This window comes from Chenopodium quinoa, unplaced genomic scaffold, assembly GCF_001683475.1.
Source record: "Chenopodium quinoa cultivar QQ74 unplaced genomic scaffold, ASM168347v1, whole genome shotgun sequence".
Taxonomy (NCBI): domain Eukaryota; kingdom Viridiplantae; phylum Streptophyta; class Magnoliopsida; order Caryophyllales; family Amaranthaceae; genus Chenopodium; species Chenopodium quinoa.
In genome coordinates this window covers 1,566,370-1,703,669 of record NW_018742630.1, presented here as the reverse complement: position 1 = coordinate 1,703,669, position 137,300 = coordinate 1,566,370, and the positions used below count along the sequence as shown (strand labels likewise).

The window sequence follows — 137,300 nt, the reverse complement described above, 5'->3', positions numbered from 1 at the left end:
AAAAATACGGAGTAATAAAATTATGTCAATATATATACCATGTACGCAAATAAGTAAATTAGAAAGATAACTTTATGCACAAAGTATAAAGAGGGGGAATAGTCGTGCACGTATTGCGTGCGCCTCTAAACTTGTTTAGATAAAGTAGTCATATTATGCAATTATTCTACATTTCACATAATTTTTGTGAACATCACGAAATTGACACGACACGACACGACTTTTTACCGGCTCTATTCTCATCTCTCTTACGCAAGTTTTCTTTCATTTCTTTTATTTGCTTCTCCTCTAACTTTTTTTGTTTCTTTTCCCGCTCTCTCTCCTCTCTCCCTTCTGCATAGCTGATTCAATATTAAAATTCATTAAACAATTTTTCGTCAAAAACTGCTACTTCAAGTTGCTCGATGTACGTACTTATTGAACTGTTTTAAAGGAAGTATGATGTTCTTAAAAACAAAAGGCGATCTCTTATCTCTTGATACGTCTGCTCAAAAATGAAACTTCACGTAACAGTTTTTAGGTTCATAAACTTTCAAGCTTATAAAGGAGGGTAGCTCAAGTGTGTTGAGTGTACTCCTTAGTGTTGTCGTGACTCGTGAATACAATTGAGAAAATATATACGAGGGACCGTATTTAGGAATTATGAATAATTTATAAGGGGGATGATAAGAGATTTTCACCCCTAAGTACCACAGCTTAGAGCATTCGATTTTGTGACCTTAAGGCTATAAGGTATATTGATATGATTGTACTTATAAGGTATATTCTTCACCAATTACACTAAGTATTGCTTGGTAATTAGGTTATTTATGTGATTTTGTCTAAATTATGTTATATTGTTGGACTTTATTTATACTAATGTTGTTTTAAATAACCTAAATTTCCCGTAAAAAAAAAAAGGGAAATTCTCTTTGGTGAACTCGAACTTTTTAAATTTCTCAGTGGTAAACGTTAAAAAAACTTATTGTCAATGGTAAACCCTAATTATCTTACTAACTCATTGGTAACATTAATGATGATTTTATATAACTATTTGTCTAACCCTAGTTAACTACAGCATTAATGACTAACCTAACCTTATAAATTGCTTTCCCTCCAAAACGAATTTCCTAATTCCCTGCTAAAAGATTCCCCCAATTTCCCTCTTTATATAAACCCTAATTTACTAAAACTAATTCATTTCTCTCTATGTTCTTAAAAAGTTCCCCCCAATTACAATGAAAAATTCTCGATCTTCTACTGCTAAGAAGCCTATCACCATGGATGACAACATTGCATGGGTGAAGCATACTCGCTGCGACTGTTCCCTCCCCAGTTGCTGCTGTGATGATTTCAGAGACAACTAAAAACCCACGAAGGTTGTTTTTCAAGTGCAGAAGTTGCGATTTCTTTGCTTGGTTGAAGGAAGGAGATATAATAAGGGAAGGAGAGGAAATGGAGATTGAGCAAGGTGGTAGTGTTGCTGTTATTGATATGCTTGATGACTTGATAAATTTTATCAAAATAATTGTGAGGGTGGCCCTGATTATGTATTTTGTTCTTTTTTTGTAGTTGCTAAGTGATTAAGGTGGGTAGAATGGTGGGGGTGCGTTTGTAAGAATTATGGTGTTTAATATAAGTGGTGTATTAGGGAAACCAATGTCAACTTATGTACTGGATTTTAATGAATAAAAGCACTATGTTTGATATATTGTGTTTGCAATTTCTGTTAATGAATTATCCAAACTTTTGCTTAAATCCAAAAAAAATTGAAAGTTGACAGCAATGTGTAATGGAATAAAACTTGACAACAATGTTGAATATAATTAAGCACAAAATTGGCACAAAAAATAGCATATATATTGTTTAGTTGGCAGAATCAGTGATCTTTATACAAAGCTTCATTAATGTTGTTACCTTCAAGCTAAGCAAGGTCAATACTAGTCCGCATCTATCTACACCCAAAGTAGCATTGAAGCTATCAACAAAGTTTGATTTGTTGACATCATTTTTGATAGCTGAATTGAAAGCACGCTTTGTCCAAGTTGATTGTGGTCCAACATTTGCAAGCCACACCAAAGCTTCAGGATTTGTCTTCTGTAAAGTTGTCATTGCCTTCTTGAAAATAAATGGATTGTATGCCCCACCACTACAAGAAAACAACTGGATTCCGACGGAAAAATTCCGTCGGAAACACGCCTTCCGACGGAATTCCGTCGGAATTAGTCTGTCGCAATACACTTTGTAGGAAATTCGACCTTTTCCAACGGAAATTCCGTCGGAAGGCGTGATTCCGACGGATTTAATTCTGTCAGCGCTGTTTTTGACTTTAATTGAAATTCCGTCGCAATTTCAGACGAAAATTTCCGTCAGAGTTGGATAGGTTTCCGACGGAAGTTTCCGTCGGGAGAGGAATATTCCAACGGAAATTTCTATCGAAAATGTCAATAAAAAAAATAAAAAAAACAGCCCCCCACCCCACCTGCCCAGACCACCCCCACCCACACCCACCCAAACCACACCCACCGTATCTCCACCTCGCCACCCCCACAACCACCATATCTCCACCTCGCCACCCCCACAACCCACAAAATCGAAAATCGAAACAAAAAAAACAAAATCGAAACCACAAAAAACACAAAATCGAAACAAAAAAAAACCAAAAAAACGAAATCGAAACCACAAAATCGAAACAAAAACCACAAAATCTAAACAAACAATTTATATATTACATAGTCCGAAAATCCGAAAAATTACAAACTTACATTACAAAATTTAAAAACTTATATTACAATTTCATCAAAAAAATAATTATAATCATAAATTTGTGAAAAATAAACCTAGATCTACAAACTAACCAATATTTAACCTATATTTTCGGCCTTCTACGGTGCTTGACGGTGGACGACGCAACGACTGGTGGTTGAAGGTGTTGTTGAGCGGCGGTGGTTGTTGCAGTTGTGGTTGTTGTTGTTGCGGTTGTTGATGTTGATGTTACGAAGAGACATAGAAAGAAAGAAGGAGAAAGAGGAGAAGGAGTAAGGAAAGAGAAAGGAAAGAAAAGAAGGAGAAAGGTGATGGAAAGAGAAAGGAAAGAGAAACGTAAAAGAAGAAGGAGAAGAGAGGAGAAAGAAAGAGAAGATAGGCGGAGAGAAGAGAAGAGGAGAGGAGAGAGAAATGAGAAATAAAAGGGGGGAACTGGGGTTTTTTAGGGTTAGTTTTTTTTATTATTTAATTATATTCCGACGGAATATTCCGTCGGAAATTTCCAACAGATTTTATTTCCACTGGATTTTTAATGTTTCGACGGAATAATCCGTCGGAGATTTTATTTCCGTCAAAACATAAAATTTTCGATGGAATATTCCGTCGAAAAGCCCATAAATTCCGACGGATTTTTATTCCGTAGGAAATCCGTCGTAAATTTCCGATATAATACAATTCCCTCGGAATTTACTGGATTTCCGACGGAAAAACATGTCCGTCGGAAATTGTCCGTCGGAAATTGTCCGTCAGAATTCGGCCTATTTCTAGTAGTGCACAAGCCTTCCAAAAAAGCTAGAACATTAGCAATCTAGGGAAAGAGCCCTTAAAATTCTTCACTAAATGTTTACAGCAGTATCTTCTTCCCACTTTTGGCCATAGATCAGATAAGGCAATGTCAATACCCTAAAGAAGCAAGTGCACATGTGTTAGTAGCAGCAACTATAGAATATAAGCAACCATACATAGAAAGTTATGTAAATATGAAGTCAAAATTTGTTACCTTTTGTCTGTCAGACATTATGCACCATTCATCACCCCTCCCAGAGTCTTTTAATGCATTCTTTAAATGCCAGATGAAGAATTTCCAGCTCTCAATGTCTTCAGCACCCACAATTGCCCATGCAACTGGAAAGATCTCATTATTTCCATATATGGATACTGCTGAAAGTAACACACCACCATAATTTCCCTTAATATGGGCCCCATCTACTCCAATTAAGCTTCTATAACTAGCTTTTAACCCATCTAATGCAGCCTGAAAAGCAATAAAAATGTTGCTGAATAGCAAAAGGCTCTCTGTGTGGGGTCTGGTCCAAGCAACATTAGCAATAGAGTCTGGGTTTAGCTCTTTGATAACATCACAATACATAGGCAAGTGTTTGTATGACACATCATGGCCACCATGTATTTCATCTAATGCCTTTGCCCTAACTCTGTATAATGTGCTCTGTGCCATGTCAAATCCATATCTCTGCCATAACAATTCATTCAGGGACTTAGTAGGGATGTCATTATTAGCCCTGATATCATCCAGCAACACTCTCTTAGCCCACTTCACATTCACCATAGGGTTCCTGGTCTCAAGTCCCTGTCACGTGTGCTTTGGATTCTGAATGAGCTTGATTGCCCATGTATGTGCCATCTGGTAGAATTGATGCATGTAACCTCTAGTTGCAGTTCTTGTTTGAGCATCTAGCTGCATACCTCTTAGTACTAGCATAATCAACTATAATACCAAACCCACACTATATACAATAATCCCTAACAACATCTCTGAGGTGTTGTTTGTCAATAAAAAGTTGTCATTCCTTCAAAACAATTTTCCCAAACCCCTCATCCTTGTAAATTTCACCATTGTTATACAGCTTACTCAGATAGTTATCTTGCTCATTCTCACACTCAAATTCTGCTTCCTCAAAAGGATCATAGGAATCCTCAACCATAGGGCCATATTCATCCCTAGATAGATCTTCCTCTAACTCCAAACTCTGATTTTCATCATCCTCCATATCATCATCAGACTACTCATTTGGGTTGTAACTAGCATCTGCAGACTCATCTTCATCATCTTCATACAAAGCCAAAGTTGTATCCACAGTGTCCTCATCTAAGCTAACTGAAGCATTCCTTATTCTCCTGTTCTCACCCTCACCCCCACTGTCACCCCTATTTCTATTTTCATCCAAAGCCTGCATATTATTGACATCACTCTCACCTCCACTTGTACTAGTACTAAGAACAATACCCTTTCTTTTGGCACTAGTTTTAAGCGTTCTGCTTTGGAAAAAAGATGAGACTCTAGATGACTTAGAAGATTCATTGAGCCTTGAATTGTTAGCAACCCCAAATTCTTCAATATTCTGCAAAGGTGGTACCATTTTCTGGGAAGATGGTTTAGTTTGTGTGTCTTGGGTGATAAGTTCTGCAGGCACTATGTATTCACTGTCAGTTGCATGAGTAGTAACAGGTTGCTCAGCTTCCCATGGAGTTGGGGAAATATTAAACCAGTTTTTTAATGCATTTTCTCTTCCCCTCCCTCTCCCAGACCCTCTCCCTCTGCCTCTACCTCTTGCATTCCCTCTCTCAACACCAGTTGCTCTTATATTGCCCTTACCTCTCACACTGTTCCTACCCCTCCCTCTGCCAGTTGCTCTCCCTCTAGCTCTTCCCCTCCCTCTACCTCTACCCTCTTCTTCCAATCTCTGTTCCAATTCAGGAAATGTTTCCTCAAGATCATAATTAAGCATTTCAGGTTCAGCTAGTGCAGGTTGTTTACCCAATGCTTTCACATGCCTATCAAAATCTTCCTTACTTACAACTTCAACTTCTACTTCTTTGGTTTTTCTCTTCCTAGGTGTAAGTTTCTTCCTAGGTTCAACAACTAGCTGCCTGACCACTTTAGGCTCAACCATTGGCTGCCTATCCACCTCAGATTCATCCATTGGATGTTTTTCCTTCACCAAAGACCTAGCAGCTGCTACCACTTTACTGTCTTTAAGACCATCCCCAACCCATATGTAAATCTTTTTTTTGTTAGGCAAGTTTGTAAACATTTTCATCAAATCAATGTCATTTTCAAGATTAACATGCTTCATCTTGTATACATACTTGAATGTGGGATTTTTAGGTGTTTCTACATTCTTTTCCTTTGCTTTTTCCCAATACTCTACAATTAGGTCTATTAGATTAACCTTATCAGTATCCTCAACCAAAATAGGCACATCTATAGCCCTATATTGAAACTGTAAAACTATATTATCAACCATTTTCTGCATCAATCACAAAAATAAACAGAAACAACACAACTTGTATAAGATTCGTACCCCAAACAGAAACTATAACAATCAAACTAAACAACAACTTTAACAAGAAACATCTAAACCATGAAAATAGGGATTTGTTAAACATCGCCCACAAATTACTACATAAAGCCCACAAAATTCACTTGGTTTCCCAAAATTGCCCTTGACCTTAAAAAAAAAAACACTCACACTCTCATCACTCACACTCTCATCACTCACACTCTCATTCCTCATCTTCTTTCAACCTCTCTAAAAAAAAAATTCAAAATAACGGCAATGTCGAGGCGGCAAGGCAAGGAAGTGGCGGCGGCGGCGGAGGGAAGGATGTCCCAAGGTGGAAAGGTATATTTTGTTTTTTAAAAAAAAAAAAAAAAAGGGGAAAACCGCCGTGAACGCGGTGGGGCGCCCTGGCTGGACGCCCAGCCGGCGGTGGTGGCGCCGGATGCAGACGCCGCCACCAGTTGGCTGGCGCCTGGGCTGGACGCCACCGCCACGGTTGTGGCGTTTAGTCTAAGCGCCGCAGCCGTTGCAGTGGCGTCCAGCCCAAACGCCAGCCAACTGGTGGCGGCGTCTGCATCTGGCGCCACCACCGCCGGCTGGGCGTCCAGCCAGGGCGCCCCCCCCATTTTTTTTTTTTTTTTTTTTTTTTAATTTTTTTAAAAAATTGTTTTTAAATTTTTTTTTTTTTTTTTTTTGTAATATAATTTTGAATTGTTTTTATATTTTGTTGTTTATTTTTATAAATTTTTTCAATTTCGTTGTATTTTTTCTACGTTTATATTTTGTTTACTATTATTTGTTTGTTTTTAGTGTATTTGATTTGCGATGATGATTATTTATCGTATAAATTTTTGTATGTTTATATATTTTAAAATTTTGTGTAGGGTCGTCATGGTGGGGGGAAGAATATAGAGCTTCTTAGTAGAAGTTATTCAGTGGAGAGGTCGGGGCATAGACATGTCAGATCCCGTGGTATTTCGGCCTCAGTTCGTAGAGAACGGATCCACCGTCGGGATGAGGATGACGATGACGATGATGATGCTGAGGAGGGTGACCAGGAGGAGGAGCAGGAGGAGGGCGCAGATGAGGATGAGGATGTGGACGATGGTAGTGGACCGTATGATGATTACGGTCCATTCAGTCAGAGGGTTGATGACATGTACGAGACGCATATGGTGGAGGTGCGTAAGGGTAGGGGTGGTAGGTTTGTTAGTAGATCTGGCACATCATCTGCGTCCACTGTCTCTGGGGCAAGCAGGAAACGATCGAGGGCGGGTAATGATTCTTGGGTTGTTAGGAGTGAGGTGCCCGGTGGGCCTGTTGACGGGAGTGTGATTCCTAGCTTTCTAGGACACATAGCTGCCCGTATTTGGGAGGACCAGGAGAGGCCTTCAGTTACGGGGTTGTTGAAATGTCATACCCGGGAAAAGACTTGTAGTTTTTTGCGTACATGGGCTGAGGCCTGGCCGGCGGAGAACGAGATGTTCGAGCGACTGGAGGGCACTGGGGTGAAGCACGTTCCTGCCACCATGCACAATAAGATTGACAGTACGCTGATCACGGCTTTCATTGAGCGATGGCAGCCGGATACAAACTCTTTTCACCTTCCGTTCGGTGAGATGACGATCATGTTACATGACGTCGAGGCCATTCTGGGGATTCGTGTTGAGGGTAAACGACTTTGTGCTGTGGCTGATGCGGATCAGGCAGATTCGCTGGCGGAGTTGTTGGCGGTGGACAGGGCTGCACTGTACACCGAGGCGCTAGGTGTTTGGGAACACGGAGGTGTGAAGATCGCATCTGTGTTGCAGCGGTGTTTGTACCCGAGTGCACGTAGGACGCCCGACGCACAGCTGAGTGCTTATGTTTTTCTACTCCTCGGATGTACCTTGTTTCCGGATAAGAGCGGCGGAAACAAGCTCAGGCCACGCGACATCGTAGAGGCGTGTGACCCCGACAGTGTAGGCCAGTTTTCCTGGGGATCGGCTACGTTGGCGTATTTGTATCGCCAACTAGGATTTGCGAGTCGGAAACAACCAAAACGTACCACTTCTCAGGGGCATATTCACAGACGATGAAGATTGACCAAGACCACGGATATACTCAAACGCACTCCTGTTCCGCCGCTGTCGACCTCGAGGACGGTCAACTCCTTCGGGTTCCTCATAATCTAAGTTAGACGGGTGGAACATGTCATGAAGCACATGAGTAGCGTCACGAATAATAGAAGGATGGCTGGAGGACACTCGGTCGTACATCGAACGGAACTGCTCCAACTCTTCCTGTTCACGGTCGGCCGTTTGATTGTCTGCATGCTCACCAATAACAAGCGTCCTCCAGAATGAATGGACCTGATCAACATGTAACGATGCCCTTTCTTCTGTAATAACGCGATGAATGGTGCATGCGCAAGGTAATCCATGAGTTACTGAAATAGTACACCCACACCGAGTATACACTTCGTCAGCCAAGTCCCTCACCCTGTTCAGCTCAGTGAGAATCAACCCCAAGCAGTAGTGCGACACACGACCATGGAGAATCTTAAATATAAAATGGCTATACATCGTACCATGTCGTCGTCTGGAGTCCTCTAGAGAGTTCCTGATGTCGTTCTTCTGAGTTTCAATTGACTTGTTCAGTCTAGCGAACAGTGTATCCAAAGCAGCGGTCGATGAATCAATCCAGTCCTTGGTAGCTCTATGAGCGCTCTCAACTCTACATGTTGTAGTGTTCCCAAAATGAAGTACCTGGTTTGTCCAATATTTGACAAACTTTTCCCTATGAGAGACCCATTGATGCATCACATAGTCCACCAGTGCCGGACACCACTGGTACGAATCCCTGAAGTTAGCCAATGCTCGCTCATACGCTTCCTCTGTGGTAGCCTGTAGGATCTTCCGCCACTTACCATTCACCAATCTCTCTGCCATTTCCAAATTCTTCTTGAAAAGGTTGTAGGCTTTCACTTTCACGCAGTTGTTGATGTGCCATGTGCACAATAAGTGGTTCGATTCGGGAAACAGCTTTGCTATGGGGGCAAAGAGACCTCCCTCACAGTCGCTGACGATGGCTGCTGGATGAACATTAGGCCCGATGTAGTTTCTCAGCTTCTCCAAAACCCAATAATAACTTGGAGCCGTCTCATCCCTGATGATTGCATGACCAATCAGAAAGTTCTGGTTCGTTGGAGCCATCCCAACCATCTCAACCAGAGGGAACTTGTACTTGTTTGTCTTGTACGTTGAGTCGATCAAACTCACAAATGGCCAAGACTTGATCATATCAGCACAATCAGGATGCACAAGGAAAAGATGAGTCACCTCCGCTGTATCTTCATCAGAATCAAACCAGAACAGGTAACCACGTGATTGTGCCTGGTGTAGCAGCTGCTGTATAGGGTTCCTTCCCTCTGACCGTTCAAACCTGAGTTGCTGTCTGACGTTGTAGATGTGTCTTCGGTTTGGATGGTCTTCTGGAAATTTCTCTAACACAGATGCTAATATTTTAGCAGGCTTCACTTGAGCATCACTCATTTCTTTCACAACTAGTTTCGCAGCAGGACTTAAGCCGCTCAGTTGTCGATGACCCTCTTCATATACTATCATCTCATGGTTGTGATACCCCCATTTAGAGTAACCTATCACTTCCCAACCGTCACGACTCCGTAGTTGTCGAACCTTTACTTTGAACTCACACCCACAACCTTTCCGCTTTGTGTCAAACCGAGTGGCTGTACGAAAATCTCTTTCTTCTCTTTTGCGATAACGGTCACATCTCAAAATGCGATCCATTCTACCATCCCGTTGAGATTTATGAGTTGCTACTACCAAGCAAAATCCAGCTGCAATTGCAACCTGTTTTGCCCAATCAATCGCCTGTTGAGCTTCTTCGAATGGACCATCATGTCCAAATATCTCACTGTAATCATTTCCGTCTCCACCATATTCCTGCATCAATTATATATTACAATAAATACATTTAACGGATAATACATTTAATTTCTATATTTCCACATAATTAACACAAAAAAAAAACATAATTATATATAATCAAACTTAATTTTTATAAAAACCCAATTCGAATTTTCAAACTAAATTTAAAAATATACCATTTCGAATTTTCAAATTTAATTTTAAAAAAACCTATTTCGAATTTTCAAATTTAATTTACAAAAAACCCATTTCGAATTTTTTTAAAAAATCATTTTCGATTTTTTATTTTCACAAAAAAATTAAATAAAAAACAACAACAAAATCAAAAAGGAAAAAATAAAATTTAATTATTAAAGGTGGCGTCTGCCAGGGCTGCCACACCCACTGGACTGGCGCCTGGCAGGGCCGCCTCACCCAGTGGAGTGGCGTCTGCCCAGGACGCCAGTCTGGTGGTCTGGGCGTCTGGGTTGGACGCCACTCTGGTGGTCTGGGCGTCTAGCCTGGACGCCACTCTGGTGGTTCTGGCGTCCGGCTTGGACGTCCAGGCTACGGTTTGGGCGTCCACCCTAGGCGTCGTAGCCACTACGACGGTAAACCGTGAATTTTAGCGGTCACTTACCTCGTTTTCCGTCGACGACGACGTACCTCCGGCGTCCCCCGCATCTCCGGCCTGCCATCCGGTCTCCCCCGACGAGCCAATACGGCTCCACATTTTTTACACCGAGATTATCTCAATTTTAGCAAAAGGGCATAATGGTCAAATCATAACATATTTGTGGGCTTTATATGGTAATTTGTGGGCGATGTTTAGCGTTTCACTGAAAATAACGTCTTTAGCAATTAACAATATCAATTTGACATAATAAATGAGCATAATCAACAACATTATTGTTTTGGGGTTTTTTGTGTCCCTCGGGAGAGTTACGTCACCAAGACTGATTTCCCGCCGGCTGTACATGCAAAACAACGGAAGCTCCGGGTGTTCAGAGTTTCGCCTTCGACGATCAAGTTAGAAAGTGTTCGGAGTGATGTAAAAAGTGCGGAAAATAGATCTTCTCGGATTCCAAGATCAGGTGATTTCTCTGTTTTCAAGAGAATTGGTTGTATGTAATAAATGAACGTGTCCCCAAAATGGGGTAAATCTCCCTATTTATAGGATCATTGGAATATGTGCCCCCATCTAGGTCATTTTGACCTATATTTGGTGGGCTGCGCCGCTTTGCGACTTTCTCGGGAATTGGGCCCGGAAGGTCGCCTTTTACCCACTGATTAGGAAGGTCATGTGTCAGCTGGTGATTGGTCCTGTTTGGACCTCTCCTAGGATGACACGTGTAAGCTTCTTATTAGCCCACGTGGCCTGGGTATTTTTACCCAAATCATTTTCCCCTCACAGGGGTGACGTGGCGTGCCACGTGGCGCCTATGACACTTGTCACTCTGGTGTTGGTGATTTTTTTTTATTTTTTTCAATGTTCACCTTTTAGGGCAATTTACAAGGATGCCCCCGCATTTTACCCCTCTTATAAATTGCCTTTTACCCCCCCTTCCCCCTCATCTTTGACCCTTTTGAAAAGTTTAGAGAGAGAAAATGAGAAATTTTTTAGAGAGAGATACTCTAATAACCGTCTGAGGCTTTTGTTAATCATTGCTGGATATCACCGCCTGATACAACCGTTCTACACCTGACTTGTTCCTTTCAGAAGCACTTGAGGTAATCGTCTTTCTCCTTCTCAGCTTTGTTCCTTTTTACCGTCTAAGTATATTGCTTAGAATAATGGATTCACCCACAACACACACGGCACCGCCTAGGTCAAAGTCACCCGGTCTCCTAGTACAGCTGAGTCTAGGACTGGGGGTGCCATCTCTGGGTGTTTGGACCACCCTAGTTCTTCCCCAAATCCGACTATCTTTGTGTCTGTGCAGGACACTATGACTCGGACAATGTGGACGGCACCTGATCCAGACTATAGATAAGAAGGGTCAGACAGTGGGCCGGTTGACGAGGTACATGACCATTCCCCGAGTGCACCAAGCACTCCGACTGACGGTATCTTAGAAGAGTCAAATCATGGAGACGGCGAAGAGGCCGTTCAACGATCTAGCTCGGAGGGGTCGAGCTCGTTGCAGGCGGAGGTCGATAGTGAGGAGGATGAGGCGTCCTCATGGACGGCTCGTTCCAACCTTCTTGAGACACATATGTCCGCCAGGAATAGGGTTACCCTGGAGTCGAGCTTTACAACCTTTTTAGACAAATACCCACTAGGGGATAGATGGGAAGTAATCGTGCCGCCTGCAGAGGCAACATTTGTCTGGGAGGACAATCTTAACCACGCCGACAATTATTTCGGCTGATACGAGGCGGCATTCAAAGCCGGCCTCCGCTTCCCTCTCCATAAAGGAATACAGGCCATATTAAGGGGCTATGACATAGGCGTATGACGACTCACCCCTAATTCGTGGGTAAACATCCTCAGCTATATCGCCGCCTGTGAGTTTCAAAACATAAAGCCAGGCTGGGAGGCTTTTGCTCACATGCACTATTTAAGCCATGCCCCATGCGGCTGGAGGGCGTGGTATACTTTGACCACGCATCTGGAGTATTTGATGACGCTTGATAAGCCATCAAAGTGGACCAATTAGAAGAGAAAATTCTATTTGGTTTCCTCTCTCAGCAGACGTCAAAATCATTTCCTCCGTTGTATAATAAAAAGCCAGATCTCTTGGGGAAGAAGTGTGCCCTGCCGCATGTCCATGAGGAGGGCTGGGCACAGATTCTAGAGCCGGAATTTTTTAAGACAACTACCATGCCTCTGGATGATGGCATAGAAATAATTGTACCCAAGAATTGGGTACCTCATCCAGATTGGCTTAAGGATGAGGCATTCCTCTTCGCCTGTGGCCTTAGTACTATGTTTGAGAGACGTACGTTGACCACCTAACCGGCACCTTAATGCCGCTTCTATTGTTTAATGTAAATTATTTGAGTTTTTCTAAACAGCCGGTTATTATTATCCAGAGAAAGCTTTAACAATGGTTGCTGCCGAAAAGACGCCTGCCACGTCCGCAGCTGAGATTAGAAAGGCGCAGCTAGAGAAAAAGCAGGGTTCAGCTGGCGGCCAAAGATGGGGTAAGCTCTGCCTGCCCTTTTTGACTTGTAGTGCATCTATTTATCATACTGAGACAGCGTATCACCGGCTGTAACCCATGTGTTCCACTTTCAAGGTGGAAACAAGAATATTCCAAAATCCATCACAAAGATGCTCAAGCGAAAGCCCGAGGAGTCTTCCAAAGGCTCCTCTAAGGCCAGAAAAGCACAACCAACCCAACGTTATCCTCCTTACCGCCTGGAGAAGACCGACCCACCTCAGCAGACAAGAGCCTTAAAGATCTTGGCCTGAGTGTAGACTTGGTCGGCAAAGAGTCGGGCGTCCCAAAGGTGCCGAAGAGTGGCATGCCACTCGATGCTGCATCCGGTTCTGCAGCGGCTGGGGGTGACCAGATCCTTCAGCCAAATCCTCAAGGTATGATTGACTGCTTTGAATCTCCATGGCCTCTTAGGCCAACACGAGTCAAATCTCCGGCTGCACAGTCGGGAGATTCGTCTAGCAGCCGACACAATGTAAGTGTCGCTTATGCTGCTATCTCACAACATCCTTCTTGTGGTGTAGATGCCTCTCCTAGATGGCCAGACCTCCATCAATACTCCAAACGGATGCTTAGGTCAATCACCTATCCGAAAAGGAGTTAGTTCCTGGGTTGCATCAAGTCATTCTTGAACGCATCACCGCCTTCCTGGCTGAGGTAACTTGTCTTTAATTTTCTCAAATACCTGTTTTTTTTTTTTTAATTTTTTTTAAAAATATCGGCTAATCCCTATTCTTTGTCGCCTGTGCTTTTGCAGGCAATGCTTTGGGTAGACGGGCTAAAGACTCTGATTAACAGAAAGCAAGAGGAGGTAAGAGATGCCAACGAACGGGTGGTTAAAACCCTTAACTCTGCCTAATATCGAATTACCATGAATGATATTAAGTCTAAAGCTAAGGAGATGAAACAGGAGGAGCTTCTTAAAGAGGTGACGGCTGCCTTGGAGACGGCTAATAAGAAGGCGTCCAACCTTGAGCATGAGCTCAAGAATGATCAGTCGGACCTCAAAGCTTTGGAGGCAGCCGACAAAGAAAATACTCAGCTCCGAGCAGACGTCAACTGGCTCAAGGATGAGATGGTCCTGATGCGGGGTAAATTCAAAACCGAACTGGAGGCGGAGTAGGAGCGGCTGATAGCGGAGAACGAGAAGGACTGTGAGGAGCGCATGAAAATCGCATGGCACCTCATCCATCCGGACTACATCTGGGACTTCTTTGGCCTGAGGTACAAGTACGCCGGCGAGGTGTACGATGCCCAGGCCTTAGGATGGAAGCGCCGCCTCCGTTTAATGAATGGGCCGGCAATGAGCCATCTGATGAGGAGTAGGAAGACGGCAAGGAGGAGCCTAATGAGCAGCAAGATCAAGTGCCGATTGACCTTAACCTACTTCAACCAGCAGGCAGAAGGTGAGCTCCCCTCCAGCCATGACCAGTCTGTGCCCCCGCCACAACAGAATTAACTTTATTTCTCTTTCGGCCTTGAGCCGTCTGTATTTCCGGCTTGCATGCCGAGTATTTGCGTTGTATCTTATAACAATTTTTATTCTCCCGGATGTGGATCCGGTTTGACAATCACTCTCTCAGCCTTAAGGTCGGGGTTTTATTTATGAAGTAGCCGATAGAGTCGGTTTTGCCAAATTTTTCAATTTTGCAATTTTTGATTCGTTTTATATGCTTTGATTTTGCCTATCTTGTTAACTGCATGCGGCAACTAACAAACCGACAACATCTTGCCCCTAGGCGGCTGTGTGGTTGGTTTCATAATAGATTGATTGACTGAGGAGCTTTTGATACTTTAAGGAGTATGTACCATGATTGCCCCAAATCAAGTACACAACCGTCTAACATTCAAGCGATATAAACTTGAACACCCAAGCGGTTCTCGGAATTGCCTAATCCATTGAACTAGGAGAAATTTTGTTCACCGTCTGGGTCATTTGTTGGACTATATTATCCATAAGTATACTCAAACGTCCTTTTGCCCTATTGGGAGGATTTCTTGAGTTATAAAATTATTGTAAGATTTTAATCTAAGTTGAAATAACGACCGGTTACCGACTGTTGTCGAAAAGACTTACGATTTTATTATGTCGTTTACGTTCCATTTTAGATTATTCAGGTCAAACGGCTATGAGCTAACCCTTATAGAGTTAGTCAATTGGGTCGTTTATGTTTGAGTTTATAGAGCAATGTACCACCCAAATGGGAGATGCTCTCTGCGAAAAATTCACCCAGATGGGCGTCGTCGGATGTCATACTCTTGTTGGAGCAGATGGTTGGTTTAGATTTGGCCGTCTGCACATTGCACAGGCGGTGTTCCCATTTGGAGACATATCTAAATAAGCATAAATAATCAATATTAAAAATAAAAAGCAACTTTTCATTGATAAGCTTCTTATTTACAAAAAATTGACAAGTCTTAGAAGTAGTACATCTTGAGATTGTCTACGTTCCAAATTTTGGCTAGCTTCCTGCCGTCTGGAGTTTCCAAGCGGTAGGTGCCGTCTCTTACTTCTTCATAGATCCGGTAGGGACCTTCCCAATTGGGCGTCAACTCACTTTCAGTACTAGAAAATAGTCAATCAACGACGGAAAAAATCCGTCGGAAAACCTTGAAATTCCGTCGGAAAGCATCGTCGGAATACACTTTGTAGGAATTTCGCTATATTTCGTCGGAAATTCCGTCAGAAAGGTCTATTCCGACGGATTATGTTCTGTCGGCGCTTTTGTTGACTTTAGGTGAAAATCCGTCGCAAGTTTCCGACGGAAATTTCCGTCGGAGTAGGATATGTTCCAACGGAAAATTCCGTCGGTGGGGGAGATATTCCGACGGAAATTTCCGTCGGAAAAGTAGGAAAAGCTATATTCCAACGGAAAATTCCGTCGGAAAAGTAAATAAAAAAAAATTAAAAAAAATGCACCACATTCCCCACCCAGATCCACCCCCGCTACCAGCCCACACCACCCACCACGTCCCCAACCCTTTTTCCCACACCAGACACCCCACCCCACCCAGACTAGACACCCCACCTCACCCCACCCAGACCCAGACCCATCTCCCCACCCAAACACCCCACCCAGACCTATCTCCCCACCCAAACACCCTACCCAGACCCACCAAACCCAACCCAGAACCACCAAATAACCCACCAAACCTCCCCCACGCCACCCAGATCACCACAACCCCACCCCATAACCACCGACACCACCAGAACAACCCACCCACCACCACCGACACCACCACACCACCACCATTAACCCTTAAAACCGGAAAAAACCCCAAAAAAAACCCCAAAACATTCAAAAAACCAAAATTAAACAAGGAAGATTAATAGAAATGTACAAATATATAATTTTCTAATAAATTTTATATATTAACATTACAATTACATATACAATTAACTAGATCTAAATATTTATTCAAAAAAAAAAAAAAAACTAGATCTAAATACAAACCTAAATTACAAGATCTACAGTTGATGTGTAGGTTGTTGTTGATAAAACTGAGTCAAGCCTCGTTTCGACGCCGAACCTCAGTCGTTCCCGAAAAATTCGTCGGAAAACTGGAGCCGTGAGTGAGGGAAGCCGTTTATTGGTTGCGGCGAAAGCTTCGGTGAGTGAGTGAAGGAAGCCGTTTATGCGTTACTGTGAAAGAGGAGGTGAGGAGAGAGAAAGAGAGAAGGAGAGGGAGAGGAAGAGAGGAGAGAGAAAGAGGAGGAGAGGAAGAGATGCAAAAGGGCGGGGAGAGAGAAAGAGAAATGAAAAGGGAAGGGGGAAGGGGGTAGGGGTCCGGTTTTAGTGTAAGGGTTTGTTTTTGTTTTTTTTTTTATTTAAAAAAAAATTTCCGTTGGAAATTTTCCTACAGATTTAAAACCGTAGGAAATTAATAGGTTCCAACGGATTATATTCCCTTGGAATTTAAATCTTCCGACGGAAAATTCCGTCGGAAGAAATTTTCCGAGGGAATATTCCATTGGAAGTAGTAAATTCCGAGGGATAAAAAATCCGTCGGAATACTTCCGAGGGATTATCTGTCGCAACTAACATTTTCCGACGGATTTTTTTGACAGACCAAAATTCAGTCAGAATATTCGAATTTTCCAACGGAATTTACGTCCGTTGGAACAAATCCGTCGGAAAACAACCTATTTCTAGTAGTGTTTGCTCATTAGCCCTAACGGTTGCCTCCATTTCCATAACACAAAGTCCCTTACTTTCAAGGGTTGTTTATGTACTCTTTTGTTGCCTCCAAACCGGGTGATGATGTTCTTCCAGATGAAAGAGATGACATCCTTTGTTTTGATGCCTTTGACCGCCTCCGCCTCTACCCACTTGGTGAAGTAGTCAACGAAAACTAAGATATACTGCCGTCCGTCTGGCGCGGTTGTATACGGACCCAGAATGTCCATGCCCCATTTGGCGAATAGTACTGGGCTATGAATGTCTGTTAGATCAGTGGTCGGACGGTGGATGAGCTTGAAAAATCTTTGACACTTATCACACTTCTTCACCATTTCCATGGCGTCTGCCTCAAGAGTGGGCCAAAAGTAGCCTTGCCGCCTGGCCTTTCTGCTAGAGATCTGCCGCCTATGTATGAGGCATAAAAGCCTGAATGTAGATCTTCCAAAATTTCCTGCCCCTTTTCTAGGGTAATACATTTCAAGAGAGGCTGCAGAAAGCCTTTCTTGAAAATTTATCCTTTACGGATCTCAAAGTTGGTCGCACGCTTTTTCATTGCAACCATTTCTGGATATGTATCCGGCAGAGTGTCATCTAGCAAATAGGCCCGAATGCCATCCATCCAGGTTGAGCTGTGGTCCAGAACTCCAATGGGATCTTCTTCAATACTTCGCTTTTCCATCACTTCCCAGAAGACTGACCGAGGTGTATTACAAGAGACAGATGATGCCAGTTTTGACAAAGCATCCGCCTGATTGCTCTCCGACCTGGGCACTTGACTTAAATGGAATTCGTTGAGTGTCCCAGATTCTATCCTGACCGCCTGCAAGTATTTGATCATAGCCGGATGGGTGGCCTCATAGTCACCATGGTATTGGCTAACTACCAATTGAGAATCAGAGTAGGCGTCAATTTTTCTTGCTCCTGCCGCCTTGCACATGCGGATGCCGGCTAGCAGGGCTTCATACTCTGCCTCATTATTTGAGGCCCGGAACTTGAACTGCAGTGCATATTCATATTTGTCCCCCTCAGGAGACTGACATATTATCCCTGCGCCACAATCGTTCATGGTAGAGCTCCCGTCTACATACACCTTCCAAACCTGGATGTGCCAAGAAGTAAGGTTTCAACTTCTTGACTGCCATGAACAAGGCGAGATCGAATTTTTCAATCATAGAGTACCAGAGTTTGCATTTCGAAGCATATGGCTAATGAAATAGACCGGGAGCTGATTGTCGTCTCTCTCAGCAAGGAGAACAGCACTGAGAAAATGATCTGAGACGGCTAAATACATGTAAAGCATCTCCTTGGGCAGAGGGCTAACAAGCCTTGGCAAAGAGTGTAAATGTTCTTTCAATTTTTGAAAGGCTGCCTCGGCATCATCCCCCCATTTAAACATGGTCTTCTTTCTGATTGGTTGGAAAAAATAGAGGCACTTGTCACTTAACCGACTGAGGAATCTCCTCAATGCCGCAAGACAACCGGTTAATTTTTGAACTTCCTTTATAGTGCGAGGGGACTTCATGTTAATGACCGCCTGTATCTTCTCTGAGTTGGCCTCTATCCCCTTTTGATCAATCAAAAATCCGAGAAACTTCCCAGACTCAACACCGAAGACACACTTCTTGGGATTGAGCATGACCTTGTGTCGCCTGAGTGTGGTGAAGGTTTCTAGGAGGTCAGCTAGATGATCCGTTTGTAGGTTAGGTTTGACTATCATGTCATCAATGTACGCCTCTACATTCCTTTCAATCTGATTAATGAAGACCGAGTTAATCATACGTTGGAAAGTAGCAGGCGCATTCTTCAAGCCAAACAACATCACAGTATAACAGAATGAAATCCTGATCGGTGACGAATGCCATCTTCTCTTGATCTTTTTTCCACAGGGGTATCTGATGGAAGCTGGAATAGGCATCCATAAAGCTCATCAAAGCATGTCCGGCTGTTGAATCGACCAGATTGTCAATCTTTGGAAGCGGGTAACTGTCCTTTGGACATACCTTGTTCAGATCTGTGTAATCAACACACATGCGCCAGGTACCATTCGAATTCTTTACAAGGACAACATTCGCAACCAATCTGGGAAGTGACATTGCCGAATGAACCTGGGGTCTAACAACTTCTTTACTTCGGCGGCTGCCACTTGACTTCTCTCCTCGCCGTGATTTCTTTTCTTTTGCCTAACCGACTTCTTTTTTGGATCCACGACGAGCTTGTGGACAGCAAGAACAGGGCTGATGCATGGCATCTCTTCCACTTCAAAGGCAAAAATGTCCTTGAATTCTTTCAGCAGATGGTGCAAGTCTACACCTAGTTTTTTGCAAAAGCAACCATCCCAACCTTTATAGTACGCTCCGGACGTGTGTAATCCAGATTGATATCCATATGTTCTCCAGCCGGTTAGGGACGGAGGTCATCTGACCGTTCTCCGGTTAGTGATTTCTATTGCTTCTCTTTTTTAATAGCTACCAGCTGATCGACCTTTCTTTTCTTGCCAACTGCTGGTGGGACAAGCCCTGGTTCCTTAACATTGTCAAGGTCTATTAGCTCCTCACCTTGGCCGGCTGCTGCCGCCGTGGACTTGACGTCTGAGAGATAGCACTCTCGAGCCGTCTTCTGGTCCCCATTCAAGGAGCCAACATAACCGTTATCTTTTTCAAACTTCAGCAGCATAAGGGACGGGATAATGACGCCTTGGATTCGTTCAGAGTCGGACGACCTAAAATGAGATTATAGGCGGTCAGCTCCTCTACAACCAAGAACCGGACGACCATATGGCGCCCTTCTCCCTTCTCTCCTAGCCGAATGGGTAAATCAATTCAGTCGACTGGGTGCACAACTCCACCCCCAAAACCAACCAAGGGGTAAGTGACCTTGTGCATGCTTCCTGACTTATACTTCAGCTTAGACAGACACTTATTGGCTACCTTGCATTCGATAACAATGGGGTCATCATGCGGTCGACGGACTTTGCCCCGGTCCCTCTAAGAAATGATGAACTCAGGGAATGTGTCGATAGACGCCTGGCCCTCATCAACCGAGCTGACATTCAGCTGTCGGACATGGTCCTTGGTGCCTCTAATGGTTGGACCCCCACCGGCAAAGCCGCTTGCTATGGTGTAGATCAGCTCCTTGTTGGTGTCCGAACTACTAGTAGGCTTTGCTGGCTTTTTTGACGGATGTCTAGGGTTCGTCTTCAGGGTCACCTTAGACTTGAGGATGTAAGACAACACCCCCTTATCAGCCAATCTATCCAACAACCGCTTGAGGCTATAGCAGTCGTTGGTATCATGGTCAATATCCTCATGAAAGTGGCATTACTTATCTTTATTCCGGTTTTTGGCCAGACCTTTCATTGCTACGGGCTTCTCAATAGTCACTCGGTCTTTTATCTCCATGAGGATGGAGTAGCAGTCTTTGTTAAACTCGTACCTTGGGACGTACGATTTAAACTCTTTCTTTTTCTTCTGGGACGGCTAATCAAAATCCTCAGTAGCCCAGATTTCTATTCTCTTCTTGCTCTCTTCAGCTTTGTGAGTCGGCTGTTCTTGCCGACTCCCTTTTTGTTTGTCGGACTTCTTTGAGTCCGACTGCTTGCTAGTGGAGCAGAGCTCGGTCGCTTGTATATAGGCTTCCGCCTCCATTAGTGTTTCTTGAATAGTGGATATTCTCTTCCGGACGAGGTCGAACTTGAAAGCCAACCTATCTTTCAGACCCTTGAAGAAGTCTGTGTAAGCAACATCGTCAAACAGTCCTTGGATTTGGATTCTCATTAGACTGAACCGCCTGACGTATGAACGGAGCCCCTCCCTGTCTCCCTATTGTACCGCGCCCAAGTCAAGGCTTGTCTTTTTGGCGGGTATGTTCATGGAGAAGTTAGAGGCAAATAAGAACGCAAGCGTCCAAAAATTGTTAATGCACCCAGCCGGCAAATTGCCGAACCACTACTGGGCAATGCCCTTTAGCGTGGCTGGGAAACACCTGCACCATGCTGCATCATCCAACCCCTGCAAGTACATGAGGTGGGTGTATACCAACAGGTGGTCTTCTAGGTTGGTGGTACTATCATAAGTACCCACCATGACATTCTTAACCTTGGCCGGTTGTGCCGCCTCGGTTATCTCCTTGGAGAACTCAGAAGGTTTTTCTCCAAGTTTTAACAGACGGAGCAGCCAGTCCAATGGCTGGATGTTGTACGTCGCCTGACCCCCGAAGAGAGCAGGCTGCAGGTAAGGTTGAGCAAACGGCCTGTATGGCTATTGGGGCACATACGGGACTGACCCTATCATCTGAGGACCTGTATGGATGGACGGGCCACCTGACAGGCTCTCCTGTGCAGATCGAGAATACCTCATCGAGGTATTATTGAAGATGTCTGGGAAAGTCGACGTTGAAGCCAAGTCAGACAGTTGCTGGTTTCTCCTTTGCTCAATAATAAGTCGAGCATCAGAGATAGTCTTCTTGCTGCCATCCGGCTGTGTATGCCAGAAGGCCTTCCTTTTCCCTGGCTTGAGGAAGTGGAACTTGGTCCAATCAATCAAAGGTCGGGTCCCCTCCTTTATTTTTGGGTGCGGCGTGGGCTCCCTATCCTTGATCGACTTAGCCTTCTCAGAGCGAGAGGGCTTCTTGGCCAACTGACCCTTGCTGGGACCAGCCGTCCTCTTGGAGATCAGGTCCTTCATCTCTCCCTTGAAGTTTGTCATGAATTTCATGAACTCGTCTCGGGTGATGTGAGTAGTCTATCATGCCGCCTGGGGCTGGCCGGATGACTTACTCAGACCCGCCTGACCATCGCCTGCTCCTTGTTGTCTTTGGAACGGATGCGCCTGGTAATAAGGGACCCATCTGCGGCTGTATATGTTTCGACCTCTGGATCCGCACCGTATCATGGTCTGTATAGACCTCAGCCGTAGGCTGCTATTCAATAGGAGGCGGTACAGTCTCTTGAGAAACCATCTTAGAGGTATTCTCCCCACAGACGGCGGCAAATGTTTCGGGATTTTTTTTGTCTCTTGGGAGAGTTACGTCACCAAGACTGATTTCCTGCTGGCTGTACCTGCAAAACAACGGAAGCTCCGGGTGTTCGGAGTTCTGCCTTCGACGATCAAGTTGGAAAGTGTTCGGAGTGATGTAAAAAGTGCGGAAAGTAGATCTTCTCAGATTCTGAGATAAGGTGATTTCTCTTTTTTCAAGAGAATTGGTTGTATGTAATAAATGAACGTGTTTCCAAAATGGGGTAAATCTCCCTATTTATAGGGTCATTGGAAAATGTGCCCCCATCTAGGTCATTTTGACCTTGATTTGGTGGGCTGCGCCGCTTTACGAATTTCTCGGGAATTGGGCCCTGAAGGCCGCCTTTTACCCATTGATTAGGAAGGCCACGTGTCAGCTGGTGATTGGTCTTGTTTGGACCTCTCTCGGGATGATACGTGTAAGCTTCTTATTGGCCCATGTGGCCTGGGTATTTTTACCCAAGTCAATTACATACTTCACCCATACAAAACCAAAAAACAGAGCATAACACAAATGTAAGCATAAAAACCACATACTTGACTTTAATTCACGTTCCCAGTGATGAATTCGCATCAAAGATCGAACTTTAACTCCAATTGAATGTTCGCAAATATATTTTTTGCCTAAAACAACCGCAAATTCGTCGCAAGTAATCCCTAGAATTCTCAACAAATTACCCTAAAAATCACTCCAAAAATATCTTCGAACTTCAAACAACTAAGCAAACACATGATTTTTTCTAGCCCTAGAATTTTTACCCCATGAAATCAAGCTTTTTCTCCAATCACTTTATGAAATTCGAATGAAGAAGAAGATGAAATGAGGAAGATGGATGGGTTACTTTAACTTTTGATTAGACACAGTTGAGTAATTAGGGGTTGTTGAGTTATTTTATTTTATTTTTTTTTAAAAAGGCTAACCATGGTTAAAGGATCAGTTAATTATATCATTAATGTTACCAATGTGTTAGTAAAGATAATTAGGGTTTACCATTGATAATAAGTTTTTTTAACGTTTACCACTGAGAAATTTAAAAAGTTCGAGTTCAGCAAAGAGAATTAAACCTAAAATTGTTTGAAATAAACGTCTTATGTCTAAAGTATTTGAATTAGATTTATCTATAACAAAAATGTTGCCATAAAAGGTTTTTCTATCAACAAATTTTCTTTTACTTAAAACCAGCTTTTAGAAAGCCTCATAGTTACAACATTGAAAACAAAATTTACACGTATTTATCAAATGATAAAATCGTAAATAAATCAATAGGATCTTGCTAACGAACACCCCCGGGACATTAGATAACCCTTTAAAATAGTTCCTAAAATATTATTAACTAGATGGAAGCCAGTGCGATGCACGGTTTTTTCATCTAAGATTTTTAATTATTTGATTTATTGTATTTAATAATTTCAGACAAATTACAAAAGTTTAATATTTATTTTTTTTACTATAATTTATAATGAATTTATTAAATATAAATAAATTGTAAATATGATATTTTTTCCGTTATTTAAAATCTTTAATGTGAAATGATAAATTTTTAATAATTTAAATCCTAAATCATTATTCATTGTTTAACCATATCTTTTATTTCGATAGAATCACCAACCTCGTCCATAACCAACCTAGTACATCAATGGATAAATTGAACCGTGAAGTGTTAGCCAAAGTGAAATTAATATTGCAACAAGGATGAAATTACGCATCTCAAAGCACATTTTATATGCTAAGTATCTATAATTGTGTAAGAGTAAAAATTATAAATAGTTGATATTGTGAAAGTATTTATGAGACGAATCCAACAAGATCCCACATGATTATATAAATTATATTATATGGTCAAATAAGAGTGATAAATAGTATAAAATGTCTATTATTGCAATATTAATAGAATGGAGGAAGTATGACATTTTCTTAAGGAGTAAAACCCATTTGAATACATGACATTTCTCACTCTTTGATATCCGCATTCTACAATCTTCTCTCTACAATTCCATAAACTCATCATCTTTCAACTCCAATTCACATTCGATTTTTGCGCCAATTTTCTCTCACCTAGGGTTTATCTTCAAATTCCCCTCCCCAAATCATGGAAACCAGAGACGAAGTAGTGGAAATCGAGAGCTTGGAAAAGGGATTATTATCTTCAGAAGGTACCGAAAATGGCGATTATACGGCGGAAGAAGACGATTCAACGGTGATTTACGCGGCGTCGTTTGATGAAATGGAAGAGAATTTCGTCAAGTATCAAACAGCTCAATGGGTGTTGTATTCTTTGGTGTCGATATTAGCTTGGGGAATTGGGTTATTGATGTTGTTGTATGTTCCTGTTCGAAGATTTATTTTGCGCAAAGATATTCGGTCTCGGAAACTTTATGTCACACCTGATGCTATTGTTTATAAAGTAAGTCGCTTAATTTGTTATCTTACTTGTGTTTTTCGGGAAATTGAGAGTTGCAAAGGGCAGTGATGTAGGCGGAATTTGATTAGATTTTACGAGTTAAGCTAGTTGACAATTGACATTCTCTTGATTAAGATTTTACTCCTGATGCATTGTTTGTAAAGTAAGTTTATTTGTAATAATTCTTATGTTTTTCGGGTTATTGAGAGTTGCAAAGGGTAGTGATGTGGACAGAATTTGATTAAATTTATCAGTTAAGCTAGTTGGCATCCTCCTTTGTGACTAAGATTTTACCTTGATGCTATAGTTCATAAAGTAAGTCAACTTAATTTGTTTTCTTCCTTGTGTTTTTTGCAAAGGGCAATGATGCAGATGTATGATTTAAGCTAGTTGACATCACTTTTGATTTGGAATTTAGATAAGTGTTTGATAACCAGACACCGGTGTTAGTGTGTTTTGTGTATTATTAGCAAAACTATCAAATTAATTTATTTGCAGGCTAGTGCATTGATATGCAATGTTTTTGTTGTTGTTGGGGAATTAGAGATTGTTGAAAGTCCATTGATTCTTATTATGTGATATTTAGATGCAGAATTGTAGGAATTTGTTGCTTGGTGAGAGTCAAAACTTAAGCTCAGCCACTTGAGTGGCTTCTAAGGATTAGTTCGGTTTACTAGTTTTGGGGATTTAGAATGATAGGGTTCTATTCTATTTTTACCTGGCTTTTGGTAAGGGAGCTCTAGTTAGATTGTTGTGTGGGTTTAGGCGTGTTTCTTCCTCCACTTTATGGGGTCATTTGGTGGGTAAGGTGGATATGGGATTCTAGGGGGATGGGGTGGAGTTAGAACCCATTGGTATGAGATTCCATACCTAAATTTGCCTAACCAAACAATAAAATGGATGGAATGGACTTTAACTCCGTTATTATCTATTCCAAAAACTCCAACCAAACGACCTATATGTAAAATTGGTTAATCATAGAATGATAGTTTATTAAGACCGAGAAACTAGTATGTTTGAGTTTTGTTAATTAGGATGTTAGATTATTTTCTTCTTCTCTCGATATTATTTAGACCATCAAGAATTCCTCTATACGATGTTGTTGGAGTGAAGTTTATTGGTTCACATCAAGCACATAGGAAATACCACGAAGGGTTTTATGTCATTTTCAGAAGGCTTTTGGAAAGCCTAAGTGGCTACTTATCGAGCTCATATACAAGCCCTCCTTGGTCAAAAGGAAAGTATTCCACGAAATCTTGTTGTTTAATACAATTAAATCAAAGTGATATTGCTGATAAAAAAAACAGAATTTCTATTGAGATGGCAAGAGAAAGGTAGGCAGGGGTAAGGGCCTTCCAGATATCTTGTGGTTGTAGGCTGAAGTATATCACCCAACTTTAAGATTAGTGTACAAGAAGGCACTATATAGAGCATGTAGTAGGAAAAATTTGGTAATCATCTTGAAGTATTTGGCAGTTTTGTAGATGTGTATTTGAACTAGAAGCAAGGAGAGATTTGATGAGAAAGTAGAGAGATCCTAATTGCTGGCTATAATTAGGACTTTAGGGGTCTTATACCATGCTCAAATTGCTGAATTTGGTGAAGAAAAGAATATTGTGTCTTGGGTTGTCATTTGAGTCACTAATGTGTGTGTGTGTGTGTGTGTGTTTGTGTTTGTGTTTCCCTCTATTTATACAAGTATAACACTCTCTTTGTCCTCAATTATTGTTCTCTTAGGCTTGGGCATGCATTTTAAGTGTAAATAGTTTGGTGTAGGTTTTTTTGGTAGAAAGTGTAAAAGAAAGACTAAAAGTGTGTGTGTGTGTGAGAGAGAGAGAGAGATGTCATGGATTGAAGTCCATTGAATGGGTCGGTAAGGTAGAAATCCCATTTTAAGGTAACAGGATTGTTGTATAGGAACTGTCCAAAATAGTATACAAGGGAAATATTTGAGGAAGGAGGGAGTATTTAACACTTACTGTATTTGTTGTTGTCTATGAAATACCAATAATCTTGAAACCTGTATCTTCCCCTTTTTTTAAAAAAATATTTCTCAATTATTTACGCTAGTTTGGCACTACCTTCATGATTTTCTGGTTCCAGTGAGGTCTTGTTTCCTTTAGTTCCCCTGTTTGTTATAGATGGCTTTGTATTCTTGTCTGATTGCGATAAAATAATCTCCGGTTGCTCCAATTTGTTTTTTTTTTGTCATTCTATGTTTTGGCATGGCTTAAAGTAAACTGGGCATCTGGGCATAAAGTCTGCGAGAAGTATGTTAGAAGTAGAGTGCTGAATTGGATAATGAATTTCTCCTATTGATATTTGCAGTGAAGAGTCGGATTAGTAATTTATGATCAGTTTAATCATAGCTATCAGTTGGATAACATTCAATATAGTATATAAATTATAGGTCACATTTCACATTCTAAAGACCATGTTGATATATGTCATTCTTGTAGTGCAGGTCACAAGGCCAGTAGCGTTTCCTTGTTTTGGTGTTTTACAAAAGGAAAAATATGTGTTATTGCCCTCGGTAGCAGATATTGTAATTGAGCAAGGTACAAGTAGTTCTAATATAGTTTGATCTTTGATTATATTGAGGCAGTCATGGCACTACTCACCCTCTCTGTTAGATATGCAATTGACGTTTCGTCTTTATGTGAAGATAAGGTATTCTTAATTTGTGTTTTATATGACACATTTTAATTTCAGGCAATCTCAAAATATTAGATTAAGAAAAGAGAGGTGTCTAGGTAAAAAAAAAAAAAAAAAAAAAAAGTGTATGCTGTATTTTTGCTTGCGAGGATGACTCATTCTATTAAGCTCAAGAGATTGGATGAGAGGGGCAAGGGGCATTGGTTGATCTAAGACATATACCTGCTCTGTACTATGAGTACTGGGAAAAAGTTATTTGAGATCATTTTGATATACCAGTTTTTGGGTGAATTAGTACCAGTAAAATCCTACTCAAGTTGAATGAAGTATGAACAAGCTTTTTAATAGATTAGTCTTAATCCCAATGCCCAGTTGGCAACATGAACCAAAATATTTATCTCCTGTTGCTGTCAACCAAGATCCTCTTCTTCCATGGCCCCTGCATGTGCTATATGCTCCTGTAAACCAATTTTGTTTATCCCTCTATCCGAGCCCTCTTTGGTCTTCCTTTGCTTATTTTAGGATTTCTATGAATCAATTTTTCTGCTTTCCTTATTGGCGCATCTTCTGGTCTTCACCTCATATGTCCAATTCAATGTTATCGTATGCAATTTCAACTTTCCTCATACCATCTTCTTTCCTAATATTGTCCCTTAAGGTTTTCCCATACATCCATCCATTTCAACATACAAGTCTCTGCTAATAATCCGTATGATCCTTCATAGATGCCCAACATTCCAACCCATATAACATCGCTGGTCTAATAATCATCCCATAGAGATTTTCCTTTACCCTTAAAGGTATACTATAGTCATACAGTAGCCATACTGTAAAATTAGCTCATATGACTAAAATTTGGATTAATAATTGTTAACCATGGGCCAGCTTAAAAAAATCATATTGGTTTGCTCAATTAGTTAATTCTGCATTTATACAGTCTTGTCTCATCTAAAATTTTGTTTGATGCTATCAGGGTATTTGCAGTCCTTTTTTGGTGTTTACTCTGTTCGAATTGAAAATGCTGGTGTGAGAAGACCGCCTAGTGATGATCTTCAGATTCAAGGTATAACAAATCCAAGTGCCTTCCGAAAGGTGAATGTTTTTCCAATTAAGATTGCACTTGGTAATAAGAAGCTCGATAAAAATTTGTTTTCCCTGTAGTCTAATTAATATCTCTTTTCCAGGCTGTTCTTACTCACCTCTCAAGTAAAAGGACTGAGGCTTCCTCTACACAAGTACCTGTAATTGAAGGTCCTCAAACTTTTATAGGTGGCCATCCACAAGTTGTTGGGGTATGCCAAATTATGTGTGAATTATGCTTGCTGGATAAATGTCCAGTGTTTTATTGTTGTACCCAAAGATAGCATAATTATTATAATGAACTTTTAGGCTTGCTTTAGATGAAGTTATTAATCAAGTCGTAAACTTGCTATCTAACATTTCCTAATGTAGGAATGTCTTTTCAAGAAAATTAGTTATTAAGCTAATAGAATTACCATCCCAAAACTAGAGTCACTCCCAACCTCTAATCCTTGCCCTTAATCCTTCTTCTTCAATTACTAAGTGCTGTTGGGGCTGCTAGAGTTTAGGTATCTCTCACCATGGCCTGATTTGGCTTTGGCAAGGGTTGGCATGACCTCAAGGCTTTACGTGTGGGAAAAGAGAGTTGAAGGGAAATGGTTGGGGGTGAAGACTGAGGGAGAAGGCCAATTTCATACACTGCCCTATGTTATCCTCATTCTAACTCAAAAGTTTTCACGTTCTACCTCTTATTGAATTTGGCATGTTGTATAGACTGTATTAATATCCACACAACATCAGTCGATTACAACTTTTACAAGACAGATCTATTCTAAACCACCTTTTGGCCATCTTTTAACTAGCTGAAGAAAATACTTTCCAAGACGTTGTGTACCTTAACAAAATTCTCTCTGACAATTGAGTTGCCAATTCATGAGAAAGTAGTTTGAGAATTTAGGATTTCTGGTCTTGCAATTGTAGAGAGGAGACAGGTGTTGCTATCATGATAACCTCAAGACAAGCTTGCTACATTAAATGATAGAAACTTACTCCGTATTTACTTTTGTTACTATTAATATTTTTGTTTTATTTAAATCAGGGGAAGGTCAAATTAGGTGAGCTTTTGTCTCTTATTGTTTAAGTTGATACTTCAAGTGCTAGAAAGGTTTTTGGTCTAGATTTCACCTTTGTTTACACAATTAGGTTTATACAGCAATAGATAAATAGATAGGATTTGGTTGCTCTCTGTATCATTCATATTCTAGCTATTTCTGTTTTCTTTCTTCCTTCAGGGATTTTTTTTTTCTTTTTCTTTTGTGAAGATAAGTATTTGTATCTTTCCCCCGTGGAAAACAAATGAGGAAATTGGAGACTCTCTTCCCTTCATAATGTTCCCTGCCCAGCTAGTTAATCTTCAAACCTTATCAAATCAGATAATTGTGTTTTTTTTTTAAAAAAAAAAAAAAAAAATTAGCTGCAAATGTTACCTTCAAAATGGTGTTGAGCTGCTTCCCTGTTTTCTTTTAGTCCCCTACCCTTTGAGTGTTCAAGTTTAAAAATTTCTGTATCTGGAACCTGGCTGCAGATGTCTCCTTCACAATCTGTTAAACATGATGCTATTCCTCCTAATGAGCTGGGACTTCTACAAAAACTAGAGGTTGGGACTTCTATCAAGGTAGGATATGCAAGGACATTTTATGTTTCTGAGTTGTACTTGTTGGCATGGTTTTTATTGGGTGTTTCTGTTTGTTGTTTGGTCAGAGAGTTCAAAACTTGATTGAGCAGCAGTATTCTCAAGCAGAAACTTCAGATTGAGGTAAGACGACTTAAATCAGAAACTAGATCCGAGTACTACTATGTTCTTGAACTGAAGTAAGTGTTTTCATTTTCAGGAAAGTTGTGTCTCTGTATCCCTGGTATACTTTTCTTCCTTGTTAAATTTCATGTTATCAATCCATCATTACTGGAAACTGACTACCTACTTGCTGAAGAATGGTTTCTGATCTCTTCTTCAGAATCTTGGGAGCAACTTGCTTACAGAATAGGGTGTAAATACAACCTTTGTCTCAAATCTATATTGTTCTCTTTTCCGCTTCTTCGTTTTTTTTTTTTTTTTTTGGTTTGGGGGGGGGGGGGGGGGGTTGAAGCAACAGTGTGATTCTCATTCTGCTGATCATTCTATCTTGTTTATTTTGATTAATTGACTATACCTGATTTTCTAAAATATTCTAAGATATGTACATTATTCTTGCAAAAAACTAAGGTATCCTCCAAGGTTCCTCTTTTGCTAACTATTGGTTATACAGAAAGTTGCTGGTGAATATATTTAGTTTTGATTCTAGTGCTTTATTTTACTAGTTATAGGAAGTTTAAAGTTTATCTGTGCTTTTGTAAGGGCATTTCTGAATATATATATATATAATTTTGATTGTAGTGCTTAATTTTACCAGTTATAGGAAAGCTTGTATATTATTTATGCTTTTGTAAGAGCATTTCTGAATGCATGTAGTTTTGATTCTAGTGCTTAATTTTACCAGATATAGTAAGTTTGAAGATTATCTATGCTTTTGTTAGGGCATTTCTGTAAACCAGGGAAAAAAAATAAAATTATAGAGAGCCTGTGATGCTTTGGACTCACCAGGTAGCCTTGCTGTACCCATGATGACATGAGAGGACCCATCTATGGACATTGTCTATGGTTCTGAATTGGGGGATAGAACTCATCATCTGTCAACTATTGAAGAATGAAATCATACTTCTTTCTTTGCAATACCAAAGCAGCCTCATCAGTCATCCACAGGCACCAGCTCTGGCACAGTGCCCCAACCTTTTCAAGTTTAATTAGTTTACGTTTAAAAGTCCTAGTTTAGTAAGTAAGAACATATGGAAGCTTCACGGATTTTGATCCTTGCTAGTGGTTAAAGGAGGAGATTTAGGTTTTTTGGTGACAAATAAAAAGAAGAATCTTGAGAGATGAGAAGCAGATTGAAGATGTAACACAAAAGTAAAAGAAGAGTGGCTTATGGTGTGCGTTGGAACTGGCCAAAGAAGTCAAGAGAGGAGAGGTTAAATAATTAAAGTATTACAGAGAAGTTCACCATTAGGTTTTCGACTCTTTGTTGCTATAATGTATTTGCTACTTCATTCTCTCTTAATCCGTGGTCTATCTTTACCTGCTCCAATCTGGCTCTTGATTCCCTGAAACTGGATTTAATTGGTAGGTGTCTCTGGTTTTGGTAAAATTGCTTCCAAGAAAATTAGCCACTTTCAAACAATCAGTACTGCTCTGCTCTTTAGACTGAGTTGGTACTGATCATCCTTTGAATACTAAATGTTTAATTGTCAGAACTCTATCTCTGAAGTCACCTGAATACCTGTGATGTACGTTATATGTGAAAGGCCTGATGCTCGAAGTCATCTGTAATACCTGAGTATGCTGAAGCCTCTAGAGGAAGCGTGGTTGGCGCAGTAACGAGCAGAAGCCATCAGTGGAACATTACATTGTGTTGGCAGCATACATCATATGATTAGATCATTGAAGGAGCAAACTAATTGTCAAGGCTGATAAGTTACGAAGCAAGGTAACAGGCCACAGCTCATATGAAGTACAGAGTATGTTATATGATATGCATCAGAATTTCATTGGATGCTTGTACAACATCACCTTTGTTTTGAATAACAAGTACCACTACGGCACGTGGCTTATATATTTCTTATGTGTAATTTGTTTGGACATAGTTCGAAAGGAGTTGCATTTAAATCTTGCTTAAGCACTATACATTAACATATGGAGCCTGTAACATAGGTATTCGAACAAATAAAGCCAATATGAATGTTTAACCTAGCTTGCCTTGGTCTAGTGGTCTAGTGGTTAGAACTTGCCCCTTGTGATCCTGAGGTCATGACCCGTAAAACTAAGCTGCTGGGTGGGATACTCTTACCCTCTTCCAATCCTGAAGGTACCTAACTGGCTGAAGACACATTCGATGATAGGGTCTGTCCCAGGCCTAAGCCTGATTTCATTACCAAGCAAAAAAGATAAAATAAATCACCTCTCTGCTTTGCAAGATTCAAATGCAAATTCCCCCTCAGCTCCCGCTGTTGTCATTTTTACTGTGGTACTGCCACTTTCTCCCTCCCACGGCCCTCCTTGCCGCCACTGCTTGCTGCTCATCATTGCCACCACCCCTCTTTTTCCTCCATTTCATCTACCTCTTCCGAACCCCCTACCACCACCCCTTTTCCTGTCTTAGATACGGAGTATGAAATAATTGATAAATAACATGTACTAGGTATTAGACCTTTGCCAAAAAAAGCATGTATTAGACATTTCTAATTTGGTTATTTTGAATTTAGTATACGTTACTTTGAGGATTGCCTTTGACACCATCCATAAATCTAACATTTATGGACATACACAGTGCATGTCTCAGATCTTTGTCTCACCTCATATATTATCTATAATTCTATAGCATTCATTTTTTACGACCAAACTTTATAATGATAAATGATTACTGTTGGCTTGTGGGAGCTCTTTGAAAAAGTTTGTGCAAATCTAGCCTTGAATATCGTAGGACCGTCAAGAGTCGTGTATTGTCTGCATAATCTATCTATTCATATACCTATTATTTTAAAATAGAAACTCGTAATGATATGTGTCCTGTTCTTCATCCTCTTCACTTTAATGTTAATACGTATTTCTTCCAATTCTGAGTACATGCAATAATTGTGTTTTGCACATATGAGATATGGAGTACTCATTCTGTCCTTCAAATAAAAGTGTGATCTATCTTTTGCATACGTTTTTAGAATGGTGAATAAAAAATGGATTGCGGAGTTTCTTAGACTTTTCTTTGCGTTTATTTCAAGTATATTTTAATTTACCAGCATTTACGGGTAAATTAAACTTAATATACGTGAAGTCCAAACAAAACCCCAAATCATTTTAAGACAAATAGTCTTTGTTGTTGTTGGTGGTGTATAAGTGAAACCCAAAATCAGGGTATATTGAATATTTTTCAACGTTGATGGATCATTTACACCTTAAGTGAATTAATTGAACTAATCACTGTGATTATGATAAATTTATAAGTCACAGTTTTGTCAGAAAAATGGTTCCATACTTATTAATAACAGCAGCAGTATGGTATGGGTTCTGTTGGGCACTTGGGCTAGACGGGTGCATGAGATGTTGCATAAATCAAACTAACTCACGAGGAGGAGCGCATCACTGAACTGCCGAGTGAGAAATTGTCTTACATCCTCTCACATTTGACATTACGCGATGTTATGAGAATGGCTATATGATCGAAAAGGTCACAAAATTTGCATTTATTCTTGCCTAATCTTAACCTGAATTGGTGTGTAATGACTGGATACAATGGCCGATATCATAATTATGTGTGTGAACCATATAAACAAGCATATGTTAATAGGATTGATCCGGTGTTACAAGAGTTTGAAACTGAAGATGAATCATCTATCTTTTCCACAACCTCAACCCGAAAATCAGATTTGTATATTCTCTAATTTAATTCATTATTTGAAGTATCTACCCTATTAGTGTGTTACATTTGAGAATTACAGCGACGTAGTATATTAAAACAATGAGAATTATTAGGTTTTTATTTATGTGTCTTGTCAACTTTTAAAATTAAAATTAGATAAAATAATCAGTATTATTCAAAAAAAAAAAAAAAAAAAGGGATGAAAGCATGCTAAACAAATTAACTTGATATTGTTCACGATCAAAATTAGTTAGAAGTTGTAACTTGATTGTTTTGCGTGATATTGGAGAAAATAATCTGATTGAGCAAAGAATTCACTTGCATATTTCTTATGCGTGATATTGGAGAAAATAATATGATTGAGCAAATAGCCAAATAGTATGGATTTTGTGAAAGTAGTCTTTTGACAAATACCCACAACTATATGGTCATAATCAATATGTGATTATGACCTTATAATAAAAACAACATACATTACTCTTAATTAATTATGCTCTCCTTCATTTAAAAACATCACACACGCCCCTCTTAATTAATACAAGTACTCTTTGACAATAACATATCATTATTCATTAGTGAGTTCATGACTCAATGAATCTTTGTCACTTATTCATCCATACCTTTTTGTTTACACATACACTCCAAAGTAATTAGCAATGTATCTTTATCAAATCTAATATCATATCATATCATATCATATCATATCACTAATGAATTAAGCCGGTGTCGCAGTCAGGCCACGAGACAACAACACTCATCATTCCAATTTTTTACTAAGTGTCATGCCACATAGGCGACAAATAGGTAGTATTGTGACACATATGATGCTAAGTAAGCGAACTTTAGATAGATCTTTAAAGATAAAAATGTTGTATAGAGTTTTATTATCAATATAATTCTAATAATTCATATATACAAAATTAATCATAGCTTTCAGTAAATATCTTATAACTCGGTACTATTTCCGTCGTAAAATTCGTGTTAAAAATTTCCTTGAAATAAGATCCATATACAATATATTTCATTTACTTACAAAAATAATAGAGAATTTGAAAATAAGTTTTAATCCGGAAAATAATTTTAATTTTGGTAAAAATACTTTCAATTCAGTCAAAATAATTTTAGTTCAATAAAATATAATTTCAGTTCTGTATGTCTAAATATCCTGCATTATAAAAGGGAATATATGATCGTATTTAACATTCAATCTAAAAATTTTATCCTAAACTTTTATCAACCATTTGGGCATCGCCCGGGCACAAAACTAGTCATTAATAAATAAAGTCGATCTCGCATCCAGGCCACGAGACAACGACACTTGACATTCCAGTTTTTCGCTAAGTGTCGCGCCACGTAGGAGATAAATAGGTATTATTGTGACACATATGATGCTAAGTAAGCGATTTTTGGATAGATTTTTTAAGATAAAATTGTTGTATAGAGTTTTATTATCGATAGAATTCTAATATTTCATATATACAAAATTAATCATAACTTTAAATAAATATCCTATAACTCAATTTTATTTCCATCATTAAATTCATTTTAAAAAGTTCATTAAAATAAAATCCATTTATAATATATTTAATCATAAACTTTTAGACGTAGCTGGCTAAGCCATGTCACCAACTATTACAAGAGTTACTTCGTTAGGGCTATAGGGGTCACTTGGTTAGTGTTATAGTGGTTACTCAATCAGTGTTATAAATAGGGGTTACTTAGTCGTCATTGTTAGAGGTCTCTAGTTAGTATTACAGGGGTTACTCGGTTAGTTTTATAGGGGTTACTTTGTCCGACCAGATGGTGTGGCTAGCCGCATACAAAATGTATTGTTATTTAATTTACTTAAAAAAATATTAAAGAATCAGTAAAAATAAGTTTTAATCAGTAAAAATAATTTCAGCTTGGTAAAAATACTTTCAATTCAGTGAAAATAATTTAAGTTCAATAAAAATAATTTCAAGTTAATAATAACATAGATATATATTTACAAACAAAACTACAAAAAGTACACTATTATATAAATATAAGCCATATGATATCGTATGTCTAAATATCCTACATTATTAGAACGAATTATTTGACCGTATTTAACATTCAAATAAAAATGTTATCTTAAAATTTTATCATGGGCATCGCCCAGGCACAAAACTAGTATATCATATCACTAATAAATAAAGCCGGTCTTGCAGCCAGGTCACAAGAAAGCGACATTTGACATTTCAGTTTTTCGCCAAGTGTTGAGCCACGTAGGCGAAAAATAGGTATTATTGTGACATATATGATGCTAAGTAAACGAATTTTGGATAGGTTTTTTAAGATAAAAATGTTGTATAGAGTTTTATTATCGATATAATTCTAATATTTCATATATACAAAATTAATCATAACTTTTAATAAATATGTTATAACTCGTTTCTATTTCCATCATAAAATTCGTTTTAAAAAGTTCTTTAAAATAAGATCCATTTACACTCTTCAAAATGGGCATCCGGGGCACGTACTAGTATATATATAAAGGGGAGTTTTTTCCCGAGTTTTTAGAGCGTCACGTAGGATTTTTATTTTTAAAAAATTATTAGAGCGCCACTTAGGATTAATATTTTTAAAATGCTACAATAGGATTTTTCCACGTGACATTAGTTTTTTTTTAAAAGTGCTACATAGGATGATGATAAAAAAAATCGCCACGTAGGATTAATAATTTAAAACGCTACAATAAATTTATGTCACGTAAGATTAATTTTAGAGCGTCACATAGGAAAATGTTATATTTTAGCCAATAAAAAAAAGAATTGCAATTTATTTTAGATAAAAAAATTTATATTAATTATAAAAATAAAACCAGTGCGTTTTTTGTGTGGCTGGCCATATCGTGTGGCCGGCTGAGACACACCCAACACTGACCGAGTAATCCCTGATTGATAGAGTAACTGTTGACCAACCAAGTAGCTCTTGACCAAGTAATCTCGACCACGTGGTGTGACCAACCACATATGAAACTTTGTGAAATAAAATATTATAAGAAAGCGAATATCACAAAGTTTATTAGATAAATATATATTAATAAAATATTTTATTTGAAAAAATACAAACAAATCATACATCGCACGGGCGTCATCTAATATGGAGTATTTTTGTAAAAATGACTACTGATTAGGGGATTTTGCTCCCACCAATCGGAATGCGCCACGTGGGCCAATCAGGTCCTGCCAAGTGTCCCCCAATTGGAACTGTCAGGGCTTGCCACGTGGCACACACCTATTCGTCCACTCTGGACCTATTATGTCATGACACATGGCATCCTCCATGCCTAATGGAGAAACCGGCCACCTAGGCCCAACTTCCAAGGGAAGCCCAATCAGCCCTAGGTTAACCTAAACCCAGGATTGGCACGTGTCCCAAGGTTATAAATACCTCCCTTAATCCTCATTAAGGGGGATTACGCACATTTAACACTCTCACCTAGAGAGACCCAATCACTTTTATTTCCGCATTAATTACTCCTTAATCAAGTACTAACTTGACCGTCGAAGGCGGATCTCCAATCATCCGGAGCATCCGTTTGTTTTGCAGGTACAGGCGTCCGGTTCCAGTCTCGGAATTGTAACTCTCCCGCAGGACATCAGAAAACCCCGAAACATTTTGGCGCCGTCTGTGGGGAGAGTACTTCTGAGATGGCATCCACGTCTGTACCGACTCCCGAAGAGAGGCGTCCCCTGGACGACCCTCAAGTTCAGTCGGACCATGATACTGAGGAAGAATTTGAAGTTGAAGCTCACACAGCTTCAGACGGGACCCTAAGGGCCCGACGCACCCGTCATAACGAAAGGAGGGAACGGGAACATCTTCAAACTGGACTCAGTGATCCAGCAGGCGCACCGCCTGTTCAGCAGCAGCCGGCTGATGGGTCTGCTCCCATTACAAGGAACGAACTCATGACCTTCATGAGGGGCTTCAAGGGAGAGATTCAAGAGTTGCTCAACAAGAAGCCTACTCTGGCCAAGGAACAGTCGGCTAAGAAACCTTCCACTTCAGGGAAGAGGAAGCCAGTTCAAGGGCGAGAGGCGACCCCTCATCCTAACTCTAGGAAGTGGGAGCCGCCTGCCCTTGATTTCACAAAGTACCGCTTTCCTACTCCAGGAAAGAGGAAACCTGTTCGTCATATTCAGGCGGACGAGTCGAAGAAAACATACACAGATACTCGGCTATTGCTAGAGCAGAAAAAGAATGACCGATTGTCAGAGTCGGCCTCTACTTCAAACTTCCAAGACAGTCTGCGCAATACCTCGATGAGGCATACTCAGTCGCATCATGAGAGTCAGTCAGGCGGTATCTCCCGTCAGTCCGGCTTTCATAGTGACCAGGCGGTACCAAACTTACCATTTGTACCGCAACAACAATATTTTTTGCAGCCACCTCTGTTTGGTGGGCATGCAGCAAATAATGTCTAACCTATGGACTGGCAGCTACGGTTGCTTAGACTTGGGGAACAGCCGTCGGCCTTCTCCAAGGAAATTGCTGAAGCCGCTCAGCCGGCCAAAGTGAAAAATGTATTAGTAGGCGCCTATGACGGCACTACTAACCCAGAAGACCATTTGATGGCATTCACCAACCTGATGTACCTTCAAGGGTTGGATGATCCCACTTGGTGCAAGTGTTTTCCAGCGACTCTCAAAGGAATCGCACAACAATGGTTCGGCAACCTGCCGACTGGTTGTGTGAATAACTTCAGGACGCTTGCTTACTTATTCACCTCCAACTTTGCCATGAACATACCTGCGAAGAAGACGACCCTTGATTTAGGAACGATTCAGCAGGGCGAGAAGGAGGGGCTTCGTTCTTACATCAGGCGGTTTAACCTGATGAGAATACAGATTCAAGGGTTACCGGATGAGGTAGCCTATACTGACTTTTTCAGAGGCCTCAAAGACGGATCGACATTCAAATTTGATTTGGTCCGAAAGAGGGTGGCGACTCTTCAAGAGGCCTTGATCGAAGCGGAAGCCTATATACAAGCGACTGATCTTTGTAGTACAAAACAGTCGGACGGGAAAAGGTTCGACAAAAAAGAAGGGCGACAGAAACAGTTGTCGAACAAAGATGAAAAGAAAAGAAAAGAGGTCTGGGCGGCTGATTCCTCTAAACAGCCGGCCCAGAAGAAGAAAAAAGAATTCAAACCATACTCCCCAAAGTATGCGTTTAACAAGGATAGCCAAGCTATCCTAAAGGAAATCAAGGGACGGATCTCAATTGAGAAGCCGATCCCCATGAAGGGTTCTGCAAGCAACCGGAACCAAGAAAAATTCTGTGATTATCATGAAGATGTTGGTCATCACACCAACGAATGCATCAGTCTCATGCGGTATCTGGACCGCCTGGCTGAGCAAGGCGATCTTGACTCTTATGTCAAGAAATCTACTGGGAACACTTCCTCGAAAAAGGAGTCGGCCAAAAAGAGTCAACAGGCCGACAACTCTGATACAGATGATGCAGTCGTCTACACCATTGCAGGCGGCTTCGCAGGAGGCGGTCCCACTATTAGGGGCAACAAAGACAATATCAGGCCGCTAGATGTAAATTCCGTCCACCAAGAACGGCCCCCCAAATATTCATTTCCTGAGATTGTCATCACTGAAGAAGATCTAGGAGGGGTAAGGGGGCCGCATGACGACCCTATCGTTATTGAATGTAAAGTGGCCAACTAGAGAGTTGGCCGAATCCTTATAGATACTGGAAGCTCCTCAGATCTTATCAGTAGCAAATGTCTGTCAAAACTAAAATATCAGACTGATTGCATACATCCGGCATCCCACCCTTTAGTAGGGTTTGGAGGAGGAGTCGTCCACCCAGTGGGACGAGTGGATTTACCCATCCGCCTGGGTGAAAAAGGGGAAGGACGACACATGGTAGTCCGGTTCCTGGTAGTAGAAGAACTCTCGGCCTACAACATGATTCTGGGACGACCAACCCTGAATAATTCCAAGGCTGTTATAATCCCATCTCTTATGTTGCTCAAGTTTGAGAGTGATAATGGGACAGTCGGGTCCCTAAGGGGAGATCAGAGGATGGCCCGAGAGTGCTATCTCTCGGATATCAAACCCACTGTTATGGCCGCTGGGTCAGGTGGTGGAAAAACAGACCTTGACAATGTCAAGGAGAGTGCGCCTGTTCAAGAAGCAGGTGGCAAGAAGAGAAAGGCACCCCAGACGGGGGCCGCAAGAAAAGATAGAAAATAGCAATCATTGGCAGAGGAGCGGTCAGATGAATTCCGCCCTCAGCCGGCTGGTGAGCATACGGACCTGATCTTAGACGACTCGCGTCCTGACCGAATAGTCAAAGTTGGGACGACTGCTCTGAGAATTCTGGGTGACGACTTTCACAAACTATTGAAAGAATACAAGGACATCTTTGCATTCGAAGTCCACGAAATGCCAAGCATTAGTCCTGACCTGGCGGTACATAAACCGGATGTGGATCCGAAAAAGAAGCCGGTAAGGCAGAAGAAGCGGAACCATGGCGAAGAAAGAAGTCAGGCGGCAGCCACCGAAGTTAAAAAATTACTTGATGCAGGGTTCATTCGGCAATGTTACTTCCCAGACTGGGTTGCGAATGTGGTGCTTGTTAAAAAGCCGAATGGCACCTGGCAAATGTGTGTAGACTACACAGACTTAAACAAGGCGTGCCCCAAAGACAGTTACCCTCTGCCTAAAATTGATAACCTGGTTGACTCAACAGCCGGCCATGCTTTGATGAGCTTTATGGACGCCTACTCTGGTTTCCATCAAATTCCTTTATGGAAGAAAGATCAGGAGAAGACGGCCTTCGTCACTGATCAAGGGTTATACTGTTACACGACCATGCCGTTCGGTCTTAAGAATGCCCCGGCCACCTTCCAGCGAATGATAAACACTGTGTTCTTTGATCAGATTGGGAGAAACGTCGAGGCATACATTGATGATATGATTGTCAAGTCTAAGCTTCAGATAGATCATCTGTCGGACCTCCGAGAAACTTTCGCCACACTCAGGCGGCACCATGTCATGCTCAATCCCAAGAAATGTGTATTTGGAGTTGAGTCTGGGAAATTTCTCGGATTCCTTATCAATCAGAGAGGAATAGAGGCGAACCCTGAGAAGGTGCAGGGGGTCATCGACATGCAGTCGCCTCGTACCGTCTGAGAGGTTCAGAAGTTAACAGGTTGTCTGGCGGCCTTGGGAAGATTTCTAAGCCGATCAGGCGACAAATGCTTATACTTCTTCCAAGCCATTAAGAAGAAGGCAAGGTTTGAATGGGGGCCGGATGCTGAGGCGGCCTTCCAAAAATTGAAAGTTCACTTGCATTCCTTGCCGAGGCTGGTCAGCCCTTTGCCCAAAGAAGTACTCTATATGTACCTGGCCGTCTCTGATCATGCGTTAAGCGCTGTTCTTCTTGCTGAAAGAGACGGCTGTCAGCTACCGGTCTACTTTGTCAGTCATGTACTAAACAATGCCGAGTTGAGGTATCCTTTAGTGGAGAAATTTGGTCTTGCGCTCTTCATGACTGTTAAAAAATTGAAGCCCTACTTTTTGGCACATGCAGTCGTCGTGTATACAGATGAACCTATCAAGCGGCCACTGACCACCATGGAGTCGTCAGGCCGGATGATCAAATGGGCCATAGAAATTCAGAGTATCGAAGTTACTTTCAAGCCTAGAAAAGCAGTGAAGGGGCAAGCTTTTGCTGACTTTATTGTTGAGATGACTCGTCCCCCTGATTCTCGAGATCCAGACCAAGTCTGGAAGGTATATGTGGATGGAAGCTCTACTTCAAATGGTTGTGGAGCAGGCATCATATGTCAGTCGCCAGAGGGCGACAGGTACGAGTATGCTCTACGCTTCAGTTTTCAAGCCTCAAACAATGAGGCAGAATATGAAGCTTTACTAGCCGGAATCCGCATGTGCAAGGCGGCAGGGGCACGAAAGATAGACGCCTGTTCTGATTCACAATTGATAGTGAGTCAGTATAATGGCGAATACGAAGCAACCCATCCGACCATGATCAAGTATTTACAGGCGGTACGACAGGCAGTCGGATCCCTTGAAGATTTTCATCTGACTCAAGTGCCGAGATCAGAAAACAACCAGGCGGATGCACTTTCAAAATTAGCATCATCCGCCTCTTGTGATACTCCTCGAACTGTTTTTTGGGAAGTAATGGAGAAGAGAAGCATCGAGGAAGACCCTATTGGAATCCTAGACAGAAGCTCAACCTGGATGGATCCAATCAGGGCATATCTGACAGACGGTACCCTGCCGGATGATCATCATCAGGCGGCAGCGCTGAAAAAACGGGCAGCCAGTTTTGAAATAATAAAGGGAGAACTTCACAAAAGAGGGTACCTTCAACCCTACTTAAAGTGTGTTACTCCAGAAAAGGGACGAGAGATACTAGGCGATCTTCACTCTGGTTACTGCGCTTCCCATATAGGCGGTAGGTCGCTAGCTCAACGAACAAGGCGGCAGGGCTACTTTTGGCCTACTTTAGAAGCAGATGCAATGGAGATGGTGAAAAAATGTGACAAGTGCCAAAGGTTTGGCAAATTAATTCACCGTCCGGCTACTGACCTCACTACCATTCATAGCCCACTACCGTTTGCTAAGTGGGGCATGGATATTCTGGGTCCATATACGCTTGCTTCAGGCGGAAGGAGGTACATACTTGTTGCAGTCGACTACTTCACTAAATGGGTGGAGGCGGAGGCTGTAAAGGGAATCAAGACGAAGGATGTAATTTCATTCATCTGGAAAAATGTCATCACTCGGTTCGGGGTTCCCATGTCTATGGTTTTTGATAATGGTCCCCAATTTGAGACGCCTGTTCTCAAAAGTTGGTTGGGTGACCAAGGAATTGCACACCACTTTGCATCAGTCGGCCGTCCACAAGCAAACGGCCAGGTAGAAGCCTTTAATTAAATCATCTCAGACGGTCTCAAGAAAAAGATTGAACGAGCAGGCGGCCTATGGGCGGATGAATTACCACATGTTCTCTGGGCCATTAGGACGACTGAAAAAGGGGCGACTGGAGAAACTCCATTCCTCCTAACTTATGGTGCGGAAGCTGTTCTTCCAATTGAACACTACGAGCCGACTCTTCGAGTAATGCTATATGACGAAGAGGCAAACTGGGAAGCCATGCGCCTGGCATTAGACTCACTCCCAGAAAGGAGGGGCAATGCTGTCTTGCGCCATGAAATTTACCGCCTGAGAATGACCAAATCATACAACAAAAAAGTACACAGGCGTCCACTCAAAGTGGAGGATTTTGTACTTAGAAAAATGGAAGCAGTTGGTAGGGCTAATGAGTCTGGCAAATTAACTCCCAACTGGGAAGGACCCTACCGAGTCTATGAAGAGGTCAGGGACGGTACCTACCGTCTGGAAACACCAGACGACCAACCGTTGCCTCGAACCTGGAATGTAGATAATCTTAAGAAATATTTCTTTTGAATAATGTAAATAGTCGAGGGCTACTTAATAAAAGTTTGATGTTTCATTCAATTTTGTACTAAGAGGGGCATGCCTACTGACAAACAGTCGGCTACTCTCCATGTTTAATTTTCATTCTTACCTAAGAGGGGCATGCCTACTGACAAACAGTCGGCTACTCTCCATGTTTATTTTTCATTCTTACTTAAGAGGGGCACGCCGCTTGTTTCATACAACCGGCTACTCTCCCATAACACAGTTCACCAAGAACTATCAAAGCCTCATAGCTAAAATGATCAGACCAGGTGCCAAGCCAGTTGATCCAAATATAAGTTCAATTCGACCTGTCCCAACATTATAGCAGGCGTCCGACGCCATCCATCCGGATGAAATTCGTCGCAGAGAGCAGCTCCCTTTTGGGTGGAACATTGTTCTATAAAATCATTACACGGCACCTATACGACTGTATAACCAAGACAACCACGTAGCCGTTTCCCGGACAAGGATACCTCTCACTTAACTGACTAATCAGGACAAACAAGTGTTCGCAGTAACCATCCGTGTCAACCAAACCGACTGAACTACTTGGGATAAGAACAGTCGGTATCTTATGAGTTAATAGCCAACAAACATTGGCGAATAAAGGGGAACAACCGGTACCCACCGCTTGAAACCTCTACTACTCAGTCAAACGGCGACTAGGTAACAATTATGTTTACTTGGTCACTCCTTAAAAATTTAGTATGAAACTAAAAAAGGTGTTCATACAGCGCCTGTTCACACTAGATTAAATGCGGCGGGGAACAGTCGGCCTGGACCGACTAGAGTCTCTAGCTTAAAAAACAAAAAAAAAAACAAACAAGGCAGGTAGGAAACCACCTTCCTACTTGGTTAAAGGAGATCCAGTCTTTTAAGTGGCCGACTTATCGCTTAGCCTAGAAACAGACAATCAGTCGTCCAGGGGCATAGGTGGCGTGACTAACTACCTCGTACCTGTCCGCAACTATCGGCCATGCAAAACAGTCGGTATAGTATGCAATTGGATATCAAAGTTTTGATACTTAGCAAAATCGAAACAAATTTGGAACAAAACATTTTTTGCATAAATAAACATACCCCCGGCCCCTTGGCCGGGTAAAAGATACAAAAGAAGCCGGTCATTAAGAACGGCAGAATATTCAAAACCCCGGCCCCCTGGCCGGGTAAATAGAAACAAACGGCACGCAGGCCGTGAAAAGAAGACATAAAGCTTAAGAAGGGGGCAGATCTTCAATAGTAGCAGTTGCCGCCTGGTCAGCACTCTTTTTGCTGGTCTCGGCTTCAGCTGTATCCTTCTTCGATGCATTCCCCCCAAGTGGCACAAGCGCCACTACCAGCTCCTCCTCCTCCAACGCCTCGTCCTCAGCAGCCGCCAGGATCTCTTGATTATATCTATCAGAACACTGGCGGTACGTTTTTTCCCAGGAGGAAAAGTCGGCATTGGGGAAGAGGCGGCCCCAGGTCAGGCGCTGGATCTGAGCAGAGTCTTCCATCATCTCTCGGACCAGCTCCTTCTTTTCTTGCTCGGCCTTTTCCGAGAGCTCCTGAGTAAGACTCTTCTCCTGGGTCACCAGGCGTTCCTTAACGTGCGCCAAGGATTTCTCCAAGGTGTCGTATGAGGACATTTTTTGGCGAAGAGGTCTCAGCTCGGCCTTGAGATTGTTGATGGTCGCCTCCAGCTCGTTATTTTTCTTCTGGGCCGCCTCTAACTGAGCCCGGATAGCAGAAGTAGCCTGCGCCTGATAATAAAGAATGTCAATTGTCAGAACCTCATTTTGGGCAATTTGAAACATTGCCTTATCACAGTCAGAGGCGGCCATAGCTTTTGCAGCCTTTACCTCTTTGTTCTTCTTGTCAAGCGGCTTGCGAAGGCCGTTCACTCGGAGCAGGGCCTAAGTAAAAGGGAACAGGCGTCAGTTTTCAAACAAAAAACAGGCGTCCTGGAATTTAAATAACCAAAAATATGCTAAGTATACCTCACCAAGGACCCCTGCAATCCAGTCTAGGTCAAGGGTGCCGACACCCCTGACCGCCTCCCTCTCAGCCGGAGGGACGGCTTTGATCATAGACTTGGCCACCTCGACCAAGTCTGGCTCCTGAGGGCCGGCTGCATCAAGCATAAATAAACGGGTTAGACCGAGTAAGGAAGGGAGCAAGTCTAAAATTCACAAGGACAACTTCATACTTCTAGGTGGCCCGATTGGAGTTTTAGAAGGAATGGACGGCTGTTTCTCAGCCGCCGCATGTTTCCTAGCAGAACCAGGAGAGCTCGCAACAGTCGTCCTTCGGGTCTTGGAGTCCGGCTGTTGGGAAGAAGAGGCTCTAGGAGTGCCCGTCTAAAAAAAAAAAAAAAAAACAAAAACAAAACAACACTCGGTCAGTATATGCATAAACCCAACTCCAAAAAGAGAGTGAAAGGTTCGAAGCTCACCAAGGGCGCCCCCTTGTTGGGGGAGTCGGTTGAGGACTGTTGCATGATGGAGGCCCGCAACATGGCCGCCGCAGTCTTGGAGGCGGTAATTTTGCTCATGGCGTCCACTGCAAAAACAAATAGCAAAGTTAATAAAAGGTTATAATAGTAACGCATGGAAAAACAGAGTATTCGACAGGTCGGCTACCTCTTGAACACCGACTGCTGAGGCCACAGGCGGCCAAAAAGTACTCGTCGTAGAGCCATTTGAAGCTCGGGACGCAGTGCAGGGGTACTTGCTCTCGTACCCCTGTAGTAGAGTCGACCCTTGACTCTACTTTAAAGAGTCCTTTATCCAGGATCTCTTTCTTAGCCTTGGGGGGAACAGGCGGCATGCTGCGGCCGCCTGCAAGAAGAGGCGGATTCTTGTTCCACCTGTTGAAGCGCTTGTTCAGCTCTGTGTCTGAACTTTCAATGATAAGGAAGGAGCTTCGCCAATCCTTCCACTTGTTTGCTTTACCTCTTGTCATGAGGAAGCCTCTGTGGCTCGTCAATTGATACCAGCCGATACCGCCTGCCTTAGGGGTCCGGCTGAGGTAGTTCATGTGGGCGAAATCCTCGAAGTTTGGCTCCACCCGGTGCAGTTCGCACCCGGCCACATAGCCGAGTACGTTGACCCAGGAGTTCGGGGCTAACTGCCATAACCCCAACTCATACCCATCCAAGATCCGCTGAACAGCCGGATGTAGTGGGAAGCGCAGCCCAGCCTTGATGGCCGCCTCGTAGCAGCCAAAGCAGGCGCCATCATAACTAGTACCAGCCGGCCAAACGACTATGTCTTCTGGATCCGGCACGAAAACTAAAAAGCCGGGGCCCATTGTGTGGTTTGCAATAAAGCTCCCCACTTTCTCTTGCATAGCCGTGATCCGGCCCCGTGGGACAATGCAGTAGTAAGGGGTATTTTGCTCTCGGTAAGAGGCGGATGGTTCCGCCCAATTGTCCCCCTTCTCAACTGCGTGAGAAAGCCTTGCCTCTTGTAGGCGACTGTTTTTCTCTTCTGTGTCCAGAGAAGTATGACCAGAAGAGCTAGATTCGGATTCGTCCTCTGACGAGTCCGAAGAGGACGACTCCTCCCTTCTCCCAGAGGGGCCTGCCTTCTCTCCTTCAAAAGGGGCAGGAGAGAATGTAGACTTGTCAATTGTAAAATTGGAAGGGGTCACTTTGACTCCTCCCTCAGAACTGTCGGCTTTCAAGCCGCTTTGCTTCACTTCCACATCTGGCGCCTGGTCAGATGTTTCACTAATCGGCACCCTGTGGGAGGAGCCGTCTGAGTTCGAAATCCTAGCAGTTCTTTTTGTTCAGGCCATCATGTTCTGCATAGACACAGAGACAGTCGGACTTTGTATAAAGGGCAAAGATGGGTCCGGAAAAGGGCAGGCGGCACTCCTAGTCCTAGATTCAGCTGTCCCCGGTGACCGGCTGATCACTAACCTAGGTCGTGTCGTGTGCTTCCGTGGTGCCATTTCAAAAAAGAATAAAATAAAAGAGAAAATTAAGAGTAAGAGAACCGACGGTTACCTGAACGAGTGAAGTTGACGGAGTTCTGGAAATCCTGTGTAGTCGGCTTGTCAGAGCAGGCGGTAGGCAGAAAGGGTCCGAAATGTCAGAGCAAGTTCAGGGGTCCTAATGTTCTCTCTAAAAAGTTCTCAAGTGTGAAAATGACTGAAGTCAACACTCCCTTATATAGGCGAAGTGAGAAGGCGAAGGGTCACTTCCAAAATTCAAAATTTGGGCGGGAGAATCTCTCGGCCTTTCGCCGAGTGACACCTGTAGCAGGCCGTCGCCTGTTACAGTGCGACACCTGTCACAGGTAACACGTGACCAGTCACGTGCCACCTGTGAGGGGAAAATGATTAGGGGATTTTGCTCCCACCAATCGGAATGCGCCACGTGGGCCAATCAGGTCCTGCCAAGTGTCCCCCAATTGGAACTGTCAGGGCTTGCCACGTGGCACACGCCTATTCGTCGACTCTGGACCTATTATGTCATGACACATGGCATCCTCCATGCCTAATGGAGAAACCGACCACCTAGGCCCAACTTCCAAGGGAAGCCCAATCAGCCCTTGGTTAACCTAAACCCAGGATTGACACGTTTCCCAAGGTTATAAATACCTCCCTTAATCCTCATTAAGGGGGATTACGCACATTTAACACTCTCACCTAGAGAGACCCAATCACTTTTATTTCCGCATTAATTACTCCTTAATCAAGTACTAACTTGACCGTCGGAGGCGGATCTCCAATCATCCGGAGCATCCGTTTGTTTTGCAGGTACAGGCGTCCGGTTCCAGTCTCGGAATTGTAACTCTCCCGCAGGACATCAGAAAACCCCGAAACAACTACCAATGACTTAATTTACTCAATAGTAAAGACATTCATAAGCATCAACCGACTTGTACGTACTCGCTCTATGTATATATTTTAAACTTCGTTATCTAGTGTAAAGGCATATATCTTTTTCATGTTGGAATTTAAAATTAATACGCGATCAATCTATTAATATTTGATGTAATTTTATCAAGCGAAAATTCAATAATTTCATTGTGCAACGACATCTTATGTGATTTGTGGATCATGTTAACTTTTGTTGTTTTTATTTCTTAAATTTCTTTTACTTATACGTTTGTTATTTCGTATTTGAAAATTGTACTTGTTGATTTTGACTATTTATCTCAATATTATTTCGACATGATATTGGACATTTGTAATGACAAGACAAACTTTCCCTATCAATACAAGACAAATGTTCCCTATCAATACAAGACGTAGAATACACTAATTAAGCTAGAAGCTTTGGCATTACTTCAAGTATAAGATGATCTTCTATATAATATACTACGTATATACGAGTACATACTAGATGATCTACATAAGAAATTTAGTCAAAATTAGTGAAACAAAACTAAATTCCTGTTCTCAACCACATTTATGAGCACCCTAAATAACAATACTGTAGACAAAAAAGGTGGAGAGACTCAACTACAATCAGCTTCATGCATGCTAACTCAGCAACAAAACAACAAACTTACAACTACCTTCCATTTACCAAGGCGTCATTCACAACCACATGTTTTATGTAAGTGTACGAATATTACAATTAAACACTTAGCTAATCAAACTTTAAAATGATGCAAACACGTAGCTGAAAGAATTATACTCCTTCAGTCTCAAATTATTTACATCATTTATTTTATAATATAGTCTCAAATTACTTGTAATTTTCTTATAAAGTCATAAATCCTAATTTAATTAGTACTAGGATGGCTAACGCGCGCGATGCGTGCGTCATAGCTAGTCATGTTTAGGGAGCTTTTTTAGTTATTGACAACATAATTAAAAAAAAATATGTAAACAAATATTTAGGGGTATATATGTCCGCACACTATTCTTAAGAGTTAAAAAAAGGCAATTAACATCAATAAAGGCAAATAAGTAAATAAACATTTTAGAGGGTATAATTGTCCAAATACTACTTATAAAAGTCAAATCATTAAATCACACAAGGAAAAACTTATAGGCATTTAACATCATATGAATATGGGCGTATTGGTAAACAAATATTTTAAGGACATAATTGTCTTTACACTATTTATAAGTGTTTTCTCATACTTTTTTAAAAGGTAGGGAATTATCTTTCTTATTTAATGTGGGATCGCTTTACTTACTACTTTCACTAACTACATTGTAAAAAGTAGCTCATTAACAATTACCACATATTAAAATATATAGGTTCAATTAAAGTGTCTAAAATCATGTACTAGTTAACAAAGACGGATCTAGGATGATTTCATAGGACGGGCCGTACCTATAAGTTTTTGTTTTAACAAAAAGAAAAGACAAAAAAAAATGTTGCTAGCAAGAATGGAACATGGTACCACTACTAGTTTCATTTGAGTGTTTCGGCAATAGAGCAAAAACCAACTTAGCCAACACAAATTTATGGTATTCATTGCAGCAATATACTGTTTATATTTAAGAAATTTCTGTTCATGGGGCAGGCCATGGCCTAGGTAGGCCCGCCCCTAAATCCGTCTATGCTAGTCAACATGTCGAGGTTAATTTGGGACGAAGAGAGTAGACTTTAGTAAACTAGACCAATTAATACGAAAAATAAAGTAATACAACAATTGTTTTACTATGTAATTCACAAAATGCTCTTTATTAAATCGTCAACAATTGTTTTACTCTTTACTTCTTACTGAGGAAAGGTATTTAAAGCTAGGGATCCCCTTATATCACCTCCTACTGGATCAAATAATTGGATTGCAAGGTATGATCAAGATCATTCTCCTTGACTTAAAAAAAATGTTACTAAAATTGCAACTCCTAAATAAATTTTTTATTTCAATTAACTTTTCCTCCACACACCCTAGTTCACCACCTTAATTGGAAAATATATTCCAAATTTCCGAACAAAGGAAAACCTCATCCAATAACTGTTACAGTCATATAATTAAGGTTTTGACGGTGATACAAGTAAGGTTAAGGAATCAATGATTCCCATTAAAAAAAAAAAAAAAAAATCAATGATTTAATGACTGGCTAGAATGTCAAGCAAGCACATACTAATAACAACGTAAAAATTGAGACATTAAGATATTAAAAACCTAGCATGTCTTCAATTTTATGGCCATGCCCGTGCATAATCTTGATAAAATTATAACAACACCCTTCTGGTGCAAACCTTTTATTAATTGTTAAGTTTCGGGGGAAAAAAGATATCACTAAAGAAAAATAGTCAATTATTAATTTATTAACTTATTTGTATTTATTTCAGGAAAAATTAGTTTAGTTAAATTCATACCAAGTATAAAATAAACTAAGATTACTCAATTTCATTTAACAACTAATATAAGTTCGTTTATAGAAGTTTTGTTACCTCTCATCTCATCCCTCTTATTTTTTCTCTCAAAATCTAACCTCCATTGGGGAATTCTAGATAGGTTAGTTTGTCAAAAGAAAAAATACACCTGTATATGATAAGTGCAGATAACTAAATTAGTGAAAATCGGTTGGATATAATGCACTTTAGATCTATATTAATTCTTTGATTATATTACAAATAGATGCATGATGATAAAAAAGAAAAAATAGAAAATATAATCCCACCTTTGCTATTTTTTCTCAAAACAATCCCATCTTTTCGAAATCTGGAAACAATCCCACCTTTAACTCTGATATTCTCAAAACAGGCCTATTTACCTAAAACCTATTGAGGACTGAAGAGAGGAATAAAATGGTGATGTGATCATCCAACAATGTGATCATTAGGACGAAAAAACATTTGTGGACTGATGTTCAGTGTGTTAAGGAATGATTATCTACATTCTTTCGGTTATGCCTTGATTATGGGATCATCTTATTTTCTGTTATTATGATTTATTCTCTCCTTTTATTATGCTATTGTATAATTATCTTTTCCTAACTTAGCTTCTTCTAGGTCGTATATTAAGCTTGTTGTATAGCTTTATTCTTTAATGTAAAAAATATATTCTTTCTCTATACGGTATCAGATTAATCGATTCCTAAAAACCTCTTCTTCTTCATTATCTCCTCTTCCATGGCTACTCCAAACTCTTCTCATCAGATTGCAAACAACAGTGACCATTCCAAACCCTTCATTCTTCTCAATATCCCGAATGCTATAAAACTCACAGCCACTAATTACCTATCTTGGAGGATGCAGATTGAGGCTATCCCAGTTGGCCACGATCTTTTCCAGTTCATTGATGGTTCCTTTTCTCCTCCTTCCGCAACCATCACTCTCGATGACAAACATGTACCAAACCCTGACTTTTTCTACTGGACTAGGCAGGACAAACTCATATGTGGTTCTCTCGTTGGCACTCTATCCTCCGGTCTCGTTCCTTTAGTGTCTCAAGCTAAAACCTCCAAGCTGGGATATTCTCTCCAAAACCTATGCAACCCCTAGCCGTGGCCATATCAAGCAGCTTAAAGACCAACTCTATAGAATCACCAAAGGAGACAAAACCATTACTAAGTTTGTTTAGGCCATCAAAGCTTACCTTGATAAACTCGCTGCTTTAGGCAAGCCTGAGGACCACGAAGGTCTCATTGATCGTGTTCTTGCTGGCCTAGATGAATCCTATAATTTTGTTATTGAGTCTGTTAATGCTAGGGACACACCCATCCCTTTTGAGGAATTACATGAAAAGCTTATCAACAAGAATTGTCCTTGCTTCAAAATCAATCTTCACCATCTCTTCCTGCTACTGCGTTTGCTGTCTCAACCCGTAGCCAAAACCGAAACAACACTCGCTCTTCCTCTTTAGGTATTCTTCCCACTCCTACAAATAATACAAAACAGCCACGCCCTTTCCTAGGTAAGGGTCAATGGTGCCGCACTCAGGGCCACGTAGTCAGTTAGTGCTCCTTGTTCAAGCAACAATTTCCTAATGCTAATCCTCCTTCCTATTCTTCAAACACTCTTCCACACAGCACACCCCAAGCAAACACTGCTAATCTTGCACAATCTGTCTCCTCCTTATCTTCTCCTTGGTTGCTCGACAGTGGTGCCTCCCACCACGTCACCATTGACCTGAAAAACCTCTCTCTACATGCTCCATACGATGGCACTAAAGAGCTCATTGTAGGTGATGGTAAGGGCCTCAAAATCACTCACTTTGGTTCAATTTCTTTCTCCAATTCTATTGTTTTACATAATGTCCTTGTCGTACACGCAATGTCTAAAAACGTTATTTCTGTGTCTCAGCTTTGTAGGGATAACAATATTTCTATTGTATTCTCACAAAATTCTTTCTCTGTTAAGGATCTCACAACAGGGGAGTGTCTATTCCAGGGCCAATCTAAGTCCGGCATCTATGAAGTATTTTCTCAACCTCCTAGAGTCTACACAAGCACAACAACAAATTCTCTTCACTGGCATCATCGTTTGGATATCCCTCCCAAAATGTTTTTCGTCAAAATGATATCCCTCCCAAAATGTTTTTCGTCAACCTCAAGGAAACTATAAACATGAGCAAAGTCATATAGTCCAAAATATAGATGCAGGTACACTAAGTCCCTAGCGGACGAGCAACCTTTACAAAAGATTTGAGGCAATTTGATTGAGTACAAGTTAGCAAAAGGCACAAGTGACAGTAGCAAAATCGAACGTGCAGAATGAGTCCATCGCAGCACGACAAAAACAATGTAGCACGATACACACTGATGTGGCATGACAGCACTGTCGCCGCGCGATGAAACCTGGAGTGGCACGTCAGACTTGAGCTCCTAGAGATTGATTATCCACTTAGGGCCTCATGATGAACAATAGCTTTTTCCTGAAGCCTTGTGATGAGCAAATGATTCTTCTTTAGGCCTCGTGATAAGCAGTTCACTACAGATCTTGATTTGATTGATTTGATCGGCCTGATGACGATCATATTTGATTGATGATCGGCCTGATGATGATCACGTTTATGAACTTCTTTGATTAGAAATTGGCCCGATTACGATTTTGATTGATGATCAGCCTAATGATGATCACCTCATTGATTGAATACGTCTAAGCATAAGCATTGGCCAAACACATTTGATAAAGCACCTAAGATAGGAAGAGCACGTACGCCTAAGCATTGGTTGAGTCCGCCTAAGCATTGGTGGAGTACATTGATTAAATAGTGATTAAGCATAATTACAAGGAATACCTAAGATTGGAAGGTTTCTACAGAAGTCAATTTGAAACTCGGTAAAACTTTGGGATGGGGTTTTACGGTAAATTTTCCAAAGCTAAAGAAGGTACCACTTCCAAGAGTGAAGACGAAAAGATTCGAAGATCGCTAACCAGTGTGATCTTCGACGACTTTCTTTAAGATTGAGAGGGTTGCCACCTGATTTGAGAAGATGGCACGAGATGGGCGATCTTCGACGGCTTTCGCTAAGATTGTGGAGGTTGTCACCTGTTTTGAGAAGATGGCACGAGATGGGCGATCTTCTGTAATACCCCGTATTTTTGAAACGTATTTTCAAATTAACTAATTAATTAATATCTTCTAAAAAGGGTATCTTAGTAATTTATTTTACTATTTGAATTTTGGAGCCAAAATGATATTAGAATTTTGGCGCCAAATACATTTTAAAACTCAATAATTATTTTGGATTTTGGATAAGATTTATTATCCATTTATTTTATTTTAAAAACCAGATTATTTATATATTTTGGATATTTTAATTAAAGCAAAAGCTATATTTTATTATTTAATTAATAGGTCAGAAAATTCCTAATTATTGACTAAGATTTTCGGATTTTCCTAGTGTGGAAAATCTGATTTTCTAGGTTAATTTATTTAGTGAATAATTGGTATCTTTTTAATTAATTATGTTATACAATATTATTCACGATTATTTTTAATTCCTTAAATCTAGAAAAATAACTCCCTAAAATATACTAATAGGATCCGAAAATTTGAGCTATGGAAGCTCAATATCTTCGGCCCTCATGGTCAAATTTTGGGTGATTTATTTTGGAAAATTGTATTTTTAATTATCTCCTTAAAATCTCTTATTTTCCTTAATTATATTTCTCCATCTCCTAAATATTTGATCATCCACTAGGCGAAAAAGCTAATTTGGCACCGGTTCAAACCCCCCTAAGGCACCGGTAATGAACCGTTGGGGATTTGAGGGGTGCCAAATCCCCAAAAATTTGGCACCGGTTCAAAACCGGTGCCAACTAAAGCAATTGGCACCGGTTAACTGGTGCTAACTACACACTTTGGCACCGGTTAACCGGTGCCAATTACGCCTTCAAATATAAATATGCGCTGTTTTTTTTTTTTAATTTTAACTTCAATTGGCACCCGCCTTCATACAGTAAAAAAAAAAAAAATTATTTCAGCATACAATTTATTCATCAATCCAATTTATTCATACAATCCAAAACTTGAAATCGAACAAGGCTATATTCATCAAATAAATTTTTTTTTTTACAATTTATTAAAAAAAAACAGAGAAATTGCTGAAAAATAAATTACAATCCAAAACCCAGAAACTTCGAACTTCATACTCAACAAATTCACGACCTTCAAACCTGCATCAATTAAAACAATAAAATCAGATAAATTCAACAAAAATCGAACAAATAAACCCACAAAATCGAACAAATAAACCCCAAAAAAAATCGAAAATCAATAAAACTAATAAAACCAAAAAATCGAACAAAATTCGATCAAAAGACCCCTTACAAATGAACGATTAACCCAGATAAATTCAACAAAAAAAACCAAAAATAAATAGAACAAATAAACAAAAAAAACGAAAATAAATTGAATAAATAACCCCAAAAAATCGAACAAAAATCAAACAAGGCACTAAGATTCAACCCAGATAAATTCAACCAAAAAAACAAAATATAAATGGAACAAATAAACCCAAAAAAATCGAAAACCAATCGAACAATTAAACCCAAAAAATCGAACACAAATCGATCAATTAAACCCCATTAAAAACGAACGATTTCGCACAAATACACCCACAATGATTCAACCCACAAAACCCAAAAACAATAAAAAAAAAAAACAAAACCCAGAAACCCTAAGAACACAGAAAAAACCGAGAAAAATCGTGAAAAAACCCAGAACCCATAAACCCTAAACCCAAAAATTACCCAGATTCAAGAACCCAGAAACCGAAAAACCCATAAATTACCCAGATTTAAGGCGGCGACGATGTTTGTTGTGGTTGACGGCGACGGATTGGTTGTTAGGAAGGAGAGCATGCAGAGCTAGAGATCGAGAGAAGAAGAGCATGAGAGATGAGAGATGAGAGATTAGGAAGGAGAGCATGCAGAGCTAAAGATCAGAGAATTAAAACGAAGAAGCTGCTTGTATATAGAATGAAAGGTTGAATTGAAAAACAAAGAATGAATTGAAGTATTATACGGATATATTAAGGAAATGAAACCCGATTTTATCTCATAAATGGCACCGATTTGAACAGGTGAACCGGTGCCAACTCTCTTCCATACCATTTTTTAATTTTTTTGTTAAGTTGGCACCGGTTTGAACCGGTGCAAATCGGTGCCAATTACAGGATTTGGCTCCGGTTTGAGTTCGAACCGGTGCCAACTCTCAATATTTGGCACCAGTTTTAGTTCGAACCGGTGCCAACTCTCAATTTTTCACTCCCGCCCATTTCTTTTGGCACCGGTTTTCAAGAACCGGTGCTAAAGGGGGGGTGCCTATTTCATTTTTTCTACTAGTGAACTTATTTTCCTACCTTATATCTTCCTTGATTATTCCCCAAGTAATCTCTTTTGTCATTTTATTTTTCATGACAACACACTTTTCTTAATTCTATTATTCTTAATCACCTTAATATAAAAACTTTCCATATTTCTTTCATTCTCTTCTCCAAGTAGTTCCTTAATTCTTTTTACCATAATTCTTGCATGAGCTAACCTAAAAATACCCCCTCTCATATTCTTCACACCAAAAACTCAATTCTCTTCTTCTCTTTTACTCTTCTTTCCCTCAACCTTTTACTGCTTTTTTTTCTCCTCTTTTTTAAAAGAAAATCTGTATGTATATCTTTGGAGCCAATTTGCGGGCACTTCTGGTCAATTTTAGGGTTTTTTTATTTCACATAAAATTGTTTCTCTCAAAAAATCCTTGAGGTTAGGCTCAAGAATCATCCAATTAAGAGTTATATAGAAGGAGTTATGACCTCTGCAAGTTTTGCCTATTCTTTCCAACGCAAATTAAATTCTCTTTAATCTTATTCCTTTATTTTCTTCATGGTTGGTTTTCTAAAATATAAATACCTATTTCAAAGTTATAATTTTATATTAAAGTATTATTTTTAAAAGAGTTTTATAGTCCATGTTTTAGGGGTAAAAAATCCTATGCCATTTGGCCCAATAGCAAGCTGACACGTGTCAACCCTAGAAAGGTCCAATGGGATCCAATCAGATGTTGACACGTGGCACTGTAACCCTAATAGGGGAGCAAATATTCATATACTATAAATAGAGGAAACTCTTCATTTATTATGCATTCATAAACACTCATAAATACAAACACGAAAACCGAGCAATCTTAATTGCAGAATTCTCTGTGAATCAGAGAGAAAATCCATTTACTTTCCGGACTTTTACACATCCGGAGACTTTCTAACTTGTTCGTCGGAGGCGGAACTCCACCCAACCGGAGTTTCATGGTTTTGCAGGTACAGACGGTCGGCGCACATTCCCAGAATTGTAACTCTCCCGAGAGACTCCAAAAACCTCGAAACATTTGGCACCGTCTGTGGGGAGAGTACTTCTAAGATGACATCCGATTCTGTACCGCATGGTGAGGGCAAGCGGCCCATGGCTGAGCCTGAGGTCCATACAGACCAGGATAGTGGTGACGACCATGAATTCGACACCTATGTGGCCCCAGACGGGTCATTCCGAACAAGGTGCACCCGTTCCAAAGAAACACGGGAACGGGGCGAAGAAAAAGCTGGCCCCAGCAACCCAACCGGCAAGCCTGCTGGGCAACCCCAAGCGGCGGAGGGCACAGCCCCCGTCACCCGAGATGAGCTCATGAAATTCATGACGAGTTTCAAGGGGGAAATAAAAAACATAATAAAGAAGTCAACTGGCTCAAACAAGGGTCAGTCGGCCAAAAAACCTTCTCCCTTCGGGAATAAGCACCTCAAAGACCGGGTGCCTACTACTCACCCTAAACCAAAGGGGACGGATGGGCCCCTGATCGACCTCTCCAGACTTCGATTCCCTGAATCAGGGCAAAGGAAGGCCATCTAGCAAGTTCAGCTGGATGGGTCAAAAAAGACTTAATCTGACACCCAGATGTTCATCAAGGAACAGAGAAGTCAACAAATGTCTGAGTCGGCCTCAACGTCGACATACCCAGACAGTTTCCATAATACTTCAATGAAGTATTCGTAGACAAATCGAGAGAGTCAATCACATGGCATGTCCGCACTTACTGGCCCTCAGATTATCCAGCCGGTTCTGTATGTGCCCCAATAGCCATACATGCCGTATGGATCCCCATACATGCAGCCAGCCCTCTTCGGGAGTTCGGCGGCACAACAGGTCGAGCCTATGGACTGGCAGCTCCGACTGCTAAACCTTGGGGAACAGCCGTCGGCGTTCTCCAGGGAGATAACCAAGGCGGCTCAGCCGGCCAAGTTTAAGAATGTGTTGGTCGGTACCTACGACGGTACCACCAACCCGGAAGACCACCTAATGGCTTACACCAACCTCATGTACCTACAGAGGTTGGAAGACGCCGCCTGGTGCCGATGCTTCTTGGCAACATTGAAGGGCATAGCCCAACGATGGTTTGGCAATCTGCCAGCCGGGTGCATCAACAATTTTAAGACGCTTGCATACCTATTTGCGTCCAACTTCTCCATGGACATCCCTGCCAAAAAGACAAGTCTCGACCTAGGGGCTATTCAGCAGGGAGACAAGGAGGGACTACGGTCCTACGTCAGGCGGTTCAATCTGATGAAAATTCAGATTCAGGGGCTATCTAACGAAGTTGCATACACAGACTTCTTCAAGGGTCTGAAGGACGGGTCAACCTTTAAGTTCGACCTGATCCGCAAGAGGGTTATTACCCTCCAAGATGCTTTGATGGAAGCCGAAGCCTATATCCAAGCGACGGAGCTCTGTGCCATCAAGCACTCGTCAGAGCCTAGAAGGTCCGACAAGAAAGAGAGCCGGTCTGCTCAGCCGGCTAAAAAAGAAGAGAGCAAAAAAAGAAAAGAAGTCTGGGCGGCGGATCGCTCTGGTCAGCCGTCCCAGAAGAAACAGAGAAAGTTGGAGCTGTACGTCGCCAAGTACAAGTTCAACAAGGACTTCTCCTCCATCCTCATGGAGATCAAAGACCGATTAACAATTGAAAAACCAGCAGCAATGAAGAGTTCCATCAAGAACTGGGACAAGAGCAAGTACTGTCAGTTCCATGAGGATGTCGACCATAACACCAATGGTTGTCATAGCCTCAGGCTGATATTGGACCGTATGGCTGATGAGGGATACGGTCCAAGAAGAGATGGACAACCAATGGACAACAGTCCAAGAAGCTGACTGTGAGCTCTGACACTGATGAAGAACACATCTTCACCATAGTAGGTGGCTTCACGGGCGGTGGTCCTACCATCCGGGGCACCAAGGACAACATCCGAAAGCTGTCCAACTCAGTGGATGAGGGTCAGGCGTTGACAGACACCTTCCTTGAGGTCCTCATCTCTGAGAAGGATCGGGGTATGGTCAGGGGGCCACATGATGACCCAATTGTCATCGAATGCAAGGTTGCCAACCAACGAGTGGGCCGGATCCTCATCGATACCGGGAGCTCGTCTGACCTGATCAGCTACCAGTGCTTGGCAAAGCTCAAGTACAAGCCTAGCAGCATGCACAAGGCTTCTTACCCCCTAGTCGGCTTTGGGGGAGGAGTGGTCCATCCGGTGGGGAGGATTGACCTACCCATCCGACTAGGAGAGAAGGGGGAAGGACGACACATGGTCGTCAAGTTTTTGGTGGTCGAAGAATTGACTGCCTACAATCTGATTCTGGGCCGTCCTACCCTCAACGAGTCCAAGGCAGTCATCATCCCATCCCTCATGCTGATCAAGTTTTAGAGGGATGACGGGTTAATGGGTTCCCTGAACGGGGATCAGAAGACGGCTAGGGAGTGCTACCTCTCAGACGTCAAGCCGACTGCTGCCGCAGCCGGCCAAAACGAGGAGCCCATTGACCTTGTTGACTCCAAGGAAGCCGCGCCTGTTCTCAAAGCAGCCGGCAAAAAGAGAAAAGCGGACCACCTGGTGGCCGTAAAAAAAGAGAAGCAATAGCAATCACTGATCGGGGAACGATCAGAGGATCTCCGTCCCCAGCCGGCTGGTGATAATATTGATATTATTCTAGAGGACAGCCGTTCAGAAAGAACCGTAAAAGTGGGGACAATTGCTTTTGTAAAGCTGGGTGCAGACTTGCACCAACTGCTGAAGGAATTCAAAGACATCTTTTCCTTTGAAGTGGAAGAGATGGCAGGCATCAGCCCGGATCTTGTTGTCCAAAAACTTGCCATGGATCCAAAAAAGAAGCCAGTTAGGAAAAAGAAGAGAAATCACGGCGAGGAAAGATCTTAGGCGGCAGCCGCCGAGGTCAAGAAGCTTCTGGATGCCGGGTTCATTCGGCAATGCTACTACCCGGATTGGGTAGCCAATGTCGTCCTTGTCAAAAAGCCAAATGGGACCTGGCGGATGTGTATTGATTACACAGATCTGAACAAGGCATGTCTGAAGGATAGCTATCCACTTCCAAAGATCGACAGTCTAGTCGACTCTACTGCTGGTCATGCCTTGATGAGCTTCATGGATGCCTACTCAGGCTTGCTAGGCCGTCGTCGAGCCTACCAAAGATAATAATTCCTATCTTGGTCTCACTAACAATAGTAAGGGTAAGAAAGGGTCGAACCCAAGAGAGGCGTTGAATCAACCACCGAGTACTATCGTTTAAATAAGCTAAATGAAGTCTAAATTGGGTTGGTTTTGAGTAACTTCTTCTAATTCAATTCAACTAAAGCTTAGAGGAGATTAACAATATTAAGAGGAATCTAGGGCTCGGGTTATACCACTCAATTTCATCACAAATCACAATTAGCATGCAACAATCAAGGTAAATTAATGGGATAAATTAGGGGAAGTCATCTAAGGCACCCAACTACTCTCTCAAGCTAGAGGGATTACTTGAATCATGAATACAACCTACTCTCGTGGTTACAAAGCATAAAACAAGTGTTAAAGCATAATCACGATGACATAAACATTCCCTTGACCGAAAATTCCTATTCTCATGGCATTTTGGGTCAATCAAGCATAAGGGAGCTAACTCAAGTTCATCTCTCGATCCTTCGTTGAGGAAGCTTGGATAAATAGTTCTAGTAATGGCCATATACAAGAACTAAGCAATTAAACCACTTAAGCTCAACTATTTAACATCCCACAACAACCAAATTAGCACATGCAACAAGTAATTAGTGACTACATTGAGGGTTTTGCCCAAACCCTAGAAATTGGACTACTCACAATCCATGGAGATTAAAGCAATTAAAGATTTCAAGCAATTCATGAGCAAGTTCAAACTAAGGATTAAGCTAATCAATAATCTAAACATGCAAGAACTAGAAAATAATTAACAACAAAGTAAAGAGAAGTAGAAAAGATGAGTAAGAAATGGTTACTATGAAGCTTCAAGGTGAGCAACAATGGTGGACTTTGTCTTCTACAATGATTGAATTTGAATAATTCCAAGCTAATAATTAAGAACTAACTAATGATTTGAGAATTTAATGTTCTAAGATTGCAAAACTAAGAGAAAGCTCTAAAAACCTTGCTTCCCCGTACAAATGAGCTCTAAAGGGGTATTTATATCACCTCCAAATAAAAAGGACGGAGAAAACGAGGAAGGAGTTCGACTGCAGGACTGCACGGACGTGCCAGATTTGGCACGGACGTGCAAGGCTCATCACGGCCGTGCCAAGTTTGGAACGGAAGTGTAGGAGGGCCAAAATGGAGGCAGAAGCTTCTGCCAAGGTCTGCACGGACGTGCAGCTTTTGGCACGGCCGTGCTATTATCTTGCACGTCCGTGCAGAATGCCCTGCCTAGACTGCTTAACTTTGGGAAGCTGTAACTTCTATGTTTCTTGTCGGAAATGGACTTGTGACCAGTCGTTGGAAAGCTCTTGAGACGAAATTTAATCTCCAATTTGAATCGCTTCAAAAGGTTGAGAAGATCAAAATTTATGGTTGGTTGAAGTTGACGCTTACGCAAACGACCTTTCAAGGTTCTCCAAAAGCTTTTCATTTCCCTTTAAGGCATTCCTCCTTCTTCCTCCATGGCTCTATCAACCAAGCTTGCCCTTATCCTTGCTCACTCATGCTTGATCACGTCCATAGTGCTAAAAATAGCTACATTATATCAAAAACACAAACAACCGATGAAGCATGGATGGTACAAAATTTGCATAAAAATAGGATAAAAAATGAACTTTGATGTCGATTAATAATGAAAACAAGGTTCAAAAGTACCCTAAAATCATGCCAAATAACAAGTTATCAAGGCTTCTATCAGATACCCTTCTGTTATACGGTGATGTCGTTTGGGTTGAAGAATGCAAAGTCTGGAAATTTCCTTCGAACCTAGAAAGGCAGTGAAGGGTCAAGCGTTCGCCGACTTCATTGTTGAAATGACAAGGCCGGCTCAGCCGGAAAATGTTGATCAGGTTTGGAAGTTATATGTAGACGGGAGCTCTACTATGAACGTCCGTGGTGCAGGTGTAATCTGCAAGTCTCCGGAAGGGGACAAATATGAATACGCACTACGGTTCAAGTTCTAAGCCTCAAATAATGAGGCGGAGTATGAGGCCCTGCTAGCCGGTATACGCATGTGTAAGGCGGCAGGGGCGAGAAAAGTTGACGCCTGCTCAGACTCTCAACTGATCGTTAGCCAATACCATGGTGACTATGAGGCCACCCATCCGGAAATGATCAAGTATCTGCAAGCGGTCAAAGATGAGTCCGGGACACTTGACGAATTTCATCTAAGTCAAGTGCTTAGGTCAGAGAACAATCAGGCGGATGCCTTGTCCAAACTGGAATCATCCGCTACTTGTGATACGCCTAGTTTAGTCTTTTGGGAAGTTATGGAAAAAAGAAGTATTGAACATGGTACCATTGGAGTTCTTGACCGAAGCTCTACTTGGATGGACCCTATCCGGGATTACTTGGTAGACGGCACATTGCCGGATGCCCCTTCAAAAGCGGCAGCATTGAAAAAGCGAGCTTTGAGCTTCGAGATCTACAAGGGGGAGCTCTTCAGAAAGGGTTACCTCCAGTCGTTGTTGAAGTGTGTTACCCCTGAAAGGGGCAAAGAGGTTCTAGAGGATCTGCACTCGGGTTTTTGTGCATTACATATAGGCGGCAGAACTCTAGCAAAAAGGGCCAGACGACAAGGCTACTTTTGGCCCACTCTTGAGGCAAACACCATGGAAATGGTGAAAAAGTGTGACAAGTGCCAAAGATTTGGCCGGCTCATACACCGTCCGGCTGCAGACCTGACGGCTATCTACAGCCCGATTTCATTTGCAAAATGGGGCATGGACATATTAGGTCCATATACGCCTGCCACAGGCGGGAGGAGGTACATCCTTGTGGCTGTAGATTAATTCAACAAATGGGTTGAGGTAGAGGCGGTCAAGGGCATTAAGACAAAGGATGTCATCTCCTTCATTTGGAGGAACATCATTACCCGGTTTGGGGTTCCTATGTCTATGGTTTTTGACAATGGCTCTTAGTTCGAAACGCCTACCCTCAAGAGTTGATTGGGGGATCAAGGGATCTCACATTGCTTTGCATCCGTTGGCCGCCCCCAGGCAAACGGCCAAGTTGAAGCCTTCAACAAACTCATCTCATACGACATTAAGAAGAAAATTGAAAGGGTTGGTGGTCTATGGGCGGATGAATTGTCTCACGTCCTATGGGCCATCAGAACAACTGAAATAGGGGCAACCGGTGAAACCCTATTTCTCATGACATACGAAACTGAAGTTGTCCTGCCAATTGAACTTTATGAGCCAACACTCCGAGTCATGCTCTATGATGAAGAGGCTAATTGGGAGGCCATGCGTCTAGCACTGGATTCACTCCCGGAGCGCAGGGGCAATGCCGCCTTGCGTCATGAGATATACCGTCTGAGAATGACAAGGGCCTACAACAAAAGAGTACACAAACGGCCCCTCAAAGTGGGGGACTTTGTGCTACGAAAAATGGAGGCAACTGGTAAGGCAAATGAGCAAGGGAAGCTAACCCCTAATTGGGAGGGCCCCTACCGGATTTTGAAGAAGTTAGAGGCGACACCTACCGCCTGGAAACACCAGACGGCAGGAAGCTAGCCAAAACCTGGAATGTAGATAACTTGAAAAAGTACTACTTTTAAGGAAATTGTAAATATTTTGTAAATAGAGTATATTAATGAAAGACTACTTTATTTCAATTATCTTTTGTATAAAGTCCCATCTGTGCAATGCACAACTAGGCAACTACCAAGTCCCATCTGTGCAATGCACAACCGGACAACCGTTTAATAGAGTAAAAGGCTAAGTATCGAACTTAGTTATTCAAAAAGCCAATGGCCAACATATTTTAAACCGCCTTCTCCAACATGAGAAGGCATCCGGCGACGCCCATTTGGGTGAATTCGTCGAAGAGAACATCTCCCTTCCGGGTGGTACATTGTTCTACAGGTCATACACTCAAACGGGTTTAACCAGTTAGGTTAAAGATAACTCATGGTCGTTCGAATGATCTATCGAAATCGAGATACACCCAGTCATTGCCTCAAGGCAATACAGACGGTGAATTAAATCTTGGTCTGCAACCGGCTTTTTCCAAAAAGCAATACAACCGGCTACAATTTCCATGAACAAGGTCAAAACCTTGTTTCTTAATCCGCAATTGGTTAAAATGCATGCGTCTGGCCTCAGGCCGCCTGCATACCAACCAACGGCATTGCTAGATACCCAAGGGGTAATCCGCAACCGGTTAAACGAGTATTCTAGGTTGTGTTTAGCCGGCACAACCGACAGATACAACTTAGAGATAATTCTGTTTTAAAACGGTCAAGGACCGTCTATTTATTCATCCGGATGCTTATGGACGGTTGCCTGCTTAAGCAAACAACCATCCAGGTGCAGATAGAGCCAGTGCATCCGGCATAGCGCATGTATCAATTTAGATTGCAAAAAAGATATTTCATTTAAGGCAAAATTACAAAAATTGCAAAAAATTGAAGCAAATAGTAGCAAAGCAAATTGACACATTCGGCATATATATATAAATTCAAATTTAAATTCCAGCCAGACCCTTGTCCGGGGAGAGAGATACAAAAGTACGCGGCACGCAGGCCGGATGAAAGCAGGAATGAAAAATGATAAGCTACTGCTGCTATTGCTGTTCTGACGGCTGGTCTTGAGTTTGCTGTTCTGATGGCATGGGCTTCATGAGTTTGCTGGGTTTGGGCTTATCCAGCCTCACCCGACGCATTCTCTTCTGCGTGCTCCTCCTCGATGCCGGCCCATTCTTCAAAGGGAGCCAGCTTCTCAGTCTCGAGAACTTGAGCGTCAAATACCTCGGTAGCGTATTTGTACCTCAATCGAAGAAAGCATAGTCGGTGTCCGGATGGATCAAAGACCATGCCATTTTCATGCGCTCCTCGCAGTCGCGCTCGTTCTCGGTAACCAGTCGGTCCTGCTCAGCCGCTAGCTGGACCTTGTGCTCCTTCTGGGTCTTAGCCAGCTCATCCTTCAGCCGGGTGACCTCAGCTTTCAGCCTGGTGTTCTCCTTGTCAGCCTCCCCCAAGGCTTTGACGTTATCCTTGAGTTGGTTAACTTGGAGTTCATAGTCGGCAGCCTTTTTGTTGGCTGTATCAGCAGCAGCAGCTGTGAGCTCCCGGATTAGCTCCTCCTGTTTCATCTCTCGGGCTTTAGTTTGGATTTCAAGCATAAGGGAGTTATATTGACAGACATCTATTAATTCGGCTACCCGTCTCTAGGCATCCCTTACCTCCTCTTTCTTCTTCCGCAAGGGAGCTTTCATCCCATCAACCCTCAACATCACTTGCAAAGTCAGCCGGCAAAGAAGTTAGCTACTCAATTATATTACAACCGGAAATTAATAAAATTGCATAAAAGTACCCCTACCGGTATATTACCTCAGCCAGCAGTGAGTTGATGCGGTCAATGTTGACCTGGTTGATACCTGGTACTGCCTCCTTTTCGGACCGGGTGAGAGTCCCTAGCATTCTCTTAGCGTAATTTTGCAGATTCGGCCAACGAGAAGAGGCATCTGCATCATGAGATTTATCTGTTAGGTACTGAGCATATGTAGCGCCTATATTCTGCCGGCTGCATGAAGAATCCCCTGACAGGGTAGCTTGGGACTTGACTCGAACAGGCCCAAGCGGTCGGGGGGGTCAAAAGTGGAAATCCGTACCTTGGTTTTCAGGCTGAGGGGTGGCATCACCCTCAGCCGCATTAGAGCCGGATGCAATAGCAAGCACCCGGCTAGAGGGAACCTCAGGCTCCCTAGCTCCGGCCTCAGCCGGTCTTGAGCCTAAGCCTAGATCACGCAGACTTTTGCCTGCGGACATGGGTTTCTCAGGAGTCGGGTGTCTTCCGGCAGAGGCAGAGGCTGGGGCAGGCGGAACTCTCCGCCTTAGTGAAGCAGGCAGGGAGAGTTCCTCTCCCGGTCTTTTCACCATCTGTCTCAGGGAGCGAGGAACGTTCTGGCTCCCCGTCTGCAAAAGATAGCAAAGCAACCGGTTAGTATCAAGATGGGTTGCAAGACATACAAACGACAAAAAATCAACCAGTGCTTACCCCATCGCCTTTGGCCGCCAGCTGGGCCCTCTTTTTCTCAAGCTGATCCTTCCGGATTTCAGCGGCTGACTTAGCCGGAGTTCTTTCGAGAGGAACCATCTCGAGTCCTTTCTCTGCAAAAATAAATGTTAGAGATCATTCAAACACCATACAGGCGGCATAAGACGCCGGTTAAGCAATAAACCTACGTTTGCTCCAAAAGGTGCTAAGACCGCAGGCGGAAAGGAACGCCTCGTCTTTGAACCAGTCTGGATGAGGGACCCAGAACTTAGGGACAATGACTTGTGTCCCATCATCCAGTGGCAGCGTTGTCTTCTTAAAAAGGCCGGGCTCCATTATTTGATCCCAAGACCTCTCCGGTATCTTGGGGAGGGCGCATTTCTTTCCCTATAGAGCCGGGTTCTTATTGTAACGGCGCAACCAGTGGTTCATAGCCGGAGAAGGGAAAGAGACCATATAAAATTTGCTCTTCCAGCTGGTCCATTTAGATGGCTTCTCCAAAGTCATCATGTACTCCGGATGCGTGGTCAATGTTACCACGCATTCCAGCCGCCTGGGGCACGGCTAAGATAGTGCATGTGCACAAACGCCTCCCAGCTAGGCGTCACGTCCTGCATTTCGCAGGCGGCTATGTACCCCAAAATGTTCACCCAAGAGTTGGGTGTGAGTTGCCAGACGCCAAGGTCGTAACCCCTTAGAATGGCTTTGATTGTGTTGTGGAGGGGGAACCGGAGGCCGGCTTTGAATGCCGCCTCATAGCAGCCGAAGTAATTATTGGCGTGATCCAAGTCGTTATCCCAGACGACGGATGCATCTACCGGCGGAACAACTATCTCCCATCCGGACCCTACCGGGCGCTTCTTCAAAAATGCCGGGAGGGTTGCATTCAAAGTAACGTCCCGGGCGCTCATGTGCGCTTCTGTTGGGTTATTTATTGAAGGCCAATTGTATGTCTCCTCATCCTCTTGAGGGGCATCCGGCTCCATTGTAGACTTAGTTGAGTCGAATTGCTGGACGGTCTCCTCACCGTCTGAGCTCCCGGATTCCTCAAGAATCTCATCTCCGGGTATGCTAGGTACGCTCGGTCGGTCATAAGGAGCATCATAAACCGGAGTTCCGGCTGAATCATCTGACTGGTACTCAGGGTCAACAATCGTTTTCCTCGTCAGAGCCATTCTGTCCTGCACATGAACAGAGACGGTCGGATTCGTAGAAGAGTAAGGGTGGTTCAAACACCCCCAGACAGTATCCCCAGTCCTTAGATTCAGTCGTATCCGGTGAACGGTTGAAAACTGCCCTAGGCTGTGTCGTGTGTGTATTGGTTGAAGCTGAAAAACAAAACAAATGGTTAGACGTTTTTAAAAGAAAATGGCTCAAAGATGCCCTAGACGGCATAAGACCGACTGTGGGTCTATTGAATGCAGTTTTTGAAGATTGCTTAGAGATGGCCCAAGCGGTGTAAGACCGGTTGTGGGTCTATTGTATGCAATTTATGAAGAAAATTGTTCGAAGATACCCCAGACGGTATAAAACCGACTGTGGGTCTATTGAATGCAGTTTTTGAAGATTGCTCAAAGATGCCCCAGGCGGTGTAAGACCGGTTGTGGGTCTATTGTACGCAATTTATGAAGAAAATTGCTCGAAGATACCCTAGACGGTATAAGACCGGCTGTGGGTCTATTGGATACAATTTTTGAAGAAAAATTGCTCAAAGATGCCCCGATGGCATAAGATCGACTGTGGGCCTATGGAATGCGATTTTTGAAGACAATTGTTTAAAAATGCCCCAGACGGTATATGACCGGTTGTGGGTCTATCGAAATCAAGAAGAGAAAATTGACTAAGTTAGACGGCATAAGACCGACTGTGGGTCTATTGAATGCAGTTTTTGAAGATTGCTTAGAGATGGCCCAAGCGGTGTAAGACCGGCTGTGGGTCTATTGTATGCAATTTATGAAGAAAATTGCTCGAAGATACCCCAGACGGTATAAAACCGACTGTGGGTCTATTGAATGCAGTTTTTGAAGATTGCTTAAAGATGCCCCAGGCGGTGTAAGACCGGCTGTGGGTCTATTGTACGCAATTTATGAAGAAAATTGCTCGAAGATACCCCAGACGGTATAAGACCGACTGTGGGTCTATTGGATACAATTTTTGAAGAAAAATTGCTCAAAGATGCCCCAGATGGCATAAGATCGACTGTGGGCCTATGGAATGCGATTTTTGAAGACAATTGTTCAAAAATGCCCCAGACGGTATATGACCGGTTGTGGGTCTATCGAAATCAAGAAGAGAAAATTGACTAAGTTAGACGCTACCTTAGTGAGTTGATAAAAAAGCACTCAAACGGTATCCGAACGTGTCTGAATCAAAGTAGCTGGTTGAACGCAAGAGCAGTCGGTGTCAGAGCTTTTTTCTCTCAAGGAAGTTTTTGTGAAAATTTTGCAAAGTATGGAATGAGAGAAGGAAGCCTCCCATTTGTAGGAGGGGGCAGAAGGCGAATCGTCACCTTCCCCTTCCAATTCAAATTCGAAATTCGAATTCAAAAAAAAATGGCGGGAAGGAGACGAATTGTCACCTTCCCAGAATGTGACACGTGTCACAGGTGCCACCTGTGAGGGGCAAATGTTTGGGGTAAAAAACCCTATGCCACGTGGCCCAACAGCAAGCTGACACATGTCAACCCCAGAAAGGCCCAATGGGATCCAATCGGATGTTGACACGTGGCACTGTAACCCTAATAGGGGAGCAGATCTTCATCTACTAAAAATAGAGGAAACTCTTCATTTATTATGCATTCACAAACACTCATAAATTCAAACACGAAATCGAGCAATCTTAATTGCAGAATTCTCTTTGAATCAGAGAGAAAATCCATTTACTTTCCGCACTTTTACACATTCGAAGACTTTCTAACTTGATCGTCGGAGGCGAAACTCCACCCAACCGGAGTTTCATGGTTTTGTAGGTACAGACAGTCGGCGCGCATTCCCAGAATTGTAACTCTCTCGAGGGACTCCAAAAACACCGAAACACCATGCACATTAGATTTGAGTTTATGTATAAAGATGTTGTGATAACCTTATGGTTATGTTAATTGCAAGGTGTATTCGTGATTGAACTTTGAGAATGCAAAGTGTTGATTAATATTTGGAATCAAGGTATGTTTAGGTGGCTAGATACCTTCGAAAGTGATTGGTTTGAATAACATGTTTTATATGATTTTATTGGTGATTGAATTAAATTGATTTGAATCATGATTTATGAAATAGAATATGTTTGGAGGTATTGATTTTAATATTTATTTTAATAAATGTATTTTTTGAAGGATTGATTTTAATGTCATATTTTGAATGGTTTGAAATTATTTATTATGTTTACAGGAATTTGGTTTTTAAACAAAAAAAAAAGTATGTTGGATTGTTTTAAAGAGTTTTTAAAAAGGTTTTTCCAAGGAAGAGTTATTGATTTTGAAAAGTTATTTATATGAGATTTAATTCTCAAGTATTTATTAAAAGGTTGATTTTGAAAGCACGTTGAATTAAAAAAAAAGGAGTTTTGAGTTAACCTATTATAAAGGTTGATTTCATTGAAAGAGGAATTTTATTAAATTATTTATTAAAGCTTTACAAGAATGTTGTTAGTAATCTTACTATGCGGATTTGGTTGATAAGACTTTGGACTTTGTATGACCAAGTCTTTCCTCAAGAATAGCCTTGCAATATTAGGAGACTAACTTGGGGGGTGTGCACAATTGGGCGAGGAATTGGTTTTAAAAAGAGGAATTGGTTGTATTGAATTGATTATTGAAATATTGAATTATTGGAATTAGTTTTATAAATCGTTTCGTCGAATTATTGAATTATTGAGAATTGGTTTTGAAACATGAGTTTTGGAATTAATTGGATTAATTATTGGAATTGGTTTTAAAAGCATGTTTGCAAATAAATTGAATTTACTTATCTTGCACTTATCGTACTTAGCATATTTTGCTAATCCGTATTTCCTATTTGTTTTGGTTCGCCCAGTTTACCGTAATGGTAAGCAGTGTTGGCTATTTTCAGGTGGAGTCATGAATGAGCATATGGGAGTCCCTAGATTTGCTTCACCTAGTTTAGGAATATTGGTCTTGTCTTTATTTTGAGTACTCATAACAATGTTACTATTTGTATAAGTATTAATTAAAGAAAGTTGAGTTTTCGTTGCAAGTTTTGTTAATGAGTTAAGTATTTTGAGTAGCCTTACGTAATCACTCGACGGTAATACGCCTAAGTCTGTCTCTACGATATAATTATACGTATTATACTAGTATTTCCGTAGAGGGAGATTTGGGGGTGTTACATTTTCGACGGTTTTCGCTAAGATTGTGGAGGTTGTCACCTGATTTGAGAAGATGGCACAAGATGGGCGATCTTCGACGGCTTTCGCTAAGATTGTGGAGGTTGTCACCTCATTTGAGAAGATGGCACGAGATGGGCGATCTTCGACGAATTTCTCTAAGATCGTGGAGGTTAGTTGTCACTTGATTTGAGAAGATGGCGCGAGATGGGCGATCTTCAACGGCTTTTGCTAAGATTGTGGAGGTTGTCGCCTGATTTGAGAAGATGGCACGAGATGAAGCAGTCTTCATCGACGTTCGCTATGATTATGGAGGTTGTCACCTTAATTTGAGAAGGCGGTTCATGATGTAGCGGTGTTCGATGGCTTTCGCTAGGATTGTGGAGGTTGTCAAAAAGAATAAATTTGATCTGACAAGATGTCACCCCGAGACGTGTACTCGACGGTGCAAGATATGCGTTTCTAACTCCTTTTTTTTTAGAACTAACGCTTTTCTGCAGGTATCGACGTTAAATGAATGATTTAGGATCGCAAAACGTTCTGAATCATTCTTTGTCCCTATCGATCTACTTTGACTTTTGTTTTTGAAACTTACGTTTCTCAAAACTCAGTCAAAGTGGAGGCTTCTGTAGACACCTGATTGTGTCTCCCCAAAAACCAAACCCAGTGACGAGTACCTTTCACGTCTTTGATTATCGAGTTAGGTGAATAGTTGAAGAGTCTCGTGAATTTCCTTTAACCTTGACCATTTCTAATCTTTCCTTAAATGTTTTAATCTAAAATCATTTATTTCATGCCTTTATACCCAAAATAGTCCATTTCGTGTTCTTGAAATCATTCATTTCATGTCATCTTTATAAAAACGTCCAAACCAACTTATTTTGGTCCATAATCTAGGTTCAATAATTGTGCAGTTGGATGGGGTTTGAAAAGAGCTTTCGAACGATATATTATAAGCCCAAATCCGAGTTATAACGAATGAGTTATGGCCGGAATACTAAACTGGGCCCAAACTGAGCCTTACCTACGACCCAATGACCATGTGGAGGGTCCATTACCCTTAATTCATTCCTAATCCCATTAGCATTTATTATTAACTTCTAGAATCTTCTAGAAGGTTCTAATTTACCCTCTTTTTAAAAAGATAAAGACTAAGGATTTTATATCAGATAAAACACTTGTTTTTAATAGATTTAATTCTGATAAAATAAGGATAAATACAGATATTCGACTAACCCAATTTGATTGGAAGTCGGATTCCGTATGGATCTTATCTTCTAAAAAGCATCGCGTAGCGATGGAAATATCGCACAGCGATGCTAATATCGCGCAGCGATGCTAATATCGCGCAGCGATATAAGCATCGCGCTGCAACGTAACCATTATCGTTACGCGATGAAAGACGTTTTACTCTGATTCTGACTCTTTTTTCTGATTTTTTTTTTCCTCTCGTTTTTTCCTATAAATAAGGTCGTTTTCCCCCATTTTCAATCATCAACAAGCTTGATTACCAACAATAATCATCTATTCCCTCTCTAAGCTTTCTTCTCTCTCTTTCTTTCTTAGCTTTAGCATAAACACATCACACACCATACGACCTTTGCGAGACTTGAACACTCCAAGTCCTTCTCGTAGTTGCCTTTGACCTCAACATGAAAAGTTGATATTTCTGAGGGTTTGGTCCCTAATCTATATTTCAATTCTTATTTGATTTGTTTGGTTTGATTTGATCTTTCTTAAAGTTACTAACGTGTGTATTGTTTTAATAGAAAGAGATACGAGACATCAAAGTGAGTAAATTTACTATTCTTATTCCTCGTTTTTGATATAGAAATTATGCTTAGAATATTATTTTAATTCTTAGTATCATGTTAGGACGTTTATTTTAATTCCTAGTATCGTGTTAGGATGCTTTTAATATTCCTAATAACATGTTGCTTTCTAGTATCATGTTTAGGCTAAAGCTTTGATTTTTATTACTTAGTGACATGCCAGGGTTTGTATTAATCTGTTTAGTATCATGCATAGAATCTTGCTAATTATTATATTAATGATGATTATATGATGATTTGTTATGTCATTAATTATTACATTGCTTGATTATTCATGATTTATTGTTATTGCTTGATCACGCCCCTTCTGCAGGTTTAAAAGGAATTTGTACTTGAATCACGTCTAATAAGATAATTAATAATTTGTTTTAGGTTTAATGTGATTTTTATTTATGTGATCGTCAATAATAAATTTATTTGTGCATTAATAATCAACCAATATAGATTAAATAGGTTTAGGATTAACTTGTTGTATGTATGTTGATCGGAAAACGCACATGAATATCATAAGAATTAAGTAGAGGCCGATTTAGGGCGGGTTCAATCTCTTTTAGGTTGGATTCGTACCATCATCCCCGAATATCCAGTCATGGTTCCAGACCACTATGGAGTTAGCGATTTCCGTGATCGTGATTGGGGTGTAACCTTCACACCCGTGAAAGGTTTACAAGTTCCTAAAACTTGTCGGCGACTCTTTTATCTCTACCTTCTTTCCTTTTGGATGCAACCATGCTTAAATGCATGATTATAGTGGGGCTCAAAGTTAGTGTTTGAAATATTGTCTACAGTTCTGCACTCATATCTTAGGGGTTTGAGATTCAAATATTATCAAGTAAGAGTATTTAGGATTAGGGATTCCCTTATTCATCCTTATCTAATTGCAAGTCTCAAGTAACTGACACGCAAACACTCAACCAAAAAACTGAGAGGGTTGTAGGTTTGTTCAGGTTTTTCTCGTCAGCCATTTAAAAATATCTATACTTACTAGTATGTACTAAAACGGAATTTTTTTTGGGGGAATTTTTCCTCCTAAACCTTTTCTTTCTTTTTATTTTTTTTTTTACAAAAATTTGTTTTAAAAATAATTAAACTATTTTATACTTTTCAAAAAGCATTTTCGTAAAAAAAAAAAAAAAAAAAAAAAAAAAAAAAAAAAAAAAGCATTTTCGTCAACAATGTAGTATACGAATTAAAATACTTACATTTTACGAGTATCTTTTGAATTAGACTAAAATTTGTTTTAAAAATAATTAAACTATTTTATATTTTTCAAAAAGCATTTTCGTCAACAATGTAGCCTAAGAATTAAAATACTTACATTTTACGAGTATCTTTTGAATAAACTAAGAAGTAGGTCCTTTCCTTGTGATTGTCTATTAAAAAAACATGTTTTTGCAATGATAACCACTCTATATTTGACTTAATTCTAATTTATTTCACCAAGTACTCCGTATTATTTTAAAAATTCGAGCATAACTGAGACATTAATTAAATTTTTTTTGCAACAGTGGCTGAAATGTGGGAGGATAATAGTGGGTGGAGATGGAATATTTTTGCACCATATCTACCAGAAGAAGCCCTTAAGAAAATACAGAATCATGAGCTCAAAATTGACCCAAGTATAGGTGATTTGGTCTATTGGAAGGGTAATTCCAAAGGAAAGTTTACGATTAAATCCACCATGAGAATCATGAGACAAGAAAGTGATTCTCTTGATGAAAGCTGCTGGGATCTAGTTTGGAAAGCCCCTGTACAACAGAGGATACGAGCATTTCTTTGGATTGCCTGTCATAATCGTATACTTTGCAACCTGCATTTATACAAGCGTAGTCTCACTGAATCCCCAGCATGCCACATATGTGGTACACATGACGAGTCTACGCTACACACTCTTCGTGACTGCCCAGCTGCGAGAATGGTGTGGCGTAAACTGATTCAGCCTACCCATTTTGCCCAATTCTTTCATGGCTCTATTAAAGAGTGGCTTGAGGTAAATCTTGCTGGTACCGAGGCTCACATGGCTGAAGATTGGCCTACCATCTTTGGTATAGCCACCTGGTGGATATGGAGGTGGCGTAATTGCCAAGTATTCAATAGGAAAGATGAAATTCCAGTGGATGTTGGAGCGTTTCTTAGGATAAGGGTCGAAGAAACAAAACGTAGCCTCACACAATGCGGTACTAAGTCAGACCAATCACTAAGGCAGCAGACTACAGCAAATATCTCTTGGCACCCCCCTAATTTGGATGAGTATGTTCTTAATTGTGATAGAGCAGCTAAAGGGTGTCCTGGCCCAGCAGGTGGAGGGGGCATCATTCGCAATCACGAGGGACGGTTTATCTCGGGTTTCACTGCTAACTTTGGCAGGTGCACAACAATGCGAGCTGAGATCTTAGCACTTGTGAAGGGTCTACACCTTGCTCAGAACCTCCAAATAAAGAAACTTGAGGTGCAACTGGACAATTTGGCTTGTGTTCAAATTTTGCAAAAAGGAGAAGCTAGTGGAGGGGAAAACATACATGAGATCAAAGAATGTCTACGAATGCTTCAAAATGACAGTTGGGAAGTGAGAGTGGCTCACATCTACAGGGAAGGGAATCGAGCGGCGGATTGGTTGGCTAACCGGGGAGTTGTGCAAGACTCTATCTTTTGTATTGTAAATTTCATTCCTCTATAATTAGGGAGAATTTTAGATGAGGATGCAAGAGGAGTAGCTAGGCCTCGCCTAGTTACGCGGTAGGCTTGTGTCCTCACCTGAGGTTCTGTGTTCTTTTTCTTATTCTTTCTTTTCTGTTTATCTTGTTTTGCTTTCCGTTCTTTTTTCTTTTTCTTGGATGTTATCCTCACTTGGATCAAAAAAAAAAAAATTAGATTTTTTTTTTGTTAATTTTAAGAAAGGCATTAACTACTGTAAGTTTTAATATATAGTAGAAGTATATACTATAAAATTTCCTTGGAAAATAGTGAAATACATAAACATCAGTAAAACTATAACTCCGTAAATAATTTCTTGGTCAATTTATCGAAACATTTGTAAAAAAAAATAAAAAAATAAAAATAAAATTATCGAAACAATAATTAATAAATAATGAAAAAAAACCAAGGGCTGCCATTTGGCATTTGCCAAGAATCAGAAACTAACTGAGAGAGCATTGTTAATATCGTAATATAAAGTCATCATATCATAATCTATCAAAATTTCTGGTACACAGATCCTTTTGCTATAGTATAATTTTATTTTTATATTATAAAGTTTGTAATAATATAACAACAAAAATAATATTATAAACAATAAAATTATCAGATATCTAGGGTTCTCACAAATCACAGGACACTTGGCTCCTCTTGTTCTTTTCTGGGTTTCTTCATTTTCTTCTCTCCAATTGCTCTTTCCAGAAAAACATAAACATTTTAATTCCACCAAAAAAAAAAAAACATTTAATTAAATATCGATCAAATTCAAATACCCTCAAAAATTAAAATAAAAAGGGTAAAAAATAAAATACATTTTATAGAGTGTGATTTTTTCAACTGCCATTATCTTCCGCAGATTGAATCTAGTCACAACCACCCTTTTTCTCTCTCTTCAATGCTCTCATTTATTTTTCAAAAACCCCACAATTTTTAGCTTTCTGGGTATTTCTTTAATTTCGATAATCACTATATAATCTGTCAAAAAATATTAATTTCCACTACTAAGTAAGAGAGAGAAAAAAAGGAAAAAAAAAAGCTTGATTCTTTCGTTTTCATGGCGGCGTACACGGTGGGGACACCACTGTGCACGTGGCTGGTGGCGGCGTGCATGTCCGTGGGTTGCGGCGGTGGTGGAAGAGATGTTGGCGCATCTTCTCTCTCCTCAAGAAGTCGCAAGAAAAGAGCAATGGAGTTTAAATGCAATGCTAAGATGTTAAAGGCATTTGAACCTTGTGATGAATATTATAATAATGGTAGTTTTTATAATCTTGGTATTAATAATGGTGATTTTCGTGGGTTTTCTTCTATTTTTGGATCCAATTTTGGGTACATGAATAGAAGGCAAAGGCGGAGTTATCGAGCTCTACATTCAGGTATACCAATGGAGTTTATTGGAAATTTTTTTGATTATTTCTTGAAGTAATTTTAATGGGTTTTATTGGATTTAAGTTTTTATTGATATTTCCAATGTGGGGGGTTTTTTTTTTTTATTTATTTATTTATTTTTTTATTTTTTTTATTTGAATGATTTTGATCATATTTGATAATTTATGATTTTGTTGATGATCTTATTTGTTGTGACTTGTTTATGTAATCATGGGGTTTTTCCTTAGATTCTTGAATAACTGAAGATCAAGTATCTGTGTTTGTTGAGTGTAGAGGCGTGTTATACGAGGCAATATTATAATTGACATCAAGGATGACATGTTTTTGTCCCTTGTAAAAATTAGTGAAGTGTGACTATGTCAAACCTGTTTATGCAATTTGTGTGAGGGAGTTTTGTACTTTTGGATGATGTTGCTGTTATCTGTTAGTATGGAGTGAGAATCTTATTGTGCATGAGATGGGATAAATGTATCTACTCTGCTTCCTTTTTGCCTGGCATTTTGCCATCTTTTGGCGAATTTGAGGATGGTTGGTAGGACTTAGGAGCAATTGATGTTTGCTAGGTTTCGGAGAGACTATGTTGATTAATTTACGCTGTCAGTTTAGCAATTGTGAAGGCTCATTCAAGTCATTCATTTTTTATTATAGTTTCTCAGACGTGACAACTACCTAGGGTGGAGATTGTTGCTAATATGAAAATTGCCTTGGTTTTTTACTTACATTTCTAGAATTGGCTGGCCTAGTTGCTTGGCCTTGGATTTAATTTATTCTTCTTTGATGAGTGTAAAACCTTAGAGGTAATCATTTGATGTGGGTGTTTTTATTTGATTTTATAGGGACTTTTTTTTCTTGAATTCTTCAATTCTTTAGCAAGAATTGGCTTTGGATCATGATATTGATGCACATTTATCTAGTATGGGATAAATGAATTACAGAATAGAACTCTATAGAAGTATTTATCTGAATAAATGCATCCTCTATAGAGAATTGCATCTAGCTGACCCTCACGGCCTCACTACATCTAGTCTTTTTCCCTACCCCTCAAATATCTACCCGTCCACCCACACCCAATAGTAAGAGCCTTGTCGAGTGAGTTCATTTATGGTTTAAATTTGTGATTCCACTTGAGCTTGGTTGTTTTGTACTATTGGAAATCAAGCTGAGTTGAGTAGCTTCTTTGAAGTTTGAGAAGAGGGGTAAAACAGAAATGTGAATGAGTGAAGCAAAATAGTAATGTTATCGATTGCTTCCAGGGTTTCACAGTCTAGTGTACATAAGTATGACCAATAAATGACCCCTTGCAATACTCCTAATTAACAGAATGATCTATTATAAGTCTGATGCATGTGTTTGACTTTTATGGTTTTACTTCCCACATTTCTAAATGTATGATGTGTTCACTCTTTGATGTCGAGCTTTGGACGTGAAAATCTTTAAAAATGACAAAAAATATATAAATAAATAATATATGTATGCTTTTGCATGTGGAAATAGATACGTAGTATATAATAATTACCATATAATTTTAGAGTATTTCTTTTGTCAAAGTTCAATTTTAAAAAGCAAGAAGATTTTATTTTTTAGAAATAGAAAGAATAGCTTTCATCCTAAGTTTCAGTACCCTGAGTAGTCAGAGCTCATTGCAAATGAACTTGAGCTGTGGCTTAGTGAGGCCTGCAATTCAAATAAATACTAGCTTGAGCCCTTGGTGGGTCCTGGAGCTACTAATAGTATTGTTTAGTCACAATAGTATTTATGCTATGATAAAGGAGCATGCAGAAATAATTTTAGAACACTAAAAAGACCTTTCTTTACCAGGAGATGCGTTCCTATAACGAGAGGTGTGATTGGGCTCATGGGCCTTGTTTTTTGAAATCTACTTAATAGGATGTGAATTTTGTTGTTTATCTTTTTTGGGTTTAAAGGCTTCCCAATATACAATAGTTATATATTCTGTGGTAGTACCTGACTGAATGAACGTGTAACTTTGCTAAGTTTCTCTAGCTGTTTGATCTTCCTGGTACTTGGCTCAGTATCATGAAAAGGACAAAATTCTTGTTACTTGTCTATTAATAGTCTTTCTCTGTGTTTCAGGAAAAGCCATGGCTGTGGCAGTTGAGCCTTCAATGGAAGTTACAACTAATAAGAAGCCTGTTACAAAACAGAGGCGAGTAGTTGTGACAGGGATGGGAGTGGTTTCCCCGTTAGGACATGAAATAGGTGTCTTCTACAATAATTTACTTGAGGGTGTCAGCGGCATAAGTGAGATAGAGACTTTTGATTGTGCCAGTTTCCCTACAGTATGTTGACTGTCTTCCTTTGCATTGCACGTGTCGAATTCTTCCGCTGAAAACCTGTAGCCACAATTTATTTTCTTTTATTTTCTTTATATTGTTTGCAGAGAATTGCTGGAGAAATCAAGTCTTTTTCTACTGAAGGTTGGGTTGCACCTAAGCTTTCGAAGAGAATGGACAAGTTCATGCTCTACATGCTTACTGCTGGAAAGAAAGCCTTGGTGGATGCTGGACTTACAGAGGAAATCATGAATGACATAAACAAAACAAAATGTGGTGTTCTGATTGGTTCTGCAATGGGTGGCATGAAGGTACAATATTTTGTTTAAGCATATAATCATTCACCATGAGAGTGATTACTATTGACCCCAGGGGCCCTCAGCAACATACTTGTTCTGACCCTACATTGTCTTGAGCCTCTGTTGAGGAGAGTGTTTAACCTCTTAGTCTGTCGCTCCTCCTCAACGAGATTAATGCTGCTGTTTAAGGCTGGAAGCTAGTTTTTCTTGAATGTTTATTAGGAAATGAAAGAAAACATTCAGTTAAGTTGAGCTTGTGTCACCGTGATATTTGCATGAGGGCTATATTCACATTACCTACCTAATGCGATAGAGATTGTCTCTAATGCAGTCATGCCACTGTTGCTTAATACTTCCTTGACATTAGGCTGTGTTTGAAACTGAGCAGGTTTTTAATGATGCAATAGAAGCTCTCCGTATTTCATACAAGAAGATGAATCCTTTTTGTGTGCCATTTGCAACAACAAATATGGGATCTGCCATGCTGGCAATGGACTTGGTCAGTTGTTTTTTACAGCTATTGAAAAAACATGTTCTGACTTTGTAATGTTCTCTTGATGATTGTTGGTTGTTATCTTAAACCACAGGGGTGGATGGGCCCAAATTATTCAATCTCTACTGCTTGTGCAACTAGCAACTTTTGTATACTTAGTGCAGCAAACCATATAATTAGAGGGGAAGCTGTAAGAAATCCTGTATACTGACTTTTTGGAATCTAGTGTTTGTTTATTTTCATCTATTCATATTGAACTTTTCCTGATATCTATTGAGAGAATGTAGGATTTGATGCTCTGTGGTGGCTCAGATGCAGCAATAATACCGATTGGTATGTGTGTTGACCTTTCTGATCTTTCATTAGTTTGGTCTGATTCATTTTGTATACTTACCTATCTATTATTTTAAATTTTCAAACAGGCTTGGGAGGATTTGTAGCTTGCAAAGCACTTTCACAGAGGAACAGTGATCCTACCAAAGCATCGCGCCCTTGGGATATTGTATGATCTATTTCATTGTTTTATTAGAAACTTGTTGTGATATTCTTTTGTCCTTGTTTTGTTCTTGGCTGATCATATGTATGTGGATCAGATTGTACTTCCTGAATAAACTAGCAACCTTGGAAAGTATTTGTGGCCTATACTGCTAAAATATTTTTTTTCATATGTGCAAGACCCAGTCTGAAAGATAAATTCTGGCATTTTAGTGGATACAGAAGGATGTTTAACTTTACTTTAATTGGATTTTGTGTCCTCAGAATCGTGATGGGTTTGTCATGGGGGAAGGTGCTGGTGTTTTGCTTCTGGAAGAATTAGAACATGCTCTGGTATAGTAGCTCTTGACAATTGCTTAATGAATTTTAATCACTTGGGATCAATTGTTTTTGCATGCTAACAGGATTGCATTCTTATTTTGCAGGCAAGAGGTGCTGAAATCTATGCAGAATTTTTGGGTGGTAGTTTCACTTGTGATGCCTATCATGTGACTGAGCCTCACCCAGAAGGTAACTTATGCAAGGGTTTAGGGTGTGGTTTTCTTTGATTTACAATGGACCGAAACTACCAATCAAGCAGACTATGTTCTGTTTTCATCTGTGATTGTCTGTGCTTTTATCATCACTCTTCAAGTCTTCAGTACTTGGATTTCTTGGGTGCTTGACTATGCCACCTCAGTACTCCACTTCTTCCTGTAGCTGATTTTATTTTGAAAGTGGAAAGCAGAGGTTCCTTTTAAGAGGAGAGTTTTTATGTGAATGCTAACTTTTTGTAGGATTAGTAAGACTACGTTACATATTGCATCTGTATTTGGTTGCTTTTTCACGCCGATAATGATCAAAATCATACACCTTCCTTCATTGTTAGGTGGGTTAACATTTGTGGATGACAATATTCGTGTTGAGTCAGGGACCCAGGAGTTGGGTTTGCCCCCTTCCCACAGCAGAGTTTTTGCTTGTGTGATTTATGGGGATTTGGGCGGGCCAGTTAGCCATTTTGGTATAAATAAAGCCTCTTGCCAGTTTGACAAGAAAAAAGGAGACATTTTGGTTAAAAAATGAAAAAATTGGTGATGTTTTGTATTTTCTCACTGGGCTGTATTTTGTTGAGCAAGGTCAATTTATTTTAATCTTATATCTGCGACTATTCTTATTTTAGTTCACAACTATAATTGGTTAATTTATTTATTACTCCCTCCGTTCCAAGTGATGGTTACGTTTGGTGATTTTATGTGGTTATTAAAAAAAAGAAGATAATGGAAAGCAATGATTAGATGTCATATATATCAAGTATTAAGGCATTAAGTCAAACATTGGATAATGGAAATATTTGCTTTGGGAGTAGGTAAAATATCTTGGTGAAATAGCTGCATTGGAAGTATTTATATATGAGGGAAAATGTGTAAAAGAATCTACATTGGAAATAGAAAGAGTTGAAATGTATTCCATAGGGGAACGCCCAAAATGGCAAATATAACCATTGTTTAGAAATAAAGGGAGTAGTTAGCTAGTGGTAGGTGGTTAAGTTTTGTCACATCTACTCCTGTATACTGAGGTATAGCTAGTGGTAGGGGAACGCCCAAAATGGCAAATTAGAGGAAACATACCTTGTTCTACCCATTGGTGGGTTGATTTCCTGTTGAAGCTTTCAAATTTCAAAGAAGTAACATAAAACCTGGTCCTCTTCCTGCAATGTTTTTCCTTCAAACTTATCATTCTGTTTACTTGCAACAAATCCCCTTCCCTTCCCCCCCCCCCCCCCCCCCCACACACACACACACAAAAAGCTAGTGTATAATTGTTTGAAATGGAGGGAAGAGGTAAAAATGTTCAAGAGAAAACAAGAAAAGTTGCAGAATGTAAAAGAAAAAAGTGTATATTACATGACCGAAAAAAGTGAGCCCAGGTTTTTAATAAAGGGCAAAAATCTTATCTAGCTTTTTACGGGCTACAGTGCTTGGAGTTTTTATACAGTTTTAGGTGCTAGTTTATCTTGGAGACTCATATGGACTGGGTTTCTTTGTAAAAGATTGTTACTTTGACCTTCAAGGACATTAAGTCCTTTTTTCCCCTCCCTTTTAAAACTTCATGTCCTGTTTATACTCTCTTTCTTATCAAACCAAAAATGAATAAATAACTATAAATACGTGTAATTGGATCCACAATTTGTACGAGGGACTTGATATCCTTAATTATGTTGCATTATGGTTTCTGCAAACATCCACATTTTAAAAAGTAGTTATTTAAAAAGCTAATATGTCTTACCTACTGAGCCTCTCTATTAGTTATGACACAAACTTTGTATGACTTCTGCCTGTTCATGGTGCTCTATTGCTTTTGATGGCCCCCTACTCATGCATTTTCAATGTATTTTTTAGCTGGAGAATTGAAAGTTGGTTTGCTTATCTTACCCTTTTTTTTAAAGGGGTTGGAGTTACACTCTGCATTGAGAAAGCCTTAGCTGAGGCTGGTCTTGCCAAGGAAGATATCAATTATATAAATGCACATGCTACATCAACTCCAAATGGTGATCTTAAGGAATACCAAGCCTTGGTTCGCTGTTTTGGTGATAATCCTGAGGTACATTTTTTTATTTTTTATATTTCCTCTTTTGCAGTGTAATCAGATTATTTATTTAATAAGCTTTTTTCCCATACACAGGTGAGAATAAACTCTTCAAAGTCCATGACTGGCCACCTTCTTGGAGCAGCTGGTGGTATTGAAGCTGTTGCAACTGTACAGGTATTGTTGGACTAGTAATCTCATGCGATCTAATTTGCAACATGGCTTGTTCTTGACCTTCAGTGGTTAAAAAGAACAGAAAGTCTGACCACACCCCCCCCCCTCTCCTCTCTCTCCACATGGGGAGAGGAATATGACTATTTGGTTGGATCTTGGCTAAAAATGTAACTTAATTGGAATTATAATAGTGTAAAACAATGGCCATTTTTTTTTGCTTGATATTCATCCGCTAAAACAAGACAATCGCTTAATTCTTGCTTGGTTGACATGAAAATTATGGGAATTAGAATTTCCTAAGAATTAGAAGATTGTGGTATTGTTTGGCTGGCAAATACATGGGAAGTCACTTTCCTAGGGTGTCCCACTTCCCACAAAATGGAAGAAGTTGCTTACCTTAATCCTCCTAGGTTAATGCAACTAGGAAGTTCTACTTCTCATGTGGCCATGTTTATCCAAACAACATTTCTCACTTCCTAGGAAAACCTTCTTGTAAATTTTACCTCCTATGTTCAAACAAACGGCCATTTGGTAGCAAAGAAAAATGTTGTTTGGTTGAATGTGGGAAGTAGATTTCTGCACAGGAAGTTTCACTTACCTAGGGAGACTTAGGTAAGAGATTTTTCAATTTTTGTGGGAAGTGGGACTTTATAAGTGTCACTTCCCATGTTTTGGCCAACTAATCAATGCCCCAATCTTCCACTATCTAGGATGTTTAATCTCCCATGATTTTCATATCAACCAAACAAGCACCCTTTTTTTTTGTTGGCTATTAGCATCATCTGTATTTTGCCTGGTCTTCTAACAGAAAACAGTTTACCAGTATCAACGTTATAGTTCCTCATAGTGGCAAAATATTTTTAAGATTTGGTTTCCTTGGTCATATTGATGAAGATTGTCACTGTTTTTCTAAAGGTGCTTTATAGTGATTCCGAACAAATGATTTTCGAAACTCGATTGCTTGGTCATATTAACTCGAACCTTCATGTTCCTCTTTTACAATCATTTAACACATATCTCCTTATTTTTTGGTCACCCAACCAGATGATTGGAAAAAAGTCTTCCATTCGAACCTATCTGGCTAAGTGCCACTTAACTAATGCTTGATATGTGTGTTGTAACAGGCAATACGGACAGGATGGCTACATCCAAATGTCAACCTTGAAAATCCAGATGAAGGCGTGGTATATATATTTTTTTTCAGTCGCTGCTATATATTTTATAGCTTGATTCAGTGACTTGTATTTTGTCTTATAAGATGTTGCCTGCATCCACTATGAATTCTGCATTACGAGTTGTGCTGGAATGTGATGGCTGTGAAGTGTGGATAATGATTTGTCTGTCTTAAATTCTTATTTATCTTCATTGTTGCTTTAATGATCTGTTGTGCCAAGAGACAGCGTGGTGCTTATCCAACTACACTTGACTACTTGAGCATGCTCATTTTCTGCTCTTCTTGCCATTAATGTTGTTTTTTAGACTTGATGAGTATTGGTTGGCATGAGTTGTAAATTTGTTACTATGTTCCGTACCATTGTATCATCTAACTTGAAGGTGCTCAAACCAGGATACTAAGTTGCTCGTTGGCCCAGAGAAAGAAAGAATGGATGTCAAAGCAGCTTTGTCCAATTCATTTGGGTTTGGTGGACAGAATTCTTCAATTGTATTTGCTCCTTACAAGTAGATCATTTTTGCTACCGTAGCCACACTTAATAATGGTGCTGATTATATCAGGTTTGCTGCTTTTCTAAGTGCTTTATAACTGTATAGAATATAGATCCGTAGTTTTTTTTTTTTTTTTTTTTTTTTTTTTTTTTTTTTTTGGTTTGGTTAGAAGCATCTGTCTAAAAATGTGGAGAGACACACACGTAAATCTAGTTTGGTTTGCAACTGAAAAGCTTTGGAAACATGTGAAACTTTCTGTATCTTACAAGTATTGGATGACATTTTTTTTTTTCTTAATTAATCACTGTTTATAGGATGTGCATGGGAACTTTATGCTGTTCCACATACTGTCATAAAATCGATGTGGAATCTTAATTAACTTAGTTCTTAATAATGCAGTTAATAAAATCATGTTAATATATTTACAAATGTGTTCAATGAGTGATGTGTTGCATCATAATGATGCTGAAAAATATTTAATTTTATTCTATTAGAAATGCACTTAGTCCTTAAAAGATTCAAGAGGTTTCCAATTTATACGTTAAAACATAATCTGATACCATGTTCATGCTTCTCTACAGGGGTGCGAATTGATAGTTTGCTATGCCATGATACACAATGCAGATTGCAAATATCTAACCTTGCATTCCTAGAAGGCATATAGATTGGCAGAAGTTTGTAATGTGATGCTTTACATAAAAGCATGCTCAATATGAGGGAAAGTTAGATGCAGCCTGCTGGCGACAAGAGGACTTGCTTCTGGAGCAGATTTATTGTCACTCACCATATTTGGTAGTTCATACCGCTCCACAAGATATGAATATCTGCTACATAAAACTGCTGTTGTTTTGTTGATGTACAAGTGTAATAGAATGGGTTTTGATATCCATAGCGAGTTTTAGAATAGAATTTTACATTCCAGTTAGTTACTGATGAATGTTGAGACTTTTCTATCATTGCCATTGATGCTCAAAGCACATGTGCGATCTCTCAATCTTTCCTTGACATGAAGAAGTTGGAGAGGTGCTGCACTTATTTGATGCATCTGCTGTTGGGTAGATTTAGGTTCAATAGTGGTGTCAAATAGTGTATTTTTTTTTTTATCTTCTGAATTGATAACTGAAACAAAGGTGCATGCTGTTTATTCATGCTATATCTACAAGCAAGTTGAACATTGATACACTATTGGTTGATACTCGTAATTTGAATTGTTAAGCCACATTTAACACTCTGCAAGCCTTGAATTTTAGGGTGAGATTTTTATTATTCCGCTCACCCGATTTTCAGTATCAAAAGTTTTTAAAGGGATTATTAAAAAAAAAAAAAAGTTTTTTAAGCGATTATTAAAAAAAAAAAAGTTTTTAAAGCAAATTCTAGCTGTCCATATATATAATAGCTGTGATCAGATGAACATCTAATCCTCATTTGCAATATAAAATAGAAAAAATCTATTAAAAAAAATAATAATAATAAACCCTTAACCTGCAAAAAAAAAATAAAGTTCAAATTTTTTGTTCATCTGATTTCTAAATCCAGACCAAAGGTGATAATTTCAATGTGAATGTACTTTAAATGGAGTTGTTTTGATGGGGTTCAAGGGTAGAACACTAGAACTGATGGCTAGTTAACTATAGGATCATTATTTTCGTATATTGAGATTCAAAGTTATGTGAGAAATAATCTAAGCTAGTAGCTTGACATTATTTTGTATGAGTTTGCTGTTAAGGTTGGTTTTGTTTTTTGTGGGATCCTAGCTTATTTTGGGTTTGCTTCTTTGTGAGATTGGAGCCGTTTCTTATTGGTAGCTTAGTCTTTCGGGGTGGCAGTTTAGGTTGTTTTAAAATTTTGGTGTTCACTGTACGTTTTGAGTCAGTCTTATTAATTCCTGTATTTCAAGTACTATATTGCATTTAAAGGGATGATTGAGATTGTATGCTCGTTGCCTTTTCTAATTTGTCTAAAAAAGATCAAATTGCTTAGCTTGTGCGTTTCAAGTATATTGCATTCTTGCTCGAGCTAGTCGGTATAAATCACTAATGTGGGGAAGAACTTTGAAATTATGTACCGGTATAAATCACTAATGTAGGGACATTTATATCCAGCATTGCTCACGAACACTTCGAGATAATTAGAACAGTTATAGTGAAGCAGAGTAGGGAAGAACTGAAATACTTGAATGACGAGAAAACGAAGATGATGAGAAATGACTTCTTAGGAGTACCATGAAATTTGAACTTAGTGAAGAAATCCAAAGTTTCATATTTTAACAAGGCATTTTAAAAACCTAATGACGTAATATCACTTAATGGATTACTGACTTCACAGCTGAATGAGTCGTATGATCACAAAACACAGTAGCTCAATCAGTATTGTGCTCCCATGAAAACATTAAACATTGCCCAGGACTTCAATATTTAATTAATTATACTGCACAAAATATAAAAATAAAATAAAGGAATAAATCAATTTATCATTGAATAAAATCATTCATTAATCAATTAATGACAAAAACAAATCATGAATTTACGTGACGTCAAAATTAGACTGCACTTCATTGTCGACTCATAAAATATGTGTACACTGTACAAGGGAGAAAAATAAAATAAATTCTTTTCAAAATTCCTATTTTTTTTCTATAAATAACACGAAAATTACAAAAAATTCATTAAAAGAATATTGAGCATTCTAAGCTATCTTTCATTTCTTATGAGCCTTTTTCACCTTGCTCTTCATGGAAAGTGCACTTGCAACACTCCCGCCTTCGAGCTTTTTCTTCAACTTAACAACACTACGCATACCCCTTCTAGCAGCAGCCCGGTGCTCAGGTCTACGGCTGAGCATCTTACGGTCCAGTGGCCAGTATGCATACGGCTCAAATTTGCCCTTCTTTTTCACATCTCCATGAGCCTTCTTACTAGCATACTCATTTCCAGTATAGGCCCATCCTGACTCAGATGTTTTTTTGCGCTTCTGGTCAGCCTTCTTTGATTTAGAAGAAACATAACTTCGAACATCAGTTTTATCTTCATCATATTCATAATTATCATCATAAGATTTTTCACTCTTGGGTTTTCCTTCCTCACGAATTATTAGTCGTCCATCCTCATCAAACTCGGGCTCATCTTCTGAATCAAGCTTCCTTTTCAGATTTCCAACAGAATGAATAGCTAGCCTTGTTTTACGCTGGTCCAGAAGATCAAGTGGTTCATCTTCTAGGTCAAGCGAGTCTCTTAATAAGCTCCTTCCAGACCTCGTTTTCCTTGACCTAAGAGAAATTTATTAAATTACGGTACAATGGTACATAAAAAGAATCTCTCTAAGTTAAAAATTATTTAAAATTATTCAAGAGAAACCCCAGTCCTCCATCCTCAGAAGCGGCAAACAGGTTGCAGTCATGTCTGGCTATATTCGAGTCTATTGAATATTAGGTATTATAGAATAAATGAATTTTGGCTGGGTCTTTCCAACTCAAGTAATTTGGGTATTGTTGTTTGTCAGGTCAAGAGAAACCAATTTAGTGCAGGCCGATAGAAAATAAACAGTGCATACTTCAGCACCTCATACATAAAAGATGAATTAGACTAATAAAATGCAAGATACCTTGACGAAGGCGCTTTTGATTTTAACTTGGAAGATAATCTGCTCCATCGACCAACAGATGTCCCAGCATCCATATCATCCCCATCAATAAACTCTTCATCAAAGTCAGAAAATATCTTTGTGTGACCCCATCCACTTTGCCTGCAAAGTACAGTCACACGCGTTAATCACAAGACAAGTTGGTATAGACCAACAGCGTCAAATAAAAAGTTGACCAATCATTACAATTCCTATTAAAGGAAAGAATGGTTACGTTCTCAACAATAACTATCATGCAATAACATCTACTCTATTCTTGTATCACTCTAGCTAGTACAGTAGTATTCATGTAAGATATGGGTATGTCTCAGTATCAAATTCAGCCATTTATAATTTCCATACTTTTGGTACAAAATGAAGTGTGAATTGTCCATACACAATAACATCTGCTACTATTGTTATTCTAGTAAGATCTCATATTACTGTGTTAGACAAGAGTATATGTCAAAGTAGAATATTCAGCCATTTTCAAATTTCCACGCTTTTGGTCCAAGTGTTTAGAATGTGACATAGGTACTTGAGGTGAAATGAAGCATCCAGGTGACATAATACTTGTTAGAGAAAGAGTGTACATAGCATTTGGCATTTCCCACATAACTTCTAATAATTTGCTTCAAGCTAGAGTTATGTTACACATGCATTTTCCAGAGAAGGATGAAAAATATAGCAATTGAAATTTCCCAAATATTGACAAGACATGTCAGAGTAAATTTCAACCCGTAAGCGCGCAAGCAATATGAAGAAAACAAAGGTGGAAAAACTTAAACCTGGACGTAGTTGCTTTTGACAGGTAGGAACTTGTCTCAGAATTGGCTGCCAACTTCCTTTCTTTCCGCTCTTTTATCTGGAAAGAACCAACAAGTAAGCAATCACAGACAAAAGAACAAACATCAGGTAATACACAGCAACTAAAAGAAAAGATTAAAAATTATATTCAACTTCGCACCTTGCGGATATTAGTAAGAAGTTTCATATGATCTTCTGGCATTACAGCTTTAATAGCATCAAGGCCACATTTCTTGACAAGCATCTCCAACAAGTGTTTAACTTAGCAATAGACGTGAAACCAAACTTATGAAGAGAGAGAGAGAGATGTTGATATAAGCTACTACAGTAATTCCTTTGATTTCGAAAGATCAATGTTGATACAATTCTCATCTGAAATATAAATGCTTTTGAAATAAGAAATTCCATTGAAACAAAAAAAATGAAGAGTTATAGTACATGGACTAAAAATCCAGCCAGATCCTCACTCCTCAAGGGACCCAAGGGTACAGTTATTAGATAGACAATTTCGATGGGGGTGAAAGGGAGGGCAGATGGCCTACTTTGCTAGCTTACGTGTACATATGAAGATGGAACTAGAGGAAAAGAGCTGGAGAGGATCCTAACAGCCCTATCTATCATAAATTCGAATGTACAGATCCAATATTTGACCCAATTACACTACCAATCTACTCCCTCCGTCCCATAATACTTGACACAGTTACCATTTTCGTCCGTCCCACAATACTTGACACGTTACTAAATATGGAATGGGACCACTAATAAAAAAAATACTCTTTTTGGGACCACAAACCCCAAAAACCAATTAAATCCTACATTTTCTCTCTCCTCACTACCCCCACTGTTTCGGGGTTTTCTGATGTCCTGCGGGAGAGTTACAATTCCGAGACTGGAACCGGACGCCTGTACCTGCAAAATAACGGAGACTCCTGAGAGCTCCGCCTCCAACGGTCAAGTTAGTACCTGATTAAGGAGTAATTAAAGCGGAAATTAAAGTAATAAGGTCTCTCTAGGTGAGAGTGTTTAATGTTGGTAATCTGCTTTGTTAGCGAGATCAGCCGGTTATTAGTGTGTTCCGTAACGTTTCTGTTCGGTTCTCCCTCCACTTAATGAGGATTAATTAAGTATTTATAGTCTTGAGAAGCGTGCCACTCTCTAGGTTTAGGGTAAACCTAGGGCTGACCGGGCCTCTAAACAGGATTGGGCCTTGTTGGCCGGTTTTCCCATTTGGCATGGGTGGACACGTGGCGTGTCTCAATTGGTCCGTAGAGGACGTATCTGTGATTGACACGTGGCAGGCTCCTATTGGCTTACATGAAGGACACGTGGCGGAACCTGGTTGGTCCACTTGTCAGACGGTGATTGGTGGATAAAAATCCCCTAATCATTTGCCCCTCACAGGTGGCACGTGACTGGTCACGTGTCACCTGTGACAGGTGCCGCACGGTGACAGGCGACGGCCTGCTACAGGTGTCACCTTGCAAATGGCCGAGAGATTTTCCCGCCCAAATTTTGAATTTGGAAGCGACCCTTCGCCTTCTCACTTTGCCTATATAAGGAAGTGCTGACTTCGGTCATTTTCACATTTGAGAACTTTGCGAGAACATTCGGACCCCTGAACTTGCTCTGACATTTCGGACCTTTTCTGCCTACCGCCTGTTCTGACAAGCCGACTGCACCGGATTTCCAGAACTTCATCAACCGTCACTCGTTCAGGTAACTCAGTTCTCTTACTCTTAATTTTCTTTTTATTTTTTGAAATGGCACCACGGAAGCACACGACACGACCTAAGTTAGTGATCAGCCGGTCACCGGGGACGGCTGAATCTAGGACTAGGAGTGCCGCCTGCCCTTTTCTGGACCCATCTTTGCCCTTTATACAAAGTCCGACTGTATCTGTGTCTATGCAGAACGTGATGGCCAGAACAAAAAAGACTGCTATGATCTCAAACTCGGACGGCTCCTCCCAAAGGGTGCTCATTAGTGAAACATCTGACCAGGCGCCAGATGTAGAAGTGAAACGAGGCGGCTGCCAAGCCGACAGTTCTGAGGGAGGGGTCAAGGTGGTCCCTTCCCATTTCACCGTTGATATGTCTAATTTTCCTCCTGCTCCTTCTAAGGGAGAGGAGGCGGGCCCCTCTGGGAGAGGGGAGGAGTCGTCCTCTTCGGACTCGTCAGAGGATGAGTCCGAGTCCAGCTCTTCTGGCCACGCTTCTCCAGGCTCAGAAGAAAGAAACAGCCGCCTACAAGAGGCGAGGCTTTCTCATGCAGTTGAGAAGGGGGACAATTGGGCGGAGCCGTCCGCCTCTTACAGAGAGGAAAACACCCCCTACTACTGCACGGTACCCCGGGGCCGGATCGCAGCCATGCAAGACAAAGTGGAGAGCTTTATAGCTAACCACAGAATGGGCCCCGACTTTCTAGTGTTTGTGCCGGATCCAGAAGACACTGTCGTCTGGCCGGCTGGTACCAGCTATGATGACGGCTGCTTTGGCTGCTATGTGGCGGCCATCAAAGCTGGACTGCGCTTCCCATTACATCCGGCTGTTCAGCGGATTTTAGATGGGTATGATTTGGGGTTATGGCAGTTAGCCCCCAACTCTTGGGTAAACGTACTCGGCTATGTGGCCGGGTGCGAAATGTACGGGGTGGAGCCAAGCTTTGAGGCTTTCGCCCACATGAACTATCTCAGCCGGACCCCTAAGTCGGGAGGTACCGGCTGGTATCAATTAACAAGCCATAGGGGCTACCTCATGACGAGAGGTAAGGCGAACAAATGGAAGGATTGGCGGAACACCTTCCTTATTATCGAGGGTTCAGACACGGAGCTGAACAAACGCTTTAACAAGTGGAATAGGGATCCGCCTCTTCTCGCAGGCGGCCGCAGCATGCCGCCTGTTCCCCCAAAGGCTAAAAAAGAGATCCTAGACAAAGGACTCTTCAAAGTAGAGACTAGGGTGAACTCTACTTCAGGGGTACGAGAGCAAGTACCCCTAAACTGCGTCCCGAGCTTCAAGTGGCTCTATGACGAGTACTTTTTGGCCGCCTGTGGCCTCAGCAGTCGGTGCTCTAGAGGTAGCCGGCCTGACAAATACTCTGTTTTTTCACGCCTTGTTTACTTGGGATCTTTACTAACTTTGCTGTTTATTTTTTTGCAGCTGACGCCATGAGTAAAATAACAGCATCCAAGACTGCGGCGGCCATGTTGCGGGCCTCTCTCATGCAACAGTCTTGTACCGACTCCCCCAACAAGGGGGCACCCTTGGTAGGCTTCGAAACTTCCTCTTTTAGGAGTTGTCTTATGCATATACTAACTCTTTTTTTTTTTTTTTTTTTTTTTTTTTTTTTTTTTTTTTTCAGTCGGGCACTCCAAGAGCTTCTTCCTCGCAACAGCCGGACCCCAAGGCCCGGAGGACGACTGTTGCAAGCTCTCCTGGGTCTTCCAGGAAAACAGTGGCGGCTGAGAAGCAGCCGGCCACTTCTTCTAAAACCCCGGCGGGGCCGCCTAGAAGTATGGACAATTACTTGTAAAAACTTTTACACTTGCTTCCTTCTTGACTAGGTCTAACTTGCTTTTTTACGCTTGATGCAGCCGGCACTCAGGGGCTTGACTTGGTAGAGGTAGCCAAGTCCATGATCAAAGTAGTTCCTCCATCTGAAAGGGAGACGGTCAGGGGTGTCGGCACCCTTGACCTTGATGGGATTGCAGGGGTCCTTGCTGAGGTATACTCTTTTGAGTATTTGAATTCCAGGACGCCTGTTATCTTTTTTGTTTGGAAACTGACGCCTGTTGTTTTTTTGTACTTAGGCCCTGCTCCGAGTTAACGGCCTTCGCAAGCCGCTTGATCGGAAGAACAAAGAGGTAAAGGCTGCAAAAGCTATGGCCGCCTCTGACTGTGACAAGGCAATGTTTCAAATTGCCCAAAATGAAGTACTGACCATTGATATTCTTTATTATCAGGCGCAGGCTACCGCCGCTGTTCGGGCTCAGTTAGAGGCGGCCCAGAAGAAGAATGACGAGCTGGAGGCGACCATCACAAATCTTAAGGCCGAGCTGAAACCTCTTCGCCAAAAAATGTACTCTTACGAAGCCATGGAGAAATCCTTCCTGGTGAGCCAAGAGAAGAGTCTTACCCAAGAGCTCTCGGAAAAGGCCGAGCAAGAGAAGAAAGAGCTCGTCCGGGAGATGATGGAAGACTCCGCTCAAATCCAGCGCATGACCTGGGGCCGCCTCTTCCCCAATGCCGACTTTGCCTCTTGGGAAAGAACGTACCGCCAGTGTTCGGAAACATATAATCAAGAGATCCTGGCGGCTGCTGAAGAAGAGGCGTTGGGAGAAGCGGAGGAGGAGGAGGAGCCGGTTGTGGCGCTTGTGCCACTTGGGGGTAAGGCATCAAAAGAGGATGCAGCTGAAGCCGAGTCCAGCAAGAAGAGTGCTGACCAGGCGGCAGCTGCTAATACTGAACTGCCCCCTTCTTAAGCTTAATGTATTTTATCCACGGCCTGCGTGCCGTTTGCTTTGTATTTACCCGGCCAGGGGGCCGGGGCTTTGAATATTTTGCTGGTCTTTAATGACCGGCTTATTTTTAATGAATTTTTGTTTTGCTTCAAATTTGTCCAAGTATTCCATATCTAATATCCCATTGTTTACTAGACCGACTGTTGTACATGGCCGAACGTTGCAGACAGGTACGGATAGTTAGTACGCCGCCTATGCCCATGGACGACTGGTTGTTTGTTTCCAGGATAGACGATCAGTCGACCATTTATTCAATCGGTATTCGAACTATTTTGTCTGGATCCTTTTTAGGCAGGCGTGCCTGTCTTTTTGTAATTTTAACCAAGTAGGAAAGTGGTCTGACCAAGTAAATAGAGTATTACCTAGTCGCCAAGGAATTTAGTAAAGATAACAAGCGGCGGGTACCGGTTGTTTCCCTTTATTGCCAATGTTGTTGGCTTTTAACTCATAATTTGTTAACTTAGCAAGAGTAGTGGTTGAGAGCCCCTGTTTGTTAAAAAACAGGCGGACGACTCAAAACTTTTTAGGCTCCATACTAAGTTTGAGTGACTATTAAGTTAACATAGGAGTTACTTAGTCTTCGTCACAATCTAGATTGAGTAGTAGAGGTACCAGGCGGCGGAGGCCGGCTAGACCCCTTGATTCGCCAATGTTTGTTGGCTATTAACTCAATAGGTACCCCCTGCATTTATCCCAAGTAATACGGGCGGTCATCTGACTCAGATGTCAACTGCTACCACTGGTTTGGTTAGTGATAGAGTTATCCTTGTCTCAAAAACGGCTACGTGGTTGCCCTTGGGGACAGTCGTATAGGTGCCGTGTAATTAGTTTATAGAACAATGTTCCACCCAAAAGGGAGCTGCTCTCTGCGACGAATTTCATCCGGAGGGATGCCGTCGGACGCCTGCTATGATGTTGGGACAGGTCGTATTAGTTTTGTAGATTTGATCAGTTGGCTTAGCGCCTGGTCTGATCATTCGGCCTGTGGCCTTGGTAAGTTCTTGGTGAACGTAGGTGCTAAGTAAAAGAAGGGTAGCCGCCTGTTAGGCACAGGGTCGGCCAGGCCCTAATCTTTTTAGCTAAGTATTGTGAGTAAAATACTCAATGGAGAGTAGCCGACTGTAAAGGTACAGACGGCATGCCCCTCTGAAGATAGAGTGAAAAACTCAATGGAGAGTAGCCGACTGTAAAGGTACAGACGGCATGCCCCTCGTAATACAAAATTGAATAGTAAGTGCAAACTTTTATTAAGTAGCTCTTTACTTTACATCATTCAGAAGAAATATTTTTTAAGATTATCTACATTCCAAGTTCGAGGCAACGGTTGTCCGTCTGGTGTTTCCAGACGGTAGGTACCGTCCCTGACTTCCTCATAGATTCGGTAGGGTCCTTCCCAGTTGGGAGTTAGTTTGCCAGACTCATTAGCCCTACCAACTGCTTCCATTTTTCTAAGTACAAAGTCCCCTACTTTGAGTGGACGCCTGTGTACTTTTTTGTTGTATGATCTAGTCATTCTCAGGCGATAGATCTCATGGCGCAAGACAGCATTGCCCCTCTTTTCAGGAAGTGAGTCTAATGCCAGGTGCATGGCTTCCCAGTTTGCCTCTTCGTCATATAGCATTACTCGAAGAGTCGGCTCGTAGTGTTCTATTGGAAGAACAGCTTCCGCACCGTAAGTTAGGAGGAATGGAGTTTCTCCAGTCGCCCCTTTTTCAGTCGTCCTAATGGCCCAGAGAACATGTGGTAGTTCATCCGCCCATAGGCCGCCTGCTCGTTCAATCTTTTTCTTGAGACCGTCTGAGATGATTTTATTAAAGGCTTCTACCTGGCCGTTTGCTTGTGGACGGCCGACAGATGCAAAGTAGTTTGCAATTCCTTGGTCTCCCAACCAGCTTTTGAGAACAGGCGACTCAAATTGGGGACCATTATCAAAAACCATAGACATGGGAACCCCGAACCGAGTGATGACATTTTTCCAAATGAATGAAATTACATCTTTCGTCTTGATTCCCTTTACAGCCTCCGCCTCTACCCATTTAGTGAAGTAGTCAACGGCAACAAGTATGTACCTTCTGCTGCCTGTAGCAGGCGTATATGGACCCAGAGACTGGTCACGTGTCACCTGTCACCGTGCGGCACCTGTCACAGGTGGCACGTGACTGGTCACGTGTCACCTGTGACAGGTGCCGCACGGTGACAGGCGACGGCCTGCTACAGGTGTCACCTTGCAAATGGCCGAGATTTTCCCGCCCAAATTTTGAATTTGGAAGCGACCCTTCGCCTTCTCACTTTGCCTATATAAGGAAGTGCTGACTTCGGTCATTTTCACATTTGAGAACTTTGCGAGAACATTCGGACCCCTGAACTTGTTGTTTTCTTAAACTACGTGTCCACCCCAACGTCCCAAGTATTATGGGACGGAGGGAGTACAACAGCCAGGGTTAGGAGAAAGAAGGATAAGTTCAGTGTCTTTTCTAGTTAAACCTAAGGGCATATACTACCGCTGACCAACTAAAGCTAGTTGAGACAACGAGCTAATTTCAGAGTTAGCAGATACCTAGAATGAATGAAAAAGAAAAAACAAGACAAAGTAATAGTACCAAGAACACAAGCACATGACTCACAAGCGCTAAAAAAGGCTGAAAGGAAATGAAAGTCTCATAGCAACAGTAGGCCACAAACCTTAGCTTTGAAATGCTTCATGGAGTCATCCTGCCGTACTAAAATACCTTCAACCATGCCCTTCAAGTAAATTTGCAGGATCTCAGATTGTGATTTTGCAACCAAAACCTTAAGTAGACCCAAATTAGCCTGAAGCAACACAATCATTCAAAATAAATATCCCTACGAATCAAATTACCGAAAAAAAAAAAAAAAAAAAAAAAAAAAAAAAACAATGGTCAAACAGTTTAAATGGTCAGTTAAACAGGACATACTTTGATGATCTCTTTATCCTCCCTCTTAAGAAATAAAAGTGAGGAGGTAAACAGATTCCATGTAGTAGAAAGACAATCGGAAAATTCATAAGCCAAGCGAGCCAACCCTTTCACAGTTGCACTGATCATATGCGAACTATCGCTGGCAAGGCCTGCTGCTACCTGTTCAAATGAAAGAGCCCTAAAATCATTTCGAAGTAATATAGGAAAACAAGTCTATTTTTTAGGCAGATATATGTCAAAGTGTAATTTATGAAAAATTGTAATTTTCCTTTACCACACAACTCTCCCTTTTTCACAACTCACTACTCATTTCTCCCTAGAAACTTCTGCCCTACACATTTTTAAAAAAAATTATTTTGATATACCTTCCAAAAATGTCGAAATATTACCCACGAAAATTACATACACAGTATTCACATTAAACCCTTCTCTATTTAATAGTTCAATATCATACTCTTATTGATAATTTCATAAGAGAAGTCAGGCTGAGATCTATGCAAAAGCACTGCAGGTGGAGACCATGTTTAGGATTGAAGGATTTGAAGAAAGTAGAATATTTTGAAAAGGATAAATAAAATGGCAGTTGTAGATATTGAAGGGGGGAAAGGGCATTTTACTGAAAGTTAAGGATTGATTAGATCAATTGAGATTTTTTTTCCTGCTTTTGCTGCATTGTTATTATCTTGATTTCATTATTTATTTATTTTTGTAACATGTATTAAAGTTAAATACGACTTTTTCTATTTAAAAAAACAAAAGTAATAATTAAAAAAAAGAATCAAGCCGAGCCCCATCGGTTCTGCAACCAGTTCAATATATTAAACCCGATTTGGCTGGTTCCGAGACTGGTTCCAAATTTTCAGACCCGGCCCTGACCGTTTACCCCAAGCAAATACTTCAATAGAGCGGATCATAAGATGAAACTAGCCATATGGTGAGTATAAAACAAAATAAAAACAAAATGAGGTACTCCAAAAAATGATAAGAGTAGCCTTTCAAAAAAAAAAGAAAAAAAAATGATAAGAGTAGCAGCGAAACTACATACGTTATCAAAGACTTGGAGTAAGTTCTTCTTTTTCCCTCCCTGCTCCTCCTTTTTCCCTCCCCTCTCCTCATCACAAGCATGACCAATCTGGACTAGAATATCATAAGCCCGATTTCTGGTTTTCTTATTAACCTGCAAATAATTTCAAAATTGGCATTCAACCTACGAATTCTACTTGAGAAAATGACTGAACAAAAGTGCGAAGATACTAGGAAGATATGCCATCAGGAAAAAGCAAAAATTATACTCCCTCCGGATTTTTTAAGTGAAGTGTTTCTCATGTGCACGTATGCCAATGCAAAAATTAAATAAAAAAATATCTAACTCGACACAAACTAAACGGGTTAGGTTTGGGTTGAAATTTTCAACCCGAAACCGACATGCATAACCCGATTATATAAATGGGTTGAACGATAACTCGTTAACCCGTACCCAATACGCTTAACTCAATTATTAAGTAGTTAAAAAAAGTGAAATTTTTTATTCTTAACTTGTAGTTTTGTAAAAAGCCTTGGCGCCAATCATAAATTTTGGTAACTTTTTGGGGGTTTAATTAGGTAGTCAAATTAAAAAATTTAACTTTTCAACATCTAACATTTCCACTTTAGACTTACTTTTAGAGGGTTTTAGAGACCTAGCTTAGTGTCTTACCCTTAGTCTTATTTAACATTTTCACCTACCTTCAGTTCATCAATTCTCACGCCATCTTCCACCTCCTTCAAGCTTAAATGAAGCAAGCGCAATTAAGCAAACTCAACCATATATGTAAATTAATTTCATGGATAGGAAATTAAGGGAATTTGATAACTAATGCATGTTTTAGTAGTTGACAGTTTGTAATTTTGAAGGTTGGGACAATTCTTATGTATTGGTTTTGTTGCTAAAACCACTTTAATTTTTGACAGTATGTTGAATATTAATTAATTTATTATATATTATGTGGGTAAAAGGTTACCCGGATAACCTGTTTAATAAACGAGTTAGGTTTGGATCAAGGGTTATCAACCCGTTTAATAAACGGGTTATGTTTGGGTCAAGGGTTTTTCAACCCGTTTAACATTGACACGAACACAAACCCGACACGACACGACCCGTTTGACAGCCCTAGTTGGAAGTAAACCACTATTTCAAACTTCTTATTACCAAACACTTCTAAAGAGCTTATTGCAGCAGTCAAACCACTAGTGAGGCACAAAATGCTTTTTTTTTTTTTTTTTTTTTTTTTTGCTGAGTTCGCTTACCAAACACCCCCTAAAATATGTTATTAGCTTTTCTAATTTGCATGAAAATACTCAAATAGTTTTAGATACTTTGATTTTTGCACACATCGTGTGCATGAAAGCAAATTAGTATAAAGTTAACAGTTGTCAAAAGTTTCAGAACAATTTTCCAAGTTCTCATACCTCAGCCAGGATAATTCACATAAAATTATGAGCAAAGCAAAACTAGAAAAATTTAAATTAAAAAAAGTAATAATAATAATTTTCAAATGGTCAAACCCACAAACAAAAATGAGAAAGGTTTTGTGGAACGAATGGAAATTATTATAGTAAATATAAAAAAAAAAATAGGAAAAAAAATCAGAACAAAGTAAAGACCATGAAAAAATTTTAATTCCAAAAATGCAATTTCATAAAAAAAAAACATACCTCTTTCAGCGCAAGTACAATTTCAACTATGAAAGGACTGATTTTACCCCATCCTGCTTCATCCTATGGAATAAAAATAGAGTAAAAAAAAGATAAATTATTTGATAAATATAATTTAGTCCATCAATCTCCAAAGTTTCTTCACATGTGGGTTCAGCATGGAGAATAATACTGGTAAAATCAAAGTACCAGAAGTGAATAGAAAGGGGAAAAAAAAAAAGTAAAGTGAAAGTAGTGAGAAGGAAAGAAAAAAAGGATTTGGAGAGGATACATATAAATTATTATGGGATTGTCATCTTCAACCCAAATTGTAGTATTATAGAATTTGGACAACCGATCAAGGAAAATGTGAAGTAAATCGAGGATGAAGGGGATACATATAGCTAGCATGTAGAGTTTAAGGAAAACAAATCAAACCTTGATCACATGGACAATAACAAAATACAAACAGTCAAGCCTATGACGTTTGGCTGAGAAATGGCATTTAGAGTGCACTTCAATCATCAACTTGCGAACTTCTTCAATCTTCCTCGAGATAAACCCATCCAAATTCTACCAGCAAACCCAAGTCAAATGAACAGTTTAAAAACTGACTAGAAAAAGATCTTTATATAGCGAAAAAAATGAACTTTCATTCTAAACAATTACAAACTCAGCTTACGTCAATCGTAAAAATAGTAAATAGAAGTAGAAATAAATTATCTCCCTATTAATCAGAAACAAATGCTAAAAAGCATCATATACCTCCTAGCCAATGATAAACCCACTTCAAAACGCTTATTAACGGGCACTTTTCATTTTTGAAGCATAAAATCCTCAATATTGTTGTGGCAGATTGAATAAATTAAATCTGTAAAGAGATTAAATTCACCTTGAGAATCATTGACAGAACCTTGTACGCCTTCTTTTGGATCAAGCTATCGCTCATTATATCAAAGATGCATCAGACATACCTCACAACCAAATCTCAAAGAAAACTACAGTGAATATAATGAAATGATCAAATGATCATATATATTGGTGAATCACAAACCTCCAGTGCTGGAATTATGGTGGAAAACATGATATCAGTATCCTGAGGACCCAAACCAGGCAAAAGTGAAACAGCCAGATCAAAATGCTGAGCTCTGCCAGTATAAAAAGAAGAAATGAGGAATTATCATTATAAACATAGATGAAACCGTGAACATAACACACTGGTAGGAGCAAACAGGGGAAATTCACCTTTTGGCTTTAACAGAAAAGACTTCCAAAAAAAAAAAAAAAAAAAAAGACACACTACTCACAGAAAAGACAAGTAACACACCTCTTGCAAGAAAATGAATTATCACCGGATGAAAAGTCAGTCTCCATTGAATCTCTTTTATTACCATCATCAGTGACCTTCAAAAGTTGTTTCATTTCTTTCCTAAGTAATTTTGACACGGTATTTTCACCCGCTATTGATGCGAATTCACCTACTGTAGACTAGAATCAAACCAAAGCTAATGTAAGTTTCGAGAAGCATAAAAAAATTATAAGCAAACAAATTAAAGAGCAATGCATACTTGCATAAATCATTTGGTATACCAAGACTGGACTATAGTTTGTACCACAAATCAATTATTACTGGTCCAAGAAAGAAAGTCTAACTTCAAGAAGAGGACTCTAGGCTCCAATTACTTCAAAAGAAGGCATCACTATCCTTAGAAAACATATGAACCCATGAGGAGAATGGCAGCAGTATAAAGCAGATTAATATGTTTTTCTTTACAAGTTAAAAATATAAAAAGTGAACTATCACTCATCAGTTAAGAACCGGCAGAGTCAAGTGAAGCAGCCAGCAACCCATAGGGCCATAGTAGACAGTTAATTTGACAAGGAAAGTTGGGAAAAATTAATCCAATAACCCATAATTTCCCACTTCCCAGCATTTATACCAATTTTTATTAGATTTATCCTAATACTGATGAAAACATCTAGGATCTGAATTCTAATTTTGCTTACAACATTAAAGTTATCACTGCTTTAACACAACCATGGAATTAAAACTCGGCCGTTCCGTTATATAACGGCCGTTATGTAACAGATTTTGGATTTTCCATTCCGCAAAACCCCGTTATATAACGCCGCGACAAAAATCACATCTTTCACCCCGCGTCATCCGTTCTGTAACGGTGACTCGCCACGTTAGGACGTTTTTTAACCCATTACATCCGTTTAATATATTAGAAATTGATTATATAGTTTATAAAACATGATATTTAGTATTTTTTATTCACCAAACATGTTACCTGCTTTCATTTTGATAGATATGGTTATTTTATGTTCAAAGAATACATTTTTAACTTAAAGACTATAAACACCACTTAATCCATTAATGTGAATTTATTCAAAAAATTCACACCGCGCTTGCCGCGATCCGTTATATTCGTCCATTACAAGCCGTTCCCGCGACAACGCGACCGTTACCGCGATCGCGACCGCATCCGCAATTTTTTTCTATGAACACAACACTGAAATGCAAGTCAGTATACCTCAATATTAACAATGTGTTCGGGACCCAATTTAATAGGAAAATAGAGAAGTAAACCTATGGAAATCTGTGCAACAGTAAAACCAGAGGAATACATGGAATTTTCAATGTTAACTTGTTTGGTTTGTTATCATGGAAAACTGTGGAAAATTGAGTATCCCTCAGCTATGGTATTGATTGGCTTAGTTTTCCATAGTTATTCCAACACTTTTGAAGGAAAAAAAATGGGAAACTAAAAGATTTTATCACATTGGCTTAGATTTACACCTCCAAACCTTCTCACAACCAAACATTGTAAAACTAAAAAATTCTCAGAAACATACACATTCACTCAGATTTCCTCATTAAAGCTTGATCCCCTAAAACACTGGCATGGAGTTAGTCATTGAGGCAGAATGAATTTTTCAAGCAGGCAAGGGGAATGGAGAGGAGAGAGACATATAAACCCTAAGGGAGACAGAAAATGAAATTCACAAATCCACAAGATAAAGGGATCAAATGAAATTCTAATAGATGCTTCACATACATAAAGGTTCAACAACTCTTTTACTGAACATCACAGAAACACAAATTCACTAGTACGTGAGGCAGGACACCCTCTTAATACAGTTCCAACGCATAACAATTTTCGCTACATTATTTAGCGGACAATATATAAAAGGCACGCCTAGGCGGTAGGGGTCAAACACCTTTTTTCTCTAGGCGAGGTGATTTCAATGAAGCTCACCTAGACGCAATGAGGCGCACGACTTTGCCACCGAATATTTTATTTCTATCAAGTGTGCTTCAACTCAATGGGGTACAAAAAGGCACAAAATGATCCCTATAGCCTCAGTGCACATTTGAGTTTTTTTTTTTTTAAATTTTTTATAGATTGTTAAGGACATCAAGGGTATTGACTAGGGGTAGTGGAATCTTAATTAAGAGGTGGTGATTGAAGGTGGAGGAAGAGATGGGAAATTATACACTCACTTTGGGAAAGATACAAAGGTAATCAGGCTGCGCTGTGCTCACAAAGCCCATCATACCTAATTGTGGCTGAGCATTGAATTATAATTGAAACAAAATCAGTCAATCTATTGAAACAAAATCGGTCAATCTATATAGACCAACAACTTGACAGTACAGAACCTTTTTTTGTCTAGATAGCATGACAATGCAAAAAAATAAAAATAAAAAAATAAATAAATAAACTGGAGCAAGAAAAAAAAATCATAAACATATACCTGCAACATTCCACAGGGTTGATATTGAATAATTATATAATAAAGAAAACCAATCGACATGAGTTATGACAAACGAAAATGAAGTCAATCTACCCGAATCAGCAAGCAGACACAGCTAACACTATATAACAGATAGAAACTAAAAACTGTAGCACGAAAAAGAACATAGAAAAGTACCAGCAAGCTTCCACCAGGATCATTTGTGGAGTTCAGGAAAGCATTGAATAAAACTAGCAAGAAATTACGAGCAGAAGATCTCAGCACACCCAAATTAGCTGAAGCCACCTCTTGATTGTAAAAACCAATAGCTCTCTCAGTGGGAGCATTTAGTTTATCACTGGGTACATAATTGTTTCCTTCTAGAATACACTTATTCTGTTGAATGAGGATTTGCAAACTGGAGCAAATAATTCCTTGAAGGTCAGGCTCTTTATACAAAGCATTGCATAAAACTTCCTCAAGAAGTTTGAAGCTTTCAGCAGTGTCCAAAGGGTAATTGCAAAATGAAGGCAATAAGGCCCACACTTGGTATACAATCCTGTCGGTATATCTTGATGCCTGGACTTGCCCCTCTAACTTAAGCTGGTAAAGTACTTTAGTTTATCAATGATACTAGAAAAATGTATACAATATTGGTGAAAATTATGTAGAGTATTTATGAAGGCTAAGTAGCAAGACTAAAAGTACCTTTTTAGATTTTTGCTTGAGGTTTTCAATCGTACCCAGCAATGACTCGACATAGAACCTCAAACGTGCACCAACTGTATACTGTTTTAGAATTGGGAAAAGCCAACCATTGATATCAGACAGAGTGTCAGCTTCCAAATTCAGTGGCAAAATGCGTAAAAAGACTTCAGGTCCCACTGCCCCAAGTGCTGATCCAATGCAATCTTGCAGCTGAACATGAGAACAAGCATAACAAGTCAAAGAGGTAGATTGAAGGTAAGAAAACATTAAATAGAAGGGGAAAGGAAAAGGGAAGGGAAAGTATTGCTATGACACAGTTTCCATAAAGCATTAGTTGCATTTGCCATATCCATATCAATCTTTAGACTCTGAAAAAGGATATAAAGTTTGAGTAATTGTGTACACTACAGCACAAACAATCAAACCATATACAACAATTTGTCGGGAAAACCAGGCATTCTTGGGAGGATGGCAGAGGTAAACACAGCATTTTGGGGTCAAAGAATTTCTTACCCAGTTGAATTTCAGTTAGGACCACATCCAAGACAAGAGTGGTAACAATCAAATCATGAAATTTCAAAAAAGATCATTGCATGAGGAACTTTTCTTGATAAGAGGGAAACCGCTCACATTGAAAAAGCAACACTTTCTAATTATGTGGTGAAGTCAGCAGGCCTTACTAGGACACTTAGCAGATAAAATTGGATTTTAATAATAAGGATATAAGATAAGATAGCAAATGCTTTGGGCAAGAACCATTGATAGCTTGCAAAATAATGAAGTATGTAAAAACATTTGCCTGAGATTTCATGATGATACAAAAATTTTCTCAGCTTTCTATTCTGATCAATTAGGATATTGCGAACAACGATGATCCTGACTGTAAATATATGACATCCCTCTTTATACCTTGTTTGAGGAAAGCTTCAGCAGAACAGAATACAATATGAAAGTGACTAAAATGGAATCACCAACTTTCACGGGGATTGAGCTATAAGTGAAAAGGCAACCTGTTTCCTCTCTGGGAAATCCTCCTCGCTTTCCTTTTCAATGCTTGCCAAGCTCTCCAGGCTGCCACTTAGGAGGACAGAAGAAAAAGTACCTAAAAACAGTAACCCAAAAAAAAATACACCCTACATGAGATAGAATGTAGGTAAAGAAAGCAGCCTCTGAAAGTCTGAAATAAGCACATCTTTATGATTACCTAGTTTGTCAAACATCAAAGAGACAATCTGGAAGGCCATGTCCCACTCGCTACGATATCTGTTGTCGAGCAAACTTCCAATAGTAGCACAAATTTTCTCAATAGTAGACGGTGCAGACTTTCTGTTGTTGAAGTCTAAATTACTGTTTGCTCGGTCAACACCTTTCATTATTAGGTCTTCATCAACACAAGCTTGTATCAGATTCTTTAATGACTCGGTCGCAGCAAATTTAGCTTCCTCAAACCCAGATCCAAAAATATCTGCCAGGTAGGCCAGTAGAATGCCAAAAAACAGAATGGTAAAATATCAGTGAAATAATTTTGCTTGACATGCAGAAATATGGAAGAGGGAGAAAAAACAACCTTCCAAAGCATTTAGTACAAGTGGAAGCTTATCAACGCAGATCTGCCTGTTGAGATTGTAAACTTTCCTCATTCCGACATCCAACAGACGAGCAGTAAAATTCATGCCATCAGCTGACGTTTCATCCACTGGAACTGAAGTAGCCAAAGTGCTTAGAAGGTCTACCAAATCTTCAGGTTTAACTTCCACACTAGGGTCAAGGCAAAGGACATTCAAACTATCTGTTATACGCCTTGTGACAAGGGGCTTACGCACTCCCAATAGGGTTTTGTAGTACTTCAGGATGGATGTTTTGTATTTCATAGAAATATAAGGCAGACAATCTTTAAGAGCCTCAAGGACATGCAAAATCTCCTGGGCTATCTCAACAGGGGCACCTTTTGATGCTCCAGCAAGAAGCACCAATTTCTGAAACATGCTAGTGAATCCTTCACTTGCAGGTGCCAACAGTGGACATCTCTGGAAGCTTTGTAATACATCTCGAATACAAATATGCGATTGCTTCCTCACCTTTACAGTTCAAAGAAATAATTCTATCAAAAAAAAACTTACATCTACATATTCTAGGGACTGACATGAATACACCAATAGTAACCGAATAAGGTCATGACATAGGATGATTCTCTCCACCAACACTAATGAGAAAATTAATGCTGATCATTAACTAAACCCCAGGCCAAAGTAAGATTATGTGTCACATGAAAAAAAAAAACTTACTGATTGTACAAGATATTTGGTCATTAAAAGAAATACATTTTATGCGTTATGACACACACATACTACCTTTTAAGTTTTAATTTTCAAGCTTCCTAAAAGAAGAAGGCCATTTGGTTACTAAATCCTATGCAAATTTTAAGCTCCTCAACATCAAGACATTGGTAGCGATTGCAGCAATCCAGTAATTTAAAGCTTCACCTCACCCCCAATCTAATTTTCGGATACAACAAAGGCACTTCTGCACTGCACAGAGATTGCAGCAATCCAGTCTAACTTTCTCCTCCTTCCAATCATAATCTTTTTTATATTTCTTTTTTGTTCCGAAACAGTAAACAGTTACGTGCAATCAAATGACACGCTCAATAAATTTAGCAATGCCGGAATTTAACATCAGAACAAGAGCATGATAAATAAAATCATCAAGCAAACCACACGCACCAACTAAACATAATTTGAGAGCTTAAACATTATTAAAGCAGTATTTTTCAACACCATTTGATGTTAAATTTCCTAATTCAACAGAACAGATAAAAACTAATTAATTGATCAATTAATTAAGCAACAAAAATCCAACCTTCAAAATTAACAACACATAAATACGCAAATGTCGTACCTTACTATCCGCATGAGTGACGAAACCAAGAAGAAATCCATAATACTAACTAACATCAGACCAAATTAAAGAATCCCTAATAATCAGCAACCCAGAAACACAGCTCAACCCAGCCACAACACTATCCGTCGACAAACAACTACCGCCTCGTAAAACCCTAATCAACAAATCCAACAACAACTTCTTCCTCGTCCTAAGACTCCCAACAGGAATTCTCGGCATAATCAAACTCATCAAAGTAAGAAGTGCCTCAACATTGTGGTTGGGTGACGTGGAGGAAGAATCAGAGGAGACACAAAGTCGGTCAAGGGAAGAAATAATGGAACCAAAGTAAGCAGCAGGTAATAGAGGAACGTTGTTGTCTTTGAGACCTTGCGACATTGTTCCGATAACATTGCAGAGATTGAGGTGTTGTTCGTTGCTGGATTTTCCGAATTGAGAGATGATTGAGGTGCAGAAATCTTCATTTTGTCCTTCAATTGGGTCGAATTGTTGAAGGTCTAAACCTTCAATTTCCATATCCATGGCGGATGAAATTGGGGAAGGAAACGGTGTTAAACCCTAGAATGGATGAAATGCTAGAGTTTTGGAAGGGTTTAGGCGTCGCACTGCATTGTGTTTGGTTGCGACTGTGGTTAGTCACTACTCACTATGAGCTGCGACCTTCCCGATAGAGGTATTTTTGGAAAACATTCGGAAATCAAATAATTATAAATCTTAGATGAAAAAATTGTGCATCGCATAAACTTCCATCTAGTAACATAATACTAAAATAGACATCGGGAATGACACGTGTCACTTTCTGATACTAACTTTTCCCTCCAAAACTCCCCCTCTCCTTTTGGCCAAAAATCTTTTATTTGTAGAATATTTGTATAATACAACTATAATAACATTGTTCCAAATCTTATGTATTATCTGTACATAAAATGTATTTCTTTTTATTTCGTGTTCTTAATTCTTCCATACACAGTTACCGAAAGTATTATTTCAATTCTTTTTAAATTATAGAAAAAGTGAGTCATTGGTTCATATACAAGATACAATCATTACTGCCTGAACATCTTTTGGACAGAGTATTATTGAATTTTGCCCAAAAAGTAATAATAAAATTGATTCATATAATTGATATTATAGAAATTACTTTAAAACATCACTTTAATTTTTTTTCAAATACCTCTAATATTTTATTTCTTAGACTAATGGAGTATTAAATAAGACTATGAAATAAATGTTGTGTTCGACAGCTATATCACATGTCTAGTTCTAGGAAAATATATATCAATCAATTTTTTTGTTATTACATGATTAAATAAATTAATATCTTAGTAAATACAAAAAAAAAATTATTCTCTTCTGCTGAAATATCTGATTGATATAATAAATTTATTACATTCGACATTATAAATAAGTTGCATAGTAAAAGATATGTCGGACGTAGTGACAAGTGACATCTTCTTGTGTATCCTTTTTTTTTCGATAAATAGCTATAATCTACAAATAAACTTTTTAAGGCAATAAACAAACAATAATTATTGTATAGCTTCAAACACAATTTTATATAATAACAAAGAGCGACGATATCATGTTCATGTAGAGCATCAATTCATAAACAGAAAATGTACTATTAATAATATAGGTTAGTGTTGCCTAATTGTGGATTATTATTGCCTTTAATGGTCTGAGTAGTATTTATTTCTATTGAAATTATTTTATTAGATATAAAGGTGATATATTATTTGTAATTTATATATATATGTATGTTGTGCTAATAGTTTTACTGTAGATTTTATTCTATTATTTGATTAATATTTTCATGTTTATTAAAGGGCATTTATAAATAAGTCTTTAGTCATATAGTCACTAGATTGTATAGTTATATTGGGATCATTAACGTAATATAATGTGATACTACTTTTAAATATTAACAATACAACTAATCAACAATAAATTTTTTTTTCTCAATAGAAATTTTAATAATTTTTCCTTATTATTACTTTTCTATATGCATTGCATTTGTTTAATACATATGAGTTGCCTCATTTTTATATTATATCACAATTAATTATGGGAAAAAGATTATTACTTGTGTAAAACAAAAATATTACTACAATGCATCGCACAGGCACTAATCTAGTTACTTAATAATTAATTGCTTACTACTCCGTATTTCTTATTAGTTAGTTTATTAGATATAATTATGTCTTCACTAGATGAAGCTCGTGCGATGCACGATTTGTTTGTATTTTTTTGAAATAAAATATTTTACTAAATACATATTTATCTAATAAACTTTGTGATATTCGCTTAATACTACTTGAATTTTTTATTATATATTAATTTTGTTTCTTATATTTAGATAAAATTCCTAATATAAAAAGATAATATTTTATTTCACAAAGTTTCATATGTGGCTGGTCACACCGTGTGGTCGGGATTACTTAGTCACGGGTTACTCGGTTGGTTATAGAATTTGTTATATACACCTGGGTGCACCGTACACCCAATTAATCTGAGATTAGTTTTTGCCCTTTATTTGATGATTAAATGACAACAATCATCAAAATAAGAACAAAATACTCATGGGTGTACGATACACCCGAGTGTATATAACAGTCTCTCGGTGGCTCAAGGGTTACTCGATCGATTAGGAGTTACCCGGTCGGTGTTTTGGTGTGTCTCAGCCGGCCACACGATATGGTAAGGAAACACGCTTATTTTATTTTTATAATTAATATAAAATTTCAGATAGAAAATAAATTGTAATTCTTTTTTTCATTGGCTAAATACAACATTTTTTTATGTGACGCTCTAAAATATCTTGAAAAAACTCTCCTTTATGTAGTTTTTGTAAAAATTTATCAAATATTGGTTCCATTAATCACCCAAATAAATCATTTAATTTTATTCATGATAATTTTTAAAAATAATAATAATCTTATGTGTCGCTCTAATAATTTTTTCTTTTTTATTGTAATCCTACGTAGCACTTTAAAAAAAAAAAAACTAATCTTACATGGCACAATCCTATTGTAGTGTTTTAAAAAAATTAATTATACGTGGCGATTTTTTTTTTTTTATAATCCTACATAGAACTTTAAAAAAAAACTAATCTTACGTGGCATAATCCTATTATAGCGTTTTAAAAATATTAATCCTACATGGCGCTCTAATAATTTTTTAAAAATTAAATTCCTATGTGGCGCTCTAAAATCTCGGGAAAAAACTCAGATTATTACTTATTTAATTATTTGGAGGTGAAAGTAATTACTTACTACTTTGTAATTAATTGCTTATTTATTGTTGATTAGTTTTTGAATATAACTATGTCTTCATTATTACTTATTGGATTATTTGGGTGTTTTAACTCAATTTTTATTGATTAATAAGTTATTGGGTATTATTATTAGCTGTTCATTAATTATTGCATAATTTGGGATTTCTTTGGATTGATTATTACTATGTTATGGGTTCCTTAGCCCTCTTTTAAAGATATTGCCATGTTGGCAAAGTGTATGTGCATTTGTGCCATGGTTTATGAGTGTTCTTCCACTGTACTTAAAGTATTTTTTATAGTGCTATGGCTGAGTAGCCTTCTTATTTTCTCCTTAGATACTAGGTTGTTTTGAGTATAACTTTTCCTTAGTAGTTTTTATCCAGCGGTTATTGTTAGATTAGTGCTTTTTGGGTGGAATTTGTTTTTTGTGGTGGAGGTTGTACCATGGTTGTTGCCTTATTTAGATTGCAGGACTACATATATGTGGAAATTGGAAACCCTAAATCATATTTGCTTTCTTTGAATTGGGATCTTTTAATTGTCTTCCATTTAGTAAAGTGAGTTCATAATTTATTGTTTTGTTGTTGTCCCTGTTTAGATGCTTTAATTCTTTAACAAAAAAATGCTTGGACATAAAAGCGCATGCAACCTGATTTTGGTTGGACATAAAAATACATGCAACTTGATTTTGCTTGGACAAAAAAATGCACACATGAACTAATAATACTACGATTTCTTTTCAAATAATTCCTGCATTTTATCATTTCTTCTCTATACAAACTAATACTATGATTTGTTTTCAAATATGCAGCCAGCTAATACTCTGCAAGATGAGAGCCATAGGTTATGGGTACGAATCTCAGACCCTGATCTAGACATGGTCAATGCCAATGCTGGTTGTGGAAAGTGGAAATTGCTCCAAGCGCAGAACTGTTCCAGTAGCAACGCAGTTCCCTTTCGGTCTTTTCCGCAAGGCAGACTGCATATCATCTTATAGGTACACTTTCTACTTTTACACTTGACTTATAAACTTATTATAATGTAGTATCGTAGCACTAATACACTGTTGTTATGTCTGTTGCAAGAGTGACTTTTAAGTTTGAAGTTGCTGATGGCATTGGAACAGTGGCATTTATAACCTTCAATAATGACACTGAAACACTCTTCTGGAAAACAACACTAGAAATTTGTAGCATCAAAAACACTGTGAGTATTAATACTCTTTTGGTTATTATGCTAACCCTATACAAGCTTTTAAATGTTCATGGTTACAAACTTCACATCAATTTATATTATGGAAATTATAGTAATCTCGTAACACTAAGTACACTTAAATCAAAGGTAAGTCCTAGATGTTTTCCAATCTACCAATAAGTTACACTGCACGTCTTTACTTAACCATGAAATAAATTATATTGATAGAACTTATTAACTCAATAGCCTACATCAGTACAGTTAATACTACTACCTTATGATTTTGTCGTTCTCATCAATTGCATTATGTTTCTACATATTAGTTCAATGAACTCGTCCAAACACCCATCTAACTTAGCCACCGTGTACACTATTCAAATGCCTTGAAAGCCATAACACACATTGTAAGAGCATAGGTAGCCAAAATTATAGTGTCATAATTGTAAGATAAATGTATTTGCTTAATTAATTATTAACAGTGTTTACAACCTATATTTATATAGAAAAGCAACTAATAAGCTATGTACAACCAAAAGATAATCACATAGCTATGCTAAGTGTACAGCTAATAATAAATACAGAGCTAATAATAAGGAAGAGATAATTATCAAAGAAGAATTATCTAGTAACTCTATCATGCCCCCGCAAGACGGACGGTGGGTCTGAAATTCCAATCTTGGTTAACAGGAGATTAAGACGCGGTCGTGATAACGACTTTGTAAGGAAATCAGCAAGCTGATCCCCTATTGCAACATGAACGACACGCAAGGTCCCTTGCTGTACTTGTTCTCGTATGAAATGATAAGACACTGCAAGATGCTTCATTCTTGATTGAAAAACAGGATTAGTCGCAAGATAAGTAGCACTAAGATTGTCAAAATAGACAACAGGAGTGCATGGTAAAGTGACACCCATTTCAGTAAGCAAATTGCGAACCCGTAGTATTTCAGTTGCAGTAGTTGCAACTGACCTGTATTCTGCTTCAGTAGAGGAGAGAGCCAAGGACCGCTGCTTCTTGGAGCACCAAGTTATAGGCGTACGACCCAGGAAAACAACATAGCCCATAGTGGAGGTATAATCATCACGATTTCCAGCCCAATCGGCATCCGAAAATGCATATAGAATAGGTGAGGTATCACGGTGATTCGTGATTCCTTTGTCAAGAGTGCCACTCAAGTATCGAAGGAGTCTCTTGAGGGCCGTTCAGTGAGCCGTGGTTGGACAATGCATGAACTGAGACAACCTGTTAACCGCAAAGGCGACATCAGGCCGAGTGAGGGTTAAGTATTGCAAGCCCCCAACAGCAGCCCTATAGTCTTTGGGAACAGCAAGAGGGGTGCCTACGGAGGCCGTGAGTTGTTCAGTCAAGACCATAGGCGTGTTAGTTGGCTTAGAGTCTAGCATGCCCATTTCCTCCAACATATCAATAATGTACCGTCTTTGATTTAGAAACAGACCATGAGCCGTAGGCATGACTTCTACTCCAAGGAAGTAAGAGAGGTCACCCAAGTCCTTCAAAGAGAACCTGTTAGAAAACTAGCTAATAAAATGGTTAAGTACACTTTGATTAGGACAGGTGACGATAATATCATCTACATAAACAATGAGATAAATGGAATTGGTTGGATGGTGAAGGATAAATAACGAGACATCAGAAACACGGTGCTTGAAACCAACACCCACGAGATAGGTAGCGAGCTCGGTATACCAGGCTCTTGGAGCCTGTTTAAGACCGTATATTGCTTTCTTCAACTTGCATACGTGGGAGGGGTATTCGGGATCTGTAAACCCAGGGGGTTGAGCCATAAACACCTCCTCATTTAACGAGCCCTGTAAGAAAGCGTTGTTTACATCTAGTTGCCGAAGGAACCACCTTTGTGAAACAGCAAGGCTAAGAAGGATACGAATGGTGGCCGGTTTGACAACCGGGCTGAATGTTTCAGTGTAGTCAACACCAGGACGTTGCTGGAAACCTTTTGCTACAAGGCGTGCCTTGTACCGCTCAATAGAGCCATCCTTGTTGTATTTGATTTGAAACACCCACTTACACTTCACAATGTTGGAGGTAGTCGTTGGGGATGTTAGGTCCCATGTGCCTAGGCGATGTAGAGAGGCAAGTTCCTCTTCCATGGCTTTTCTCCGGTTAGGATCTTTTAGAGCCTTGGTAATGGTTCGTGGGATTTCTGGTTTAGGTTGGGTTGTAGTTTGATGCACATATTTTTTGTTGGGCTTAAATATGTTGTTCTTGGAACGAGTGATAATACCAGAGGAATGGGAGGGGGTTTGGGGAGTGTGGTTGGTGCGAGGCTTGATGGGTTGGGTGTGAGTGGAGGTGCGTTGGTAGAGGGAAGGTCAGAGGTGGGATGCGTGGTTTGGGGTAACTAGTTTGAGGTGGCAGAAGTGTTGTGGGAAGGCAGCGTGGAGGCTGTTGTAGGGGGAGTAGGCTGAAAGGGGGAGGGGTTGGGCATAGAGGGAGAAGCGGTGGGAGTAGAGGGGGGGGGGGGAAGTCTGGGCGCTCAGGGGCAGGTTAGTGCACAGGGCTCTGTAGGATGGGTAATGAAATACGGCACCAGGTGCTTAGACTCGGGATTGGGGGGGGGGGGGGTAGTGGCAGTAGGTGTGAGGCGAGTAATTGGGAACTCATCTTCAACAAACCAGACATGCCGAGATGTGTAGACACGGTACGAGGTGGGATCTAGGCAATGGTATGCGCTTTGTGTTTTAGAATAGCCTATGAAGATACATGGTCTCGATTTTGGTTGAAGTTTGTGAGAGATATAAGGTTTGAGCCAGGGATAACATAAGCAACCAAAGGAACGTAGTTTGAGGTAATTAGGAGGTAATCCAAATAGACAGTGGTATGGAGATTTCATGGACAAGGTGGGTGTGGGAAGCCGATTAATCAATTAAGAGGCAGTAGAGAAGGCATATGACCAATAAGGGAGAGGGAGATGGGAGTGAGTTAGGAGGGATAAGCCTGTTTCAACTATATGACGATGGCGACGTTCAACAAAACCGTTGTGTTCAGGAGTATGGGGAGGAGAAGTGAGATGAGAGACACCATCAATAGTGAGAAAAGAGGTTAGAGCTTCGTACTCCCCTCCATTATCAGAGTATAAAGTTTTAATAGGTCTAGAGATATATTTTTCAACTAGAGCCTTGTACCGAATAAAGACCGGCTTGGTGTCAGATTTGTTTTTAAGAGGATAGAACCAAATGTACTTGGTATAATGATCGATAAATATGACATAGTATTTGAAGCCATCAACAAAGTGAACCGGAGATGTCCACAAATCTGTAAAGATAATATCAAGAGGAGCATTGGAAAATAAGGTGGATTGAGCAAAAGATAATTTGTGACTTTTATTGCACTAGCAAGCATTACAATTAAATTTTAATGAACTAGAGACAGGAAATTTAAAATCGGAAACTAGATGTTGAAAAATTGCTAAAGACGGATGACCAAGCCTATGATGCCAATTGATTGCCGGTGCTTTAGTAGTGGAAAAAGCTAAAATTTTTGAGGAAGAGGGCCATTCGTAAAGCCCATGTTTAACTGGTCCCTTTAGTGGATGTGCCCCCGTGAGGCGATCCTTCAAAAGGAAAAAATCAGATGAGAATTCAATAGTGAGATTATTTTCAGAACATAATTTGGAGATAGAGATAATGTTATGAGACATTGAGGGAGCACATAATATATTAGATAAAGTAAGTGACTTAGAAGGAGAAATTGGAAAGGAAAGAGTCCCCGTATGAGTGATGGGGAGACCTAGACCGTTACCTATGACAATCTCCTCGGTGCCATCATATGGATGGTGAAGATATAGAGTGGAGAGGTCATGTGTGACATGATGCGAGGCCCCTGTGTCTAGGAGCCAAGAGGAAGGAGTGTCGGAGGTGGGGGGGCTAGCTGTGGCGACATGCGCCTGAGGGTTGGATGAGCCACGAGGCTGGGGTGGGAGCGTGGGTTTGGCAGTAGGGAAGCGTTGGTTGAAGGATGGGCAGCGATATAGGGAGTGGCCGTAGGCATGGCACCACTGACAGCGCCCCTTGTAACCAGTACCAGGAGCTTTGTCAGTGGGGGGTTTCTTGTAGTTGGTGTTAGATGATGGTGGATAATTGGACTTGCGAGGGTAGTCATGGGGAGAAGCTTGAGGGTGAGTGCTACGTGTGGTAGTGGTGTGGGCTGAGGCAGCCAATGGAGACGAGATAGGAGTAGTGCGGAGGCTAACCTCCTTGATAAGGAGCTTCTCGTGAAGCTCATTAAAGGAAATTAAGGTGTCTCGATTGTTTGTAGCATCAATAACAGATTGATAGGAAGAGTGTTGAATACCCTCAAGAACTCGTTCGATAAGGTCATCGGGTTTACAGGGGTCTCCTAAAACAGCAAGTTGGTCAGCGCAAACACGGATAACATTCATGTATTCCGTGATGCTTTGGGTGCCTTTGGTTATGGACTTGAGGTTGGTCTTGAGGAGCTTAGCATGGCCACGAGTGTGATGAGAAAAGGTGTGGGCTTGAATATCCCAAGCCTCCTTGGTAGTGGTGGCTCGGGAAACAAGAGGAGAAATATTGGACTCGAGGGTGCCAAGGAAGGCACCGAAAAGAAGTTTGTCTTGGCGAACCCAGGTGGTGTAGGCTGGGTTTGGAGAGGTGACGTTGTCAGAGGTGATGGTGGGTGGTGGCGCAGGGTGAGAGCCATCAAGGTAGTGATATAGACCGTGGCCAACGAGAATGACTTCAAGTTGAAGTTTCTATGACAAATAGTTAAGGTTGGTAAGATTGACTATGATGAAAGGGGTAGTTGGTTGAGCATCATTAGGGATGATAGAGTTGGAAGCCATGGGAGGGGAATAGGCGACAGGAAGGGGAAAAAAATTAGTAGTTCGATCTTAAGGCTTTGATACCATGTAAGATAAATGTATTTACTTAATTAATTATTAACAGAGTAGTTTACAACCTATATTTATACAGCAAAGCAACTAATAAGCTATGTACAACCAAAAGATAATAACAAAAAGATAATCACATAGCTATGCTAAGTGTACAACTAATAATAAATACAGAGCTAATAATAAGAAAGAGATAATTATCAAAGAATAATTATCTAGTAACTCTATCAATAATGTCTTCCCATTATTTTAATGTTGCATTTCTTTCTAGATAAAACCACATATGCTTTTGCATATATTTGTATACGACATGCCTTTTACATTACTCATTGACTCTCACATTTGCAGGAAAATGTCGAGGCTTTCCGTCACATTCAAAATTTACTTTTCACCAAACCCTCTGTTAAAGGACCATCCCAACCAAAGCTCAAGCGGATGGTTAAGGTCTGGCAATATGTTTCATACTCTATCACTCCCCCTCACATGAGAGCCTTTTGGGCTTGAAATGTGGATGCAGCATGGGCACTTCTCATACTCTGCGCTTAATATTCCACTTTAAAAGGAGGGGTCGGTGGATAAGATTCGAACCCGTGACCTTTGTGTCATGCTGATGATTGAGGCCCAGAAATATGTTTTATACTCTATCACCCTTCTTGCTGAAGGTTGCCCCGTCCTTAGCATTATCAAGAAATTATGTCCTGCAGTGGCAACCGAAAACTATTGAATTAGATACTGATATAGATGAAGTTGAGTTTGTATCTCTGCAATACACCTGTTATTTTGGAGTTTTGGTTTGCTGACAAATATACGTAGTATGATATTCGAATAATTTGTGATAGAAATCCATAAGTAGCATAATTTAGAATTCACTCAAGTTGAATTCGTAATGAGTTCCGAAAAAAAATGAACACACACACCACGGTAATTGGTGTTGGTTTGTAAAAATGTATGCTTGCTATAACTTATTGCCTCTTACTGGTTCTTAGCTGTTGTATCTTCTCAGCTTGATCTTCACTTTTCACCCATAGCCACTCTTGGGTTTGTAATACAAGTTGTACTTCCTCACTTTGTTCTTTGTAGTTGCTTGATGATATGATGATTTCAGTGGGTTTGTGTAGAATTTCCTAAAAAATAGAACTTCACAATTCAAATACCCATTTTGTCCTGTTAGATTTTTGGATTTTTGGAATGTGTTCTGGAAGGAAGCTCATTTCTTATACTTGTATTTGTTCTTAGCGCTCAATACTTGCCCAACTGGATAGGGTAACTAAATCATAGAATAGTAAACTCAAATGCGTACAAAAACATTATTATTCATGATAACCTTTTTTTATTTTTATTTTTATACAGAATTTGACCTTGTAAATAAACAAATACAAGTCAAAGTATTTCAAGTCAGCCTAAATAGTCGAAAACTTGATTAACATCTTTTGTTCATTTACAAATACAAACTAAACATCACCACATTTCAATTAAAACACTAAGATTCGCGCTTATATGAGTCCACGAAACATTGCAACCCGATTTCACTCCTTCGAAATTAATTCTGCAAGATCGGGGGAGCGTGTGCGCTCCAACGACTAGTGTGAGAGAAGTGTTTGTGGTTTAATAGGACTTCATTATAATTAAACGCCCATTTTACGGACTTACGGAGTAGTAATTATAATTGCGTTGGGGCGTTCGAGTAACTAGGGTTTCAAACGGGCAAAGTTGAGCCGAGTTGTTTTATTTAGTTTGTTTAAGCTAAGTTTGATAAATACACTGGCTTATGAGAGTCCAAGCTAAAAACGAGTAGCTATATGAGATTCAAATGGGCTTTTCGTACTTTGTTTATAAATAGGGTCATTTTTATTTTAATTTATGCTTGAATTTAAATCAAGATTAATAAAATTAATAGCTAATTGAGGTTCAAATGGGGCTTTTCGTACTTTTCAAACACAATTTTTTTAAGAGTCATTTTACAACCATTTAAATTGATTTAAAATTGTCCAATTTTTCTATAATAACTATACTTTCATATTTAACAATATATGAGAGTTTAATCTAAATAGCTAAAACAATATTACAATGTCATAACTCCATACTACGATACTATTGCATTCAGTTCACTCCATTCTATAAAAAAGAACGACATACTCAAGTCATCGATTTTAAAGTCGTCATTGTGTACTTTAATTTGTCCATAGATGTCTTTCTTGACATTTTAAGTCGCAAGACCTAGGAGAATATGGGTTGAAGTTAATAATGGTATTTTAATTAGAAAGTAATGTTAAATGGAAGAGGGTTGCATGCATTTAGCAATATCATCAAAAATTGACTTAAATTTAGAATTGAAACCCAAAAATTAGTGGATCAAAATCTACTCGTAACTTATTCCCACTTAACCAATTCTTCGTCTCCAACACTCTCTCTAATTCGTCTTTGGTCTCATTCGCACCAGGCCACCACATAATGAATGCCTCATTGTGTTTTTCGAGTGAATTAAAAAAATGTAATTTAATAAAATATCCTTTTTTTTTCCCCTCAAAATCATTTAATGTACACTTGACAATCAACCTTGCATCCTTTCCTAAATACCTTTGATAGAAAACAGTACATAGGTAATCAACAAGAGTATACTCATATAATGAATTTACAACCACTCAAGCATACATTATATTGACTCACAAATTAAACTCTTTTTCCCCTTACTTTAAGTGAATCGCTAAACATCGCCCGCAAATTACCATATAAAGCCCACAAATATGACTTGGTGTGACTTTATTGCCCTTTTCCTTTTAAAAAAAAACACTCTATACTTCTCTCTAAAAAAAATCAGAAAATCTACCTCTCTTACAAAAATTAATTACGACAATGTCGAGGCGGCAAGAAAAAGAGGTGGTGGCGGCGACGACGGAGGAAAGGCGGCGACCTGGTGGCAAGGTAATTATTTAATAATTTTATTTTTTTTTTAAAAAAAAGGCGACGGTGGCGCGTGGTGGGGTGGCAGGTCCGGCAGCTAAGGCCGGTGGCGTGGCGTCTGGCTTGGAAGCCCAGCCACCGGACTAGGCGTCCAAACCAGAAGCCAGCCCATTGGCTGTGGCGTCCAAATTTGGCGCCTGTGCCAATGGGTGGGCGTCCAGTTCAGGCGCCTGCCCATTGGCTACGGCCGCCGGAGCTGGCGCCACCGCCAGTGGGTGGGCGTCCTGGCAAGGCGCCCGTCCCTTTTTTTTTTCTTTTTTTGTTTTTTTTTGTTTTTTTTGGTTTTGTTTTTTTTTTTTTTTGTTTTTTCTGATTTTTTTTTGTTTTTGTTTTTTTATTTTGCAAAATCAGAAATTTAGTTTTATTTAAAATAATTTTGTTTTATGTCTAATTTTTTTTTGTTAATGTGTTTTATTTTTTTAAAATATTTATAAACTTTATGTGTTTTTTTTATAAATCGTGTATATTTAATTTTTATAAAATCAGATTTTTTTTTTGTGTTTATGTTTTATTTTTTTTTATGTTTGATGTTTAAACATTTTTTATGCCTTAATTGATGTAGTATGTGGAAATTGTTTGTGTTAATGTGTAATTGTTTTTTTATTTAAAATGTGTAATACATTAGGGTATTATGTGTGTATTTGTGTATGTGTAATATATTTGTTTTTTATTTTTTATGTTTAATTATTTGAAATAATTTTTATTTTTTTTGGAAATCATAAATTTTGTAATATATTAGGGTATTATGTGTGTATTTGTGTATGCCGTATAATATTTTTCTATGTTTAATTAGTTGAAATAATTTGAAATTTTTGTTTTGTGTCCTATTTAGTTATCATGTCTTTGATTTTTTTATAATCTTTATTAATTTTATGTTTATAAACATGACGATATGTTGGAAGTGTTGGTATTTTGTATATGTAGGTAGTTATTTATTTTTTCTAAAAAACTTTTGTATGTTTATATATTTTTAATTTTTTTGTAGAATTCACTGGGTCGTCATGGTGCGGGGAAGAATGTAGAGCTTCTTAGTAGAAGCTATTCAGTGGAGAGGTCGGGGCATAAACATGTTAGATCCCGTGGTATTTCGGCCTCGGCTCGTAGAGAACGGATCCACCGTCGGGATGAGGATGACGATGACGATGACGATGATGATGCTGAGGAGGGTGACCAGGAGGAGGAGCAGGAGGAGGGCGCATATGAGGATGAGGATGTGGACGATGGGAGTGGACCGTATGATGATTACGGTCCATTCAGTCAGAGGGTTGATGACATGGAGGTGCGTAAGGGTAGGGGTGGTAGGTTTGTTAGTAGATCTGACACATCATCTGCGTCCACTGTATCTGGGGCAAGCAGGAAACGGTCGAGGGCCGTTAATGATTCTTGGGTTGTTAGGAGTGAGGTGCCCGGTGGGCCTGTTAACGGGAGAGTGATTCCTAGCTTTCTAGGACACATAGCTGCCCGTATTTGGGAGGACCAGGAGAGGCCTTCAGTTACGGGGTTGTTGAAATGTCATACCCGGGAAAAGACTTGTAGCTTTTTGCGTACATGGGTTGAGGCTTGGCCGGCAGAGAGCGAGATGTTCGAGCGACTGGAGGGCACTGGGGTGAATCACGTTCCTGCCACCATGCACGATAAGATTGACAGTACGCTGATCACGGCTTTCGTTGAGCGATGGTAGTCGGATACAAACTCTTTCCACCTTCCGTTCGGTGAGATGACGATCATGTTACATGACGTCGAGGCCATTCTGGGGATTCGTGTTGAGGGTAAACGACTTTGTGCTGTGGCTGATGCGGATCAGGCAGATTTGTTGGCGGAGTTGTTGGCGGTGGACAGGGCTGCACTGTACACCGAGGCGCTTGGTGTTTGGGAACAAGGCGGTGTGAATATCGCATCCGTGTTGCAGCGGTGTTTGTACCCTAGTGCACGTAGGACGCACGACGCACAGCTGGCTGCTTATGTTTTTCTACTCCTCGGATGTACCTTGTTTCCGGATAAGAGCGGCGGAAACAAGCTCAGGCCACGCGACGTAGTAGAGGCGTGTGACCCCGACAGTGTAGGCCAGTTTTCTTGGGGATCGGCTACGTTGGCGTATTTGTATCGCCAACTAGGATTTGCGAGTCGGGCTGATGCGGCAGGTATCACTGGGTGTCTGACTTTATTGCAGACCTGGATATACGAGTACTTTCCTGCATTGCGACCACATCGTGACCTGGTTCCTATTGATGAGGGGATGCCGCGTGCTTGTGCGTGGAGTCCGCGCTCGGAGAAGAAGTCCGTTGACCGCCTCCGATCGATACGGTTATTGCTGGACAGGCTGTCCCCCTTAGAGGTAACGTTTATAAATTGTTTCTACATTTTATTATATGCACATATTATATTCATGTTATTAAATTTTAAAACTATGTGCAGGTGAACTGGATGCCTTTCGGCCCGAACCCTAGTGTTAAGGTACCCAGGACCCTGTACACGGGACTCATTTAGTATCGTGAGATCGTCGAGGCGTACATGCCCCAGCGTTGTCTTCGCCAGCTTGGATTTGTCCAAGTTGTCCCTCCTCCCCCGACATGCCCGATGAAGGCGGTTCGACCTGCATCGTCGAGGGACTACGTCGTGCAATGGCCGGATATCATGACTGGGACGTGGGACCAGTTTCCGATGGTGGCCCGCTTATGGACTGCAGAGTTGCAGCGGCCGCCCTCTGGGGTTCCTCCCATGTGTGACCACTACTACATGGAATGGTTCAACCGGTATTCGCACCCGAGGTTGATCGCAGATCTCGACCACAGCGATGATGATTATGTGCCACCGCCTACTGCCATGGAAGCGGTATGTCTCATAAAATATTTATCGTTGTTTTTAATTAAGTTTTATATGTTGTTATTGTATTTCATCTTTTATTTTTTGTTGTATGCAGTGGATGGGAAAGATAATGCAGGACGTACAGAAACTCTCTCTGGAGAAGGACAACATGAGTGCAACAGTGAGAGCTGCTGTTGATAGTCTGGAACAGACCCTTGCGCATTGGGAGTCGGCGTCGAGGAGGGATTACTGATGGTTTTGTCATTTTATTTATAGAGCACTTTAAATATTATCGTTTTAAATTGGACATTATGTTTTAAGTTTGTAACATTTTAGATTGTTCTTTTAGCTTTCAACTTAGACATATTATCATTGTTGTTTTTAAATTTTGACATAACCGTTCGTGGATCCGCGCAACTTACCCATGCAACATATAGAATGCAGTAAGCAATACAATATAAAAAATTAATGTTCTCATTAAAAGAGCAACGTACAAATAAGGTTACATAGGAAGAATGTAAACATGAAAAACTAAAATGCAGCTAGGGTGTTCCATTCGTGGATCCGGTCATGATATAGCGCATCCCAACCCTCTACGCTCGCTGTGCGAATGGTGTACCACCGAGGTATAATCGGTGGCACTGGAAAATCGGATGACATGTCTAGTCGGATGAAATGTCTGTATGACGACCCAAGAAACGCAATAGCTACCTCTCTGACCGGTGTGGTGACAGTCTCACGCGAACGCCAAGGGAGAACCGTGGTACAAGGATAATAAGCTTGACTATGCAATCCCAGCCCGAAATGCATGACTGCACACTTGTAAATGTTTGCAACGGTAAACAGAGGGGCGCGTCAAAATAATGATTTTGACCGCAAGGTCCACCTCCCCACCGGATACGCCGCAGAGCGCCATCCAAGTCATCCTGGTACACATGAAGAGAAACATTTCGGTTAGAGGCAATTTCGTTGTACATCAACTGACGCACCAAACCGTAGTTGTCTTCGCCCATTTGAAAAACATCAGCTACGACCCGGAATCCACAGTTACCATCTCCGACTACATCATTCCACCCTTCCAAGTACGACATGATGATCGCAGGTATCCTGTCCTTGTACGGAAACTGATCAACATCGTTTCTTCCTATTCACCATATAATTAAACACAGTTAAGAAGGCAGGAGTAACCTTATAAACAATGTGCAATGTAAAAAACCAAAACGTACCAGTTCTCAGGGGCATATTCACAGACGATGAAGATTGACTACGACTACGCGGTGAATGGTGCATGCGCAAGGTAATCCATGAGTTACTGAAATAGCACACCCGCACCGAGCATACACTTCGTCAGCCAAGTCCCTCATCCTGTTCAGCTCAGTGAGAATCAACCCCAAGCAGTAGTGCGACACACGACCATGGAGAATCTTAAATATGAAATGGCTATACATCGTACCATGTCGTCGTCTGGAGTCCTCTAGAGAGTTCCTGATGCCATTCTTCTGAGTTTCAATTGACTTGTTAAGTCTATCGAACAGTGTATCCAAAGCAGCGGTCGATGAATCAATCCAGTCCTTGGTAGCTCTATGAGCGCTCTCAACTCTACATGTTGTAGTGTTCCCGAAATGAAGTACTTGGTTTGTCCAATATTTGACAAACTTTTCCCTGTGAGGGACCCATTGCTGCATCACATAGTCCACCAGTGTCGGACACCACTGGTACGAATCCCTGAAGTTAGCCAATTCTCGCTCGTACGCTTCCTCTGTGGTAGCCTGTAGGATCTTCCGCCACTTACCATTCACCAATCTCTCTGCCATTTTCAAATTCTTGTTGAAAAGGTTGTAGGCTTTCACTTTCACGCAGTTGTTGATGTGCCATGTGCACAATAAGTGGTTCGATTCTGGAAACAGCTCTGCTATGGGGGCAAAGAGACCTCCCTCACAGTCGCTGACGATGGCTGCTGGATGAACATTAGGCCCGATGTAGTTTCTCAGCTTCTCCAAGACCCAATAATAACTTGGAGCCGTCTCATCCTTGATGATTGCATGACCAATCAGAAAGTTCTGGTTCGTTGGAGTCATCCCCATGATCTCAACCAGTGGGAACTTGTACTTGTTTGTCTTGTACGTTGAGTCGATCAAAATCACAAATGGCCAAGACTTGATCATATCAGCACAATCAGGATGCACAAGGAAAAGATGAGTCACCTCCGCTGTATCTTCATCAGAATCAAACCAGAACAGGTAACCACGTGATTGTGCCTAGTGTAGCAGCTGCTGTATAGGGTTCCTTCCCTCTGACCGTTCAAACCTGAGTTGCTGTCTGACGTTGTAGATGTGTTTTCGGTTTGGATGGTCTTCTGGAAATTTCTCTAACACAGATGCTAATATTTTAGCAGGCTTGACTTGAGCATCACTCATTTCTTTCACAACTAGTTTCGCAGCAGGACTTAAGCCGCTCAGCTGTCGATGACCCTCTTCATATACTATCATCTCATGGTTGTGATACCCCCATTTAGAGTAACCAATCACTTCCCAACCGTCACGACTCCGTAGTTATCGGACCTTTACTCTGAACTCACACCCACAACCTTTCCGCTTTGTATCAAACCGAGTGGTTGTACGAAAATCTCTTTCTTCTCTTTTGCGATAACAGTCACATCTCAAAATGCGATCCATTCTACCATCCCGTTGAGATTTATGAGTTACTACTACCAAGCAAAATCCAGCTGCAATTGCAATCTGTTTTGCCCAATCAATCGCTTGTTGAGCTTCTTCGAATGGACCATCATGTCCAAATATCCCATTGTAATCATTTCCGTCTCCACCATAATCCTGCATCAATTATATATTATAATAAATACATTTAACGGATAATACATTTAATTTCTATATTTACACAGAATTAACACAAAAAAAAACATAATTATGTATAATATTATTCATACACATACACATACAAATTTTAAACACAATCATTTATAAAAGTCACATAAACAATTAAATATTTTGGTATACATTAACACAAATCTACTCACTACATACATAAACACATTAAATTATTAAACATAATTTAAAAAAAACACCGTTTTGAATTTTCAATTTGAAATAAATTAAAAAAAAAAAAAACCATTTCCAATTTTTTTTAATACAATTTCGAATTGTCAAACTTAATTTAAAAAAAAAACCTTTCTCAACAATCAAACTTAATTTTAAAAAAAAAACCCAATTCGAATTTTCAAACTAAATTTAAAAAAAATACCATTTCGAATTTTCAAACTTAATTTTAAAAAAACCTATTTCGAATTTTCAAAATTAATTTTAAAAAAACCCATTTCGAATTTTTAAAAAAAATCATTTTCGATTTTAAAAAAAAAAAAAAAAAAATTAAAAACAACAACAAAATCAAAAAAGAAAGAAAAAAAAATATAGGTGGCGTCTGCTAGGGCTGCCACAACCACTGGACTGGCGCCTGGCAGGGCCGCCTCAGCCAGCGGAGTGGTGCCTGGCCAGGACGCCAGTCTGGTGGTCTGGGCGTCTGGGCTGGATGCCGGTGTGGTGGTTCTGGCGTCTGGCTTGGACGTCCATGCTACGGTGAGGGCGTCCATCCTAGGCGCCGAAGCCACTCCTACGGTAAACCGTGAATTTTAACGGTGACTTACCTCGTTTTCCGTCGACGACGACGTACCTCCGGCGTCCCCCGCATCTCCGGCCTGCCCTCCGATCTCCCCCGGCGAGCCAGTACGGCTCCACATTTTTTAAATCGAGATTTGTTCAATTTTAGAAAATGGGCATAATTGTCACACCAAGTCATATTTGTGGGCTTTATATGGTAATTTGCGTGCGATGTTTAACAAATCCCTACTTTAAAGACCCCAACCTTCATTTTTGAGGAAAACAATACACATGTATCAAAGTATACCTAACAATAGATACTTTCTCCAATCCACATTATCTAACACAATGCCTTTTTTTCGTCCCGTTCTTAAATATTTGATACACTACTAAAATAGAATGAGACCATCAACGTATTTTTTTCTTCAAATTATATGATCCACTGATTTACCTTTTTAAATACGAAGTTAAAAATTTAAATCACCCCATCTCTCACCCTTACTAGCCCCACTATTTAATTTGCAACTTTCAAATATTATCCTGTCCACTTCACTTTAACATCATTCAATATAATCAGATCAGCTCCTTATACATATATTCATACCTTTTCTTAAATTTTGTACCATGAGATCGAAAGCTTCTCGCAGTGTTGCAATACGTACATACAAAGGGCGAAGTAATTAATTTTAACTATGGAGTACAAGTACATGCAAAAGAACATTAGGTTAATTCTTTTTAGAGATTTAGTAGTTAAAGAGGTGCAATTAGAAAAGAAATGAAGTTTATAACCCAAATAAAGTTTAGTGGAAATGTAAAAAAAAAAAAACAAAACAGAGAGGAGGTAAATAACGCAAAATAGTTAGAAGCAATTGAAGGAAGAGTACGCCACTGAAAGAACAAAGAAAAGTAGAACGAAATTAGGAGTAATACGATTCCATTGTCATTAGGAATTCTTACAAATCAACAAGACAACATTCAAGTGAAATTAAACCATAACAAAATGAGTAAATTAATCATTGATTAATATATATGTACAATTACAAATGCTAGAGTAATTATAAAAAGTACTAATAGCATTACTTTAGTAGGAAGAATTATTTGGTTAATCAATCAATGATTAACCTACCAAGATTATAGCCCTTCAACTTCACGTTAGCACCAATGCCGAAACTTGAACCACACGATCAAAGAATATTTAACAGTCTCGGGCTAATAAAATCCCGACAGCTTATTAAAAACTATTAGAGGTGGATAATTTACGCGATGAATAGACCCGTTTTCGACAACTCCTAGGAGAACCACAACCAATTTCCCCCTCCTCACCCCATAATCGTACCACACTACCATCAATCACTTTCCTATTTTGGTAACTATACCACCCTAAATCACCACCTCTCATCTCGACCGTCAATTCGGATGACGAACCCCATCTCTTAATCATCACCCATTCATTTTTCTCCTCATCGACTTCATCGTCGTCGTTATAATCTCCACCGTCCACTTCACCGTCTTCATTTTCATCATTTTCTCTCTCCTCGCAAAAAACAGTAAAAAACTTCTTACTGTTTCCCCTCGTCAACACCTCCTCTTCTTCTTCTTCAGTTTCTTTCTCCTCTTCCTCGACACCGCCTTTTCTTACAAACGGCGTCGTTTTGGGAACAGTAGGAGCTGGTTCTGGTGTTGGTGGAGGAGAGAGGAAAATGTGGGACGACGACGACGTCGTTTTAATGGATGAGTTGTGGATACGCCAGAAGCTGACGGCGGCGGTGACGACGGCGAGCCATGCCCAGATATTGTTAACTACGGCGGATAATAGAGGGCCTAGATTAACTGGGATGAAGGCTAATGACTCTAAGGGTGAATCAAGGCCGTTCATTTTTGTTTTAATTTGTTGTTGTGAAAAAATAATAAATTAGATGGACAATGTGGTGGTTATGGTAGGAAGGAAGAGTGTGTTGAGGGAGGAGAGAGAGAGAAAGGGTGTATTTAAAGGGAGAGGAAAAATTGGAGAGTGAAAATAATATGCTGAGAATCGAAGGATCAAAGATGCCAAAATGCCGTTTATTTTTTTTTTTGGATGAAATTGTTGAAATTTTCATTTTTGTTACTAAGGGTAAGGGATATTATTTCACCACTCGTGCGAAAGTAGTGGCCTATAACAGAGTAGATTCTATTATAAATTCGGGTGTACTCGTATGCATTTTACAACTCTTTTAATAAATGCGTAGTATTACTTTATACTCTTTTTTGTATTAAAATAAATGTTTATTTTACAGTATTTTAAATGGTTTTTAAAATATGTGTTTGACCATCAATATCTTTAATAACACGTTAATATAAATTTTAAAAAGTTGATATTTTAAAAAACTACACATTGAAACGTATCCATCGATGTTTTGCATTATTACAGAGTATTATTTTTTACATAACAATGAGAATATGTGGTCAAAGTTTTTTAAGTTTGACCATAAAAATATAAATAGATCGTTTGGTTGGATCATTTTGGAATGGGTTGGAATGGAGTTAGAATCCATTCCATCTAGTTTTTTGTTTGGTTGAGTTTTTTTAGTAATGAAATCTCATACCCAAGAAGTTCTAACTCCACCCCATACCTATGGAATATCATACCCACCTCTCTGCCCAAGATTCATAATCAATTTTATTAATGAAGTATAGAATTCATTCCAAGTTCCAACAATAAAACCAAACAACTTTAAACTAGTATGAGTTTTAGAATCCATTCCTCTATAGTATGAATTTGCATACCAATCCATTCTAATATAGTGAACCAAACACCAGGACTGCTGGAGTAGTTTTTAGCTGTCAAATGGTTATTACTTATGAAGATAGGTAATTAAATTATGAATGTTATGTAAAGTAGCTATTGTCAGACAGTTATATGTGAAGATATATTTAATTTAAACTAAAGATGTAGAGAATGTATCGACTCGATGGAGTACTACTTTTATCTATCACAAGCTACTATTTTAACTTTTGGCAAAAACCACTTGCACCACACTATTCACTTCAACCACTACCTTGTTAGAACACCTTTGAATTTAATTAAGTTGTGTCTTGATTTGATCAAACCACTAAAAATTACTCAAAAGTTACTACCAGACACGACCTTCATATACTTGAATATTCAACTCTCACGAAATTCCAATTGATAGTCTTAAAATGACACTCGGGTGCACAATATAAATCATAGTAGGGCCCGATTATTTTATCTATAGGCTGGATTTTTAAGGAAATCTTGTATTAGTTGGATCACTTGGATCACTTGGATGTATGATGTTTGTATTTTTGTATTATTTTTGTCTGAATAGGGCTAAAATTGGCTGGCCAATAGAATTAAGAGTCAAAGAAATTTTGGGATTATGTTATTGTTGAGACTGATACTTGTAACTGACCAATCAGAAAGGAAGGATGGGCGGAATTTGTGGCTCATGAGATCACCTGGAAATGAGGCTGCTACTCTTTTTAGTGAGAATTAGGAGAGGATATTCCCCTTTGCTACTTATATTTGTTCCTTTTTTTTCTACTGTCTTCAACTATCAACTTGCAAACAACTGGCCCAAAATAATTAAAAAAGAAAATAATTATATCAAATGGTACGAATTATAGCGATCTCTGGGTGTATAGAATCGCAAAAATAGTGATGTAAGTTGGGAATAAATTAGGTTTTTTTTTTTTTTCAATTTTCAATTTTTTATTTTTAGTAGAGAGATCGAGATATAAGAGACTATAAATTAATTAAAGAATGAGTTAGACTTTTGTATGGTATATATAAAGAGCCTCAAATATATATAGTGACGTGGACAAATATGAGTTAGATATTTGACATATATGCATGGAGTTTTCTGTGCTATAGTTCGAACTAAAGAATATCACAAACTTCATATTTTTAAGGTTAGCCTTTTACCTTATTAAGAAGTAGGTATGCGAACAATAGCTATCTAACAAGACGTATACGGATTAACTTATAACTTTCTCTTCGATTCATGTGAAAAATGAATTGTGTTGATTAAAAAGAATTGAGTGAGTATACCAATTTTTGTAAAATAGGAATAATTGGCTCAATCACACTACTTTTGACTTGTTTGCAATAAGTGGCACATACAATTTTAAATTGATGCACTCCACATCACAAATTACAATGTTATTAGGTGCAAAGCAAGAAATAAATGATGGAAAGTACTCTAATTACTCCATATTAATTTGTGTTGTCAAGTGTACCCACTGAAAATCATGCTATACACTATATCAAACCCATAATTAGGCCTTGTTCTTTAGAGTTGCCCTACTCTGCTCTGCTTAAAACTAATAATTAATAATAATAATAATTAAAATTTAACAAAAATAAAAATAAAAATAATTAATATTTATTAATAATAACTAATATTTATAGATAATTATTAATATTTAATAATAATAATAATTAATATTTTATAATAATAATAATAATAAGAATTAATATATAATATTAATTGATAATTTTAACTAATATTTAATGGTAATAATTAATATTTTATATTATTTAACACATTTTCTAATGTTATAAAAAGAGTAAAAAAATCTAAAAATAATAATAATAATAATAATAATAATAATAATAATAATAATAATAATAATAATAATAATATTTTCTCTAGGATAGGATTTGCTATAGCTAGAGGAGTGGGGGCTCGGATTGTATCTTGGCTTCCCACTAATTTAGTGTAGGTTGTATGACTTTGTCTATTTTTGAGATATAATAATAATAATAATAATAATAATAATAATAATGCGATAATAATAATAATACTATTAATATTAATAATAATAATGATAATAATAATAATAAAAATATTAAAAATAATAATAATAATAATGCGATAATAAAAATAATAATACTAATATTAATGCGATAATAAAAATAAAAATAATAATACTAATATTAATAATAATAATAATAATAATAATAAAAATAATAATAATAATAATAATAATAATAATAATAATAAAACTAATAATAATAGTAGTAGTAATAGTAACAGCAACAACAACAATTATTATTATTATTATTATTATTAGGGATATTCTCAATGGTAACCCCCTACAATTGCTACGCACCAACGGTAACCCCCTTTTTTTTGGATTATACGAATTGACCTTAGTTATCTTTTTTCTCCTAATGATGACATTAATGATATTTAAACATAAAATTAAACCATGGTTAACCAAAATAGCGAAATGACAAAAATGCCCCCTTTTATTTGACAGATTTTATTTTAAAAAAAAAGTCACCCCCTTCCCCCACCAACCTGCCACCACTCCCCTGCCCAACCTATGCCGGCGCTGGCCTCCCCCTACCCCCACCAACCTTCCACCACTCCCCTTCCCTCGCCGACACGCCATCCTCCCCCTTCCCTGCCGCGCCCTCTCCACTTCCCCATCCCCCTGAACCACAAGTCCACGACCCCCCCCTCCCCCAAAACCTCAACAACCTACAGCCGCCCAACCTCCGACAGCCCACACATCACCAATTGCTCCACCAATTCGCCACCTACAGTCGTCAATTCGCCACCAATCAACGCTGGTCACTTCCCAGCTCACCTTAAAACCGTCGCCAATTCGATTTTTACCAATTAATCTCCCTTTGCAATCAACAATTTAGTTACCAACAATTGTAATTTCGACCACAATGGCAGCTGCTAACATCAATTTAACGCCCTAATTGAAGACCCAGATGGTGCGATCATGGAGTGCGCTCACGAGAACGGTGACAAACCCACAAAAACGCCATTAACAGATGAATTTTGGTTTGCTGGAGTGATGAATTTTCGCCATTTAGTTTCGGTTGGGGTATCAAGGTGAGGCCGTATGGGCGGTGCTCAGGGGTGAGGAGCAGTGGCAGGGAAGGAGGGTGAGGGGGCGGCTGGTGTAAGGAGAAGGAGAGAGAAAAAGGGGTTGGGGAGGAGGTAGGCACCGGAAAAGGGGAGGGATATGGCGGTGGCTGGCTGGTGGATATGGTGGTGTGGATGATGGTTGTGGTTGTTAATTTTTCTAAATGTTTTTCTTTTTTTCTGTAAAAAAAATTAAAAAACTAACCATAGTTAATTTTAATTGACTATTTTATGTTAAAACACCATCATTAATGTCATCTTTAGGAGATAAAAGAAAAGTAGTGTCATTTCGTATAATCCAAAAAAAGGGGGTTACCGTTGGTGCGTAGCAATTGTAGGGGGTTACCATTGAGAATATCCCTAATTATTATTATTATTATTATTAGGGTTAAGGGTTAAGGGTTTGAGAGGGTTGAGGGTATAATAATAATAATAATAATAATAATAATAATAATAATAATAATAATAACAATAACAATAACAATAACAATAACAATAATAATAATGGTGAAATCTGCTCTGCTCAGCTCTGCTATGCTTTACTGAAATCTGCTTAGCTCTGCTCTGCTCTGTTATGCTGAAATCTGCTCTACTCTGTCCAAAAGCTCAAAAGAATAGAGCCTTAGTGTCATTGAGGCCAATAACAACAATTCTCATGGATTTATGTCCTATTACATGAACCTTTTCTTTTATATATAATATGACGACCAAATCAAAGAACACTATTTTGAAATTAGTTTACTACTATATTGTATTATTAATATGTGTTTAAATTTATTGATTATGATGGAGGTGTTTAATAAATGAAGGCAATTCTCTTAGCTTGCGCCTCTAAATTAGTTGTCAATCAAAGGCTTCAATAGTTCAATTCATTGTCCCATACATTAATATAATGTCCACTTATTATTTTGATAGTATGTAGAATAAAGTCATATGTTTGGATATTGTACATCTGTATTTCCACCTTTCTAGTAGTAAGTTTGCTAACATATCAACATACATCTTATGTCATTATGTGCAACAATTCAAACCAACACAGCAACACTATTACACTACTAGTAACCTGTTTTAGTTACTAGTAGGTGTTAAATGGTAGGCCAGGTCGATTGCAACCATTACCAAATTAATAGAGAGAGTCTACATGATAAAGCTAAAAGAGTAGTCACTTTTAAGTAATCATTTGATAATAATGGAATTTCTAAGATTATGTGATCAACTCTTTATATTCTTTAAGACATTCACTTGTGTTGTTTAAGAAGACAGTCACTACAAGAAAACAACTTGATTTCGACGGAAAAAATCCGTCGAAAACATCAGTCTTTCGACGGAATTCCGTCGGAATTAGTCTGTCGCAAAACCCTTTGTAGGAAATTCGACCTTTTCCGACGGGGCTAGTTTCCAACGGAATTTCATACGGATTTATTTCTGTCGCGCTTTTTTGACTCTAATTGAAATTCCGTCGCAATTTTCCGACGAAAATATTTCTGCCGCGCTTTTTTTTTACTCTAATTGAAATTCCGTCGCAATTTTCCGACGGAAATTTCCGCCGGAAGAGGTATATTTCGACGGAAATTTTCATCGGAAGAGGTATATTCCGACGGAAAAGTTAATAATGCTGGAAGAGGTATATTTCGACGGAAATTTTCGTCGGAAGAGGTATATTCCGACGGAAAATTCCGTCGGAAAAGTTAATTAAAAAAAAAAAACAGCCCCACCCCTACCCTTACCCCACCCAGATCCACCCCCGCCACCTTCCCACACCACCCACCACCACCACGTCCAACCCCTTTTCCCACACCACCCACCACCACCACGTCCAACCGAAAAATCCACCCACCACCCTAACCCGTATCCCCTCCCAACCACCCAAATACCTCCACCCAAACCACCACCCACCTCGCCAGATCTACAAATCACCACCACCCACCTTGCCATTCCACACCCTCCCAAACCACCACCGAAACCACCCAAAAAAATAAAAAAAACCACAAAAAAACGAAGTAATTAGAAAAAATTACAAAAAAAAAAAACCGAAGATATTCAACCCAAAACCTAGAAATTTCAAAATACAAAACCCAGATTTTCAAAACAAAACCCAGAAAAAAATAAGAGAAAGAGAATAGACAACTTACCTTGAATTCCATCAAAACCCCTAACTTGGCTTGAATTTGGGTTTTAAAGGTCAAATTCGACCATGAAAACTCTAGATCTAGGGTTTTCATGGTCGAATTTGACATGAAAAACCTTATTTTGTTCTTTGAAAAACCTTGAGAAGGCGGTGGTGGTGTGTTGGTTGTGCAACGGCGGTGGTGTGTGGTGTTGGTTGCGCAGCGGCGATGGAGAAGGAGAACAAAAATGAAGGAAGGAGAAGGAGAAGAGAGAGAAAGAGAGAGCGGAGGAGAGAGAAATGAAGGAAGGAGAAGGAGAAGAGAGAGAAAGTGAGGGCGGAGGAGAGAGAAACAAAGGAAGGAGAAGGAGGAGAGAGAAATGGAGGAAGGAGAAGGAGAAGAGAGAGAAAGAGAGGGTGGAGGAGAGAGAAATGAAGGAAGGAGAAGGAGAAGAGAGAGAAAGAGAAGGCGGGTCTGAGAGAAGGAGGGAGGTCAGAGAAGAAGTGAGAGAAAGAGGAGAGGAGAAAGAGAAAAAGAAAATATCAGAGAGTTGAGGGTTGGTTTTTTTTTTTTTTTTTTTTAATTTTTTATATAAGAATTTTCCAACGGAATATTCCGTCGAAAATTTCTGACGGAATAATAATCCGTTGGAATATTTGGGATTTTTGAGGGAATATTCCGACGGAAATTTAACTTTCCGTCGGAATATTCCCTCAAAAATTCCAAATATTCCAACGGATTATTATTCCGTCGGAATATTTGGGATTTCCGACATAAATTCTTGTTCGTCGGAAACATTCCGTCGGAAATAGGCCTATTTCTATTAGTGAGTGGATTGTATACGGTATTTCCTTTCACATACGAGGACATATTAGATGACTTGAATTATATTAGTTACATGTAATGTTTTATGGGGCTAGAGTTTGGTTTCAAAACTTTTCCTCACATGTGAAATTCATTTTAATTCGGCTCACAATATTTAAGGTCTAACTCATGTGCTCGACTTTTATACCATCACATTTGTTGTTTGGAGTTATATCCATATTAAGATATTCTATACAATGATTTATAGTCCCCCACACTGCCACACAGGCACTGTTTTTAATTCTTTTGTGTGGCTTGTATGTGATATTTTCATGGGGTTAGAGCACACTTTTATAATTAGTTCCTAAGTAAGGATTTTATCTAAGCTAGGTTATCTTCTTAAGTACGAAAACACTTTGAATAAAAAAAACTTCATAGCGTAAACACACTAATGTTGCCAGATGAGGGGGGAGGTAAGAGAATCTCTCTACTCCTAAGCAAATGTAGTTTGGTGGGGCTCAAAATTGTGATATCTAAGTTACAAGGTGAGTTCCTCACTAACTCCACCAAGCATGCTTGATTGAAATTGTCCATCAACATACATAGTAAAACATTACATTATATTATATGTGGCAACCTTAAATCAACATTATGAAAATAAAGGATTGCGACATCCCTAAATATGAGGTCAAAGAAAGCAAACCCAAACATCCATCAAAATTAAACTTTATGACCCATGCCCTTAATCCGAATGGTCTTTATTACGTGCATTCCTTGGACACCCTTATATCAGTTATATGTGGTATCTTAAAACTCTTACTAGTAAATCGTATTCACCAATTATTTAATTAAGTACCTAAAGCATACTAGCATCCACATAATATTTCATCGAAAAGCCGCCCACCCCCTTTGAAAAACCAAAGTAACGTACTCCATATAAGACAATATGCGGACAAAAAATCGGATCAAAATCAAATAAATAGGTTGGTATTGACTATTGATTGATCTTGAGAGATGGTGACTTCATCAGAAATTGTGAAAAAGCTCAACTTACAAGCTCATGTTGAAGGTGGATTCTTCCATGAAAATTTCAGGGATCATTCTGTTTCTCTCTCCAAATCACAACTACCCTCACAGTGTAATTTCCCTCTCTACTTTTTCCCTTCAATAATCTGTTATTTGATGATTTTGTTCTATTAGATTGAAGATTATCTTCTGGGTATTTGATTATTACTTTTGAATTTGGTTTATACATTGTTTGATTGATAAAAAGTGGAACAGCAATTAATCAATTCATAAATCAATCAAATGATTTGAAAAAAATTAAACTTCAGAATTATAATTTTTAAACCTTTTTTTACAGCTCAAAGATCTATTGGGAACTAGTTTTGATTTTGGGTAGTTAAGAAAATTGCCCTGTAGTTTGATTAGAGAGTGAAAGTTGGGAATTTAGGGATTGATTTGCCCTTGTAAAATGCTACGAAAGTATAACTAAGTTAAAACCCGATAATGATTATGATTAATCGCACACACATGAATTGTATGTACAAACAAGGCTGTTATGAAACTATAGGGAGATGTAGAAAAAATACACCCTGCGTCAGGTTTCTTAATTGGTGATCATAGAATTTCGCCAAATCGATTTTAGGCTGTAATTTTACTAGACAAATGTTGGGTTTGATGTTATATGTGGAACAAGTGTTTTATGAGATATGCACTGATATTTTTGAAATGCTGGCTTACTGCAGACAAGGTAGATCGCCCTGTTAGTACAGCAATCTATTTCTTGCTGCCTTCCGGGAGTGTGTCGAAACTCCACCGGATTCCATGTGCAGAAACCTGGCACTTCTATTTGGGAGAGCCTTTAACGGTAAAAGCTCATTATCTATAGATTATGTGATTGTTAATTAGTTTGCTGTTTTGCTGTGTGCTTTCTGTAATGTCTACTGATATCATGACCTCTTTCTTCCAGTTGTTTGGTTTTGAATAATTCGGAAAAGTGGGGTGGGGGTTAAGTTGCAAGAATTATATGTTCGACATTGAATGTCATAAGGCTGTGGCAAATCTAACATTTCTTTACCCTGTGGGCTCGCTGTCACACAGGCTAACTCTAAACCCAGTCTAACGTGAACATTTGACATTGCAGATACTGGAGCTTAATGAGAAAGATGGAAGTATCAAGTTAACTTGTCTTGGTCCAGATTTGATGGATAATCAGCAACCGCAGTACACTGTGCCCCCTAATGTCTGGTTTGGCTCCTTCCCAACAAAGGATATCAGCGTCTCTCCAGATGGTGTGGCAACCAAAGCCGCCCCCAGGGACAATGAGAACCACTACTCCCTTGTCGGATGTACTTGTGCACCCGCTTTCCAGTTCCAGGACTTCGAGTTGGCAAAGCGAAGTGAGCTCATTTCGTATTTTCCGAAACACGAGTCTCTTATTTCTCTCCTTACTTCTGCTGACTGAATTTTCTCATTACTTGTTTGTGACCGATTTTATAAGCTACTCCAACGAAGTTGTCCCCCACCCTATATACTATCTTTAGATTTTGTATGTTGTCTTGTGTTGGAGTTGGTTAATAAACCCTCTATCAGACATTTAGAGCTTGGTTGTTTCATTAAAAATTCTCTTCGTGAAGAGAACTTCCTAATGTTTTCTTTCTTCTGACCTTTATTTATAATGCTTGGTTAACTTTTGCAAAAACTTGTATCTTTAGCATTCAAAGCATTAAAATTCATAAAAGGCTTTGCTTAATTGAGTCACTGGAAATATGATCGAAACAGGAACATAAATTAATGAGAAGACAACGGCAAATTAAAAGCACAATCTACAGTATCTTTGTTGTTACAATAAACAGGTTAGTAGGCCATAACAAAAAAATGGCTTTCTAAATTTGCTATTGTCAAAAAAAAAAAAAAAAAAAAAATAAAAAAAATAAATGGCTTTACATCAATAACCAAAATTTGTAACAGCATTGAGCTGTAATTAAGGAGTAAAAGCTTATAAAAAGTAACCAAGATAAAACCCCAACTTATACACTCCCTAATCTGCGTATTAAGAAGTAGAACCTTATAAAAAGTAACCAAAATACCCGACTATTGTATATTATCTAAGTATGTAGGGGAATGTTTTAAATAAGAATGTATATATTCTATAAAATAGATGCTCAAAAATACATACTTATAAAACTAAGAAAAATGTATAACATTACACTGATCAAGACATCAAGTAGTAATGCACCTTCTTTTTTTTTTTTTTTTTTTTTTTTTTTTTGTGTTCCACCCGATTCACCTTTTGGGCTTATCCGGATTCGAGGATCAGTTTTTG

General features: G+C 39.6%; 5 protein-coding genes and 1 pseudogene across 6 annotated transcripts; 3 read left to right on the top strand and 3 right to left on the bottom strand.

The window, feature by feature from the left end:
* The first annotated feature begins 24,242 nt into the window (after positions 1–24,242).
* LOC110721807 lies at positions 24,243–30,825 on the top strand. Of its 2 annotated transcripts, XM_021901005.1 has the most exons (8): positions 24,243–24,720; positions 27,182–27,275; positions 28,346–28,464; positions 28,557–28,664; positions 29,978–30,067; positions 30,154–30,208; positions 30,285–30,308; positions 30,408–30,825. In XM_021901005.1, exons 1-6 carry the CDS (start codon positions 24,406–24,408, stop codon positions 30,205–30,207), a joined length of 780 nt encoding a protein of 259 aa, XP_021756697.1. In that variant the 5' UTR covers positions 24,243–24,405; the 3' UTR covers position 30,208; positions 30,285–30,308; positions 30,408–30,825. The 2 variants fall into 2 exon arrangements, with proteins under 2 accessions (XP_021756697.1, XP_021756696.1); XM_021901004.1 differs by having other exon boundaries at positions 30,285–30,825.
* A 44,969-nt stretch (positions 30,826–75,794) lies between these two features.
* LOC110721806 (3-oxoacyl-[acyl-carrier-protein] synthase II, chloroplastic-like) lies at positions 75,795–85,750 on the top strand. The gene is made up of 14 exons (XM_021901003.1): positions 75,795–76,531; positions 78,639–78,844; positions 78,946–79,149; positions 79,526–79,636; positions 79,725–79,820; positions 79,918–79,963; positions 80,053–80,132; positions 80,390–80,458; positions 80,551–80,635; positions 82,551–82,705; positions 82,787–82,867; positions 83,989–84,048; positions 84,432–84,598; positions 85,111–85,750. The coding sequence occupies exons 1-13, from the start codon at positions 76,213–76,215 to the stop codon at positions 84,546–84,548; spliced, it is 1,629 nt and encodes a 542-aa protein (XP_021756695.1). The 5' UTR covers positions 75,795–76,212; the 3' UTR covers positions 84,549–84,598; positions 85,111–85,750.
* Positions 85,751–87,044: 1,294 nt separating this feature from the next.
* Positions 87,045–96,375, bottom strand: LOC110721805 (RRP12-like protein). The gene is made up of 5 exons (XM_021901002.1): positions 96,155–96,375; positions 89,115–89,215; positions 88,936–89,012; positions 88,130–88,270; positions 87,045–87,794 (listed from the first exon to the last, which is right to left on the bottom strand). Exons 1-5 carry the CDS (start codon positions 96,300–96,302, stop codon positions 87,227–87,229), a joined length of 1,035 nt encoding a protein of 344 aa, XP_021756694.1. The 5' UTR covers positions 96,303–96,375; the 3' UTR covers positions 87,045–87,226.
* A 3,481-nt stretch (positions 96,376–99,856) lies between these two features.
* Positions 99,857–107,082, bottom strand: LOC110721804 (annotated as a pseudogene).
* Positions 107,083–125,847: 18,765 nt separating this feature from the next.
* Positions 125,848–127,411, bottom strand: LOC110721803. Its single transcript, XM_021901001.1, has one exon. It carries the CDS (start codon positions 127,046–127,048, stop codon positions 126,404–126,406), a length of 645 nt encoding a protein of 214 aa, XP_021756693.1. The 5' UTR covers positions 127,049–127,411; the 3' UTR covers positions 125,848–126,403.
* A 7,442-nt stretch (positions 127,412–134,853) lies between these two features.
* Positions 134,854–136,646, top strand: LOC110721802. Its single transcript, XM_021901000.1, has 3 exons — positions 134,854–135,110; positions 135,721–135,842; positions 136,119–136,646. Exons 1-3 carry the CDS (start codon positions 134,987–134,989, stop codon positions 136,437–136,439), a joined length of 567 nt encoding a protein of 188 aa, XP_021756692.1. The 5' UTR covers positions 134,854–134,986; the 3' UTR covers positions 136,440–136,646.
* The last annotated feature ends 654 nt before the right edge of the window (positions 136,647–137,300 follow it).

Bases quoted from the DNA above. Each gene is read 5' to 3' on its own strand.
- LOC110721807 (XM_021901005.1), top strand. From the start codon at position 24,406: ATGGAAACCAGAGACGAAGTAGTGGAAATCGAGAGCTTGGAAAAGGGA. The intron at 24,721-27,181 runs GTAAGTCGCTTA...CTTGTAGTGCAG, and splicing joins CTGATGCTATTGTTTATAAA to GTCACAAGGCCAGTAGCGTT. The intron at 28,665-29,977 runs GTATGCCAAATT...ACCTGGCTGCAG, and splicing joins GCCATCCACAAGTTGTTGGG to ATGTCTCCTTCACAATCTGT.
- LOC110721806 (XM_021901003.1), top strand. From the start codon at position 76,213: ATGGCGGCGTACACGGTGGGGACACCACTGTGCACGTGGCTGGTGGCG. The intron at 78,845-78,945 runs GTATGTTGACTG...TATTGTTTGCAG, and splicing joins ATTGTGCCAGTTTCCCTACA to AGAATTGCTGGAGAAATCAA. The intron at 80,133-80,389 runs GTATGATCTATT...TTGTGTCCTCAG, and splicing joins CATCGCGCCCTTGGGATATT to AATCGTGATGGGTTTGTCAT.
- LOC110721805 (XM_021901002.1), bottom strand. From the start codon at position 96,302: ATGATTGTGTTGCTTCAGGCTAATTTGGGTCTACTTAAGGTTTTGGTT. The intron at 89,013-89,114 runs GTGCGAAGTTGA...GGTTCTTTCCAG, and splicing joins TTCTTACTAATATCCGCAAG to ATAAAAGAGCGGAAAGAAAG. The intron at 88,271-88,935 runs GTTTAAGTTTTT...TGTACTTTGCAG, and splicing joins TCAAAAGCAACTACGTCCAG to GCAAAGTGGATGGGGTCACA.
- LOC110721803 (XM_021901001.1), bottom strand. From the start codon at position 127,048: ATGAACGGCCTTGATTCACCCTTAGAGTCATTAGCCTTCATCCCAGTT.
- LOC110721802 (XM_021901000.1), top strand. From the start codon at position 134,987: ATGGTGACTTCATCAGAAATTGTGAAAAAGCTCAACTTACAAGCTCAT. The intron at 135,111-135,720 runs GTAATTTCCCTC...GGCTTACTGCAG, and splicing joins ATCACAACTACCCTCACAGT to ACAAGGTAGATCGCCCTGTT. The intron at 135,843-136,118 runs GTAAAAGCTCAT...TTGACATTGCAG, and splicing joins ATTTGGGAGAGCCTTTAACG to ATACTGGAGCTTAATGAGAA.